General features: G+C 40.1%; 2 protein-coding genes and 1 pseudogene across 6 annotated transcripts; 1 reads left to right on the plus strand and 2 right to left on the minus strand.

The window, feature by feature from the left end:
- The first annotated feature begins 3,278 nt into the window (after positions 1-3,278).
- On the plus strand, positions 3,279-117,842 carry CDON (cell adhesion associated, oncogene regulated). 5 transcript variants are annotated; one of them, XR_012919023.1, is made up of 22 exons: positions 3,279-3,443; positions 42,638-42,774; positions 44,871-45,143; positions 46,305-46,451; positions 47,329-47,472; positions 48,134-48,421; positions 49,720-49,989; positions 54,179-54,532; positions 60,901-61,190; positions 62,837-63,011; positions 66,169-66,300; positions 69,985-70,188; positions 71,784-71,965; positions 72,442-72,547; positions 77,560-77,682; positions 85,439-85,660; positions 87,629-87,909; positions 90,589-90,668; positions 91,551-99,457; positions 99,553-99,579; positions 99,672-105,040; positions 113,777-113,864. XR_012919023.1 is itself a non-coding variant. In XM_012772349.3 (22 exons), the coding sequence occupies exons 2-22, from the start codon at positions 42,699-42,701 to the stop codon at positions 116,066-116,068; spliced, it is 4,062 nt and encodes a 1,353-aa protein (XP_012627803.2). In that variant the 5' UTR covers positions 3,279-3,443; positions 42,638-42,698; the 3' UTR covers positions 116,069-117,842. The 5 variants fall into 5 exon arrangements, 3 of the variants coding, with proteins under 3 accessions (XP_012627803.2, XP_012627805.2, XP_012627802.2); XM_012772349.3 differs by lacking the exons at positions 91,551-99,457; positions 99,553-99,579; positions 99,672-105,040 and adding exons at positions 114,669-114,710; positions 115,049-115,218; positions 115,841-117,842 and having other exon boundaries at positions 113,777-114,051; XM_012772348.3 differs by lacking the exons at positions 3,279-3,443; positions 91,551-99,457; positions 99,553-99,579; positions 99,672-105,040 and adding exons at positions 3,660-6,631; positions 114,669-114,710; positions 115,046-115,218; positions 115,841-117,842 and having other exon boundaries at positions 113,777-114,051.
- On the minus strand, positions 57,893-59,616 carry LOC109730668 (protein farnesyltransferase/geranylgeranyltransferase type-1 subunit alpha pseudogene; annotated as a pseudogene).
- A 1,607-nt stretch (positions 117,843-119,449) lies between the features above and the next one.
- VSIG10L2 (V-set and immunoglobulin domain containing 10 like 2) lies at positions 119,450-139,538 on the minus strand. The gene is given in 25 exon segments (XM_076001425.1): positions 119,450-119,563; positions 119,668-119,696; positions 120,004-120,060; positions 120,063-120,068; positions 120,654-120,713; positions 120,716-120,851; positions 120,953-120,963; positions 121,933-121,962; positions 122,360-122,552; positions 122,555-122,601; positions 122,604-122,645; positions 123,880-123,992; positions 123,994-124,123; positions 124,769-124,938; positions 124,940-125,009; positions 125,607-125,715; positions 125,717-125,874; positions 126,779-126,786; positions 126,892-127,168; positions 127,422-127,893; positions 130,654-130,799; positions 132,594-133,157; positions 137,405-137,486; positions 138,104-138,324; positions 139,430-139,538. Coding segments are annotated over 25 exon segments (3,354 nt in total).
- Positions 139,539-144,179: the final 4,641 nt, after the last annotated feature.

The following is a 144,179-nucleotide window of genomic DNA, read 5'->3' on the forward strand; positions in this document are numbered from 1 at the left end:
AGATCCATACTTGGCTACAACATACTAGTGTTTCATATTCTTCCTGAGAGATCACTTTCACTTTCCTGGTATAAATACTACTCTATGCTGATGACTTTTCAGTTTATAGCTCCAGCTTGGAGTTATTTACCTCGTGGTTACCTGTGCTTGGTGGTTCCACAATGTCTTAGTCTGTTTCTGCTGCTATAACAAAATACCTTAGACTGGGTAATTTATAAACAACAGAAATTTATTCCTCACAGTTCTAGAGGTTGGGAAGTCCAAGATCAAGGTGCCAGCAGATTCAGTGTCTGGTGAGGGCCAGTTGCTCACAGATCGTGCCTCTCTGTGTCCTTATGTAGTAGAAGGGATAGAAGGGGCTAGCTAGTTCCCTGAAACCCTTATATAAGGTCATTAATCCTATTCATAAGGGCTCCATCCTCAAGATTGAGTCACTTCCTAAATGCCCCACCTCTTTGGGGAAATACATTCAGACCATAGCACACAGGCACCTCGAATTCAAAAGGTTCAAAACTGAACACATTGTTTTTCTAAAACCTGTATCTTTTGCAGGGCATTACTCTCTTCTGAGGTATCATAGGGGTAGGGAGAGTGGCCACCTCCACCCCAGCTAGGAGGCTGGTATTAGCTTTGTGCCCTCTCTTTCCCATACCTTCCACATGCAATTGGTTTTCAAGTCCTGCCAAAATTTCCTCTTGTTTCTGCAATATATCCCCCTTTCTCTGTCCTTATTACTATTTTCCTAATTCAGTCTCTTGACTGAATTAAACTACTGGGACTGCTTCAGAAGCTTCTAATTTTTTTTTTTTTTCTTGAAATAGGATTTCACTTTGTTGCCTGGACTGGAGTGCAGTGGTATCATCATAGCTCACTGCAGATTCCAATTCCGGGGCTCAAGTGATCCTCCAGCCTCAGCCTCTGGAATAGCTGGCACTATAAGCATGCACCACCATGTCCAGCTAATTTTTCTCATTTTTTTGTAGACTGGGTCTTTCTAAGTTGTCCAGGCTGGTTTTGAACTCCTGGCTGCAAGTGATCCTCCCACATTGGCCTCCCAAAGTGCTGGGATTATAGACATGGGCCACTGTGTCTAGCTCCCAATTTTTTGACTTTAGGCTTCGCTCTCTCAAATATATCCTTATCACTCCTGCTAGGTGATCCTTTGAAACACAGATCTGACTATATTACATTCCCACTTAAAACCCTGCACTGGCTCCCCATTGCCTATAGGATGAAGTCCCAGCTTCTTGGCATGGTATACATGGCCATCTGTGTGTGACCTGGCTTTGGCTTCTTTCTGCAGTGCCTTCACTTACCAATCCCTGGCTGTCCCTTATACTTTATTGTTTTTTTGTTTTTTGTTTTTTTTGAGACAGAGTCTCACTTTGTTGCCCAGGCTAGAGTGAGTGCCGTGGCCTCAGCCTAGCTCACAGCAACCTCAAACTCCTGGGCTCAAGAGATCCTACTGCCTCAGCCTCCCGAGTAGCTGGGACTACAGGCATGCGCCACCATGCCCGGCTAATTTTTTGTATAAATATTTTTAGTTGGTCAATTAGTTTCTTTCTATTTTTAGTAAAGGTGGGGTCTTGCTCAGGCTGACCTTGAGGGATCAACCCACCTCAGCCTCCCAGAGTGCTAGGATTACAGGCGTGAGCCACCGTGCCCGCCTGTCCCTTATACTTTAGATACACAGAAAAGCTTACAGTCCCTTTGAGCTGCCTTGTTGCTTCTCACCTTATGGATTTATTAATAATAAATGGGCCCCTCTGCCCAGGCCACTTTCCACTCCTTCACCTTCACCTGGCCAACTCCTACTATCCTTTAAGACTTAGTTCATGGCTCATATCTTTTGGTAAGACTTTCCTAGCAAGCCCCACTCTCAAACTCCGCCCTTGCTTGGGCTCCCCCAGGTCCCTGTTCATTGCACTGAAGAAGTCTCAGTGTACTTCTCCATTTATATGTCTGTACTGCAATTAAATTGTGAGCTCTTTGACGCTTGGGACTGTGCATTGTTTCTCCATGTACCCTTGTGCCTAGCAATGGCATAGAGCTCAATAAATACTTTAAAAGTAAACATTGAACAGATGAATAATTCATTAGTGAAAAATTATTTTGCACCTGAAGTGATTTCTCCACTTTATGAACAAGGCAGAAGAAGAGAATCAGTATCAACAAACATTGTGACTATTTCTCAGTCTGATTATGAGTAACAGTAGGCATAGTGACAATCAAATGGCTCTGTGAGATGCAGGGTATCTCACACGAGAAAAACCTGGAATTGTCGGTAGCCACAATAAACCTGCAAGACTTTTAATTTCATTCATATAAAACTCTCATTTAAATCTATGTTTATAGGAGGTCTTATTTACTAAATGAAAAATTATTTACTACACATTAAGTTAATGACATATAGATTCTTGTTCTGAATAAGTAAAAAATGGAACAATGGAAGACAAACTAGAGTTCTTTTTCCCGCTCTACACTGACTTCCCAGGGCTTTCAGAAAGCAGAGGCTAGCCTGCTCCAACAACACCGCACCGTCTAAGCATTTCTTTTTCTAATTCAAGTAATAAGTTGAAGGGGAATAGCATATTTCTCCTGAAATTCAGCACTATTTATGAACTTCAAGTATCATTAGGGCTCCTTTTGTAGTTAAACTAATATTAATAAGTAATGATTATGGTTAAAAAAATGAAATGCTAATAATTATTATTATTTATATAGAAGTTACGGTCCTCGAATGCTCACTGAATGACAGGTGCTTTTCACAAAGTATCATATTTATGCTTCACAACACCCTTTTAAATAGAAGCTATTTCCCCTTTTTCTGTTTGAAATGAAGTTCAGCGAGATCAGATAACTCGGGCAGGTCCAAGCGACAGGCGGGAAGACTCTGAGCCAAAGGCCACGCGGTCTCCGCGGGCAGCACCGCGCCCTGCGGGCTGGGCTGTCCCGGCCCGTGCACGCGGGGCGGGCGCGGGTGGCCGCCGAGGCCGCAGAGGCGCGGGCGCCGCCCGCAGGGAGCCGCGGCCCGCGGGGCGTGGAGGCGGCGGGCACGTGGCGGCCTCGGCGGCCAGCAGCGCCGGCCCTGCGGGGACGCGACGGCGCGGGGGCGCGCAGCCTCACGGCGCCCGCCCGCCCGCCCCGCCGCCGGGCCACGCCGAGAGGCGCCCCCCGCGCCGCGGCTTGGTACGGCCCGACCCGGCCGCCGGCGGACGAGCGCGCCCGCGGGCACGCGCCCGGTGGCTCCGCCCGCAGCTCCCTCCGCGCCCGGCGCCCGGCCCGCCCCGGCGTGCGAGGCGCCGCGCTCCTCCGCCCGGGCCCGCCAGGGAGGGCCCGTCCGGGTGGCAGCGGCCGCCGCGCGGGACGCCCAGGGCGGCCCTCGGAGCCGGCTGCGGCGCAGGAGGTCTGGAGCCTGGAGGCCTGGCCCGCGCTGCGGAGAGGTGCGAGGGGCGGGAGCCGCGGGCCTGGCGGCGCGGGCGGGGCGGGCGCGGGCCCTGGGCGCGTGGGGCGCGGGCCGCATGCCGACCGTGCCGGCCGCAGCTCCGACGTTCGCGTCCTCGGGACTCGGAGCCGGCTGGCGGGCGGCGGGAGGTGTCGCTGCGCGCGGCGGCCGGGCAGGTGGGGCGGGCGTGCGGGGCGCCCGCGCCTGCTCCCGCGAGCCGTGGCCCCCGCCTCGCAGCCCCGGGCCCCGCAGAGCGCCCGCGAGAGAGAGTGATTTACATGTAGGGAGTAGCGAGCGAAATTTCCTGCACAATGTATCTTTTTCTGCCCTCTCAGCGTCCGTGACTTCCCAGCCCCAGGGAGTGTGTTTTTCCTTCTCTGAGAAGCTGTCTGCGGATTGCATTATCATTTGCTAACTACATTGGAGCTCGCTCTTTTCTTCAGTCTTAGCTTCCAGACCTTTCTTGCTCCTCCACATCTAGGAATTTCGGTAATAAATCACCGAGGGGAATAGACAGACTGTCTTGCCCTTCCCTTTATTGTCCTCCCTGGCCCCACCGAATCAGGTGGAAGGCTCTGCAGAGCGGCTCCTCTCCGGAATGCCTGCCCTTCCTGGTCAGGAGGGCGGCAGGTGATTTTAAGGGCAGGCTGCTTTCCAGTTGAGATCTAGAATTTAGGGAATCTCATTAACAGAAAGTCAGCCTGTGTGTCTCCAATCAGACACCTTGAAAAACAGGAGTTTGTACTAAAAGGTAACATGAGATTTATTCAGAGGCCTATGCTAGTAAAGATGAAAGAGGGCAAATCAGTTAATTCTGATTCCAGGCCTCTCTGATACCTTAAGCCTCAGTTCCCAACTGACACTTGCCATGCTTAAAGGAGACTGTCTCCAAGGAGAAGGTGGGGAGGGGATTGGAGAAGGAAATAAGCTTGTTCTCAGTATAATTCTAAACATTCTATTACATTTGATAGTTTTTTTTTCTTCTTCTGGTAGTCTATTTTTAGCTGGAAATGTGGGGATAGTTCAACATTTAGGATAAGAGGAAAGAAAAACTTCAGAAAATTTCTGGAAATTTTAAATTAGCGTTTAACTAGAAAGCATTCTTAGGAACCCAGGGAGGAACCAAATCCTGTAGTCTCTGTTATGCACATGTTGGAATAAACTGTCCCATACTTGAAGTTATACGAGAAGGATGGAGAAAACCTGTTTCATTTTGTAAAGACGTGCCCTGGGTGTGTGTTTGGCAGTGTATAGAACAGAAACATTTATATTTCTATTAAAAAACACACAAATGTATATTGTTTAACTTTCATGCAAAAACTCGGATATGGTGTTTGGGAAATCTGTCTTTGTTTGAATAGTTTAGTCAATCAGGAAAATCAGTTACTAGAGGTACTGTGCTATTGTTTGTGTAGCAACCCACTGGGGATGCTTTGATTGATTGCTGTGGTTCTCATCAGCCTCCTCTTCTGTGCAAAGCACTTAAACAGCTCTGATTCTCAACCCTTCAAGTACAAAGAGCCCTTAGGACTTGGAGTGCACTGATCTAGCTTGTGTGCCTTGGTTTCTAAATTGATATTCTTGCCTTCTTTGCAGGTAGTTTAGGTAGTTTGACTTTGCATGAAAGGAATTAAGTTCACTTTAAGATAGCACCCCCAGCCATCAGGGTATGTGTATGTGTAGATGAAGGCTGTATGTAGGAATAGGAACTTCTGTCATAGGGCTTTGCTCTAAAGAGGTTAGGTAAAATGTATCAATTGGTTCTTGTGCTTTCCTCTTAATTTTCCACTTTGCATGTATGCTTTCATGACTTTGTAGATGATTTTCATCTATGATTTTATCAAAATATAAGTTGAAGTAAAATTTTTGTTCTCTAGAAATGTTTCTTTTGCAAACATTTAGACTAAAAATTAGCGATTGTTTCTAAGCATAATGCTAAAGAAATGATTTCAGGAATTAAACATTGTCTTAGTGAAATCAGAGAGGAGATAGGAAATAAAAAGTAATGAATTGAAAAATTTGTTGTTTTAACATATAATCACATTAGCTAAAACCTTGTACTGTTACTCTGTAGAAGCATAGATGACACATTAGAAATGTAGCTGAGTTGCCCACCTGGTAGTCTTTCTTTACATAGATGAATTTACCACTTAATACAAACTAATTAGATTAGGAACAATGTGGAGTCTGGTTGCTAAATATATTGCTTTGAAGGACTTGTTTTTATTTTGTTTTTTGATTGATAATATTTTCAATAAATTTTGTTAACTTGAATTAGACTATGTTTTGTTTTTATTTAAATTTTTATATTGTATGTAAATATTCCATGTGATAATTTTTGTTGTGTATTTGGCACTAATTCACTTTCAGAAGCATGGGAGGAGGGCTTTATTTGAGACTTTACTGTTAAAATTAAGGGATGGTGGCATATGGAATATAATTAATGTCATTTAAAAAATATTGGATTACAATTAAATGAAAAACTGGTTTGTTGTTGTTTTTTAATCCTTCAAGTTTTCCCTCATTGTTTGTGTTCTTTCCCCCATTGTCAGGCTTAAAACATACAGTATCATTGTCATCTGTCCCCTGAATAATGGTCCTGAGGTGATATTATTAATGTGGCTTTTTAAAATCAAACTAATTATACTTATTTAAAAGAGCCACATGTATGTGATTCTAGCTGCCTGGTGCCTTTTGAGAGCCCTGGAGACAAGCTAGTGAATAGAGCTGAAAATTCATTCTGTATTTGATTAAATGGAACAGACTCGCCGCTCCTTACCCCAGCAGGGGCTGTGAGATCTCTTGATCCCCGAAGCGGCTCCAAGACCCTGGGAATTCCATTAGCGAGCACCTGAGGAATTTCTGCCCTGCAGTGCCTTTTGTGTGTGTGTGTGCGCGTGCGCGGGCACAGAGGGAGTGGGGCGGAGAGGAGTTGGGGGTTATGGGGTGGAGAGAAGGCTACATTAGAAGACTCCATATGTTAGCAGATCTGAAATCAAGGCCTGACTTAACAGCTTATCTTGGAAGAGAAAAGCCCAACCCAAAGGCACATTGCTAGTGCAGACTTTATTACAAGCAGGACTGTGCTGATGTGTTTTTAACACTGAAGTGAACTCCAGTGTAAGTACAGAAAATCGCTTCTTTGCTTTCCCTCCGAAGCACAAGCATATACACGTTGCAGACTTGGTGAGTTTTCTTTGAATGATCTTTTGATAAATATGTAAAATTGTCTTACAGTTTGGTCTTGCCTGTAAGAGCTGATGTGTAATTTTAATAACTTTTAAAACAGAGTAAAATTAGACTTTTATGTGAAGCAAATTGTTTACGGAGATGAAATGCTTGTTTGAGTAGGCATATTCTACTTTTGATATGATTTTATTGGGTTTTTGTTACACTATTATTATTATTATTATAGAATTTAAATTCATTTAGGGTAGGTCTATCTGTTGTCTTTTTAAGAATTCTGATTTCTAGTATTTTTGAGATATTACTTTGCAGACTTGCTATTAGCCCCCAATAAATGAAAATATATCTACCAAAAACATTCTGTAAAATCTTTGGAGAAAAATTTTTGAGAAACATTTCTGTGTCTTCTTTCCCTGTCTCTGCCCCAAATGATTTTGGGGCACAACCTTTTTCAGAATATTAGTCTAGTTTTTTTTTTTTTTTTTTTTTTTGCATACTTTTCAAGGAAGACCAGTTCTGAATTGTGGATGGTGTAATCAGTTTTCATCTTCTGAGAATGTGAATTTCATAGTTTTCCACTAATGCCTAATGCAGTAGCATGTTTGATGGGTTATTTGATGTATTTTGTCCCTGATTAAAATTATGTTGTGTATAGAGCACAGCTTTTCCCATCCTACTCCCATGTAGTCCTTTACCAAATTCTCCTCACAATACAGTGTGTTTAGAAAATAAAGAAGCCTTTTTGAGAGTATGTTTAATTTTTTCCCACCTTTATCCTGGGCATGCTTCCTACTAGTATTTCCAAATTGAAAAGACTCCTGAATGAATTGGAGCAAACACTGAAGTTAGCATTGTGCTCATCTTGGTTTACAGCTATTTAGTAGCTTTACTGTGTGATATATTTTGATGGCCAGAGATAATGAAAAAACTACCCCAAAGAATATTTTCTTCTGTTATGTATCAGTTGGAATGTGAGTAGGGACTTCAGTTCTTGATAGCCAGTGACGTGCCTTTTAATCTTAATTGAGAGAAAAATATGTATTAGTTATGTTATTGAACTTAGGTTACATCTTCTGCTTATGTTTTGCTGCTTAGCACTGTGTGCTTAATTTTATTTTTATATCACCTTGATACAGAGCACTGAGAAGTTGACACAGAGCTTGCTTTTCAGCTATTCTTGTTATAGACCAACTCACCTCTTATTATTTATGTGGGCTTGGGTGATGATCTGAACCTAAGCCTTGGATTTTTTATCTGTAAAATGGGGATTAAAAACAGTAGTATCTCTTACTACTTTTGTGGGGATTAAATGAGATAATGAAAATAAAGTGCTTGGCATATAGTAAAATCTCTATAAATGTCCGCTGCCGTTATTTTTATTAACTCCTTTTGTACTTGTTAGTGTATTACTTTGATCTCAAAGTGATTTCTTTGAAGTACTCAATAATGAGGAATTCTTGGAAGTTAGTAATAGTGTGGGCACATGTAACTGCTGTAGTTTTTAGTATGCTAGTTTTCTTAAATTTACAACTGAAACTAAGGAGGCACTTGGAGACAATGTGTTACATTGTTTTCCAGTTGAGGTATAATATAATGTACACAAGTGTACAGCTGATGTACACTAATAGAACAGCTGGCTGAGTTATTACATGTGCACATACCTGTGGTAACCACTACCCAGATCAAAATACAGAAGATTTCCTTTACCTTGGAAGGCCCCTCGTGCCCTTTCCAGGCAGCTGTCCCTCTTTCTTGCAGGCAGTGACTTTTCTGACCAGTCTCACCATGGATCAGTTTTGCCTGTCCTTGAACTTTATAAAGGTGGACTCACACAGTATATACTCATGTATCTAGTGTCTTGCACTGCTCATTGGGTCTGTGAGACTTATTTATGTTGTATACAGTACTAATTCATACTTTTTAAATTGTAGAGTCTTTTGTGCATTTTAAAATTCACAGTAGTTCATTTTATTGGCACATTGGGGACATGGGCATTGGAGAGAAAAAGAAAATAACAACACTTCTTCCTAAATTATTAGAAAATCAGATCCCAGTGGCTATGTTAGAAAAATAATCATGACCTCATTTTTATACATAAAACTAGGTTGAAGGTAATATGATTACCTTCAATCACAATTCCATAAACCAAACCCTTTGATAACTGTATTCTTGGGATATGTTTTTAGGAGAGAAAGAAGGGCCTCAAAATAGGGGGAAATAACCATCTAAGGCAGTTCATACCCTTCATGCTTATGCTTAAATGCCATAATCAATATTTAGAATTGTGTAGAAGTAACAACCACCAGCCCAGAATTTGTGTAATATTCTTTGAGTTCAAAGTGAAACAATTACAATGTTTTTTTAAAAAAATCCACCCAAAAAAAGTAATAAAATGTAGCTAGGCTGTTATACTGCAGGAAGGTTTTGAAGAAAGTGACCAAACACATGAGGAAGAATTTTGGCTACTGACTGACCTTAATTACCAATTGTGGTTAGGCTGTGCTTATATGTTTAGCATCTCTGTTTGTATTGTTGGAATCCCCTGCTATGCTACATAAAATTTATTTCACAAACAATGATACAAGATGATTCAGTGAATGAATCAGAATTTTTTTTGCTTTGCTTTGTTTTAAACTTTGGAGGGGACACTGACTAACGTTAACAGCTCGTATTTCTGTTGTTGGAAATGTTAAGGATTTTCTAGGTGTGTTCCTTGATCACACTAGCCACTTTTCTCTCAGGAGACAGTGTGTTTTTCAGCATTTGTAATTTTATTAAATTTTACTATTCATAGCCCTTTGGCACAAGGTCATTCTTCACATACAGCCGTATGCAGGGTTGGTTTCCCCGGACTCCAAATTGTACCCTTTTCTTCTTAAATCAGACCACTGGAGGCCGGGATTTCCTTGGGGGTGGGGAGAGTTGAAATAGTGATACACGATTCATCTTTTGTTCTATAGGGGCTCGCAGAGATGCAGATTATGTTTCAAAAGAAAGAACTATCTGACAAATAGAGCTGCCTCATGAGAGAAAATGCTGCTTTGAAGGGACACAAGCTCCTTGTTACTGGATGAGTTCTGTTATTGTTTGCAAAGGATAGCATGGAAAGAATCTCTTCCTTGGGTGAGAGATTGGACCAAATGACATCTACGGGCCTTTGCAGTTCCAAGGCTCTGTGAAATAGGCTTTGTGGTGTGGGGAGGCTACACAGTCACCATGTAAACGATTTTGGAGGAAAAAACATGTTAAAGCTCCAAATAGCCACTGGGTAAATACATTTTCCCAGATCAACCCCACTTTAAAGTTGAGAATTGCCTTTCCTTGTTGTCTCATTTTAAATGTAACCCTAAATTTATCACTAACAAGTAAATGTCAAATATTCTTTCTTTCTTACGTGAAATAGGGACTTTTCCAGTCTCTTAAGTGTATCAGTATCAGAAATGATATTACTTTACATGTATAGTATATGATACCACTTTATGTATTAATAAGTATACATCTTAGAATTTACCTGAATCCATCTGTTGGCCCAGTTATTTCTTCACTCGTACAACAAATTAGATACAAAGTGAAAATTATCAAATGTTCTTCTTATCTCACTCTCACCCAAACTTTTCTACATTTGAATTTTAAGAACAAAATAACTCATATAGGCAGAGAAAGAGTGCTATCAGTGACTTATTCAAGCAGCAAAACCACGTTTAGGGTATTTTCTAGGATCCATAGCTATTTAACTGTGTACATATCATGTGTAGTACTTTATGTTAATAATTGATATTTATAATTTATTTTTATTTAAAAATTTTTTAAATTTATTTTTATTTTTTTATTCAAGCATGATTGAAGGGATGGTAATATCTTGAATTTCCAAAATAGTGTTTTCTCCATTTTATAAAGTAAAAAATTACATTGAGTTTTTACAGTTTTATATTTATATATGTGCATCAGTACCATTTCTATCCTCCCTGTAACTTACAAACAGGCTTCTTTTATCTCTTCTCTGTTACCATTCCTTACTCCTCCATCCTCCTTTTCAAACTTTGGAAGACAGACAAGAGGAGATTCAGAATGTGAGAAGAAAAAATGCCTTTGCAACTTCTGCTTTATTAAACTGTCACTAACTCATCCTCCTGTCTCCAGTCTTGGTTTCCCCCCTTTTATATCATCCGTTTTTCCACATTTCGCCAGAGTAATGATCTTCCTAAAACATAAATCTGGTCATGTGATTGCTCTCCTTAAAATCCTTCCAAGTCCTTGAATTGTTCCCTTCTTAAAGCTCAAGTCTTTAATAGGGTTATTTATTTACCTGGTACAGGGTTATTTATCTACCTGGTGCTTCTGCCATCCCCAGCTACTTTGCATTCCATGAAGTTACCATACCTTCTTGCAGGCTGGGATTGTGTCTGTCAGGGCAAAACTGGTATGGTGTCATAATGCATACATGTCTGTCTTAGTCCTTAAGGACAGACAATGTGATTTTCCCCTATATGTGGTCAGCCCACCCACCCCTTTCTTTATACTCTGCCACATAAGTGCTAAACACTCAGATGTCCTGAATGGCATTCGTGTGCATTTGAATTTCTTGTATGTGGGTGGTGGTGGTGGTGGTGGGTATGTTAAAATTCACATTCTGATTCAGTAGGTCTCTGGTGGAACCCAAGATTCTTCCCTTCTAACAAGTTTCCAAATGATGTGATGAGGTGAGTGGAGCACCCTGAGTAGAAAGATGCTAAAGTATCTTCTTTAGGTCCACGAATGATTTCAACACACAGTTTTGCTCTTGAAAATCCAATGAAATCAGTGACTCTCCATGTCCAATTTAGGGAGCAATATCACAGCTTCAAACAAGATTAAAGAAAGCTTTATATGAAGGAAGAAATAGTAAAATGTTGGATATACTAAGACATCTATTATCATATTATTATATTACTAGAATACTTGCCAAATATTTTGACTATTTTAACACTTTTACTATTTGAAGTGTATATATTCTGTGCAATATCATTCAGTGCCTAGAGAGCTAATGTTGTGTTTTGTCTGTTTGTGTTTTAAATATTCAGTATTATAGGGCTTCTCCCGGGTATATAGGGACTATAAAGTATGTTCTGGCTTCTGTTGCCAGGGAAATTTCTGACAGTTACTCGCTTTTTATGGTATCAGAATAAAAATAGTATTCTTTATTTTACTGTAATTTGATATCTGTTCAGTGATTAATTATACACACTGCCTGCTTGAAGGTAAAGTTGGGAAGAGGGATGAATGTTTAATGGATAAAATACTACTTTTATCAGGCCATGAAACTACTGTAATGACATCAGAATTTGTCAGTCTCTTTTATTCCAATAAAAAGAAAAATTGCATCACAAGCTGGAGCTGAGACATTTTTCTTGCCTGTTTAACTTGGCCTTTTCATGGTTTTGGCCTCAGGGTGGGTGCGTAACAAAATAACACATTGAATAACATAATAAGAATTAGGGAGTGAACATAGTTTCAGCAGGAGTGGACATACATGTATATTTCAGTAATTCAAATTGTTCCTCTCATTCTGGTGACTATGAGAGTGAGTATGAGGAATCCTTGTTTATGAAATGGGGTTAAACCTCATAATTTGGCTTGGTATTACGTAGCTTGCAATATATTGAAAACATTTGATGATTGGCTTATAAGATGATCTTGTAAGGGTGAATGTCAATGTAATTTGGTAGGAAAGGTGTTATTTATCCTCTATATAAAAGCATCAGCAAAATAACATCAGATCAGCAATCAATCAAAGCAGTTTGATTGGACATAGTATTTCCTCTTTCCCACTTCATTTTGTATACCCTTGTTGTGAAATTACATTTTTAGATGTTACCATGATTTAATGGCAACTCACATCAGGATTTCAACTTGGTGTCCTAGAATCTCAGCTGTGGTGCCAGTAGACCTTGAGACTGCTAAATCCTGAGGAGATATTTTTATAGTTCTTGATAGATTATTAAACTCTTGAATAGAACCACACTGGAATCTTCCCGCCATGTTGTACCCATGATTTACCTTGTGGGTGCATTTTACTGGATGATCACCTTTTTAAATGAGGTTATTTTATTGTTTCTTCCATTAAATCTTGGATATTAATCCAAAATGACATGGCAAGTTTTCTCCTACAGTAATAAGAATTATAGCAAGGTTCTGCTGAGTTGGTTCTGGTGGTCAAAGTGTATTTTAAACCTAATTCTAAATACAGTTGTCCTTTGGTATCCATGGGGCATTGGTTCCAGGACACCCTTCCTGCCCCCCATGTGGATGCCCAAACCCCTGGATGCTCATGTCCTATATAAAATTTTGTAGTATTTGCATGTAAACTGTGCATATCCTCCTGTACCCTTTAAAACATCTCTAGATTACTTGTAATACCTAATACAGTGTAAGTGCTATGCCAATCATCATTATACTGTATTTTAAAATTTTAATTTTTTATTGCTGTTTTGTAATTTTTTTATTGCTTTTTCCCCTGAATATTTTTGATTTGCATTTGGTTCAATTTGCAGATGGACATGGAGTGCTGGCTGTATATACCATGACTTAACATAGTTTCAAGTCCTGTTATAGTCTGATTAGAATTGTTCTGATCTCTAAATTAGTAGTTTGATTTCTATTTATTGAAAATTAAGCATACTTTCTTTTTTATAGCATGAATTCTTTTTGAGGTTATAGCAAAAATAAACAGATCAAACTTTTAAACTGCGTTCCTAATTCCAAGCTCTAGTCATCATGTTTTGAATGGTATTGTATTTTAATTGGATTTCTCTATTAATTGCAATAGTCATGTTTTGACTGTAGACTTATATAGGTCTTTTATATAATTTTGCTCATACATTTTAGAGCTAAAGTGTTTTTTTTAATCCCATGGCTAATGAAAGTTAATTTTGAGTCATTGTAAGTTAAGACTGGTTGCTAACTCTGGTCTTCTATTAGGCTAGCAAACACAATTGTCATTATTTGTTATTTCTTTTGTGTTTGAGGATGCATTTTAAAAGAGCTATTGTCATAGTGCTTAGGTCTTACAATAATTTTACATTTGTTACTATGACAGCAGCCACAGTGGGGTTTTTAATTATATAATGCAGCTTGTGCAGAGATTTGATATTAATATTTTATGGCATCAGATAAATTTTAGCTCAGGGATTTGACTTTATGCATCTTACCAATGTTAATAGGAGCCTTGTAAGCTAACTGCCTAAGTAGGTTTCTAAATATGAACCTTGGTAAATCCAGGCTAATACATCCCCTACCAAAATAATATGAAAAATCGTTTTAAAGAAAGAAACACTGTCAGTGTTTTACTTGTTATTTCGGGGTTTCTCTCCCAGATAGGTAGATTATTAGGGGAGAGATAATTTCCCCAGATAACCTGCCCTGTACAGCAGAAACTATAATACTTGGTCAAATTCATGTTTTCTTAGCTAGCTGTATGTATATATATATATACAGGGCACTGAATTATTTATGATTAAAGATGTCACTTGGCCATGTAATCAAATCAACAGGCACATCTCAGATGCTTCAGGCCTTCTACAACCAAGAATCAAAAGCTGAGTTTTGAGCTTTTCATTCTTGCAATTAACAATTCTTTTTTCTTTGTGTTGACATGTGAGTTTTCTGGAAAAACTTCTTTGACATTTAGTAGGCAAACAAAATCCCCATTTGCTTGTTAGTGTTGTTCTCTCTCATTCACTGAGAAATACTAGCCTCTTTTGTTTCTGATTCACCTAGAGTGAATGTATGCTGTATGTGTACTTGGGCAATTTAACAATAAATCATATGGTGACAAAGGAGTGAAGTATTGCTTTGCCTACCCAGGCCCTTGTCTGTTTGGGTGCCCTGCAGACTTATAAGAATGGTGCCTCCAGGGGATTGGGAAAGAAAAGTCCTGACCTAGTCTGGGCATAGCATACACAGGCAGGCATGGAAGGAGCCACAACACACCCTGCCCATAGTGCTCCTGCTGAGGGGTTCTGTTTCAACAATTACAATTCTTATTTTGTGGTTCTTTTTATTCCGTATACAGAATTTCTCCTTCCCTCTGGTTCTAATAGTGATCATTTCTCAAATAACTTTTATAGAACCCTTTGTACTTTGCAGAGTATTTTACAGGGGTTTTTTTTTTTTTTGCTACTTATAAGAAATGTATGAGATTGTAAAATTTTCATCATAGTGGAAACCATGAAGACAATAAATGATTGAACATTGGTATCAGATATAAAAGTTTCAGTCATATTCAAAGTTGGGTGTCCTTTAAAATCTCTCTGTCAAATGTTGGAAAAGGGTGTTGTTTGAAACTTTAGTCTTTCTTTTTAGGTTTATTTTAGGTTATAATTACACAGTTGTATGTGCTTAAATAGTTAAATAGATTACATAGATTAAATAGTTAAATAGATTAAAATAGTTAAATTCTAAGGGTTTTGTTTTGTTTTTGTCTCTGACATTTCTAAACCACAAAATCTGCATTCTAGATTCTATTGACCTAATGGAAAATATTGAAGTGTATTTTGCCTAAGATAAAATTGACTGCCTGGTATCTTATATTTTTAAACTCTTTCCTCTAAGGAAGTCATTTCACTTTTCCCTAGTCACTGGGATTCTTGCTTTTTAATACCTTTCTTTGATAGCAGTTAGAATATTGTATACTTAGAACTTCCTTAACAGTATATCCCAGCTAATTATGAAGCTTTAAAGTTCTTTCCAATTATATGTAAAGAAATTAGCAAAGAGAACATTTTAGAAATAAAGCTCATTTTACATTTGTGCCTTTGGTTGTGAAATGAATATAAAATCTAAATTGATAGGCTCTTCCTCTTATTTTAACAGTTGTTCCAAGATGCTGCTATATCTAAAACATGGCAGATGGTGTTGAAACAAAATTAGGTTTTTCATTTCTTGAATATGTTAGAATATGAATTAAAGCTTTGCAGTTTTAAGGGATTCTTTTAGCATTGTTTTTGTGAATTGTTAGCTATTTCTGCTTTGTTTTATATCACTGTATAATGCTAGCTAAAACTAATATTAATGCTGAAGCATTTACTGATAACTAGTTTGTGTTATTTTGGTGTAGATTAAAACAGTTATTAACTGTTTAATGGAATAGTTTAAAAATGATTTTAATGACCATATTGAGAAGGAAAGAAAAATAGATACTCTTAAAGCTGACGTGTGCCCTCCTATTTTGGAGTGAAGACTGAGCTGTAATGGCAGCAGAGTGCAGCTCCCAGTGAGAGGTGTGAGGCTGTTTATTTTCACTCTGGAGATGTATATACTATAGAAGGAAAACTCTGGCCTTGCTTAACTAAGCAAGTCATTACTTATCTACGATCTGGCAGGCAATTTGATTAAGGTTGACAGAACTCATATAATATCAGAACCAGACCCTCTTAATGATTGATTAGGCTTGTCTGTAAGTTTTTTTAAAAATTTTTTTAGTTTCTTTTTGAGACAGAGTCTCACTCTGTTGCCCAGGCTAGAGTGAGTGCCATGGCGTCAGCATAGCTCACAGCAACCTCAAACTCCTGGGCTCAAGTGATCCTCCTGCCTCAGCCTCCCAAGTAGCTGGGACTACAGGCATGCGCCTCCATGCCTGGCTAAATTTTTCGATATATTTTTAGTTTTCCAGCTAATTTCTTTTTATTTTTAGTAGAGACAGAGTCTCGCTCTTGCTCAGGGTGGTCTTGAACTCCTGAGCTCTAATGATCCACCAGCCTGGGCCTCCCAGAGTGCTAGGATTACAGGCATGAGCCACCGTGCCCAGCCTTTTTTTTTTTTTTTTTTAATTTGAAAGAGAAAGACTGAACAAGAGTTAATACTTGTTCAGGTCTCTAATTGCCAAGTAGACTATACTACCAAGTCTGTAGTATAATTTTATCTTTAGTAAGTAATACGCATTAATTAGTATGTTATATTTAGATTGTTGAAAATTTGGAGATCCTGCTTCCCATCTTAACATGGATTTCTTTGCTACTATACATTCTTTATAGTCTCATAGAATTTTTAACCTGTAAGAAAATTTTCTTTTTATTCTCTAATGTAATTGAATTATTTGGGGTATCTTTGGCTTTAATTTAAGGTATTTTCAACCACTTACTTTCTAACTAACAGAAAATGATTGGACAATTGTAATAGCATATCTGGGCCATTGAGTGTTGCTAGATTATTTGTTCCTTATCTCATTCTCATTACCAACAGATTGACACAGTGTGTGATAGGAATGTGCCAGTGTTCTTGGCAATACTGTAAATCATTAGTCTACATAGTGCTGAGTCAAACTAAAGAATGTTTCTTATGTTTTATGCTTACAGGAAATGACTATAGTACTGGAAGGCATCCACACCCTTATTTTAAGTAAATTTAGTATGTAGTATTTCTAGATTAATTAAGTGATCGAATGTTGAATGAATTAGTGTTATATAAATGAAAGCTTTACCCTGGGAATTTTCGGGCAGTCTATCATAGTGGTTTAGACTCGGATGGGCTCTGAAGCCAAAGCCAGTCTCCCCTGTATTCTAGCAATGGATGCACCTCACTGAGCTTTCCTTTCCTCACCTTTGTAATTGAACAGTGGCTCCTAGGCTGTCCCAGCATTGTGTTTAGTACCCACAGGCAAAGAGGACTAAATCCTTGGGCTGGTGATGGCACTTGCTGGGTACTTACTGACTATGGGCAGTTGCTGTTGCCATTCCTATCATTGTTATTGTGTTTGAGATGGGGTGCTTATTGACAAAATGTGGTGTTGATATTATTGTCCTATGGCTTAATTAGAGGCTATCAGAACAAAATGAGTAGGATTATAATTTGGGTAGCTATTAATGTGGGAAAAACTAGAATAAATGATATGTTTTTGTTCTTGGGTTGGTTAGGACATGGCTCCTACCAAAGAGAGCGGTTAGGTGAGTGCTGTAATATCTAGTGGTGCAGTTTTGGATAAATCCTCATATCCTCAAACAGTTGAACATCATCTTGACTTTCTTGCCCCAAATTTTCAGTTTTGCTACCCTTCTTAACCCTTCTCCATCTCTACAAACTAAATATAAACATACTTCAATTTAATACCAGGAAAGTAAAATTTATTTTATAAGAGATGAATACCTAACCTTATTGACATGTGCTTAAAAGCAAGTGATAGCTATTGTTGGAATCATTTGCTAACCTTTCTGTTAATGACTTCCCCCCAAAAGTACAAGTGTTGTCCTCTATGGGAAATCCCACGGCTTTCTAGAGTTTGTGTATGTATACTTAAATAATGAGCATGATTGTATGTCTGTTCTTTCAAATTTCCTACTTTTCTTTTGAACTTACATATGGTCAGAGCAAAAAAAAAACACCTAAACAGGATTGGTAGCATTAAAGACCACCAATAATGGGCTGTCCCCAGGGTGTTTCAAAAAGACAAATAGAGTAATGCAAGGTGTCAGAGGCAGGTATTTGATTGAGAAAGACCAGTATGCATGCTGTCAGCCCCATGCAGCCAGCCACTCCCTATCTGGTTTCTAGCTGGCTAGGAGAAGTACAGTATGAGTCATCCTCAGTTGATTACTGGAGATGGGGATTTAGTAATACAGGGCATCCAAACACTGGAGCCAAAAGGAGATGTGGAATCAGAACTTGCCCAGTGGGGGCTATCATCCCTTTCTTCAGCTGGGCATTGTCTTTTTGTTCAGCAGTGACAGTAATAATGCCTCAAGAAGGAGATGCTTGTCTTAAAATATTTTTAAAAAATATTTTTTAGGTAAGTGTTGATAATTTCATGCTTTTCTTCTACCCCACAGATTGGCCTAATTATGAAATTTTTATCACTGGCTTCCAGGTTTGCAGAGTAATTTTGGCAGCTGTATGGAACATGCATGCAAGTAAAAACATTATGCAAGAAAAAACACTGTATCACAATTCTGCAAATGCATAGACTTTTAAGATATTCCATCTGGGGCTTATTAAATACAGGATAAAGCTTGGTTGTATTGCATTTATAGAGTTTTCTTGGGGTAGTGGCCTTGGTTGTTATGGATTAGGGTAGCATTTATAAGATTCTTTTAACTTTTTTGATTTTAGAGAATGTGGGAATCTTATATTTGAAACTATACTTCTTGTCCTACAATCCCAACCCCATTCTTAGCCCAGGTTTGTGAAGATGTGTATGACTAAGGAAATAGTTATAATGCCATATTAGTGAACTTAATGTCTTAACTGAGATGATAATGCCCTGTATTTTGCTTAAAATTGGAACTTGAATAATATGTGACTTTTTCAAAAAGAAAAACTCTTATAAAATCCTAATGTTGATTAAATAATTCTTAGTGATTTTATTTAATTATGTACAAAATAAAGTAGATGCAAACTTATAAAAAAACTAAAACAAATTTATAAAGTACTGGTAAAACTCTAAAACCAAAACAATTAAAAAATTTAAAATAATATTTTAAAAAAAGTTTAGATTGCCAATGTTGATTTTAATGGTTGAAAGTTATTTTCACTTACTTTATATTTCATTTGTTTATTCGATTTGATTGATTATTTATTTATTTATTTATTTTGAGACAGAGTCTCACTCTGTTGCCCGGGCTAGAGTGAGTGCCGTGGCATCAGCCTAGCTCACAGCAACCTCAAACTCCTGGGCTCAAGCAATCCTTCTGCCTCAGCCTCCTGAGTAGCTGGGACTACAGGCATGTGCCACCGTGCCTGGCTAATTTTTTCTATATATTTTTAGTTGGCCAATTATCTTTTGCTTTTAGGAGAGGTGAAGTCTTGCTCTTGCTCAGGCTGGTTTTGAACTCCTGACCTTGAGGGATCCACCTGCCGCAGACTCCGAGAGTGCTAGGATTATAGGCGTGAGCCACAGCGCCCGGCTGATTTGATTTTTTAAAAAATTTGAAGCATGATTACCATTAATTTCCTTTTTAACAATGAATTTGTCTTTACCAATCCATTTTGTTGTGGGCCAATCACTTTATAAGTGTATCCCAATATATAATACCAAAAAATAAATCCAATGACAATGTTTTGTTATGTATTAATATTTACTTATTGTCTATGAACCATATGCATATGAGACCTGTGCAATACGTGTGTTCCTGATGTTGTGTAAGGCCATCTGCTATGTCATGTGCTTTTCAAGTTTGGCATGCCAGTGCTGCCTCAAACTAGGAGATAATTCACATCTCCCATTTTTACTTTAACTGTTTCAGGGTTTCTTTGTACAGTATTATGTGATGTCATTTGACCTTCATATATCATCGATATGATCCAAAAATATAAATGCAAATTGGACACTGAAATCTTGTGGCATGTCTTTGATGCGCCAGACCAGGGGTCCTCAAACTTTTTAAACAAGGGCCAGTTCACTGTCCCTCAGACCGTTGGAGAGTGCGCACTGTGGGCCCTGGATGAGTCGGCTGCTAAGCCAGACCGGCAGCAGCGGCAAAAACACCCGGAGGGCCAGATAAATGTGTTAGGGGTGGGCTGTAGTTTGAGGATGCTTGCCTCAGCCTTTGCCAGATCAAATTCTCACAGAATTTATCAGCAGTGAAGAAACAATATTTTTTCAGTGCATTTCATATCTCCAGAAATCCGTGTGCAAATTAGAATAGAGAAAAAGAACTAAAACCTGGTAGGTTTGAGAATCCTTCCAGAGTGAGCAGTGGCTATGGATTCACACTGAAGTAAGTAGATATAAGAGCAGAAGTGTTCTCAAGGCCTTTTATTTAGGAAGCTGCCTGTAGAACAGGGAAAGCTTAGCCCTGGAGGGCTGCCCTGGGTTCAAATCTCACCGCTGCCATTTATTAGATGTGTGTGGACTCTTGGGAAGGACATTTGAGTTTTCTGCATTTCAGTTTCTTCATTTGTAAAATGAGAATAATACCCATCCTTTAGGTTGTTTGAGGATTGGTAATAATATATGTAAAATCTTTGACCAATAAACTTAATAAGTTGTAGCTATTTTTGGAATAGCTAATCTTATAAGACAGATGTTTAGTAAGATGCATGTGTGTGTGTGCATATATATATATATATATATATGCACACACATATATATATGTATGTGTGTGTGTGCACATACATATATATATATTCTTTTCCTCACAAACCAATTATTCTCTACCTCATGGAAGAAAGAGGCAAGGGTGGAGTAGATAATTAGAATTTCTGGCAAGATTTTTCATACTGCATATCTAGCCCCGTCGTCTTAAGTCATTTATAAGTGACCACTGGGAATGTATCGTAACTCCTGTGCTGAGGCAGAAAAATGAGAACTTTTGACTAAAACTATTGAGTCTTTCTCTGTTAGCTCTGATTTGAATACTTGTACAATGTTTTAAAAGTTTAATTATATGATTATTTATTTAGATGAATTTATTACAGATAAATCTGCAGATTGATATTGCCTGATATTGATAGGGAATGACTAATCCACGTCATGTGTATGTATAAATTAAATTAGCATTGTGGCAGATTATTTAAAAACCGTGCTTGATTTTCCTTAGATATTTACCAGATTCAAGACTTTTAAAAAAAGTATTGGCAAGAGGTGGAAACTATTGACTTGACGGTTTTAAGAAAATTCATAAGATTATTTGTGGTTTGACCCAGTTAATGTGTGCAATGCTGTTAAAGTATACTTAAAACTCTTCCTAGGGGGTTATCTTCCTATTTAGTACTAAGCATTATGTGGTAGAATTTTGTTTTAACATAGTTTGCTATTATATGAGTTTGTACAGAAGTTCATATCATATTGCAGGAAACATAAGTATGTACTATAAAAACTTAGTATTTTAGCCTGCACTGCTGATCTCTGTCATAAATGTCTGAAGAGAGTCTATTATATTTGTTTTGGCTGCAAATGCTAGAGCAATCCTAAGTGTACGGGTTTTCATTTGTGCACTGTTGGTCAAGAATACATTTTAGAGCTTTAAGATCGTGACTGTATTGCAGACTATTCAGTCATTTCTATTTGTGAACAAACAGTGCCTGTGGTGATATCTATGGTGTCTTTTTTCTCTCAGGTTTAAAGGGACCTTTGATAACATCCATTATTTAAACTTTCACTTTTGCCTTTGGTTTTTCTGTAATGCTGCCTCATGCTCTTTGTTAGTTGTTTTGATGTTAATACCTATCTTAAATTATATATCATGTAATCATTGATTTTTAAAAATTGGCATAATAAAAATTAAGTAAATGTAGGTGTTGACTTCCAAAGACATAAGGAAACTCAGTGAACAGGTCATAAAGTATTAATGCTGATTCTCTTAAATAGCTATTTAATAATATTAGACCATTTTTCTCATTTCTCCGTTGGCTTACTAGAATATTTTTAAGTGTGTGAAAACTAGTAGTTTATTAAATAACTTAATAATTCCCAGAAAACATTGCTGGGTTTCTCACTGTATAATTTTATTCATTTACCAAAATTTCTAAAGTACTCATTTTGGCAAGATATTTCCCAGGTATTGGATGTACAGTGATGAGGAAAATAGACATTGTCCCTTCCGTCATGGAGCTGACAAACTTGTGGTTAATCTATTTGCTCTAGATTTTTTTTAAAGAAACTTTATGTTTTAGAGTTTTAGGTTCCCATATAACCCCCGCTCCCAAAGACATTGTTTACATTTATGTGACTGATAAATAATCTAGCCTCGTTCTTTTTTTTTGTAGTAGAGTGAGTCAGGTAAAATCAAATTCTGCTCTGTCCCTTCATGAGTCTTCCTCAGGTATGATTTTTATTTAGGGGAAATCAGATTAAAATGGAAATGAAGGCCATCACTGAAGAAGGAAAGCAGTATTAAAATACGAAGTTGTAGAGCGGTGCAGAGAAAGAGAGGGGCAGTGGGAACTCTTGAGTTGAATGCAGGGCTCAGTGTGGCAAGTTTCCTGTCTCGGAGACACCAGCTTCCCAGCAAGCTCTCAAAGTTTGGCCTATTTTGGAGGGAAATTAATAAGGAAGATTAGGGATGGGACTTTTGGACAAGTTGGGTCTTTTTAAGTGACAGAGACCTGTCACTATTGAGAAGAGTGACAATGTTGCTTTAGGGAGATTACAGTGGCTGACAGAGGATGAACTACAGAATTTCCTGCATTTAAGGCTCCATTTGAAGACACATTCATAAAATTTAGCCTATTTTATAACCAAATGTGTGGTATTGGACTGTTATAATCCTACTGATTTAAGACAGTGAAAACCTCTAGATTAGTTGTTTAATATTGATCTTTGAACTAGCATGATTTTTAATGAACATTTTATACTTGTCTGGAGTAATATGAGAAACAGCCAGCCAAAAGACATGTAGCAATTGCTTCCTAAAGCTAAATTAATTCTGAAATTATTTCTCGTTTACCATTTTGTTTTGTTCTAATGAAACAATGACAGTAGATGGAGGTTCTTAATTTTTTTTTTTAATGTTCTTACTTGGCAAAATTTTGGCAATCTTACATAGGGCATAGAGGTGTCTTGTTTTAAATTTTCTGTTTATTAGAATCCCAAAGTCTGGGAACCATTGCTGTAGATTAAATGTAGTAAATTCTCAACATATAATTATGTGTATTGGTATATGGCTTTGCTGTTTCTCATATTGGATTGTCCATTGGTAAGATTTATGCTCAAGTACTTATGATGCCTCAGTATCAAGTAGGGTTCTCTGTATAGCCAGAAACTTAAGATGACTTCTTATTCTTCTCCAACAGAAATGGGAATACCTCATTTAGTTTTAAGGGCACATGCATTGTTCCATATACTGTGGTTAGGAGTCAAGTACCTAAAAAAGCCTCTATCTATATAAAAGCTACTTTTTAGATGTTTTATTAGTACTGCCGTTGGTTATTTTAATTAGTAGTTTGTTTTATTTGCACCCAAGGCTGTTCAATCAAAGAATGTAATTCAAATAAACAAAATAATATCTGTTATTTTGGAATACCTGCACTTGCCATCTGGTCCTTTATTCTTAAGGTACTTAGGTTGACATGGAAGCTAGGAAGAGAAAAAGATGATGATTTTATAGAGTTCAGAAACATTTTAAATGTAAATTCATGGAGAGGTCTGTAAGTCTATGAGGTGTATAGTAAGTAGTTTTCAAATTGGTAATGTTCTGTTGTTCATATACAGTGATTCTTTTTTTATGATAAAGCTGAGCCTTCATGTGAAGACCTATCCTTTTCATTGTGTACATGTTTCTGACAGTGTTTCCAGAATTCTGTGAATACCTCCCTGATAGTTTAACTGTGAATTGGTGGATGTTGCTTTCACAAAACAAGAAAGTTTGCATGGGTGATTTCTGCATTTCTTCACCTGAATACAAAGTGTAGGGACCACCTCTACCGGTCCTTACAACAAAACTATGAACTTTATGTCTTCTACTTTTTTTTCTTTTCAACTTAGCTTTTTAAATTTTTTTTTATTTTTATTTTTTTGAGCGAACACTCTTTTTTTGCTTGCAAACTGATGTTCTGAACTTAATTTTTAGAGCTGAAGTTTTGTTGATTTGATTTTGGAAGGCCCACTGTTGTACCACGAATGCCACCCATGATTTTGGATACCTTTGCTGTCCCCTCACCCCTCTCCTCTTAGTGCAGTCATTTTTGAAGTCTGCCAAAGGTGAGGCAAAACTATAGAGTAAGACATGCTTTTAAGTGTTTCTTTCATTTAACACAGCAGTTGTAAAATGCTTGTCGTAGAATTCTAAAGCTGGAAAAAAATTGTGGGTTTTTTTTCTCCTTGCAGATAAAACCTAAGCCACACTAAGTAGTAAGTTAATATTCTGATGTCTTCTAGGAAAAGGAAAATACATCAGACTGCCAACTAATAATTTTGTTTAAAATACATTGTTTTAAAAAATTAGGATTCCTGTCACTTTCCAAAACTTTTATTTGTTGCTTATATGTAAGTTAAAGATGTCAGAGACAGAGTGTTTTAGGAAATGAGATCCAAGTCTTTCTATTGTCTTATTCTACTTTAAACCCTTCCCTCACCCATCTTTTTTTCCCTACTCCCTTGAATATACAATACATTTTTGTTGCATAAATGAGTGAAACTTTGTGGTCTTAGACTGCAGAGTCCAACCTCCCTCATAATCTGTCCTTAGAAAATGAATTGAATAAAGAGAGTTTAGAAATTAAGGAAAAGATTCAGCCCCCCAGAGTTCCTGTAATTCTCAGACCCAGATTAGTCTCATGATGTTATATAAAGAATAAAGTTGTCTTTTTCTAAAAAAATCCCACTTAAAACAAAACAAAGCAAAAAAGTCTTATGGTTTATACAGAAGTCAACAATGACAAGTCCTTTAAAGAGTCAGGCCTAGAAGGTTATTATATACATGTGAAAGTATCTTATACAAATGTAGGGTATGGCTATCATTGTAAAATTATGAAATGAGTATAGTGTAATATAAAAAGTTTAGGAAATATACGAGAACTTATATATATGAGAATTATAGCTTTAAAGAAGTCATTTATCTTGGGAAACTGTATATTTTAATATCATATTGCTGTTATTGTGCCAAGAAATTTGGAGTTCTTTTGGAATTATCTTACGGGATATGGAACATTTAAAAAAATTGATGTTCTTGATTTTTGGGGAAATAGCTATTAATGAATAAATTGTCAGTAATGTTGGGGTTAAGAATATATGGGGTTAAAATCAGATATAATTATAATAAGAATGATTTTCATGTTTGGTTTACACATTGACACTGAAAATAATCAACAAGAATTTTCAGAACAGTTTTGCATAGGGAAGCATCATTGGAATAAGTTTATCTGTCTTCCAGGTTGAGTCTGTCTGCTGCTGTGGTCTTTTCAGTAGTATATGTATGGGTGTATGTGTTTGTATATGTACACATATTTATTAGTGTCTCTGCATGATATCTTTTGACCATCCTGGTTACTGTTGCCCAGTTTACTGTGTAGCCCAGCAGCTACTGCTGCTTACACGCTCAGCCTTAGCAGAATTGTTCCAGCAAACTTTGCTTCATTTTTGATAGACAGGCTGGACCTAATGCCAAGTATGACTTCTTGGGCTCTTCTGATTGAAACTTCATGGTGTGTATTATGCTGTGTTTATGAAGATATCTTGATCTTAACTGATTTATTTTTGTATTATCTCACTCATCATGGCATTGTATTCTGATCATTGCTTTGGTGTTAACTTCCTATCACTGATTTAAAGTTTTCTAGGTTGCACATTTTCTTAGTATAGGCCAATGTGTGTTTTACTTATATTAAGACTTATCAGTCAATTTGTGCCAATTATGTGCTGACTACATGGTAATCTGATTGACTTGTACGTCAGCTTATGAATGTGCTTGAAGAGTCCCATTATCAATGCACAAACACTCTGCCATGGTGGAGTGACAGCTTTGATGAAGTTGTGTCTGACCTTATTCCCATCATCAGTTTGAACAAATCAGGGGCTCATAAGCAATCTAGACTTCTTCAATTTATTTTTTATTTTTTTGAGACAGAGTCTCACTTTGTTGCCCAGGCTAGAGTGTGGCATCAGCCTAGCTCACAGCAACCTCAAACTCCTGGGCTCAAGCAATCCTCCTGCCTCAGCCTCCTGAGTAGCTGGGACTACAGGCATGTGCCACCATGCCCAGCTAATTTTTTCTATATATTTTTAGTTGTCCAATTAATTTCTTTCTATTTTTAGTAGAGATGAGGGTCTTACTCTTGCTCGGGCTGGTTTCAAACTCCTGACTTTGAGCCATCCGCCTGCCTCGGCCTCCCAGAGTGCTAGGATTGCAGGCATGAGCCACCGCCGCGCCCAGCCATAGACTTCTTCAATTTATTTTATGTAGCCAAGTTTAAAGATGGAATAAGATACTTAGAAACTAGTATCAGTATGTCCAGTGTCTCTAGGAAGCTCATAACTCCACAGGTAATATTATGTAAAAGTAAAAGACAGAGGTCCAGTATTCAACCAGTTCAGGTTTATTTGCAGCAAAGATACTTTTCCAAGATTTCTGTTTTTTCTTATTTGCTTTTTCCTCAATGCTTGACTGTACATATCAGAATATATTTCATGAAAATGAGTTTTTCCTTGAGGTTTCTTTCTCATTATTAAAATGAAATCTAAACCAACTCCCATGAAGGCGAGTCTTCTGTAACTCAGAGCAAGTCCGGTACTTACATTAGTCAGGTGCATTATGTATGAAGTCTAAGCAAAGCACTGGGCTTATTAACAACTATATTAATTGTATTACCTAACACTTGTAACAGAGTGCTTTTTCAAATGTTTACATATTCCTCCTTCTCATCCCTTATCAAAGGAGGTTAGTCAAATGTCTTTCTGCATCTTTTACAATATTAGTATGTTCAAGTTCAGCTAGCTCTTAGTAAACTTAAAAATTTTGCTTTTAGCATTTGTTTTGCAGTTATAATAACTCTGTTATTTTTTCCATGAAGCCAATTTCAATGACAAACTTGAAAATCTACCAAGTGTTGGATTTGTGTCATGGTACTTGTAATCCCCTTGAAATTTTTGCTGTATTTTGTCTTTTTAATAATCTTTCCCAAGTTGCTTTTTAAAATTTCACCATTTGTATGCAGCTACACTTTTAAATATTTATATTGCTCCTTTACAACTCACAGTGGATGTCGGAATTATCTTATCTCCACAATTCTTGGTTTCCTGTGCTCTAGAGGCAGGAAGAAATAGTCTTTTAGAAAGAGAGTGGAACAGGAACGCTTGACTGTTTTTGAAACACACAAATATTGTGAGTAGAAGCTAACTCAGCTCTCAGGCCCCTTCCTTTGGATGGGTGATTAGGACCACATGGCTCCCTATTGTAGCTGGCTGCCCCTCACTGTTGCCTGTTTCTACTTGTGACCCTTGACCTCGGTGACCTTTCCTGGGGTTCGTCCTAGGCTCTTTTCATTGTGGTGGAGCTGAAGAGGCTTATGTAGAGTTGATTATTTCTTTGTCCATTTGGCCTTTTTGGTGTCACAACTCCAAGTCACTTCCATTTTCTTCCTCTACTTTTGGCGATCCACAGGGAAAGGAAATGCTTTTGCAAGCAGCAGGAGGGTTTGTATGGTTGGCTGACTCGGTTGAGACTCAGGAGAAGTGGGGGAAGAGTTGTGAAGTCTGTAGGTGTCAACATTTTTTAAAAAGTTGATCTGAATGATTGCACAATCGTTAGTAAGCGCTCAGGGAGTGGGTACTGTGCAGAGCTGTAGTTCAGACTGAGGGGGCTTCATTCTGGTGAGAAGAGAGCACTGCAAGTTTTGGACGGAGTGTTTGATATCCTGCAGCTCTGCTTTTATAAGATTTACATGTTCCTCCAACAGACTCAGAGTGTGGCCGGGCAGGGGATGTGTCATCAGTTGCACATGACTGCTGCAGGGGATTCTGTAGTTTCTAAAAGAACCTACATGACCCCCAAGAGTAACATGCTAACTATTAGGTAGCACACTTGTTGCAACTAGACTTATGATATAGCACTTTATTTGCTGTCACTGAAGATGTATGCCAGCTGTTACTCTTATTTTGGGAGACCCCCTGTGGATGGCATGATGAAAGCTGTCACTGATGAAAGCCTTTAGTAATCAGGAAGAAGTCAACAGTTAAGGAATGTGTCTGATTATTCTGGACTGTAGTATCTTTCAAAGGTACAACAGTGTGAAATTTAATGATATCTCTAAACTCATTTTTAGAAAGTCTGAGTGTTTGATCACATCCATGTAATATCATTTCTGTCTTTTCCCTTTTTGTTTTATTTTTAAAAATTTTCATTACTGTAGTATGAGTTATTTTGAATAAGGAGTTGTATCTCTTCAAATGTGGTGTTTTTTTTAGGATTCAGCCTTAGGCCCCTTCTTCCATTAAGGTTGCAGTTCTGTCTGTCTGCTGTTGCCCCACATCTCCATCTATGACCCATATCTCTCTTAAGAACTTTAGGCTTCCTCCTGCTTGCCTGCTAGATCTCTTTCTCACAATCTTACTTATGTCCAACTCAACTCATTATCTCCACACCTTCAGATATACTCCATTCCCTCCGCCGCCCTCCAAACAGCAACACCAATCCACAGACGACCCTGCTGCTTCTCATGTGTTTCCTGTCTTGGTAAACTCACCTCATCCACTCACTCACTTGCTCAAGTCAGAAATCTGGACAGCAGCCTTTATAGTCAAAGCAGTGAGGTGACAGATGGGATGGATTCCAAAGATATCTAAGTGGTCTATTCTCTTCTAGTCTAAATCACTGAAGTCCTGTCAATTCTGCCTCTCATAGCTATTAAATATGTCTATGTCTTAAATTTAAAAAAAAATCTTTTAATTTCGTCCTCTGCTTTTTCTCCAGTATGAGTCCCATCCTCTTTCACAGCAGCCTTCTCATTTCTCTTATCTTCAGCCATTCTCCATGTTGCAGTTAAATGGTTTTTCAGAGGTATAGGCCTGGTCATGTCCTTGCCTGCTTAAAAGCTTTTAATACCCTCCTCTCAGGATAAAAGCCAAACACCTTAACATGATTTATAAGTTCTCTCTGCTCTTATGTGGACTCACCTGTGTAGCCTACCTTTCACCACCTGTTGCCCCTGTCTCAGTGCACTCTCCAGGCCATGCTTCCTACCTTTCTCCACCTCTCATTCTGCAGACACAGGGTCCCTTCTGCTTGGAACACCTCCCTTCCCTTTCTCTTCCTCCCTCCCTTCACCCCCACCCCCAAACTTATCCTTGAGGCTGATTACACCTGGTCTTCATTTCCTCTGAAATGTCTTCACCACTAAGTCCAAGTCTAAGGTTAAGTGAGCTTTCTCTTTTCCCCATAGCGCCTGTGCTTGCTTTATTCTGTTGCTCACCTATTCCTCCCTCACATATCTGCTTTAATCCCTGAAAACCTTTATTTCCTAAAACCTCTACCTCTTAGTGAAAACCATGTCCACCAATTTTGATGGAAAATATTATGTTTCATCCCAATCTGAGATAGCCAGTTTTCACAGATAGAAAAATATGTCAATGGAGCAGTGAAAGCAGATTTGTAGAGGTGTTAAACAATATTTTGAAATTAAATACAGTTCTTAAATAAACAGCTTGGAGATCATTATGTTTGTCAAAGGAGGAAGAGATGCCTTGAGGCCAGTGGAGGAGGGATCCTGAGGAAGTCCTTGGAAGGTGGGAGAGAATCAGGAAACTGGCTTTTGACAGGAAGTCTTTTTAAGGTTTGTAGTTATTTTGCATCCAGACTACACTTAAAAACAAAGTTACAGCACAGAAAAACATCTTACAGCAAAATAAAAGCTAAACATGAGAGTGCTTCACAACTTGTGGAAACGGTGCACGTACCTAGAGACAGATTAGAAGAAAAGGCTCACTTGGCACCTGTATACAATGCACAGTGCTTTGTGTCAGCCAAACATAGCATGCAGTTCAGTGTTTTCTATATGATATTTTCTGACTAAAAACTGTGGTGTCATAATTGCCATAATCACCATAACTCATAATTGGTGAGTATATCTTTGCTTGAAGCTGTGATATCAAAGTGTACTCCTCTTCAGAATGTTTTTCTTTAGTTTCTGATTGAACAGAGTTGTCATAGTGAATAACAGGAAGCTGTCCAAAGAGTGGAATAACTTTTCAAGAGCCATTATGGCGAAAAGTTGCTATGTGAACAGTTGCTATGTTGGGTAAGTCTGTATTTTAACTGCTTCCTTAGTCATTCACCTTCCTTCTCCTCATGTGGGTAGATGCTGTGGTTCTTTCATTCATGATTGGGGTCCCAAGATAGCACAGTGCCTGACACATAGTAGGCACAAACCAAATATTTGTTGAGTAATAGATGAATTACTTTGCTTTGAACTCTTTCAGTACTTTTTACTCTCTCACTGAGGAATTTTCTTTATTCTGGAGTTAATTATGTCTGTGCTCTCTTTTCTCAGGTGAGCTGCAGTTTTGTTTAGTTCAGGAATTATTATGTCTTCCTCATCTTTATACTCCTCACAAGATCTTGCTCAAAATAGATGTCCTATGTATTGAATGGATTGACTGAATGAATACTTTTAACAGTACAGTTCTTTGAAAAGTTTCTATAGGAAATAATGTTAGCTTCTTAGTTAAATTATTTAAATATTTAGAACGAGGAAAACATTGACAGGAGATTTAAGGTTGCTTGTGGTTAGGTTGAGGTAGTTTGATGGGTTAAAAAAAAAAGTATATATATTACATTTGACTTCCCTAATGGAGAGTGTACTGAATCAATCTTGATAGTACTTAATCAAGAATTTTTAAGTTGATATGTTTTAGTTTTTCTTTTTAGTTACTGCAGAGAATGATTTTTTATAAATAAGTGATAAATAGCATGTTTTGAAATAGATTATTTGAAAATAGGAATCAGTTTTTATTAGGAGGAAACTACCATGTTTCATGTAGAATAAAATTCTTTTAAAAAGGAATCTAACTTAAAGAATTTCCTGTTTTGAAGAACTATACTGATCCCAAAGCCAAGTTTTTGTTCACAAATTAATCACAGTTATTCCCTAAGCTTCAAAGAAAACCATGGAAAATACAAAATAGGAGTTGAGGGAGGGGGATGACTCAGAAAGACAGCCTTGATTGTCCTTATGAAAGCAAAGGTGTTGCTTTAAAAACAAAGTAATAAAATCTAGAAATTCAGGAAAGAGTTTTCCCAAAGGATTGTTCTGGCAGTATGTTGAAAGGGTTTATAAAATCAGTAAGTTCATAACCTGAACAATAAGTTAAATAAACGTTAGGGAAGTATTTCCCTTTTTATTCTAAGATGGGGCATACCTTTAACTTTGTCAGAAGAAATGGTCTCCTAAGTCTGGAATGGCATATAAAGTACAGTTTGTTACACTTGACAAATTGCCTTCTGTGTGAATTTGAGCCCTACAGTTTAGGAAAGACCAGCTATTCTGTAGTGACGTCAGGACTCTAGGAGTAGCACTGGTGGGACATGATTGGAAAGCTCTTCAAAGATTTCTGTAGCATGGAGAGAGAGTTGTACACTTAACTGCTTTTTTTTTTTTTTTTTTTTTTTTTGTACCCTATTGTCTTTTTCCTGGAGAGACTATCCTACCAGGTGCTTTCCTGGGAGAAAAATGACTACTAAGCATCTTCTCAGATTAAATCAGCCACTCAGCTGCAGTGAAAAGAATGGAATTATATTGGTCATTAACTTTATCTGAAAGTATGAAGGAGGTAGAACAACTTTCTCATGTTCATGTTAATTCCTTCTGAGACCAGCGAGTTAGATAAGCCTAACATTTCTGTTTTTCACATAGGGAATTAAACCCAATTTAAAATACAAACTCTCGAATTATTTTACCACCTGTAGTAGTTTAGGGGAATAGAGATGTATATATTTACATGGACAAGAAAAGAAAAGGAAAAAAAAAAGCAATAGGGATTATCTAAATGAAAATCCAAAGGTAAGAAGCAACAGCTGCTCCAGAGGAGAAAGAATCAGTGAAAGACCTCTGGAAGTATGAAGAATCAAACTGAAAGGACACCCCCAAAAGGGAACAGCAGCTCTCTCACAATGATACAAACCAAAATCAGAACACTGAAATGACAGGTGATGACTTTTCAACATGGATTGTAAGAAAACTCAATGAAATGCAAGATAAAGTGGATACTCAGCACAAGGAAACCACACACACACAAAAAGCCCAGGAAATAAATGAAAAACTAACCAAAGAAATTGAAATATTAAACAAAAATCAAACAGAACTTATGGAAATGAAGAATTTATTTAAGGAATTACAAAACACAGTGGAAAGCCTCAAGAATAGGCTAGATCAAGGAGAAGAAAGAATCTCAGGGATTGAAGATAACACCTTTCAATTAAACAAGTCAGTCACAGAGATGGAGCAGAGAAATAAGAGAAAAGAACAAGGCCTACAAGAAATGTTGGATTATATGAAGAGGCCTAACATAAGAATCATAGGCATCTCTGAGGGGGAAGAAGAAAATACGCAAGGGTTGGATAAATTATTGGAGGATATAATGGAGAAATATTTCCCTGGCCTTGCTCTTGCTAGAAATGTGTATATCCAGGTACAAGAAGCTTAAAGGACTCCTGAGAGATTCATTGCAAATAGAAAGACACCATGATACATAGTCAGCAGACTGGCCAAAACAAGCTTGAAAGAGGTCTTCCTATGAGCCATAAGGTGAAAGTGGCATGTAACCTACAAAGAAAAACCCATTAAACTAACTGCAGACTTTTCAACTGAGACCTTACAAGCCAGAAGGGACTGGGGCCCCCTTCTCAGTCTTCTAAAACAGAATAATGACCAGCCTAGAATTTTGTATCCTGCAAAACTAATTTTCTTATATGAAGGAGAAATAAAGACCTTCTCAGACAAGCAAAGACTGAGGGAATTTATCAAGACAAGACCTGCCCTCCAGGAAGTACTCAGAACAGCATTACACACGGATCAGCACAACAGACATTCACCAGTGTAAAATCATCAAAAAGCTAAATGTCAAAGGCCACATACCACAATGGCTCAAGAGAGAAAACAAAGCAGCAAAGTTCAACTCAACAGGATAAACAGAAATCCGCCCCACTTATCAAATCTTTCAATAAACGTGAATGGCTTAAACTGCCCACTAAACAGACATAGGCTGGCCTAATGGGTAAATATACACTAGCCATGTATCTCGTGTCTTCAGGACACACGTCTACCCACAAGGATACATTCAGACTCAAGGTGAAGGGATAGGAAACAATATTCCATTGAAATGGAAACCAAAAGAAAGTTGGTGTGGTGGTTCTGATTTCAGATAACTTAGTCTTCAGATCAACAAAAGTAATGAAAGACAAAGATGGTCACTATATAAAGGTAAAGGGTACAATTGAAGAAGAAGACAACAATTCTAAATATTTATGCACCTCAGGTGCACCCATATTTATAGTGCAAATCTTACTTGATTTAAACAAAATGATAAACAGCAGCACCATAATAACCGGGGACTTTAACAGCCCTCTGACAGAACAGGAAAGATCTTCCAAACAGAAAATAAACAAAGAGACAATGGAATTAAACGGAACTCTAGAACAAATGGGGCTGACAGACATTCACAAAGCATTCTACCTCAAAACTACTAAAAATACATTTTTCTCATTAGCTCATGGGACAGTTCTCTAAGATTGACCATATCCTAAGACACAAAATATGTCTAAAGAAATTAAGAACAAAATAGAAATTATATCATGCATTTTCTCAGACCATAGTGGAATCAAATTAGAAATCAACTCAAACAGAAACACTCATCTCTACACAAAGTCATGGAAACCAAACGACCTTATGATGAACAATTATTCGGCTAAGCAGGATATTAAGATGGAAATCAAAAGATTTTTGAACTAAATGACAAAGGAGACACACGTTATCAAAAGTGTGGGACACAACTAAAGTAGTTCTGAGAGGAAAATTTATATCCATAAATGCCTACGTCCAAAAGACAGAAAGATCACACATCAAGAATCTAATGGATTGTCTCAAAGAACTGGAAAAGGGTGAGCAAACCAATCCCAAACCCAGCAGCAGAAGAGAAATAACCAAGATCAGAACAGAACTAAATAAAATTAATAACAAATAAACTATACCAAAGATTAATGAAACAAAAAGTTTGTTCTTTGAAAAAATAAACAGAATTGGCACACCTCTTGCTAGATTAACCAGAATCAGAAAAGAAAGGACTCTAATAAACTCAGTCAGGAATAAAAAAAGGAGAAATTACAACTGATACCACAGAAATACAAAATATCACCTATGAATACTATAAAAATCTCTATGCACATACACTTGAAAATGTAGAGGAAATGGACAAATTCTTGGAAACACATAGTCTTCCTAGGCTCAATTGAGAAGAAATAGAATTCCTGAACAGACCAATATCAAGTACTGAAAGTGAAGCAGCAATAAAAAAACCTTCCTAAAAAAAAAAGTCCCAGACCACATGGTTTCACACCTGAATTTTACCAGACCTACAAAGAAGAATTGGTGCCTATCCTGCAGAAATTATTCCACAACATCAAGAAGGAAGGAATCTTCCCCTACACATTTTATGAAACCAACATCAGCCTGATACCCAAACCAGGAAAGCACTCAATAAAAAAAGAAAACTACAGATCAATATCCCTTATGAATGTAGATGCAAAAATTCAACAAAATCCTAGCAAACCAAATTCAGATGCTTATCAAAAAAATAATCCATCATGACCAAGTAGGCTTCATCCCAGAGTTGCAGGGATGGTTCAACATACACAAATCTAAAATGTAATTCACCACATAAATAGAAGTAAAAGCAAAGACCATGTGATCCTCTCAATAGGTGCAGAAAAAACATTTAACAAAATTCAGCACCCTTTTATGATAAGAACACTTAAGAAAATAGGCATAGACGGAACTTACCTGAAAATGATAAAAGCCATATGGGACAAACCCACAGCCAACATCAGGGTGACTGGGGAAAAATTGAAAGCATTCCTGCTTAGAACTGGAACCAGACAAGGTTGCTCTCTCTCATTGCTTCTATTTAAAATAGTGCTGGAAGTCCTAGCTAGAGTAATCAGACAAAAGGAAATCAAGGGCATCCAAATGGGGGCAGAAAGAGGTCAAACTATCACTGTTTGCTGATGATATTATCTCATGTCTAGAAAACCCCAAAGATTCTACCATGAGACTACTGCAATTGATAAACAAATTCAGCAAAGTCTTAGGTTACAAAATCAGTGTACACAAATCAGTGGCATTCTTATACATCAGCAATAATCAAACTGAGAACCAAATCAAAGACTCAATACTCTTCACAATAGCAACAAAGAAAAGAAAATACCTAGGAAAATATTTAACTAAGGAGCTGAAAAGCCTCTACAGAGAGAACTATGAAACACTGAGGAAGGAAATAGCAGAGGACTTAAACAGGTGGCAAAACATACCACGCTCATGCATCGGCAGAATCAACATTGTTAAAATGTCTATACCCAAAGTGATCTACAGAGTCATATGTAATCTGTATTAAAATACCAACATCATTTTTCACAGGCCTAGAAAAAATAATTCTATGCTTCATATGGAACCAGAGAAGACCCTGTATAGCAAAAGCATTCTTAAGCAAAGAGAACAAATTGGGAGACATCAATTTATCAGACTTCAAGCTATACTACAAGCCTATAGTAACCAGAACAGCATGGTACTGGCACAAGAACAGAGACATAAACCAATGGAACAGAACTGAGAACCCAGATATAAAACCATCCTCATATAGCCATCTAAACTTGGACAAAGAAGACAAAAACATACACTGGGGAAAAGAAACCTCATTCAATAAATGGTGCTGGGAAAACTGGATAGCCACACATAGAAGACTGAAACAGGATCCGCACCTCTCACCTCTCACAAAAATCAACTCATGGTAGATAACAGACTTAAATCTAAGGCATGAAACTATTAGAATTCTAGAAGAAAATGTTAGAAAAACTCTTATAGACACTGGCCTAGGGAAAGAATTTATGAAGAAGACCCCAAAGGCAATCACAATAATAACAAAAATAAATAAATAGGACCTGATCAAATTAGAGAGCTTCTGCATAGCCAAGGAAACTATCACAAGAGCAAACAGACAACCTACAGAATGGGAGAAATTTTTTTGCATGCTACACATCCGTTAAAGGGCTGATAACTAGAATCTCTATAAAACTCAGGAAAATCAGCAAGAAAATATCAAACAACTCTTATCAAAAAGTGGGCAAAGGACATGAACAGAAACTTTTCAAAAGAAGATAGACTAATGGCTAACAAACATATGAAAAAATGTTCAACATCTCTAATCATCAGGGAAATGCAAATCAAAGCCACAATGAGATATCACTTAACTCCAGTGAGAAAGGCCTTTATCAAAAAGTCCCAAGACAATAAATGTTGGCGTGGTTGCAGAGAGATAGGAACACTCATACACTGCTGGTTTTACTGCAAACTAGTACAACCTTGATGGAAGGTAATATGGAGATACCTCTAAGAGCTAAAAGTAGAACTACCATATGATCCAGCAGTCCCATTACTGGGCATCTACCCAAAAGAAAAAAGACATCTGCACTTGAATGTTTATAGTAGCAGAATTCATAATTGTAAAGATGTGGAATCAACCCAAGTACCCATGAATACATGAGTACATTAATAAAATGTGGTATATGTATACCATGGAGATCTACTCAGCTACAAAAAACAATGGTGATACAGCACCTCTTGTGTTGTCCTGGATAGAGCTGGAGCCCATTCTACTAAGTGAAGTATCACAAGAATGGAAAAACAAGCACCACATGTACTAACCATCAAATCGGTATTAACTGAACAACACTTATGTGCACATTTAGTAGTAACATTCATCGGGTATCAGGCAAATGGAGGGGGAGGACAGGATGGGTATATTCACACCTAATGGGTGTGATACACACTTTCTGGAGCATAGACATGCTTGTAGCTCTGACTTTGGTGGAGCAAAGGCAAAATATATAACCTAAATATTACTTACTTGATTTAAACAAAATGATAAACAGCAGCACCATAATAACCAGGGACTTCAACAGCCCTCTGACAGAACAGGACAGGACATATCTTCCAAACAGAAAATAAACAAAGAAACAATGGACTTGTATACCCGTAATATTCTGAAATTATGAAAAAAAAGAAAAGCAGTAGGGAAGAGAGAGCACAGTTTTTAAAGAATGATAATTTGCTGTTTCTATTGCCAGCAAATAGTCACATAAAGTGTCAGCAGTTTTTGCATACACATTTTTAGAGAAATACATATTATAAATTAAAACCACACTGTGTAACAACTGTGACTCCTTATCCTTTCTCATAATAGATTTTGGGTAAAAAGAGATTTTCAGTCCATGTTGTTTTATGTGATTGGCAGCTCATAAATTGACAAGGTTTCATAAATGTGGCCTGCAATATCCATGTCTTTTATTCTGTTTTTGCAGTTACTATTATGTAAAATTAGAATATTATTAGAAAACTCCCTAGTAGATTAGTAAGTAAAAAGTTGCTTTATGCCCTATTAAGCATTTTAATTAATTGCTCAAAGGCATGTTTTATATCTACACTATGCTTGCCACAGTGTTAGGATCTAAATAAATCATATACTAGTGACGGGGAGTTACCTGCATGTGTGCTTGTGGTTGTTGGGGATATGGTCGTACAGTGGTGGCATCTTTTTGGAAAACAACTTGACGATATATATTAAGAATCTTAAAAATATTTGTATTCTTTGATCTTTTATAATTCCACTTCTAAAAGTCTATCCTAAGGACATAATTAAAAGAGTGGTTAAAAATTTATGGACAAAGATATTCATAGTCGCATTATCTCTAATAGCAAAAAATAAAATTACACATATACACATGCATATAAAAAGGACCCTAACTAACCAAAAGAGAATGGTTAAATAGATTAAAATACTGTATTTTCATTCAGTAGGGTATCTGTAGGTATTATAAATTATGTTTATGAAGAATTTTAATAAGGAAAAATGACAATTAGATAATAAATGAATAAAGATGTTAAACTATCATGTTTGTGATGTCAATTATATAAATACAATATGCATATAAATGAAAAGGATTAGAAAGAAGTGCATCACAATGTTGACATATTGTCTGTAGGTGCTGGGGTTGTTGTATTCCCTTCTCTTGGGTTAATAGCTCTGTAGAGGAAACTAGGGCTGTCATCTCCCTTGCCAAAGTAAATTTTTGTGGGTGAGAAAAATGATATACATGTTAAGGCCACTGACCTCTGTGTAAGAGATGGGGGGAGCCTTGTTTAGTTTTGGTAAACTTTGCCAAACAAAATTGTGATCATTTGTCAGAGCAATTCAGGGAAAATTTTTATATACATGTATACATATTATATATTTTTGACTATATTATAATTATATATAGATTATGTATATATTGGGTTTTCTAATAACTTAGTGGTCAAATAGCAATAACACTAGTATCATTGAGGGTTTCTTTTTTTAAGAAAGTACTTTTGCGGCCGGGCGCTGTGGCTCACGCCTGTAATCCTAGCTCTTGGGAGGCCGAGGCGGGCGGATTGCTCAAGGTCAGGAGTTCAAAACCAGCCTGAGCAAGAGCGAGACCCCGTCTCTACTATAAATAGAAAGAAATTAATTGGCCAACTGATATATATATAAAAAATTAGCCGGGCATGGTGGCGCATGCCTGTAGTCCCAGCTACTCGGGAGGCTGAGGCAGGAGGATCGCTTGAGCCCAGGAGTTTGAGGTTGCTGTGAGCTAGGCTGACGCCACGGCACTCACTCTAGCCTGGACAAAAAAGTGAGACTCTGTCTCAAAAAAAAAAAAAAAAAAAAAAAAAGAAAGTACTTTTGAAAATGATATAGCAGTGAATGATTTTCCAGTAGGGCTAATGAGAATACTCTGATTTCTACACATCTAGCTCTGTGTGTGTTCAGTGGTGTTTACTTGTGAGGTTGGACCTGGGTGTTGTTGGCAGTGATTACTATAATGTCATGCTGACTGACCAATATATCAATGGAATACAACTCCTTGTTCTCATTATCACAGTTCTCTGGCAAACTAAGCAAGGTTGCCATGGATAAATATAAATCATGCCAACAAATATTTGGTAAATACCTTTTATGGTCATAGGTTCTTTCGAGAATCAACTAGGAGTATGTCAGGAGTAACCTAATGGAAAGGTAGACTTAATATAGGAGCTTGCTGTATGATAGTATCTAGAGAGCAGTCATGAGCTACGGAACTTTAAAGGTCAGCTGTGAAGTAATTCAGTTGGTCGTGTATTAGGGTTAAAGTAGACTCTAAAAGTTGTTTCATTGCTTTTTAATAAATAAATAAAGAAAGATTTGGCAAGAGGAAGAAACAATCCATCTTCTCCTTGCTCTCTCAGGGAAATGTCTCCTGTTATCAGGTTTGGGGGATGTTTACTTGGCCTTGACTGCTCACCAGTGCTGTGTCAGCTCCTAGCCCTGAACCAAGTGAGAGTTCAAATAAACCAAAAAGTTTTCACATAGTTGGATTCTTCTGCAGTGAGTGGTGCCAGTATGGCCTCTTTCAATTTTTAAAAGAGATCGGCAAGAAAAAATCTGAAAGGCAGTCTATGATCTGCTAACCATGACTTGGATAAAGTTGAGTTTGCAACTTTGAGACTTTGGGTAACCTGGCATAAGATGAGCGGGTTCTGGGAGATACTGTTTGATTTATTAAAAGCCATACTTAGGGTGCCTTGCTTTGTATTACTATCTAATTTTATTAATGGTTAGGAAAAACCTTTCTTTGCATAAATAAAAATGCTCATAAAATGCAAACCTTTCTTTGCATAAATAAAATGCTCATTTCTAAGATATCATTAATATAGCACTGTCATTAAATTTTGTTGTATTTCAGAGTCATGGGTCTATCATCCAGCTCTGACTAAGCAGGAATGTTGGGCAGAATTTGCAGACACAGTAATCTAGTCTAGCATAATGCCTGGTTTATAGTAGGCACTTACTGTATTTTTGTTGATTTTTAACATTATACATATGAATGAATAAATGAGTGAAGGAACAAATAATATAGCTAGAATATGCGGAATTCAGATAAGATGGCAGTTCTTATTGAATACTACTTTTAAAGGTACTTCTGGGAACTGCATTATATTAAGGTATTTTACTCATTTTAAGAAACATTTATGAAATGCCCACTTTCTGCTAGGCATTAGAATTTTACGAGGTTAAAATGATGTTCTTGCCTTCAAAGAAGTCACAGCTATGTAACCAGATAAGTTACACAACAGAGTAATGAGTGCAACAATAGATACATGTCCAAGGTATAGAGGTAGCATAGAATAGAAATAATTAACCATATCTGAAGGATGGCATGGATGTTGTTAATTTTACTAATTTTGTTTATCTTGTTTATTAACCATCTGTCCTACTTGAATACAGGTATAAATTTTTGTCTGAGTTACTTATTTTTTTTTTTTGTTTTTTGTTTTTTTTTTTTTTTTGAGACAGAGTCTCGCTTTGTTGCCCAGGCTAGAGTGAGTGCCATGGCATCAGCCTAGCTCACAGCAACCTCAAACTCCTGGCTCAAGCAATCCTCCTGCCTCAGCCTCCCAAGTAGCTGGGACTACAGGCATTCGCCACCATGCCCGGCTAATTTTTTGTATATATATTAGTTGGCCGATTAATTTCTTTCTATCCATAGCAGAGACGGGGTCTCGCTCTTGCTCAGGATGGTTTCGAACTCCTGACCTCGAGCAATCCGCCCGCCTCGGCCTCCCAGAGAGCTAGGATTACAGGCGTGAGCCACCACGCCCGGCCTGAGTTACTTATTTTTATTTATATATTTTTAATTGCTGAATCTCCAGCTTCTAAAATAGTACCTATGATAAGCATTCAATAAATATTTGTTGCATGAATGAATGATTTTTGATAGTTATTGCCAAATTACCTTCAAAAAGAACTTACTGATTGTATTTCCATCAACAGTATAATAGTGATTTTGACCCACGTCTTTGCCAGTGCTAAGTTTTGTCTGAAATTTAAAAAATTTTGCTAAATGTGTCATACTATCTCCATATTAAAAATATCATGCCCCTCCCACTACCATTGGTGTTCAGCAATTCTGTTTTCTGCTGCCCTTGTATAGAAAACCCTTGAAGGAGTGGTCTTCACCTGCCTCCTATGTCTCCTCCTCCCTTCTCATTCTACCCTGATCCCACCACCACATTCTTGTTTTCTCTCTGCTGAAACCACTGTTGTCACTACCCACCTGTGATCTCCACTGGGCCTTCCTGATGATGCCTCATCAGTGTTTGAGACCGTCGATCACTCTTCTAGAAATATTTTTCATTTTCTCCCACACAGCATTCTCCTGGATTCCATCCCATTTCATTGACTGCATTTTCTGCATCTCCATTGCTGCTTTCTTCTCCTCTATTCAGTCTCTAAGGCTGGACTATCCCAAGGCTCTTCCCTGGTCTCTCTTCTCTCCTCCTTTCCTCAATCCTCTAAACATACTTTCCTTAGAGAGGGCTCAGCTAGTGGCGAGGCTTTTGTACGTCTAAAATCGACATTTCCAGCGCAACTCTCCCCTCGGCTGCAGACTCACACGTGCCACTGTGAACTGGGCAGCAATACTTGGATAGCTAATAGATATCCCAGTCTCAGCTTCGCCAGAACAGAACTGCTGGCCACTCCCTCCTGCATCTATCTCTCCTGTCCAGTTAGCCACATTTCAGTGAACAGAGATATTACTTATTTTGTTTCATCAAAAACCAAGAGTTATCCTTGACTCCTCTTTATCCCACACTCCATATCCAAGCCTTCAGCACATCCAGTTGGTTCTACCTTTAGACCATATTGTGAATCCAACTATTTTCACCACTTCCACGGTTGACGTGCTGCTCTGACCCACTGTGTCCTCGTCTGTCCCCTGGATCGTTACAGTACCTCCTGCCTGGTCTCCTTCTTCCATTCCTGCCCCATGCCAGTCTCCACCAGCCAATCATCTCTTTAAAGCATAAATGAGATTATATCACACCCCTTCTCCAAGTCTTCCAAGGGCTTGCTATTGCATTTGGAATAAATCCCTGCAGTCTTTAGCTTGGCCTTGAAAGCTGGGTATAGCCTGGCCTAGCCTTCCTCTCTGACCTGACTTCATCCTTTCCTGCTCTCTTTCTGGCTCATTCCACTCTCATCAAAGTGTCTGGCTCAACCCTATCACAGGCTTGCCCTTGGTATTCTTTCTGTTTGAACAGTCCGTGAGCCTGAGTGCCTTATCTGAAAAAAGAGAAGAAAACCAGTAGTGCCTATCTCATCATGTTGTTGTGAATTGGGAAGATGTGGATCAGTAAGTGCTTTGTATTTGTCATAATCTATGAAGAACTTTCGAAATAGATGGCAGTGCCATATTTACAATTCCAACTGTTCAAGTGAAAGATGCAGTGATTTTTGTGGTTTAGATTTTTTTTTCTTTTTTCTTTTTAAATGTTTCTCAGTGAGCCAAGGCCTGAGTTTCGCTCTAGAAATTTGTCCTGCCTGCTTCTGTAGTTTGACGCTATGCCTCCAGATCTTGGACCCTTATGGATACCGCTGTATGTTACTCTTACAATACTGTGCTCTTCTGTGAGTTCAGGTAAGAATAGAAGAATGGGGGGGGAGTTGGTTGAAGCCTTTCATCATCTTAATGATGAAATGTAATATAAGGAATGAGTTTTACCTTTAGTGCATTACTGATAATAGTGGTTTCTTTCTTTCTTTCTTTTTCTTTTTTTTTTTTTTTTTTTTTGTTGAGACAGGGTCTCCCTCTTTTGTCTGGGATAGAGCCATCACAGTTTACATTAACCTCAAACTCCTGGGCTCAAGTGATCTTCCCATCCTAGCCTCCTGACTAGCTGGGACTACAGAGGCAGGCCACCACAGTCAGCTAAATTTTCTATCTTTTTTTATAGAGACAGGGTCTCGCCGTGTTGCTCAGGCTGCTCTTGAACTCCTGACCTCAAGCCATCCTCCTGTCTTGGCCTCCCAAAGTGCTAGGATTATAGGCATTAGCCACCATGCCCAGCTGATAATAGTGGTTTCTAAAGATGTTTCTAAGGTTTGTTTGATCAGCTATATGATTTTAAAGATTGATTAATTAAGCAATTTAAGGATCTCTTTGGGTTGGGCACAGTTGCTCTCACCTGTAATCCTAGCACTCTGGGAAGCTGAGGCAGGAGATCACGTGAGGGCAGGAGTTCAAGACCAGCCTGAGCAAGAGCGAGACCCCATCTTTACTAAAAATAGAAAAAATTAGCTGTGCGTAGTGGCATGCGCCTGTAGTCCCAGCTACTCAGGAGGCTGAGGCAGGAGGATTGCTTGAGCCTAGGAATTGGAGGTTGTAGTGAGCTAAGATGATGCCGCTACAGTCTAGCCAGGGTGAAAAAGTATGACTGTCTCTACAAAAAAAAGGATCTCTTAGTAGTCCTTGAGCATTAGGAGGCCATCTCATTCTTCTTGTAATTTATTCATTTTGTTCCCTTAAAAATAAATATTTTCTGATCACACTTTTTTCAATAAGGGGATATGTTGTAAATTTTTGAGTTGGAAATGATAACAGGAATAAAATGCTAAATATATACCACTAAAGAGAAGTTTTAGAATCAGCATGGTACAATATTCAATTTGGAGTGAGAGAACTTGTTTCAAATCCCAAGTGTGCCACTTTCTTTCATGGCCTTGCCTAATTTATTGTGTGGCTCTTTGGGTTACTGAAAAGCTTAAATGTGTTTATTGTTAAATGTATATATAAACTTCAAGCCTAATACATAGGCCACATGTACTTCTTTTTATTTTAGAGTTACATAAAAATGGATATGTAAGTGTATACAAATACAGTGATGTATATTCATTGAGTAATATTTATATATATATAAAATCCATTAAAATATTATATAACTACATTAGATTTGGTAAGGCAAAAATTGATTTAGTAGGTTTATTTGTTTGAGTTTTGCTAAACAGCTCCCCCGATTCAGCCAAGAGAGGCATGTCCCTTAATCTTCATTTCTGATTAAATATCCTATAAAAGTAGATTCAGTAATTTATTGATTTTTTTCCTTATAAGTATTTTTTTCTACAAGATGAATAATATTCTTGCTCCCCTCTTTCCTTTGGATGAGAGGAGAATCTGTATTGATACATTAGTGCAAGAACACCCCCGGTCCAAGTTCCTGGAAGAACAGAGATAACAAATGAATTTCAAACACCAAATAAAAACAATAAGCCTTATATTGAAGGTGGAATAGAGTTTGTATTTCAGTTGTAGCTTCCTAACTTTTTGTTTCTGTTTTCTTAAAAGTTGAACATGATTTTTTACGGTAGGGATTTTCAGGTTCTTAATTTCCATTTTTGCTAGTCACTTTGTTAAAAAAGTGATTTGTTATTTCTCATTAATAGAATTTATATTATATCTGATTTATGCCATAAGCATTTTATCTCTTCTACCCTAATTGTTAAGTCCTAAGTTAACATGTTGCCCTTCTTCCTTCCCCAAAATAGGCTTATAAGAATTTTGCTAGAACTTTTACAAGTATCAAAAGCCATAACATATACAGATGAAATAAGAGCTTACCTTTAGTTATAAAGATGCAGATGAAATGTGTTTAATGTACTCTTCTTTCTCTCTCCCTTTCTCTTTCCCACTGTCACCCTCTCCCCATTTCTTTGCACATGGGGAATGTTCCCTTGTAGACTTGGCACCTTATTTTATTTCTGGGCCACTCTCTGCTATCCAGAAACTTGGTGGACCTGTAGTACTACATTGTACTGCTAAACCTGTGACTGCTCATATCTCATGGTTGCATAATGGAAAAAGATTCGATGGAAACATGGAACATATTCAGATTCATGAGGGGACTTTGACGATTTCTTCTCTTAGCCCCTCCCTTTCGGGTTCCTACCAGTGCATCGTTAACAACAGCGTTGGTGCAATTGTGAGTGGCCCTGCAACAGTATCCACTGCAAGTGAGTTTGATTTTGTCTTTGTTATACACGAAATTACTGTTAGAACTCACATTTTTGCATAGTGGGAAGAGTACAGGCTTTGGTGTGAGACATGTAGTGCTCTTGTCCCAGCCTTGACTCTGTATAATTTGGGGGAAATGTACTTGAATCTCTGTTAGTCAGACCTACTGTCTTCTTCTGTAACAATGGTATCAAAAGGGTTTTTCTCTCTCTTTTTTTTCCCCCAAGTTACACAGGACAGTTTTCTAATGTGAATTCTGGACAATTTCCTTTTAAGTATTTAAAAGTCCTCACCATCAATAACAGCAAAAGAGCTGCTGTCTACTTTGACACTCAGTTATTTTGTGCAGTCCTTTGTCTTTCTTTCACATCTAATTGTTGTACTTGCCTTGATTATTGAGCGATTTTAATTTATTTAATTGAAACAAGGCTAAAGAAGCAGGAACATAATAACTGACTGTAAAGAAAGGAATGTTGATATTGAACTTATGGAAAATCTGGAATGCGTGGTTTTTCTTAGTAAATTTGAGCTAATCTGCCTTTCAAACGGTGATGGCTTCCAGTATAGTCTTTGTAAGGTAAACCCTATTTACAGAACAGAACTGTATTCCCCGGGAGTAGTGAGTTTGTCATAACTGAGAAGAGTGAATGTTTTTGTAGAGCTGTGACCCATGGGCAGCTCCGACACACCCTCGAGAGCTGAGTCCGTAGTGGCAGGCCGCCGAGTGCTGTGGGCACTGGCCACGGTAAGGACCCTTCCTGAAGGGAGATGTGGAGACCGAGTTAGGGTGTCCAGATAACCTAAATGATTTATTGCTTTGTTTTTTGATGTCCTGGATTCATTCCCAGCAACCATTTTACTGCGATGTGAGCAGCTACAATTATGCTTTGTAGTTCTCCTAGACATTTTAGGAGCAGTTAGTATTTTTATGGTCTCCTGGAAGCACTGACTTACGAAAAAGGGTGCCATGACTTAGATTCTCAACCCTCAGCCGTGAATCTCTGCCCCAGCTGCTTTCTGAGATGAAAAGATCATGTTGTCTTATGGACTGGGATTAGAGGCCACAAAAGGCCATTCTGCAGATGTTGTTTCTAATTTTTAAATTTCTTTTGGGAAATATAATTCGAATTTGCATCTGTCTATCTACTTATTTATTGTAGTTCTTGGTGATTTTGGTTCATCCACAAAGCATGTTATTACAGCAGAAGAAAAAAATACTGGTTTCATCGGCTGCAGGGTACCAGAGAGTAACCCCAAAGCTGAGGTGCGCTATAAAATCCGGGGAAAATGGCTGAAACATTCCACAGGTAAGACCTTTTATGAAAGCCAATGGTGCACACAGAACTAATGCTCATTAAATATTAAGCTCTGTGTGCTAGAGACTGTGGATACAAGAACGTATAAGATATTAATATATTGTCTCTGCTCTCAGCCATCAAGTGGAGAAGGCTAAAAGGAAGGGTTACAATATATAAGTGATTACAACCCCTCCCCTGAGGGCTTGCTCCCTCAATTCATTCAGGTCCTACTAAGATATCTCTTCCTTAGAGAAGACTGCCTTCATGGCCCTATCTAAAATAAATGCCCTGCCACTCTGTCGTCTTTATTCAGCTTCATTTTTCTTCATAGAATTGATCACACCTGCCACTGTATTTCACATATTTTAGTTTGCTTGTTTATTATGTACCACTCTCTTTGCCACTCCCTGGCCCCCACTAGAATGCTGGCTGCATGAATACAGGGGCTTTTGTCTGCTTTTTTCCGTGCTGTATCACTTGTGCCTGGGCCATTGTTAGCAGAAAATAGCACTTGATATATATTAGCTGAAAAAAGAAAATGAGCGAGTATACAATGAATGAGTGCAATGCGACTAGTGCTCTAGGTAGAGGTCGCCCAGGCACTAGCTGTGGTCATTGTGTCTTTGAGCATTTCTTGTACTTTCGGGTTCTTCCTCTGTTAATGCAATGTTTCTGCTAGGCTTAATTTTGTTCTGCTAGTACTGTTGACTTTTTTTTTCTTTTCTGCTTCTACTTTCCCTTTCTTTCATTTAATGAAATTTCCTTGACTGCTTCTCTGTTGCTAGTCTCATGGCTAAATTTAAAGCATGACTGTTAAGCTTTGTTAGTTTAGTTGTGGTGTTCATCATAGAGGGAGAGGCCTAACTGAACTTGCTTCCTTCCTCAGAGAATTACTTAATCCTTCCGTCAGGGAATCTTCAGATTTTGAATGTATCCTTAGAGGACAAGGGATCATACAAATGTGCAGTTTATAATCCTGTCACACATGAATTAAAAGTCGAACCCATTGGCCGAAAGCTCCTTGTCAGTCGTAAGTATTTGGGAGAATAATGGTAACTAGAAAAAGGAAGAGTCCTCAAAAGTATTCCCCATAAAAAGTTGGGAAATGAGAGTTGGTTGTTTTTCCATATCCTGTTTATTTATCAAAAGAAAGCCTTACCAAAAAAAAAAAAAAGTAAATATGTCAATGCATTATAGACTAACACTGTACATGTTTTAAAATGATAACAATTTATAGTAGGGAATTTTGATCAAGGTGACAGAGTGAATACATATGGGGAATTTTGCCCTTCATTCAAACAAGAAGAAATTATAGAGGAAATGCAACTTTACCATAGTGGTAATTAAATTGGTGGTTAACTATACATTATGGGGAAAAAAAATCTGTCCTCTTTCTTTCAGATATAGTAAAAATCATTGCTGATTTTTAGATTACAGTGTTTGAGTTGAAGAAGCACCAGCAATCAGGGTACAATAGAGGAGTGGCTCCTGAATTTGAGAACTCTACATTTCCAAACTGCTAAGGGCTATAGAATCTTTTAATTTTAATCCTCAACTAAGAAGGATTTAGCTCCCAAATAGGGCCTTATACTATAAAGAGGATTAAATGGGAATGTAGGGACACGCAGCTTTGCTAAGGAAGGATTGGACACAGACACTTCCTAATCATCTGGTGTCTTTTCCTTTCCTAGGCCCTTCTTCAAACGATGTTCACATTCTTCACCCCGCCCGTTCGCAGGCATTAGCTGTGCCTTCCCGTAGCCCTGTAACCCTGGAGTGTGTGGTGAGTGGGGTCCCTGCTTCTCAAGTGCACTGGTTGAAGGATGGGCAGGATGTCATGCTAGGAAGCACCTGGAGAAGGCTGTATTCTCATCTTGCCACAGATCGCATTGGCCCAGTGGACTCCGGAAACTATTCCTGCGTGGCGAGGAGTAGGTCTGGAGACGTGAGGCACGTGACGTACACGGTTACTGTGCTTGGTAAGACGTTGCTTAGCAAATGTTTTCTTGAAATGAAACTTTTTTCTGATCTAAAGGATGTTTGAAGGAAAGATCTATTTATGAACAAAAATGAAATTGGAATTATCTAGAAATGTCTACATACGTAGCCAGAACACCTTCATTTTTCTAAAGGAGTGCTGAATTAGGCTGCATTTCCGGGTCTCACAGAACATCTCACATGGAATGTTCTTGGGAACCTAAACCCCAACCTAGTTATATAATACAGAGCTTATTCTCCCTTCTTCATGACCTAGAAAAAAGAAAATGGAAATCAGTAGAATGTAAGATTCTGGGCTATCGCTGTGTATAGTGTCCAGTAGTTGTCACTAAGACGGAGTGCAGACTAGAAAATGTCATCTCAAAGAGAAATCGATGTTTCATTTTATTTTCCCTTTTGGGATGGTTTCACCTATGTTTGGCTCATAAAATTTGCATTATTTCCACTCACATTTCTATAAATACTCTTTATTTCAAAGCTATCCTTTTCAACCAGCTACCTATCTCACAGTCGTGTAGCAGTAGAGAATGTTTTCCTTTATCAAAACATATTTTTATGAAAACCAGAAAAAATGGGTAGGAAGTGGTTTCATAGTAAACATAATTTTTGTAAGCCCTATGCATGTGTTTGTTTACAACCATGGCCTGATGTATGTTAGAAACACTAGAATTAATGTAAGTATATGGTAGATGGGCTTTAAAATTCAATGATAATCAGGCCTGGATTAATATGCATAATCATTTAATTTAGGCATATGCTACAGATGTCAATAAGTGACTTACTTTTTTGGGTAAAAATAGATTTCATAGATCCTAAAAGAAGGTGTGTTTTCCTCCTTTTTATTTACACTGTACATTAAAGCAAAGTTAACAATAAAAATAATTTAACCTCTAAAGAAACTTTTCTGTTTTGGCTCTTATTTAGTGTGAAATCCAGGCAAACTGTTTATTTCATAACTAATCACCTGAAATAAGTGCTAGGAGAAACCCCCAGGATTAGAAACTATTTGTGTATGTGTGTGTGTCTGTGGGTTTTTGGGGAGTTAAGTGGGTGGAGCCAGCTATGAAAGGCTTATTAGTAACATATGGTTCATCCTATTAGTGGAAAGTTAAAATGCATTCCTAATTTTTTCTTGGTGATCACAGCAGACAGAAGAATGTGAACAAACAACTTGATTTCAACTAAGTTATTGGTAGAGAGAAGATTTTATATGACTTGTGTGATAATTTTAAAAGTACATCTTGAGGGCTAGAGTTTAATTTATATGTTTTATTTTCAGAACATGCTTCAATTTCTAAAGGACTGCAGGATCATATAGTGTCTCTGGGTGCCACGGTGTACTTTACCTGTGATGTTCATGGGAACCCATCCCCCAACCGCACCTGGTTTCATAATGCTCAGCCCATTCGTCCTTCCCCACGACATCTAACTGCGGGAAACGGACTGAAAATCAGTGGAGTTACTATGGAAGATACTGGCCTGTATCAGTGTGTGGCAGATAATGGGATTGGATTTATGCAGTCTACTGGAAGACTTGAAATTGAAAAAGGTATGCTTTTAGTTCATGTAATCATAGGAAATTTTACTTTACTGATGAGGGGCTTTTGTTGTGGTTAAAAATGAAATTGTTGCTGAAAGAAAGTTACTCTATCATCATGTAAGTCAAAAGGCTACACTTAAGGACCTATAAGGCCACATGTGGCCTTAAGATCGCAGGTTTCACACCCCTGGACTAGTATCTTATTGATGGCTGTTTCTTGTCTTTTGCCATTACGAATAGCTCTATAGTGAATGCCCTTCTACAAAGAGTATTTTGCACATGTGTGAGTACTTATAAAAGAAATTTGTAGGAAGGAATATGTAGAATAAAACCATATATGTGTTGCTAATTTTGGTAGATATTACTGAATTAATCTTTGTAATTATTACCACTTTATACTCCCACCAACAAGGTATAACACTGCCTGTATCCTCATACCCTCACAACATAAGGTATTGTCAATGTTTTTTATCTTTGCCAGTCTGATAAGTAAAAAAAAAAAGTACCTCTTAATCTATATTTCTTTTATTATAAGTGATATTGGGCATCTTTTCATGTGTTTTTGAGCCATTTGAATTTGCATTCCTGTGTATTGACTGTTTATTATCTTTTGCCCTTTTAAAAATTAGGTTATTGGTCTTTTTTCTTATTGATTTATGAGAATTTCTTATATAATAGGGAAATTGATTATTGGTCTATGTATGAGTTATAAATATTTCAAATTTCAGAGAATCTGCATGATACAGATCACTGTACTTTTCTGAACTTAGTGTGATTTATTTAAAGGTTAATAATAAAAACATAATTTTTTAAAAAAAACTGACATGTACTTGGAAATTTAAAATTATTCTCAATAGTTGGGCCAGAAAAGAAAATTATAATGCAAATTTAAGATTCTTTGAACTGACTGATGATGAAAATACTGCAGATCAAGTTTTGTGAGAGAGACAGCCAAAACAGGATTTAGAGGGAAATTTATAGCCTTAACTAGTAACACTGAAAATTAGTGAGTGAAGTAAAAGAATATCAGAATAGATTCACAGAAAGCAGAAGAAAGAAGATAATAAAAATAAGGGCAGAAAGCAATTGAATAGAAAATAAAGATGAAACATAGAGGATCAATAAAGATAGAAATTTATTCTTTTGTGAAGTCTAATAAAATGGACAAATCTTTGGCAAAATTGATCATGAGAAAAGAAAGCAGGTACAAATAAACAATATTAGCAATAAATGGGGTGATAAGTACAAGTCTTACAGAAATTAAAAATAACAAGATTATGATAAACTTTATGATCATAATTTACAAATATAGACAGAAATAGACAAATTCTGAGGAAAAATTTAACTTAGCAATACTGACTTAAAAGAAATAAAAAGCCTGAATAGTCCTACACCTATCAGAGAAATTGAATTAGGAATTAAAAATCTTCCCACAAAGAAAACATCAGGCCAGATGGTTTTATGGAGGTTCTACTAACCTTGCAAGTAACAGACCATTCCAAATATCATACAGACTCTTCCAGAGAAGAGGAAAACATGGAAACTCTCCAGTCTTGATTCTTTTTAGAATTTGATTTTTATCAAAAAAGGGTGGTATAAGAAAGGAAAATCAAAGGCCAATCTGGTTTATGAACATGGATGTAAAAATCCTAAATAAAATATTAGTAAGCTAGGAATGAATAAAAATAAATAATATATCTTTTTGTTGTTGTTGTTTTTTGTGAGACAGAGTCTCACTCTGTTGCCTGGGCTAGAGTGCAGTGGCATCAGCCTAGCTCACAGTAACTTCAAATTACTGGGCTCAAGCAATCCTCCTGCCTCAGCCTCCTGGGTAGCTGGGACTACAGGCATGCGCCACCATGCCCAAGCTAATTTTTTCTATATATTTTTAGTTTTCCAGCTAATTTCTTTCTATTTTTAGTAGAGACGGGGTCTCACTCTTGCTCAGGCTGGTTTCGAACTCCTGACCTTGAGTGATCCTCCTGCCTTGGCCTCCCAGAGCACTAGGATTATAGGTGTGAGCCACCGCACCCGGCCAAGATAATATATGTTGACCAAGAAGTTATCCTGGGAGTCCAACAGAAAATTTAAAGTGTTATTCACCCTACTTAATGAATAAAGGAGAAAAGAAATATGATTATCTCACTAGAGGCAGAAATACATTGGTCATTCAGTATCCATGTTAGACAATCTTAGAAAAGTAGAAATAGAAGGGAACTTTCTTAACTTGATAGAGTATCTAACAAGAACTTATAGGAAACATCATTTTTAATGGTAAATGTGAGAAGTACTCCCTTTAACATCTCTTGCAGTCATCATTGCATGGGAGGTCCTAACCAGCACAAGATGATGTAGAAAGAAATAAGAAAGAAAGAACCCAAATTGTTATTAATTTACAACTGATATGATTTTTAACATAGAATATCCCAAATAGTTTGCTGGCTATTATTATTATATATCTTATTATTAGAAGTAATAAGAACATTTAACAAGGTAGCTGGGTAAAGACCAATGAATAAAAATCAGTTGCCTTTCTATATACCAGCAACAAACAGAAAATATAATTTAAAAATCACCTTTTTACTTTAGCAACCATAAAGCAGACCCAGTTACATAGGAAGATATACCATTTCATGGATACCAAAATTCAGTATTATGCAGTTATCTGGCCTTTCAAAAAATTTTCTGTAGATTCATGAAATTCCAATTAAAATCCCATCATACTATTTTGAGGATCTCAACAAATTTATATGGACGATTTATGGAGGCCCAAGAATAGCTAGGCACTCTAGAAGAAGAAGAAAAGAACATTGGAGACTTGATTTAAATATATGAAAAATCTGTAGTAATTAAGAAAGTCTTGTATTGGTGCAAGAACAAGTAGACTCTTGGAACATGATAGGGACTGCCAAAAAGACGTTTGCATGTGGGGACCTGACTGAGCTGGTGTTGTGCATCATTGGTGGGGATATCCGCTTTAAGTTTTGATGTGGGATAGTAGATTATCAGAACAGAGAAAGCAGTGAAGTTAAATTTCGAACTCACATTGCATCTAAAGATAAATTCCCAGTGGACTAAAGACCTAAATGTGAAAGAAAGAAAAACTGCAAAAATTGTAATAGAATATTGAAGAATATATGATCTGTGGGTAAAATTTTTAATAAGACATTTTAAAAGGTGCTAATTAAGAAAGATGTGACTACATTGAAATGAAAACATCTTCATTATTAAAAGATACCATTAAAAACTGAAAAAAAAGCAATGAACTAGGAGGAGATACTAGTAGCATACATAACTAAACAAAAGAACAGTATACAAAGAACTCTTAATGATTACAAAAAAGATAAATGACCCAGTAGAAAAACTGACAAAAGGCATTTCACAGAGGAGGAAAAATATAAATAGCACATCATCGCATGAAAAAGATGTGCAACCTCATTAGTGCTCAGGAAAATGCAGGTTCTGACCAGTTAAATAGCATTTTACATGCAGTAGCTTGGCAGAAACCCAGAAATCTGATATCAGTGGTTGGTTTTGTCAGACATGGGATGCAGGACTGGAGGAAAAGAAAGACATCCAGAGGAAATGTCATGTGTGTTGATCAATATGCCATTGTAGGCGCACTTAAAAATACCTCAGATAATGCCAGTACCAAAAGGAAAGACTTGCTGCCACTTTAATTTAGCAACAAAAATATTGTTTCTAAACAATAAGAAATTGGTAAGAAATATATGCATCAACTTGTATTTAGAGTAGGTTTTTTCTCCCAGGCTTTTTATAATCAGATTCCTGGCCCCCACTCCTATCCGAACTGACCATTTTCTTGAAGGAAATAGTTTTATATTTTATACTTTTTTCATGTTAGAGTCTGAGGTTTTAGCTTTATATGTTCTGTATTTACAGTGGTCAAATATCATAGTATACTTATTGGAAAGCTCTCAAAAGATTTCTTTATGTACATTCCTCTCTTTCTGAAGGACAGGAAATCTATGTGGGAAATACCTAGGAATCCACAGCCATGAAAAATTCTACTTTTTGTTGACAGTTTTGCTCGGTGAAAGTTGAGAGGGGAACTAACAAGGAGGGAGATATCTTTGTTTTTGTCATTACTATCATGTCTATGCAATCGGATGAAATTATTTGCCTTATAGATACTATAACGTTCTTAATTTTTTGTATGTGAATTACTTTTTGATAGACGGTGGATTCAAGCCAGCTATAATCACAGCACCAGCTAGTGCAAAGGTGGTCGATGGAGCCTTTGTCACTTTGTCCTGCAATGCCACGGGGGTGCCAGTGCCAGCCATTCGCTGGTATGACAGCCATGGGTTGATAGCCAGCCATCCGTCTCAAGTCCTTAGATCTAAATCCCAGAAACCACACTTACTTAGACCGGGGGGCCCAGACCCGGAGCCCGTCCTCTTTGTCACGTCCTGGGCTGGCTCAAGCGTGCTTCATCTTCAGGCTGCTGCTCAAGAACGTGCTGGGAGGTACGTCTGTGAGGCTGTGAATGAGCACGGCTCCGCGCAGGCAGAAGCGTTTCTCACAGTTGGTGAGTGGCCATTACTATGTTTTCTCAGTTGAATAATTTCTTTTTATAATAGAGGAAAAAGTGATTAGAAATGTTATTTTAATGAATATAACAATCTCTAAATGTATTTTTTTCCTGATGACAGTGAAATATAGAAATGTATTTGTTGGTGTTTGGCCTCATGTAAATCAGACGAAACTTGGTCTGCATTTCTGGTATGTTTGTTAAACTCGTCATATAGAAAGCTCTCCTTTCAGAGCAAGCTCAAAATATAATCTGTCTTTTGGGAGTAATGCTTTTGGTTTTCTAAGCTACTGAAAATGGCATTACAGACATTTTTAAGGTGAGCACTTGGTAACTACAATATTCAAAGTCTAAAAGTTGACTTTCATTGAGAAGGTAGAGTCGTAGCACTGTCCCGTATAACCTGTATGTATATATTCCCCCATTTTATCCAAAGTTGTTTTTCTAACGGGATGTATAATATTAATTCTTTATATTTTACTGATTTTTGTTGCTGATGACTTAAACATTTTATATGGTTTTTGAAGTACTGTTATGTAGAATATCAATATTAATGAAAATGACCTCAAATTTGACTTAATGCAAATTTAGACCTTACATCAGTAGGTTTTGAGAGCAGTGTTCCCCAACAGCTAGTCAGCTTGCAAGGCAGATATCAAAGGCAGTACTGCGTTTAGTCTTGGTGCTCTGGTCCTCTGCCTTAAAGGGCCTCCTGTAGCCCTCTTCTGCCTGGGTCCTCAGAGCCCCTTACCCAGAGCCTGGAGCCCACCTTTCTCCTTCTAGATGGCAGGTCTAGTGCTCCAGAATTTCCTGCTTTAATTAGTTTGTAGTCTGGTTCCACACAGGTCTTTTTTCCTGGCCCATCCTCCACAGTGTGGGCCACACCACTGGTGTGTGGGCACCTGTAGCCAGAGCAGTGGCACAGGAGGGATGGTTGAGATAGAAAGGGTTTGGATGTGTACACTGCTGTTTCCCTTTGCCTGCAAACAAAGACTTTCTCACTCTGGATGAAGCTGGAGGCTGGGAGGCCAGTGGGAAAGGCCAAAGACTTCCATTCATGCCCTTGTGCTACTCCCAGAGTATTAGAGGTAGGATGATGTGGAGGTTAAGCATGCAGGCTGCAGCAGAGTCCTGGCTATGCCATGAGGGGATCTGCAGCCAGGACAAATTACTGAACTTCTCTATGCTTATTTCCTCATTTGTGTAACAGGTATTATGAAGATGCCCTACTCATAGGGTTGATGTGAGAATCAAGTTAATACCTTTAAAGTATCTAGCACTTGAAAGCTTTCCATTAAATATGAAATATTAGGCTATGATTATTGCTATCTAGTTATTATTAAATTGTAATGATCCCTTGTGGTGGTGTTTAGGGAAAGAAGAAGTAGTTACTGATTTCTAGTAACCTTAAAAATCCTCAAATTAAGAAAGGAGTTGAATGTTGCATAAATTTATACATATATATGAATATGCATGTATGTATGTGTGTTTATGTATCTATTCTTCTAGGCAAAAATAAGAATGGCTTTGCTCAAAATTGGTAGCTGCACAGCAGGTGTAATGCAGGAGCTCCTTGGGTAGAATTTAGGTGAACTGATTGTTTTATGTAAATTTGCGGTATAGGGAGACATAGATGTCATAGTCATAGATGATGGAACTAGATATTTGTCTAACTTTCTTACTTTAAATATGAGAAATCTGAAGCTCTTAGAAGTTACATAAACTAACTTGTTTAGATCTTTAGGATTGCCCTCCACTCTAGGATTTTATGTCTTGATAAATACCACTTTTATGTGTAGTAACATCATCAGCTGTATTCCACCTGAGTGGTCCTGCATTGCCTCTTTTATATACTCTATAATAATTATGAAAAACCAACTGAATTCATTAAAACTCAAAAGAGCACCTAACAGCCCACTTCTTTGCCTGGGAATTTAAGCCTTATTAAATTCTAACATACTGACAGCCATTTGCCTTGTTCATTGCGAAGGGGAGAGTAAGCATGGTCAGAGAGAGAGGACTTCCTCCTACCCTTGTGTTCTTTCTAGAGACCTGGGGTTTTTGAGGTCCTGAATGTACAAATATTTGCAGAGTGAGTTGTAACTCTTCAAAACTGTAATGGGAGTTGGTCTGGGTTTCCTAAATAGTTTGGGGTGTGGATGGCTGGCAGGAGAGGTCATAGCGGGAGCATCTTTGACAGATCTGGTTGTACTCCCTGTTTAATTAGTTTCCACTCAGAGTTGCAAAATTCATTTTCATTGCCGTAGTTTTATCAGTCTCTTCTCCAATTGAAAAACATTCTATCTTAAAAAATGCTAGATGTCTATTCTACCCATTTCAGAGTTGTTTTGAAGATACATTGAGATAATATACCTGATAACACTTTTGAAAGTATCGTTATAGTCTTTTTTGTTTGTTTGTTTTTAGATACATCTATAATTTTATTATAAAACCAAACTTTTGGCATTAGTTGGTTACAGTGATAGCAAGATGTCAGTGTGGCATAGCAGTTCTGGCGTAACAATTGTATTCCCTGCTTACGGAACCAAACCTCCAGTTACCTCATATCCATGACACATAAGTGAACTGCAATCATTACTGCTACAAATCCTGATGCAGATATCATTTAGGGAGGGTTGATGCTATGGGATTAGAGTAAATATTGATAAGACGACAAAAGTTCCTTTATAGGAATTTTCTGCCCCTCCCTTCCAATTACTTTGCTTTAAAAGAATCAAGTTACTCAGAGCCAGTCTTAATAGCAGCAGCACCCACGGAGCACCCCACTTAGTTCTTGTTAAAAAGCAATACCTGCACAATGTGTGTTTTACACACCACAGGCAAAGGGAATAGACCACTCTAGTTTTAAGCTCCTGCATTGAAGTCTCTTAAAAAAATAAAAGCATTCCATCAAGTTCTTCTGGACGGTGTTATTGCTGTATGTTTGTTGGTGGGTCACTTTCTGTGCTGTGTTTGCTTTGAAGGGATCTTCCGACATATCTCCAATACTCCTTTCTTTTTTTTTTTTTTTTTTTGGAGACAGAGTCTCGCTTTCTTGCCTAGGCTAGAGTGAGTGCCGTGGCGTCAGCCTAGCTCACAGCAACCTCAGACTCCTGGGCTCAAGCGATCCTCCTGCCTCAGCCTCCCGAGTAGCTGGGACTACAGGCACGAGCCACCATGCCCGGCTGATTTTTTTTTTTTATATTATACATATTAGTTGGCCAATTAATTTCTTTCTATTTTTATGGTATAGACGGGGTCTCGCTCAGGCTGGTTTTGAACTCCTGACCTTGAGCAATCCGCCCGCCTCGGCCTCCCAGAGTGCTAGGATTACAGGCGTGAGCCACCGCGCCCGGCTCAATACTCCTTTCTTATACTGTCCTTTTCTTTAGCTAAGATTTCACATAACTCTAGTGCTTTATTAAGAATGTCTTCCTTGTTGTCACATTGGTTTTCTAGCATGTCTTCATAGATATCCACAAGAAAGACAATTAGGTAGGGGGAACTGTGACTTGGTTGTAAATCAAGTAATTGACTTAATAGATTAGGATATTTGGAAAGACCCGGGTCCTGCAAAATCCCTTAAAGACCCCTATCCTGCAAAATCAAATAGTTCCATGCACTTTCATTATGTGGTACTAGTTTGATCATTTCCAGGGTATACTGGACTTCTCTCTCCAATATAGCACGATCTTTGAAGCCAGTGGTGTTTGAAATGACGAAGTATCTTTGGTTCCAGACAGAGTTATTTCTCACATCCTCTTTGAGAAGCTGGTCTACATACTGCAGCTCATTATCCCAAAGTTTAAATTCCTGAATAACCCACTGTCGGTGATGCCAGGCGTGGTAATTCCTTGCATCCTGATTAAGAATATCAGCAATAAACTCAAGCTCCTGAGATGGATCTTTTAGCCATTCCACTAACACTCGCCTATGATGCCAAACTTGATAGTTTTTGGGCTGTTCCTCAATTATTGCAGTGATATAGTTCATTTCCTCATGTAGATCCTTGTGTAGTGACTTTAAGAGAACTCTCCGAAAATGCCACACTGTATAATTGGCTGCATTTAACTCAATAGCATCTTGGGTTAGTTTAAAAGCTCGTTCACTTCTTTCATCACGCTACAGAACAGCTCGGAAGTAATCATACACATCTCTAAATTTTTCACTATAGATGATCTGGACCACTGGATTGGGACCATCATTCTGTGGCACCGGATCTGTATCAGCCCACTGTGCTCTGTCCCGTGACTCCCAAGCAGCCTGAGAGTGCCGCCCGGCGCTCCGCGTCTCCACCCGGCCCGCGGCCTCGGGAGCGCACGGGGGCGGCGGGCCGCGGAACTTCGGCCGCGACCGCGGAACTTCGGCCGCGAGCGCGGCCCGGGGCGCAGCGCCAAGCCTAGCCAAGGGCTGTCCCTAGTCTTTTAAATTGTATCTAGTATCTTGAAAGTGCCCAGATTATATTACTGGGAACAGAAGAGGAAAGTTAATTGAATCCCTTTTTTAATAACAGTTGTGGAAAGATCTCATTGCATCTTAAATATTATAGAAATGGAATTTTGATACTCATTCAGTGGACAGGCTTCAACATAAACTTTCTCTCAAGCCTCTGTATAAACTGAGGCATGTGGTGTTTAAACTCTTCTACAGCCAAATACCACTTGCCAGGGGTAAACTGTGCAGAAGATGCATGAAACTCCTCATGATAAAAGGTCCTTTACCACCACCCCAAGCTGCAGCTAATTGCTTTCACTTGCTGAATCCATTTCTCTGCATTAGCAGATACCAGCTCACACCCTGAGTGTCAGGGTGTGACACAGTCTGACTCAGACAAACATAGCTGTTCCAGGAGCAATATTGTGAAGTTGTCTCAGTGACCTTAATTAGTTTTTTTCTACATTATTTCCTCATTAGCTTCTTGTTTTCTTTGATGGAAGATGCTTCTGAGACACCCTTTCTGTCTTTTAAACTAACAGAAAACTTACCTTACACTGTTAGTCCCATTTTTTTGTTGGTTCTCTACTAAAGTGCAGTACTTCTCCCCAAAACATGGCCACCTTTTACCAGGACTCTGACTTCATAGTGGAAAAGAAACTATAACGTTGTTTCCTCTGCTCACTTCCTCCACTAAAGGAGTGAAAAATAGGGAGATTTTTTTTTGGTTGCAAATATTAATAACACTTTAGAGAAACCAAGTTGTCAATCCTTAGGTTTTATGGTACTGGCAGTATGTTTGTTTTCATAAATTGCTCTCTCATTTTTTTTCACAACAGCACCACTAATGTTCTTTTGACAGCTGTTGACACTTAGTCTCTCAGAACTCTGATTTCCTCATCTGTAAAGTGGGAGTATTACCATCTACCCAAGAGTGTTGTTTTGAGAATTAAATAGGATCATGTTTATTAAATATACAGTATAATGCTTGGTACCTAATATGTGCTCAGTGATTTTCTTTGGATCTATGCAATCTATTTTTTCAGTATAATTAAACTATTTTTACCTTCTTCTGTATATTTGTATGCTGTTAGTAAGTATTAAGCTGTCTGCTTATTTTATCTGTCTTTAGATTTGCGATTTCTTAAGCCAACCTTCAGTTCTATCCAGAAATAGGACTTGGAAATAAGTTAATTCTTCCTCTATCTATGCTGGTCTTGTTGGTTTCATTTCTTCCCTCCGCCTTGAAGCAGACCATTTGCTGTGTTAGGGGTGTGTGTGTTGGGTGGGGCATCTGTTGCTGCATAGCTGATTACCCAAGAGATCACTCCCAGAGCTGCTGGTTTTGAGGCCCCCTGGATTCAGTGTGGGTGGAGACTGCACGTGCATGAAGACTGGGTGGTATTTTTGGAGACTAGCCTCCCAGTGAGTGAGAGCCTAACGCTTGGCCATTTCCTTGCTCTATGTATCACCTTGTTCTCAACAGAATGGGTTATTCCTTGTGTTTCATTTATTAACTGGAGTTGAAGCCAAATGTTCCTCAACTTAAAATCTTCTGAGATTAAACTAGCAAATTGTTCTTGCAGAAGAGGGAATAGTAGAGAACAAGGAAATAGTAGAGAACAAGGAAAAAATAAAGAAGAAGAAATAGGGAAATAGTAGAGAACAAGGAAAAAATAAAAACTTTTAAACCATTGAACTATTGCATCATATAATTGGTTTTTCAAACAACTCATTTGTTCCCCCATGAGCAAACTGCTGCTAGAGGTTAAATGTTTCCATGAATTGTAAAGTGAAATGTTATCTGTTTTGACTTTAAGGGCTCAGATTGTGCCAACAATCAGTGTGGGCAAGAATATCACTAACTAGATAGAAGACACTGAAATGATGAGTTTCTTCAAGCTATCTCTTCTCTCTCTCTTTCCTTCTAGTACCATTTGAAACAAATACAAAAGCAGAAACAGTCACACTTTCCGATGCTACTCACAATGACGAAAGACGTAAAAGAGATGGCTTAGCAACTGGATTGTGGAGCTCATTTCCAGGGAAGACACGTTCGGAATCATCCTCAGAGAAGAGCTCTGGTGGTGGCTCTGTCCCCGATGCTCCCATCATACTGAGCCCCCCGCAGACCCACACACCAGACACCTACCACCTGGTGTGGAGGGCGGGGAAGGATGGCGAACTGCCCATCAGCGCCTACTTTGTGAAGTATCGAAAGGTAATGTCTTCTCATTTATCATCGTTCTCTTCTCACACCTTGACACTGTCTGTATAGCATATACTTATTATCTTTTATGTTTGTGGAATGGTAGAAAACAGAACAAAAGTGTTTCAGAATGGTACATTTGTCAGAGATACCCCACCGATCATGCTGGATTTACCAGCCCTGTGAAAGGAATAAGAATGAAGTATAAATAATTTCCACCCAAATTGGGATTCTAAGAACCCAGTAATGTCTTGACGTTTTTTATAAACCACTTTTAAAACAGTAATGTCTTACCTCCCTAAGATAGTAGAATACAGTTTATTTAGGAAATAAAGCAATTTCTTATTAGAAACGACTGTTTGAACAAAGTCCTCTGGCATAACCTGTGACAATTGTTTGCATTTCAAGTTGTCTTCTTAATTGTATTAGACTCTTACATTGTTCAGTCATTTATTTTGGTAAACCTTGGGCGTCTGTCAGTTGGTTCTTTAGATAATATTTTCCCCCCATGGCTTGTATTAAGGCAGAAGGGAAAACCTCCTCTCTGTTTAATGAGACCAGTAGATAAATGAAATGGGGGATTACTCATATTTAAAATCATTTTCTTTGCCCAAGACCAATTTAGGTATCCATTGTTGAATGGTGATGTTTTTAATTACTGGAAAAACTAACATGGTGATATTTTAAAGTTTACCTGCTCTTTCTAACCTGATGATTCTAGATGAAGAAAGTAAGTTTTGCTGGTAATCTTATCTACCCTAAAGCCTCCATGCAAAATTGTCTCTTTGTTCCATTAACTGAGAAACAACTGATTAGATCTCTTTTTATTTCTTCTAACACATACTGAACAGTGTCAAGACATGAAGCAAGAATTCTGGAAATATATAATACATAATCATATAATGCAAATACATACAACCATATAATGTCTATCTTAATGTACATTCATCATGTATATTATATATTCCCAATAATACACATTATTATATACTTATTTTATTCTTCCATTAGCCCAGGAAGAAAGGAGGTATTGTCTCCATGACATGTAAAGGGAACAGACTCTGGAAGGGCAACAGCTTGTTTGAGGCCACACTCTAGTGGTCAGTGACAGAGCCAGGAATCTTTTTTTTTTTTTTTTTTTCCGAGACAAGAGTCTTGCTTTGTTGCCCAGGCTAGAGTGAGTGCCGTGGCGTCAGCCTAGCTCACAGCAACCTCAAACTCCTGGGCTCAAGCAATCCTACTACCTCAGCCTTCTGAGTAGCTGGGACTACAGGCATGCGCCACCATGCCCGGCTAATTTTTTCTATATATATTAGTTGGCCAATTAATTTCTTTCTATTTATAATAAAGACGGGGTCTTGCTCCGGCTGGTTTCGAACTCCTGACCTCAAGCAATCTGCCCTCCTCGGCCTCCCAGAGTGCTAGGATTATAGGCGAGAGCCACCACCTCACCTGTATTCCGGCCAGAGCCAGGAATTTTTACAGTGAGGACTCCCAAGTGCTTGTTATAGGGTTCTGTAGATTTCTTAATGGGAAGAAGTACTGTCTTTTCTTACTTACATGGTATGTCACTCTCCAAGACTCCTCTAGAATTAAGTGAATTCTAATTGTTATCAAAGTTGGTCTACTGTTTTTATGGCATACTTTCCCTTGGGCAGCTGGATGATGGGGTTGGCGTGGTGGGAAGCTGGCACACGGTTCGAGTCCCAGGAAGCGAAAATGAGCTCCGTCTGACTGAACTAGAGCCATCTAGTCTTTACGAAGTCCTGATGGTGGCAAGAAATGCAGTGGGGGAAGGACAGCCTGCCATGCTCACCTTCCGAACCAGCAAAGGTGAGCACTGTCTCTTTAGAGGTATGAGCTGGCTGCCTGGTGTTAATTTACGAGTGAGAATTCTTTTGGATAGTAAAGATTCTTATATATAAATCACTAAATAATCGTATTGTAGCCCCCTGCCTTTTTGGCCACTTTGGGTAGTTGTATTATTCCATTCTATCTAGTATGCCACAAATATTTTTGAGAGCTTATGATGTACAGAGCATTAGGATAAGTGGTACAGGGAAAACAAGATGGTCAAGATACAGTCCATCCCAGTGGAGCTTGTACTTTGACAAGAAAGGTAAGTCATACACTAAAATACCAACAAGACAAAATTTAATTCAGTTCAGCTAATATTTTATTGAATGCCTTTTATGTGTCAGGCAATAAATAAAATAGACAAAACTCCATGGCCTCATAGAGCTTACATTCTAGTTGAGAGAGACTCATCCCTAAGAAGGTGATGGTGTCAACAAGAGAAACAAATTAGGGAATGATATGGAAAGTATATGGGCTAGGAGTTGTTCACAGCTTAAGCAGGTAGCCCTGGAGGTCCTCAGTGAGCAGCTAGTGTCAAAGCAGAGACCTGAAGCAGGCAAAGTAGAAAGCCATGTGGCTATCTAGGGAAAGGACATTCCTAGCAGGGGGAATTGCTAAGGCCACAAGGAGGGGTGTGTATGGTATGTCTGAGGAGCATCAAGAAAGTCACTGTGATGGGGGCTAAGGAGGCTGTAGGGAGGTGCTAAGGTACAACAGGGCATCTAGACCACATAGTGCCCTGTCAACCTTGTCAGGACTTTGGCTTTGCCTCTGAGTGAGCTGGGAAGAGCTGGACTGGTTGCATAGAGAAGTGATAAGATGTGCAGTCTGTTCTAGGAGAATGATTCCAAGGACTTTGTGCTGGAGGAGCACAAAGAAAGGGTATTCCTTCTGTGGGGCAGCTTGTGAGGGAAGGCTTGACTGAAAAGATGCCATCATTCATCACATTACCATACTTCAAACTATACTACAAGGCTATAGTAACCAAAACAGCATTGTATTGCTACAAAAATAGAGACATAGACCATTGAACAGAACAGAGAAACCGGATATAAAACCATCTACCTACAACCATCTGATCTTTGACAAAGCAGACAACATACACTGGGGAAAAGAAGCCCCATTCAATAAATGGTGCTGAGAAATCGGTTAGCTACATGCAGAAGAATGAAGCAGGATGCCTACCTCTACCACTCACAAAAATTTATTCAAGATAGATAAAAGACTTAAATCTAAGGCATGAAACCATAAGAATTCTAAAGGAAAATGTAGAAAAAACTCTTCTAGATATCAGCCTAGGCAAAGAATTTATGACTACAACTTCAGTGGCAATCATAGCAGCAACAAAAATAAATAAATGGGACTTGATTAAATTAAAAAGCTTCTGCACAGCTAAGGAAATAATTAACAGAGCAAATAGAGGACCTACAGAATGGGAGAAAATATTTTCAATCTATACATCTGATAAAGGGCTAATAACTAGAATCTACAAAGAGCTCAAACAAATCAACAAGAAAAAAAATAACCCCATTAAAAAGGGGGCAAAAGACATGAACAGAAGCTTCTCAAAAGAAGAAAGACAAATGGCCAATAAACATGAAAAAATGCTCAACGTCACTAATCATTAGGGCAATGCAAATCAAAACCATAATGAGATATCATCTTATGCCAGATAGAATGGCTTTTATTAAAAAGTCCCAAAACAGCAGATGCTGGTGTGGTTGCAGAGAGAAAGGAATGCTTATACACTGTTGGTGGTACTACAAATTAGTACAACTTATATGGAAAACAGTAAGGAGATTTCTCAGAGAACTAAAAGTATACCTACCATTCGATCTAGCAATCCCACTATTTGGTATCTACCCAAAGGAAAAGAAGACTTTTCGTCAAAAAGATATCTGCACTCGAATGTTTATAGCAGCACAGTTCACAATTGCAAAGACATGGAATCAACCCAAGTGCCCATCAATTCATGAGTGGATTAATAAACTGTGGTATATGTGTACCATGGAATACTACTCAGCCATGAAGAAGGAGGAATTAATGCCTTCTGCAGCAACTTGGGTGGAACTGGAGACCATGCTCCTAAGTAAAGTATCTTGAGAATGGAAAAACAAACACCACGTGTACTCACCACTAAATTGGAACTAACTGATGGGCACACATATGCACAGAAGGAAGTAAAACTCGGTAGACATCAACTAGGGGGGAGAATGGGGGAGGGGAGGGGCAAAAACCTACCTAACAGGTACTGTGAACAGTATTTGGGTGATGAGCACACCTATAGCTGGAACTCAAGCATTACAGAAGCAATGGATCTAAAACATTTGTACCTCCATAATATTTTCAAATAAAAAAATAAAAAGAAAGAAAAGAAAAGATGCCATCATGGCTTAGCCATAAATGAACAGAGACTTCAGTGCGTGGAGATGGGAACTGGGCAGAATAGTGTTTTGGTATGGTGCAATAATAAAAATGAGGTATGAAGATCGAAAAGAAACTATCTAGTGGCTTTTGAAAAAGACCTTTTCATCTAATTATTGAATCTGGGCTGGAAAATAATGAATATTTCCTATTTTAAATGCATTTTCACAATTGGTCCTTAGATGTTCACAGAGTCTGACTTATAAATACTAAATAATAAGCATACATTTCTGTTTTTAAAAAATCACTCAGTTTCACTTTCTACCTCTTGGAATATTAAAGCAATGTGATAATTTTCCTATGAAAAAAACTTAGCAGAAGCTCTTTAATGATGAATTTTACATTTTAGAATTGAGAAATATGTACAGTAAAAAGTGGACCAATAATTTGGAAAGCTTCACTCTAATCATTTGACTTTGTTACTTGTGTTGTTTTTTTTCATGTGTAAATTAAAGTTAGAATGTTGAAGAAAGACACACTTCAGCTTTCCCTTAAAGATACTAGAAAAAGACAAAGTGATTTTTTGTCAGTTCCTCAGACCAGCCAAGCATTTATGATGTAGTATTAATATAGATGCTGTGGCAGATAAGTTCATGTATTTATACCTATATATTTATACCAGTAAAGTTTCACAGGTACTTTTTTTGTTGTTTTTTACTTTACATATATATAAGCTTATGTTACAGTATGTGTTTTTTGACCTCTCTAGAGAAAACAGCATCGTCAAAAAACACACTGGTATCTTCTCCACCCTTGGGAATGCCTAAGCATCCTGCTGTTTCCGAGGCTGCAAACAACAATTTTGGAGTGGTACTTACAGATTCTTCTAGGCATAGTGGAGGTAAAGAAAAGAATCTTCATTTTATTCATTTTGTTTGTTTACAAATATAACTAACCAGTTTCAGATTTGGGGAGGTGGGGTGGAATGGAGTGTTTATATATCCTACCAGATAGCTCCTTTAGGTCCTATTTCAACCATTTCTAATGTCCTGTATTTAAACTTTGGCAACTCAGTGTCACCATTGGCATTTAACTTAATAAATTCAGATTCAAAATGTTCTGGTACTAAGTTTTTATAACTCAAGAAAATGGTTTTTCTGTTTCCTTTCTGGTAAGAAAACTAAATTTATATTTTGAACTCCGAAAGTCTTGACTTTTTTGTGTGTGACTTATCAAAATGTATGGTGGTGCCCATGGTAAGTTATTTTACCAAAAGATTACATGCCATATTCACTTTTATTGCTCTCTAGTTAATCTTATGCTTTTTAAATGTCTTAGCAGTAAAATTTTCAAAAGACTTTTTAATATTTAAATCTCATACTTCTAAGTTCTGCAATTACAGCCTACTGTGCTTTTTGTGATTGTGCCAGTATGTCAGGACATCTAGGAAAGACTTAAAATTTCATTGTGGAGCCCTAAGAATTTCTAGGCTTTCTGTTCCATATTTTTGTGGTTTTCCATGAATTGGCCTTAGACAAAAGCAGGTCCTAATGCTTTGAACTGCCCCTGGAGCACCTGTGCTGCTGCCCTGTCAGGAGCCTGTCTTATGGGAGTACTTACTCCTCCAAGACACATTTTATCTATCTTAAGCAAATTTCTTATATGAGTAGCAACTTCATGTGAATAAAACCAACACCTGAAAAGCAAAATCCTTACTATTTATTTCACACACCCTCTGGTAGACACTGTACTAAATGCTGGAACTGCCAAGATAAAATAATTGTTGTCTTCAAGGAGTTTACAGTATAGTGGATGGTATTACACCTAAACCCATAACGACATAGTGGGTGATACAGACAGATACACTGTTTGAGTCATTATGCTTGAGGTTGTGCCCTTGGTGTTGGGATCATAAGAGCAATATATAGCCACACATTTGAGGGAGAGGGCTGAGAGTGGTAAGAGAGGCTCCCCAGCATCTTGAGCCAAGTCTCAAAGGGCAAGAATGATACAGCTAGATGAGAAACAAGAAAAGACATCTTTTGGTGCAAGAAACAGATTGACTGATGTGTTCTATTTTGTTTAGAGATTTTATTTAGTGTGACTGGGTGCTGTGGGGGATGATGCAAGGGTGGGTGGCAGGTAGGTGCCTTGTATGCTGCACTTAAAAGTTCAGTCTTTCCCTGAAAGCTGCAATAACCCTGAAGGGTTTTATAGAGAGATGGGAAGAAAGGCAAAAGATTAGGCTAGAGAAATACTAAGGAGACCGATGGCATGAATGGAGGAGGGAGGACCTATGTGAATGATGGGGATGGGATCCACATCGAATGAAAGGGAGAAAGATGGTGATTTGGGCTTCAGCAACTAGGGGCCATTTACAAAGATAACTAATAAGAGTTTTTAGATGAATATTATGGATTCAGTTCTGGAAATCATGAATTTGGAGTTATCCAAGCAGAGATAACCATGAGAAGTGATTTATTTAATGTTCATAACAGACTTAGGAGGAAAGTAGCATATCTGTTTCACAAATTAGGAAACTGAGGCTCAAGGAGGTTATGTAGCATGCCTGAGACCATGCAGAGAGCAGTGGGACAGTGTTCTTTTTCACCTTGTAAATAGTCACGTGCTGTTTCTTTTAGAGGTTGAAGATATCTTTCTCTGTAGAGATGTTTTCCTTAATAACTTTCTTTTCCTATATGATCAATGATGTTTGATGAGTTTTAACCTTAGACCAGGGGTCCTCAAACGTTTTAAACAGGGGGCCAGTTCACTGTCCCTCAGACCTTTGGAGGGCCGGACTATAGTTTAAAAAAAACTATGAACAAATTCCTATGCACACTGCACATGTCTTATTTTGAAGTAAAAAGCAAACGGGCAAAAACACCCTCATGTGGCCTGCCGGCTGTAGTTTGAGGACGCATGCTAGATAAATCAACATAAGAAGTTGTTTGGTTTTCTCATATTAAAAGAGAGATTCACTAACAGTTCTATTCATTCTGTTTCCATTGCTTTCTATCTTGAAAGGAATACAGTAAGTATCACTCAGAGTTGCCTGCTTTGTCTGTATTTCTCTTCATCCCTTAAGCAATTTGTTTTTAAAATGCCACAGTTTTCTCCATACAAGTGGAGCATGATATAGGCTAGGTAGGGATGGGGCTAAGGAGAAGGTACTGTCACCATGGCCAGGTGTTGGCCCTCCACCTTCCAGCTATAGCAACTTCATTATCAGCATGCCAAAAGGCCCTTGGTCTCTTGAGAACCAGCTCACTTCTACAAAATTCACAGGTTGGTTGATTAATGTAAACCAGAATGGCAGTTTACTAGTGTGCTGTGTTACTGTCCTACCGACTGGATTGTTTCTGTCAGCATTCTTTCCTTGTAGGCACCTAGTGGGATGCCAGTTACAACCACAAGATTGTTCGGCCACCAAGAGAGCTTAGGTGTATGCTGCACATGGCTGAGGAGCTTCGTCCTGATGCTTCCACCTGCTGCAGGGTCTAGACTCCAGGCTGTCTACTTTGTGGGTTAGGGCATCACCTCTCCTTGGCAGTGCTAACTGAAAATTGCTAGATATTAGCTCCCTGACTACCTTTTTCTACATGTTCGTGTGGATCATCTTTTCTGGATAGCACCTTTCTTTATTTAAGTACGTAGCCAGTCTTCCTGCTTTCATCCTAAGCAGCACTTCCTTTCCCCACTATTATCGGTATTGATTTTATCAGTCAGATTTTATCTGCATTTGCTGTTTGCAGTCTGTATTTTAGAATAGCATTCCTGTTGCCTTAAGGTATATGAAGGCAGGATATAATGTTAATGGTTAATATAATAATCAGTGGATTGCTGGATGCATTTTAGTAACTTGGATGGATAAAGAAAAACATTTAAATAAGAAAACATATGATTGTAAAAATTTATTATAAATTATAACCATAATCAGACTTGAAACATCAAATAATAATTACTTATTGTTTTAGTTATTAATTTAAAGTAGCATGGTCAAAATTATCATACTCATTAACTTTCAGTTTTTTAGAGCTAATTACCATGTTTATAGATTATTCTATTCTCTTTTATTTCCTGTGTTTGGCCATCCCAATCCTCCCACCCTTTTTTTTTTGAGATAGGCCTTTTTTTTTTTCCCCAGGCTGGAGTACAATGGCCTGATTGTATCTCACTGCAGCAGCCTCAAACTCCTGGGCTCAAGTGATCCTCCTGCCTCAGCTCAGCCTCCTGAGTAGCTGGGACTACAGGTGCATGCCATTAGGCCTGGCTAATTTTTCTATTTTTTGTAGAGACAGGATCTCGCTATGTTGCTCAGGCTGGTCTTACACTTCTTGGCTCAAGTGATCCTCCTGCCCTGGACTCCCAAAGTGCTGGGATTACTTACAGGTGTGAGCTGCTGTGCCTGGGCCCCATTTGCTTTTAACAGAGGACAGGAAGATAGCCATAATTTTATTAATTCTGGAAAAAAGTTTGGTTAAGAACCTTTAGGAACATGAGGTTTGGGATTTATCCCTTTAGTTCATTTAAATTATTCTATCTCTGACACCATGAGTTATTGAAATGAATGTTCCATTTTTAGTTCCAGAGGCACCAGATCGGCCTACTATTTCCACTGCCTCAGAGACGTCTGTCTATGTCACTTGGATTCCGAGGGCAAATGGGGGTTCTCCAATCACTGCCTTCAAGGTTGAATATAAACGAATGAGGACTAGTGATTGGCTGGTGGCAGCTGAAGATATCCCTCCTTCTAAACTTTCTGTGGAAGTTCGTAGTTTAGAACCAGGTAGTAAAATTCAAACATTTCCTTTTTTTTTTTTTTTACCATCAGCACTAATATTAGATGAATATTTCTAATGATCTTATATTTTTTCCAATTGTTAAAGTAATGCATGCTTATTGTATAAAAATTTGAAAATAAAGAAAATATAAAGAAGGGAATAAGTCACCTGAAATCCACCTATCCAGAGATAGTCACTGTTTATGTTTTGGTGTATTTATTTTCTAGCGTTTTTTTTTTTTCTTCTTAATACCAACCAAGATCATGCCATTTAAGTATTGTTTTGTCACCCCATTTCCCTCTTATTATATCATATGCATTTTCCATTATCATTAAGATTCTTCACAAGCTCAACTTTTGATAGTTGTTTGTCTTCTGTATAGGTAAATACACCATAGTTGACTTTTTGATTCTTTATTTCTGGATTTTAGTTTGTTTCTACTTTTTAAAGTTAGCAATAATGCAGTGAACATCTGTGTGTGTGTGTGTGTGTGTGTGTTTGTGTGTGTGTTGCAATGGCAGAGTATGTTAAGAGGAAGGTTGCTTGTTTTTCGGTTAAAATTGTTTGATCTGATGCTGAATCTCAGCACAATGATACTCAGTGCTTAGTCTTAGGAAAATAAGACAACGATTAACACTTGTTCTATCAGTTTTGTTTCCACAGAGGAACCACCTCCCCCCATCAAAATCTTGAGGCTATATGAAAGAATTTAAATTGTAAAAGAGAAAAAAGATAAACTTTGCTTACTTTTATTTGTTTAGGTTTCATGACTATTTTTGTTTCTGGACTTTTAAACGTACGTTAGTAGCAAATGCCTATTTGTCCAAACAAGTAATATGAGGAGCATAGAAATATATAGGTATACTTGGGAGAAGATGGCAGTTTTCAATGTAGGCAAAGCAAAGTAATATTTTATATACTGAAAACAATGTCTTCAGAAGCTCAGTGATTATTTTTGAGTTATTCGGAAACTTGCTTTAGGATTCTAATTTATTCTTTAGATTCAAATTTTCAGACATTCACAATCCTTAGCATTTTTAAAAGTTCTTAATATCTAATCCAAATAAATTCCTTCTGTTGTATTTTAAATCTTCTCCCTTTTACCCATTAGCCATGAAACCAAAGTGGCATCTGCTGTTACCCTCACAGTGCCTCTTGATAAATGTATTCACCATATTAAGCTTCACTTCAGTTGTTTCTTTTTAAGTTAAAAGAACCTAGTTTTGGGGACAGACACTTCAACTAATACTGTGTTTGATGGGTATGACTTAGAATGATGTGTAAAGAAGTCAGTGTCCTCCTTCTCCCTCTCCACCTGCTCCCTCCATGAGACGACATTGATCTCTCAGTGTTCTTCCCTGGGTCCTGAGAAGGTCTTGGGGTCTCGAACACAGTGCATTGAACAGCCACTCCCAGTTGATTGAAATAGGCCCATGCGGTGAAATCTGTTTACCAGACAGGCTTCAGAGTACATTATTTTTATTGTAGATGGGTACTTATGCACAATTGTCATATTTTAACTATGCTACCTTCAGTTGTCTCCTTATTGCTTTTTTTTTTAGTTATGGGTTTTTTGTTTTGTTTTTGTTTTTGCCTAAAGGTTCAACATACAAATTTAGGGTCATTGCTATCAACCATTATGGTGAGAGTTTTCGAAGTTCAGCGTCTCGTCCTTATCAGGTGGCTGGGTTCCCCAACCGGTTTTCCAACCGTCCAATAGCTGGACCTCACATTGCTTACACAGAGGCTGTCAGTGATACTCAGATCATGCTAAAGTGGACGGTAAGTAATGTCTTTTTGAATGGGAAGATTTTCTGATTTGGTCATGTTAACAATCAATTTAATATTCTCCTAATGCGATACTGTGGACAACAAATTTTTAAACTTTTAATTGAGGGGAAGTGAAAGGGTACCAATATTTGTCTAAAAGCACACATTATAAGGGGGGTAGGGTTAAAAATAAAATTATTGTTTCTTTGGCTCTCATCCAAGTGTTATTAACTGTCATCTTGTGATTAATTCATTTTGAACCAATATACTTTTTATGCTTTGGGGCCTATTATGCTGCTTTATTTTTGTTCAACCCTGCAATAAGCTACATGCTGTTAAAACCTTTGAATACCCTTGAATTAAGTTGAAAATGGCCATTAAGTATATTTGCAAAATGAAGCTATTTACCACAAAGACAAATATATGTTAGTGGATGTGTAAGTTAAATTTATTTTTGTCTTTGACAAGTCTTTGCTCTTATTTTTTAGTACATTCCATCAAGTAACAATAACACTCCTATTCAAGGATTTTATATCTATTACCGGCCAACAGATAGTGACAATGACAGTGATTATAAGAAGGATGTTGTAGAAGGTAAGCTTTGGAAGGAGAGGGTTTTTAAATGTTATGAAATGCATCATCCCAGGTTAAGATAGAGTAAAAAATGGAATGGCATATGCTCTATTACTGTTGAATTTGTCCCAAAGAAAGCCAGTTTTTCCAATTTTATATATATATTACCTTACCTTTTGGTTGCAGAAACCGTTATAAAAGTATGGAGAAGATTTGATTTGTCAGTAGTTCATCCGGAAAAAAATGTATTTCTGTTTTGTTTAAGTGAACAGTGACCTGAATATAAAAATCAAATGTGACCTTTAGCCACATTTAAAAAACAAATGTCTCACTCAAACAGTTTCATTAAAGTCTGTACTAGAAAGATTTCATCTTAAGTATATTACCCACTTTCAGAGAAATTGGAATGCATATAGAGAAAAAGAAAACAGCCGAAGCGGTGAAATGTATTGAGACTGCTTTTCTGCTGCATTTGAGACAGAGCTCAGAGTTTTGGGTGTGGCTGGAGGCCCCAGGACCAGGCTGGTTCCTGCCTCAGCCAGGTCTCCTGCACCTGTCCCTTTCTGGCCGCCTTTTGGTTTCCTTGTACGCAGCGAGAGGTATTTTTGCTTTGGGACCTTGGCACAGGTAGTTACCACTGCCTACTGTGCTCTGCCCCTAGCACTTTATCTAGGTGCTCCCACTGTTCTCTGCTCTGTGCTTAAATGCCACTTCATCAGGTAAACCCTCCCTGCTAACTTCCTCTCATTTGCATGAGATACCCTTGCAATAATTTCTAACCGTACCCTTTATCTTCATTTCATAGAAGTTATCAAAGTTTAAATACATGGTGTGTGTGTCTGTGTGTGTGTTTGGAATTATTTGCCTAAAGTTTGTCTCCTCTACTAAATGTTAACTTCTTTGTGGGCATGGGACTTTTTCCCTACAGCTGTATTGCCAGCCCCTACAATGATGAGGTGTTTAGTATTGAATTAATGTATCAATGAAGTCCAGAAAGAACAATGGAACGTCTAGTGGTGTTCAGGCTGGAAAAAAAGACTAACAGAAGCAACATGATAACTGTCTTCAGATATTTAAGGAGTATTATGTGGAAGAGGAGCTGAGTCAGTTGGGGGAGGGGAAGTTACAAGAAAGTAGTATAAGAAAGAACTTTCTAACATAGTATTTGAACATAGATTCCCTCACAAAGTAATAGACACTGTAATTTTGGAAATGATCAATAGGACATAGGTGACTATTTCTCAGTAATGTCTTGGAAGGGATTCTTGCTTTGGGAGGAAGGCTTCTTCCAAAACCTATTTTCACTCCAAGATTCTGATTCTTTGAAATACTCAACATCGTAATGAATCATATCAGAAAATTGCCCTCAGCCAAGATTATTTTTCATAATCAAATACTGCATATAGCTTTTGTTATAATAAATTACTTTAAGTATGCTATATTACATTTCTTTAAATATTGTAGCCGTTCTTTTAATGTTTAACCAATGGAATGACTTTTGTAATGTAATGAAAACTTTATGATCTGAGGTTTTTTTTGAGACAGAGTCTCACTATGTTGCCCAAGCTAGAGTGAATGCCATGGCGTCCGCCTAGCTCACAGCACCTCAAACTCCTGGGCTCAAGCAATCCTACTGCCTGAGCCTCCCAAGCTGAGACTACAGGCATGCCTGGCTAATTTTTTTTTCTATATATATTAGTTGGCCAATTAATTTATTTCTGTTTATAGTAGAGATGGGGTCTCACTCTTGCTTAGGTTGGTTTCGAACTCCTGACCTCGAGCAATCCACCCGCCTCGGCCTCCTAGAGTGCTAGGATTAAAGGTGTGAGCCACCGCGCCCGGCCTATGGTCTGAGTTTTAATACTCAGCACATAGTAGGTGCTCAATAAATATTTATTTTTGAATGAGGAACGATTGTTTTTCTTCTGCCATACCTATTTGTGGCAAAAGTATTCTGGTCTTAGCAGTCACCATAGTAGCTGTCTTGAGGGGTGAGGCCAGCAGTGTTCTCTTTCTAGACCCATGTGCTGGTGCCGTAGCTGTGTGCCGTTTGTGAGCCTTCACTATTCTGTACAGTTATGTGGACTTTTCTGTGTACAGATCAGATTTTACATCAATAAAAAGGCTATTTTAAAAAAAGAATTAGAAAAATAATTGTTATCACTATTCTGTATTTTGGTCCTGTGTAGTTCTTCATTTTAGTTCAGCTGGTTTAGAGTAGTGAGGATGCCACTTTCATTTTTAAAACCTTTTGACAGAGGTTAAATGTTTAAGTTCTGAACCAAACAAATGTAAATAAAATGTGTTTTATTTACATCTGTATTTCTCTGCCTTCCTCGCTCTCCTGCCTTCACCCTTTCTAGTTCTGCCCTCTAGAAATATCCACTAGTAAACAGTTTTTAAAGTATATTCTGTGGTCAAATCTTCAAACTTTTATAAATTTCTGTGATGTGAATAAAGAAGCTTTTCAATCTAGTACTAGTGCCTACAAGTGGGAGTTCTGCCTTAGGGCTCACAGAGAACTTGTTTATAAATGTAGCATACTGAGCCGTTAGATGTTTAAATGGACTTCACTGTGCTATGTAATTTGCTTATTCCTTATTTTCAAGTTTGTGCATATGAAATTCTTTTTGTGGCAATTGGAAACTATTGATCTATTCTCCCAAACCCAGGAATAAACGTGTTCATCCTTTGTATTTAAATTTTCTTTAAAAGTTTTACATTACTTATATGCATTGACCCCAAATTTAAGCTTTTGAAAAAAATCTGAAACTCAAATTGTAAAAGAATATATTAAGAACACTTTGGGAGGCTGAGGTAGGATTGCTTACGTCAGGAATTCGAGACCAGCCTAAGCAAGAGTGAGACCCCATCTCCACAAAAAATACAAAAATTAGCCAGGCATGGTGGCATGCACCTATAGTCCCAGCTACCCAGGAGGCTGAGGCAGGAGGATCGCTTGAGCCCAGGAGTTAGAGGTTGCTGTGAGCTAGGTAGGCTGACCACTGCATTCTACCCAGGGCAACAGAGTGAGACTCTTGTTGGAGGGAAGGGAAGGGGAAGGGATGTAGGGAGGGGAAGGGGAAGGGAAGCGGGGAGGGGAAGGGAAGGGAAGCGGGGAAGGGGAAGGGAAACGGGGAGGGGAAGGGGAAGGGAAGCGGGGAGGGGAAGGGAAGCGGGGAGGGGAAGGGAAGGGAGGATATAGTAAGAGAAGGACAATTAAGTTCTCTTATTTTCTGAATTAAGTTCTACATTTTGATGAACTATAAATGATTCCAGCATAGAATTGCTTTTGTGTTGAATATTTTTATCTTGTAAAGTTAAATCAAGTTCCAAATAAATCAAAGTATCAGTCATTCTGATCTTTAAGTCTGTGCTTCGGTTTCTGTCTACTATAAAGTATTCTTCTCTAAAGTATTCTTTGGGAAAATAACTGCCTGTTAAGCAAAATAACTGCCCGTTAATGTGTGGTGGTTGGTTGATTTTAAATCTAATAATGCAGTTAGTTGTCTTATTCATCAATGATCAGTAAAAATTTTTTCTCTTTGCTGATTTTTCTGTAATTTTTGCCATTGGAAGAATTATCATAGCAATGGAATATTAATCTCATAAGGTATGTATCATTTTAAGTGTTTTCTTTTATTAGCAACACATTAGAAGCCAAGTTTAATTCTATTTTTACTAGTGCTATGAAAGGAAAACTTCAAATCTAGTGTAGTAATTATTCAAGACAATGTTTATAGTTAGGTGAGTAGAGGGCCAGGTCAGGAAAGACCTAAGGCTAGAGAAAAAATAGAACTCTTTGGAAAGTTTTTGGATTTTAGAAGTAGGTCTGTCTATTCCAGTTTCAACCAGTTATAAAATTAAGATATTTTGGGGTTCTCTTTACATTTAAAATGGGGTACAGAATTCCTCCCTTCTTGAGGTTTCAGAGATGCCTGATCCTAAAACAAGCAGGTTTTCTTCCGTATAAAATGTGGGTCTGTGTGAGTGTGGGGTTTTGTATTGGCAACCTGGAAAGGGGTTTGTACTTCCAGAATGAAATATTTTTGTCTTTGTTGAATTAGACAGGAACCTGGTGGTGTTGGTCCTGTAACTCATGTGTGGGGTTTTGTTTTGGCTTTTTTCCTCCTTTAATTTGTTCTTAAATCAGTTGGTAGTATACTTGAGTTTCTAAGAAACAGTGGAAACAGTCTGAAGAGATATTTCCTAAGAGGGTTAAGAAAATTGAAGAGTTAATTAAATCTGGCAAAAGTGACCATGTTTATGAAAGTTTGTCATAGGTCCATGGAAGTATAAATGAGAGTGATTTGTATTGGAGTGTTCAGTTGAGGAGTGTTTCTAAATGAAATGTTGGCTGAGTGCCAGAGATAGCAGAATCATTTGATTAGAGATGCTTGTGTGCTTTGGAGACCCTGACTTAAAAGAAAAGTAGTAGTGGGAGTGGCAGCTAGAGTTTCCTGTAGTAGGTTTTGCTTTTTGATGATTCTCAGAAGCCTGTTCAGGCATTTGTTTACATGGCAGTTCATGCTGTGGCCATTACAATTGAATTGAGAGGTTCAATAAGGCCTTTCTTGTCACTGGTCACTTGCTTTGGGAAATGTACCATTTGCTGATCTCATATATAGTATTGCTTTTGGGTGGGTGGCATAGTGATTTGACTTGGTGAGTTGAAATAAGGATCAAAGGACTTGAGGTTTTTCTTTTACCTATGTATAAGAGTAACATATATTTTATGAAAAGCTCATCACTAATTATTTTTAATGAAACAAGTATTACAACCAACACACAGATGTAGCTTTAATTCAGTTTATTTTTTCTCTCCACCTTTTTTCACGCCACGTAATAGAAATGCTGTTTATCTGTGGCACATTATTAAATTATATTACATTAAGTGCATTTTTATTGCACAAACTACACTAGATGGTGATGGATGCTGTTCTGGCCTCATTCCAAATATATTAAGTAATTATGTTGACGTCAGCATGTAGGTTGTACTAAATGTAAAGCTGTCTTTCATTTTTCCTTTCTAGGTTCAAAGCAGTGGCACATGATTGGCCACCTGCAGCCAGAGACCTCCTATGACATTAAAATGCAGTGCTTCAATGAAGGAGGAGAAAGCGAATTTAGCAACGTGATGATCTGCGAGACTAAAGGTAGGAGAAGGAGAAAATTTGTGCTTTATTGATGTATTTACCTGAGGGAATTTCTGCTTCAGACCATTTTCTAGGTGCATACATTATACTTTCCCAACAAAAGTATACTATGTTGGCTAGAGCATTTGTCTAAAATATAGTTTACATAAGCATTCTGTTCATTAAAACAGAAGACACCACTGGTGAATAATAGAAACAGCTAATGTGGGTATTTGCAAGCAAAAGCACTCCTGTCCACTGTCTCACTTAATCTTCACGACAACCTTGAGGATACTGTCAACTGCAAAGAACACAGAAATCCCCACTAAGTAGGCTTCAGCAGTGAGGAAATGTATTGTCCCCAGAATAAGAAGTCTAGAAGTAGGTAAGTCACTCCATAATTGTTTAATCCAGAGGTTCATGGCTTTCTGTTTCTCCTCTGCCATCTTCTGGTTGTCAGCTTTGCCCTAAGCCTGGCACTGTTGTCCATAGCTCACCACAGTTCTGGCTTCACATCTAGGTGCTGTGAAATCTGACAGTGTCTATTTTTATTTTTATTTTTAATTTTTTTTATTTCAGCATATTATGGGGTTACAAATGTTAAGGTTACATATATTGCCTATCCCCCCTACTCCTTTGAGTCAGAGCTTCAAGCGTGACCATCCCCCAGATGTTGCATATCCCACTTATTAATTCACTCATGTATTAATGAGCACCTGGGTTATTTCCACACCTTTGCGATTGTGAACTGTGCTGCTATAAACATTCGAGTGCAGGTTTCTCATTTGTAGAGTGTCATTTGATCTTTTGGGTAGATGCTCAGTAGTGGAATTGCTGGATCAAATGGTAGATCTACTTGTATCGCTTTAAAGTATCTCCATATTGCTTTCCACAGAGGCTGAACCAGTTTGCAGTCCCACCAGCAGTGTAGGAGTGTTCCTCTCTCTCTGCATCCACGCCAACATCTATTGTTTGGGGACTTTTTGATAAAGGCCATTCTTACTGGAGATAAGTGATATCTCATTGCGGTTTTGATTTGCATTTCCCTGATGATTAGAGATGTTGAGCATTTTATCATATGTTTGTTGGCCATTATTCTGTCTTCTTTTGTGAAATTTCTATTCATGTACTTTGCCCACTTTTTGATAGGGTTGTTTGATTTTTCCTTGCTGATTTTCCTGAGTTCTAAATAAATTCTAGTTATCAGCTCTTTATTGGATGTGTAGCTTGCAAAAATTTTCTCCCATTCTGTGGGTTGTCTGTTTGCTCTCTTGATAGTTTCTTTGGCTGTGCAGAAGCTTTTTAATTTGATAAGGTCCCATTTATTTATTTTTCTTGCTGCTGTGATTGCTTTTGGGGACTTCTTCATAAATTCTTTGCCTAGGCCAATGTCTAGAAGAGTATTTCCAACGTTTTTCTCCAGAATTCTAATAGTTTCACACCTAGTGTTCAAGTCTGTTACCCAGCGTGAGTTGATTTTTGTGATAGGTGAAAGGTACGGGTCCTGTTTCAGTTCTCTTCATGTGGCTATCAAGTTTTCCCAGCACCATTTATTGAATAAGGATTCTTTTCCCCAGTATATGTTTTTGTCTGCTTTGTCAAAGATTAGTTGGCTATATGAGGATGGTTTTATATCTGGGTTCTCTGTTCTGTTCCACTGGTCAATTTCCCGTTTCTTGTGCCAGTCCCAAGCTGTTTTAATTACTATAGCCTTGTAGTATAGTTTGAAATTTGATATTTTGATACCTCCTATTTAGTTTTTATTGCCTAGGATTGATTTTGCTATACGGGGTCTTCTCTGGTTCCATATGAAGTGTAAAACTATTTTTTCTATATCTGTGAAAAATGATGATGGTATTTTAATAGGGTTTGCATTGACTCTGTAGGCCACTTTAGGTGGTATAGACATTTTAACAATGTTAATTCTGTCGACCGATGAGCATGGTATATTCTTCCACCTGTTTACGTCCTCTGCTGTTTCTTTCTTCAGGGTTTCATAGTTCTCCCTGTAGAGGTCTTTTACCTCCTTAGTTAAATATATTTCTAGGTGCTTTATTTTCTTTGTTGCTATTTTGAAGGGAAGTGAGTCTTTGATTTGGTTCTCACTTGTACTGTTGTTGGTGTATATGAATGTCTCTGATTTCTGTGTATTGATTTTGTATCCTGAGACTTTACCAAATTCATTTATCAATTCAAGGAGTCTCTTGGTTGAATCCTTGGGGTTTTCTAGGTATAATATCATGTCTTCAGTAAAGAGTAAGAGTTTGATCTCTTCTGCTTCTATTTGGATGCCCTTAATTCTGCTTTCTTGTCTGATTGCTGTAGCAAGGACTTCCAGCACTATGTTGAATAGAAGTGGAGATATCAGGCAACCCTGTCTTGTTCCAGTTCTAAGTGGGAATGCTTTCAGTTTTTCCCCATTCAGGAGGATATTGGCTGTGGGTTTGTCATATATGGCTTGTATCATTTTAAGGTAAGCCCCATCTATGCCTATTTTGTTGAGCATTCTTATCATAAAAGGCTGTTGAATTTTGTTGAATGCTTTTTCTGAGTGTAATGAGAGGATCATATGGTCTTTGTTTTTGCTTCTGTTTATATAGTGAATTACATTTATAGGTTTGTGTATGTTGAACCATCCCTGCATCCCTGGCATGAAGCCCACTTGGTTGTGATGGATTATTTTCTTGATAAGCACCTGGATTCTATTAGCTAGGATTTTGTTGAGAATTTTTGCATCTATATTCATAAGGGATATTGGTCTGTAGTTTTCTTTTTTTGTTGTATCCTTTCATGGTTTTGGTATCAGGGTTATGTTCACTTCATAAAATGTGTTGGGGAGGATTCCATCCTTCTCGATGTTGTGGAATAATTTCTGCAGGATAGGCACTAGTTCTTCTTTGTAGGTGTGGTAAAATTCGGGTGTGAAATCATCTGGTCGAGGACTTTTCTTTTTAGGAAGGTTTTTTATTGCTGTTTCAATTTCAGTACTTGATATTGGTCTGTTCAGGAACTCTTTTTCTTCCTGGTTGAGCCTAGGGAGGCTGTGTGTTTCTAAGAAATTGTCCATTTCCTCCCCATTTTCCAGTTGGTGTGCATAAAGGTTTTTGTAGTATTTGTAAATTATATCTTGTATCTCCGTGGCATCAGTTGTAATTTCTCCTTTATTGTTCCTAATGGAGCTTATTAGAGATTTTTCTTTTCTTCTTTTCATTAGTCTAGCCAATGGTGTGTCAATTTTGTTTATTTTTTCAAAGAACCAACTTTTTGTTTTATTAATCTTCCGTATAGTTTCCCTGTTGTCAATTCGTTTAGATATTTATGATTTCACTTCTTCTGCTGGGTTGGGGGTCAGTCTGGTCTTTCTTTTTCAAGCTCTTTGAGACGATTCATTAGGTTGTCTATTTGTGATCTTTTTGACTTTTGGATATAGGCATTTATGGAAATATACTTTCCATATAGGACTTAGGACTGCTTAGCTGTGTCCCATAGGATTTGGTAACTTGTGTCTCCTTTGTCATTTAGTTCAAAGAATCTTTTCATTTCCATCTTGATTTCCTCATTTATGAAGTGATCATTCAGCAGAAGGTTGTTTAGTTTCCATGACTTTGTGTAGAAATGAGAACTCCTGTTAGGATTGATTTCTACATTTATTCCATTGTGGTCTGAAAAGATACATGGCATAATTTCTATTTTTTAAAATTGTTTGAGACGTGCTTTGTGTCCTAGGATATGGTCAATCTTAGAGAATGACCCATGAGCTGATGAGAAGAATGTATATTCAGTGGTTTTGGGGTAGAATGTCCTGTAAATGTCAGTCAGGACCATTTGTTCTAGGGTTCTGTTTAAGTCCATTATTTCTTTGTTGATTTTCTGTTTGGAGGATCTGTCCTGTGCTGTCAGTGGGGTGTAAAGTCTCCAACTATTATGGTGGTGGTGTTTATCCATTTGTTTAGATCAAGTAGAGTTTGTTTTATGAATCTGGGCGCACCAAGGTTGGGTGCATATATGTTTAGAATTGTTATGTCTTCTTGTTCACCATTATATAGTGACCTTCTTTGTCTTTTATTACTTTTGTTGATTTAAAAACTAAGTTATCTGTAATCAGCACTGCCATGCCAGCTTTCTTTTGGCTTCCATTTGCTTGAAATATTGTTCTCCACCCCTTTACCTTTAGTCTAACTGCATCCTTGCAGGTTAGATGTGTTTCCTGAAGGCAGCAGATACTTGGCTTGTATTTTTTTATCCATTCGGCCAGCCTGTGTCTCTTGAGTGGGCAGTTCAAGCCATTTACATTTATTGAGAGAACTGATAGGTGGGGCAGATTTCTGTTCATTATGTTGAGTTGAACTTTGTTGCTTTGTTTTCTCTCTTGAGCCATTGTGGTATCTGGGCTTTGATCTTTAGCTTTGAGTAGATTTACATTCGTGAGTGTTTATTGTGCTGATTCATGAGTAACACTGTTTTGAGTACTTCTTGTAGGGCTGGTCTTGTCTTAGTGAATTCCCTCAGTCTTTGCTTATGTGAGAATGTCTTGATTTCTCTGTCATATACAAAACTTAGTTTTGCAAGGAATAAGATTCTAGGCTGGGCATTATTCTGTTTCAGTAAAGTGAGAATAGGGCCCCAGTCTCTCCTTGCTTGTAAAGTCTCAGCAGAGAAGTCTGGTGTTATTCGAATTGGCTTTCCCTTGTATGTTACTTGCTTTTTTCGTCTTACAGCTCTTAGAAGGGCCTCTTTAGTTGATATTTTGGTCAGTCTGATGACTGCTTGTCGTGAAGTCTTTCTGTTTGTATTGAATCTCCCAGGGGTCCTCTGAGCTTCTTGAACTTGTATATCGAGATTTTGAGCATGGCCTGGGAAATTTTCCTCTATTATATCTTCAAATAGCTTGTCCAACCCTTGAGTGTTTTCTTCTTCCCCTTCTGGTAATTGTATGACCCTCACATTAGGTTTCTTCACATAATCCTACATCTCTTGTAGGCTTTGCTCTGTTCTCTTGTTTCTCTGCTCTATCTCTGTGACTGATTTATTTAATTGGAAGGTGTTATCTTTAATCTCTGAGATTCTTTTTTCTGTTTGATCTACCCTGTTCTTGGGGCTTTCCACTGTGTTTTGTAGTTCCCTGAATTGATTCCTCATTTCCAGGAGTTTGGTGAAGCTTTTCTTCATTGTTTCAATTTTTAGTGAATTTTGTTTCAGGTCCTGGAATCTTTTTGTGTTTTCTTTTTGTTAGTTATGCAGTTGTTCTTTCAAGTTGTTGAATTTTCTTACGATCCTCTTTCAAAATTCTTCTTCTGTCATTTTAGTCGCCTGATTTTGGTTGGTGTCCATTTCTAAGGGGCTGGTGCTCCTCTTTGTGGGTGTGCTTTCTGTTTGGTTCTTCATATTTCCAGAGTTCCTTCCCTGATTTCTTCCCATCTGGATCAGTTGTTGCTTCTTGCCTTAGGTTTTTGTTTGGGTATTGACATGCCCTGTTTAGTCTCTTAGCCAGTAGGTGGTGTTTGTGGGTGAGATTTGACCACACCCTGTATGATGAGTCAGTAGGTGCCGTGAAAAGGGTGTGCAGAATGTCCTCCCTGTCAGTAGGTAGTACTTGCTCAGAGGAGCAGGCTACACTGTTTTTTTGGGTCTTGTATCCAGTTCTTGTTACCCTGGAGGGGCACTCTAGTGCCTCAGGTGGTGGGTGGCGCCCTGGAACTTCCAGGTGTATCCTTTTCTCCCCCTCCATGAGGGCTGGTCTGGGAGTGAGTCTGGACAGTGCTGGGTTGGGTAAGCCTGCCCTCAGGCACCACCAATGCTGTTAGCAGGTGTCAAAGTTCTGTTCTCTGCTTCCAGGAAAAGCTTTCAGGGAGGGGCTGGAATGGCCCCACTGTCAGAAAGTTTGTGTGTGGGGGTGGGGCCGTCTGCGATCTGCAGTCTGGAGCGGGCCTTGCTTCTTTCCACCCTCCCCAATTCTGCAACTACTTCTGGGCCTCTGCCAGCAGGCCAGACCTCACGCCACTGGGCCTTCACTGGCTATGATGCTGGTCTGGACGTTCCCTGTGCAGGGTCTCCGCCTGGGATGGGCACACAGCCCCCCTTTGGGAGGAGGGTTTCCCTCAAGGACGCTGATATGCCCCTGAAGGCACACTCACCTCAGTAGGCTGTTCACCTATATCCCTTCTGTGTCCTGGGCAATGCGAGACCTGGTTGCATGGGATCTGGTCTGCAGGTCTGACCTCTGGGCCCTGGAGTTCAATCCCTAACCCCACCAGGGAGAGGAGACTGCTGTGATTTTTCCTTGAGTTCTTTGGCTTCTCTTTATGGTTTTCATCTTACCTTTCTCATTTCAGGCTTTTACCTGTCTCTCCTTATTGACATTGATAGGTTTGTCCTCAGTTTTTAACTTTAGCAAGAGGTTGGAAACCAGATCATGAAGCTTGGTAGAATTGCAAATAAATTAAGAATAAAAAAAGAGTGATTAAGCCTGAAGGACTTCCCCATGAGTCATCATGATCTTTAATGTATGATATGGAACATCCATGGTGCTCAAAAACTTTTGTCTTTCTTTTAGAGTTGGCAGGGACCATAGAATTGTCAAATCCAACTTACCACCTGAAGAAGAAATTCCCTTTGAAGTCTCTGCCAAATATCCATCCAATGCTCAATACTGGAGAGCTCCTCCTTCCTTTAAAAGATGGCCTCCTTTTTCCTTATTCTCAGCCCTGTTCGGTGTAGTTGTTATTGCTAGAAAATTGAGTCCCAATTTAATGTCATTTGTAAAGTAAATTTTTAAGAGGCTACTTTGCTCTCATGGCTTGTTAGGCTCCATGGAATATATTATATATAGGAAATATATAGTATAGTATTAATAGTATAATAGCTAATAATAACAGCAAAATTGATTAAACACCACTGTGTGCTAGGCTCTAAGTGCTTGTGTGGCTGAACTCATTTACTCTTTTTCATGACTGTATGACAAAGCTCTTGTTATCTTCCCTGTTTTCCAAGTGCAGGAGTGGGGTTTGTGGAGGTAAAAGTCATGTAGCTGATGTGAAATGGTGACACTGTGATGTGTGCCCAGACAGTCTGGTTCCAGAGACCAGGCTGTGCACCACTTTACTGCGTTTCTGTGACATTTAGAGCATTAAGAACATATGTCTTAGGGGTGAGAGAATGGGGTTTGAGTCCCACCTGTTATTAGCTTTTGTTATCACTGTTACCCAGAATAGCAATGAATTAGGTAAAAGTAAAACATTTATGTGGACTCCAAAAGTCTTTGTTTTTGGAATGCTTAATATTATATGTGAAGTTTGGGGAATTATATGTAGTTGTTCCAACAGTCCAAAGCCATCCCTTCTCCTATTGGTAGTGATATTTTTATACATGGTAGAAGCATAAAATATGTAATTTTGAGTTTAATTCAGCTCAGAATAGATCAGATATAAAGGAGTTTTTGTTCCATCGAGAAGTTGAAATACTTCATTTTAACTCTTTGGGAATTTTCTGTAAGAACAATTAGTAGATAATGATATAGCAGTTTGGGTTATATGAAGTGTATATGTTTCTCTGCTCTTAGAGTTTCTCTAAAATTTGTGGACTAAAACTTTGGCACATCCAGTACTTAAACTTTGGAGCCCTCTTTGTGACTCACTGGTGGTCAGACCATCTCAGTGACAAGTATAAGCAAACTGGCTTGCATTCCTGACCATTCCTTTTTGCATTCCTTTGGACAGCAAACCATTCCTTAGAGTCTGTGTTCACTCTGACATCATGTTTTCCTTTATATTTCAACTAGTGAAACGTGTTCCTGGAGCTTCTGAGTATCCTGTCAAAGACTTGAGTACCCCTCCAGATTCTTCAGGAGGTGGAGGAAATGTTGGGCCTGCAGCTAGCCCTGCCAGAAGCAGTGATATGTTGTATCTGGTTGTGGGCTGTGTGCTGGGTGTCATGGTCCTCATTCTTATGGCTTTCATTGCCATGTGCTTGTGGAAGAATCGCCAACAGAATACCATACAGAGTGAGTCATTCATAAGTTTTTCCTTTTCTTTTGCTAAAAATGGGTAGAAAAATATTGTCAGAATAAATATTAATTCCTAACACTTTTATGTATTAGTGTCATGGTGTAAAACACATTAGATGCTCTTCATTCAGAGGAGATGACTTTAAAACTATCCTAGCTGTCAGCCAAAGTAAGTGAAGCATCAAATTAAATTGCCCAGTAGACATAAACACCAAAGCTAAAACTGAGAAGGTCTCTGAATAAATAGCTGACTTAGTGCTGGGAAACTCTAGCTTTGTTGGACCACCAAAGAGGAGGCGTACTTGAAGCTGAGCTCTGAAATTGCAGTAGTGACACCTTCATGCTGATGCAAATCTTGTCAACAGGGAATAGAAAAGCTATGATGAAAAGACAGGTAGTAAAGATTTTTCTAAGTTATTGTCTGAACCTGATGGACCAAGACTGCTCCAGAGTGGCATCCTCTCCCCTAGGTGTGTCTGGTAATAGGTGTGCTTGAACAGTCGAAGGCACTGTTTGGAAACAAATGATCTAGAACCACTTTTCCCATTTCTCTTGCTTCAATCCTCCTCACCTCACCTTCTTGCCTTTCCCATTCTCCATGCTATTATAAAATAGGATAATCAAATCCAATAGGGATTTTAGTCTTTGGTGGGAGGAAGTGTTTTGGTTTCCCCTTTAGCCCTAGTATAGAAGCAAAGGAGGACACTGGCAGTGGCTGTCAGTCAGTCCCTACCTGTGGTCCCTTTTTAGTTAGTAGTTTGGGGGGAAATGATCTATTTTTATAGAATGGTGCCTTCTAAGAGATAGACATGGTGTGAGGTGGTTGGTGGTGTTAGGCTGAAAGGGTTGGGTCTTTTTCCCAATGGTTATAATGCCATTGCCTTAAATTGAGTGACTGTGTGCTGAATCATTAAAAGAAAAGTATTAATCTGATTGAGCAAGATTGATCTGATTAAAGTCATCTTCTTTTATGACCTGATAATATGTTTAAGAATGGAAAATTATCATGGTAGTGTTCAGTCATTCATTCAGAAGATATTCATTGCCTGTATTCTGTGTGCCAGGCACTATACTGGACAGTGGAGATATAATGACAAGGAAAATAAGCGTGATCTCTGCCCTCTTAAAGGTTATAGTTCTGTGAAGACAAGCAGGTGTACTGACCACACATACCTATACAAGAAAGTACAGGAATAGGAGCAGCTGTGGAGCAGAGGGACACCTACTCTAGTCTTGGAAAGCTCTAATACTTTTGAAGAATTTATCAAAACTCTGATAACAAATCTTGTACAGTTTAGATACAGACTTTCTGAGGGATATTTTACTTTTTCTAAATATATGTGGTAGGTGTGCCTCTGGAAATCAGAATTTTGAGGCAGTTGTTTAAATGCTTTTAATATATGGAAGTAGAATAGTCTTTTGCCTTTGGTACCCCACAATCTCCAAACTGGCTATTCTAAGAAGCTATATGAACAGTCAGTGAATGTATACACAACTCCATCCTTTTACTTAAAAGTGCTGTTTATTGCTATTTAAAATGCCACCTAAAGCTAGTCTTTTGTTGTTGTTTTATACAATTTTTTTCAGCACTTTTAAGTATATGGGAGTTTAAACAGTTTTTCTTAGTGTTGCCAGTACTTTGATAATTTCAGCTTGTTCGATTTGTTCATTCTCTTTTGAGTAATTTCTCCCTGGTTAATTTCTCTTCCCAGTAACAAAGTCATAATTAACTCAAAGTTCATAGCTACCTCCACATTGTAAAGAAAAAACAGCAGGAGCTCTATTAAAGCATATCTCACAAGTAGGCTTTGAGTGAACATTTTCTAAATGTTTTATTTTAGTCTATTTATAGTTTCTTAGAGTTTCCATTAATAAAACTTCCTAAGCAAGAAGATTGGCCTTTTCAGTATTTTACTTTTTGTGTGTGTGTCTTTGTTTGTTTGTTTGTTTGTTCTCTTTTATCAGAATATGACCCACCGGGATATCTCTGTCAAGGGTCAGATATTAATGGTCAGATGGTGGAATACACCACTCTCTCGGGAGCAAACCGGATAAATGGAAATGGTCATGGAGGCTTCCTGAGCAACAGTGGTCTCAGCAGTGGCTGCTCACACCTGCACCGGAATGTCACGAGTGGAATCAATGGAGTCGTGAACACAAGCTTAACTGTAGGACTTTACTCAGGGCACAGCAGCTCTCTAACCAGGACACATGTGGATTTTGAACATCCTCATCACTTAGTAAATGTAAGAGACCTAATTGTAAGTGAATGCCTCTCTGTGCCTCAGGGTGCCGGTATAGAAGAACAGGCCAGCATACTGGGGTTTTTCATGATAGAAACTTCACTGAGCACCTGAATGCAATAGTACATATCACTCACTTGATGCAGAATAATCTTTGTAAGTTTTCTATTGTCAGGTAATAGTTATATTCACCAATTTAGTTTTTGCTATAAAATTACTAACACTGAAAGTGCAATACCAGTAAAGAACAGACTGGAAGTTGTTCTTGAGATGAAACAGAAACACCATTAGGCATAGACGAGACCAAATACTTTAAATGTGATTTATTTGGAACAGAGTCTGAAAACTCAGCTGCCCAAGAAGAGTCAGTCAGGCAGATCAGGAAATAGAGCGCATCAAGTTGGGAAAGAGATGCAGTAGCAGCCTGGAGAAACACCACTGTCTTCATAAGCAACTGCAATTCAGCACCTACTGTTTTTATCTTGGCAGGGCCAAAGGCCCAGTGTTGCCAGATTTTCTGATTCTTCAAAACATCTGTAAATCTAGATGATGTCTCCATATTTTTACTACCGACACCTAGTTCAAATTTTGAAAGCATTGTATAGGCCATGCAAAACATTTCTGCAGGCGGCCATATTGAGACTTCTGACCTGCCATGGATTGCTTTTGTTCATTTTGCTCAATGTATTTTGTTTGTGTGGCCTGTAAGCTTTTTGTATTTTACAATATTAGTATTCTTTAGCCACTATAAGTGACTTAAGACCCTTAAAATGACCTTATTTCAGAGTTAACTAGCTGATATAGTTTAATTTTTGAAATGGGAATAGAGTGATTAAGCATATTTTGGACATGCTGGTTAAAGGGGAGTTTGATTTATTACATTATTTGGGTGTACATTCACAGTATTTTTGATCAAAGGGATAATTTGGTTGGTTGATCAAATTAAACATTCATTTAGTTTTTATCATTGTTCTGATTATAGATAAATTTGCTATAACCCACAATGTGCTACAATTTGAAGAAGTTTAAGAGTTTTTCTTCATCTTCAATTTTAATAGGGATTTATTAAAATAATTACAACTAGAGAATAAAACTTTAATATATATTTGCATCTTAAAGCTAGAAATCTAATGGTTTTATGTGACTTAGCTTTCGTATGTTGTAGAAAAAACATTTAATTTGCTTTAGTGCATCTCATTACCAAAAGAGAATCATGATTTCATTATTTTGTGTGGAAAGACATGGCTTATATTCAGCCTTTTTTTTTTTTTTTTATATTCAGCCTTTTTAAACTTGTTTTTATTACCATTCCTACTCCAAACTACTAACGTTGTTAAGTAAACCGAAGGAGTGGGCACTGAATAGCACATGCTGTTTCCATAGGAACTAAAAATAAAGCTAATGTTTACTTTAATATTTGAACATGGAACTTTGGTTTGTTGTTGTTTTTTTTTTAACAATTAATTACCATTTAAATTATAGTTGCTCCATTAGGTGTACTGTTTAGAAATTGTCAGTTGTGATTCCAACCCATTTGGTTTTTTTACTCTTCTTTTCTGGGTGGAGGAAATGGAGAAATTTAAAAAAATGTTAGTGATCATAAAAATCATTGATTTAAGTTTAATATGTTTAGTAATTTAAATAAGCATGTTCCCCTACAGGTTGTCAACTTCATTTTCTGAATGTTTAGAGTTTGCCCTCATGGACTGCATGTATTTTTTCTCTCAATGTTTTCTTAGTAATTCCTGTTTCTAGTTGGATCAGGAATGCTGAGGGGAATTTTTGGTACTTTTGGTTTGCTTAGAGTCTGGCTGTTGTCATGAGATGAATAGAAATGGAAAGTATTCTAGGAAAAACAACTGCCTGAACTTTTCCTAACCTTGAAGGCCTGCTTTGGGTTTGGGTACACTGTGACAACCACTCCCACCCTTATCAAATTTGGTTCTGCTGTTTTTCATCTAGAAGCAGAATTCTGGCTCTATTAGGCTAGTTTAATTTTTCACTTCATTTGTTCAGAACTCTTGCCGTTGTATATGTCAAGTGAGCATTTTACAATGAGGTATGTGTTAATCTGGGCATTTTTCGTAATTGCTGGGTAGTTTCCGCCAAAAGCAACATCAAAATATTAGTACACCCCTCCAAGTCATTGCTGGCTGAGGATCTACCCCATCTGGAAAAATATAACATGTTTTAAAACTTAGTGTAGTCCAGTGAACAGACCTGATCGAAATAATTATAGGACAATGAAGATGAGTTTATCATATGGCATCATTCAGACAGATTTTACTCCGTTTCTCCAGCTGGCATCACGTAACATTCTCCGGTGACTGCTAGAAAAGCACAGATGAACAGGAGGTTGCAATGTGTGGTGTATTTGGGGTCCACTAGATTTGAAACTAATTTTGGGCCCACTAGATTAGAAGGGAAGTGACTAAACTTTTCCCTTCATTTATTTGCCTCTGTTCAGTACATAATAGAGAAAAACATGGAAAAACATGGCAGTTAAGTTTTTGGAATACCGTTTAATATTGTGCACAGCTCTGAGGAGACCCGCGTGTGAATATGGGCAAACCGTGTTCGGCATGGCCTTGCTGCGCCGTTTGCGGTGGTTTGGCCGCTGGTCTGTGGCACCCTCAGCACTCTTCCTTGTTTTCTTTTTTCCTGCCCCTCCTTCCCGTGAAGGGTGGCGGAGCGTGCGCCCCAGCACCTCGGATCGACCCCCTGGAGTGTGCTAACTGTCGAAACTGCCGAAACAACAACAGGTAGGTGGATACGTGTTTGCACAAGTTGTTGCAAATGAAGCATGTGCGTCCTTTTACTTTTTTCCTTCAGCAAAGGAAGTTCTTGTAATTTTACCCATGATATAAAGCTCAGAATTTGCAGTCTTAAGTTTAAGGTGTTACTGGTTTTTTTGCCCCTGCTTTATAATATGTATCTTTTTGTGCCTCACTTTCTTTAGCTATATAGTGACGATAGTAAAGATTTTGTTTCTCACTGACTTCAGTGAGAAAGTTGTTAAAAGGTTTGATGTTTTCAAAAATTTTAAATTAGAATCATTCTCTACAGATAGACTTTTATCTCTTTTCACCTGTTATTTTCTACCCTACGTTATGAGAATGAATGAGACCATGTATGAGGGTTAGAGGAAAAAAAAACCCTATGTATCTAGTAATATTTTTTCATAGTATTAATTATTACTGATATTTTTCTACCAAATTATGCATTGATTTTTTTAACTCTTAAAATCTAAGATAATTAAGTAGCCAAATCTTGCTTTCAATTTTGTTTTTTAATTTGAAAAGGATATGTGCTCACAATATTTCAAACGTGATAGAAATATGTAGAATAATATGTACATTTAAATTTTGACAGATAAAATATTCAAAAAGTTTTCATGCTACCAAAGGATTATCAAGCTTTTCATTATGTTAACTTTGTACCAGACATTGTCTTTCTTTTACATAATGATTGCATTGGATTACATGGTCCTTCTCAGTTCTAAAACTCTACAACGAGACTGGGTGTCATGGCTCACACTTGTAATCCCTAGCACTTTGGGAGGCCAAGGCGGGAGGATTGCTTGAGGCCAGGAATTAGAGACCAACCTGAGCAATATAGTGAGACTCTGTTTCTACAAAAAATAGAAAAATCAGCTGGGGTGATGGCACATACTTGTAGTCCCAGCTACTTGGGAGGCTGAGGCAGGAGTATCACTTGAGCCCAGTTTGCAGAGAACTATGATGACACCACTGTACTTCAGCCCATGCAGCAAGGTGAGATCTTGTCCCCCAAAAAAACCTCTACAACTAAAATATTTGTATTACAGTTAGTATTATAAAATAACTAGAGTGTGGATTGGAGTTTGGATTTCATTATTGAAATGGGATTTGATCTATATTTTTTAAAATGACTTAAAAGGTTAAGGGTTGTCTCTGGGATATTGAAATCAGAATGTGGAGGAAGATCTGGTCAATTATAGAATTAAATAAGGTACATTGTTTCGACCTGTGTTTTGAGAGTTGCAGAACAAAAGATAGGGCTTTTTGGTTATCATTTACTTACCCATTTTAGGGTTTCTTCTTTACTAGCAAGAGCCATCTGCCTATTTTATGTACTGAGATTTACTGGTTACATATTTAAATTCTCTATGACTCTAGTTTTGAAAATGTTCATAATTGTTCATAACATTGAAGCCATGTTTTTGTTCTGAGCTTGTTATAGACTTTACCACAATTTGTTAGGAAACATGCTGAAGAACTGGTAAAGATATATTCCTGGTAAAGAGTCAAATGGATTTTTTTTTTTTTTGAGACAGAGTCTCACTCTGTTGCCCTGGCTAGAGTGAGTGCCATGGCGTCAGCCTAGCTCACAGCAACCTCAAACTCCTGGGCTCAAGCAATCCTCCTGCCTCAGCCTCCCGAGTAGCTGGGACTACAGGCATGCGCCACCATGCCCGGCTAATTTTTTCTGTATGTATTACTTGGCCAATTAATTTCTTCCTATTTATAGTAGAGACGGGGTCTCGCTCTTGCTTAGGCTGGTTTCGAACTCCTGACCTCGAGCAATCTGCCCGCCTCGGCCTCCCAGAGTGCTAGGATTACAGGCGTGAGCCACTGCGCCCGGCCTTCAAATGGATTTAATTATGAATAGTTTTGCCTAAATATAAATGTGTTTTCCTTTATGGCCCTTGTGGCCATCAGCAAATTTTGACTCTCCCTAGATATTAGAATGGTATAACATAATAAGAAAGCTTCTGGTCTAAGAATAAGTAGACCTGGACTTTGCCACTGCTTAAACCTGTGATCTTGTGAAAGTTATATAATGTTTCCTTAACTGAAAAATGGAAGATTGTCCTAAGTAATATAAGATTGTTGCCAACATAATCTGATTGTAGACTTTGGTAATTTTCTACCAATCATGTCTTTATGATGAGTACAAAAAATAAATTTCATTTCTTTAAAAAGATTTAAATGACCTCTGCCATTCAAATAACCTTGCATTCTTGGCCATTTGTATGTCTGAGTAAGTTTGTATCAGTGTGTCATATTTAAAGATTTTTATTACACATAGCTTTTTCCTTTAAGGCAATGGACAATTGTATTTCTATGAATTTTCAAGTTCATGACTTCCTGCGTTTCATGTTTGCAAGTTTTACTGTTATCTGAGAATTTAGGTGAACTTTGTTCAGCTTGGGAAAACCAGCTTCTTTTTCTCCTTAGTTTAAATTTTCTTCCTGAGAATCTACCTGTTTAGAGCAGGTCTTTACTTGCCTTCCAAGGTTGTTCAGATGTCTCACCTGGCACCCAGGAGCAGTTGTATGATTTTGACACTTAGTAGTTGGATAGATAAATATGAATAAGTACCTACCTTCAACTGTGGAAATTAGAATCATTAAATTTCAAGTATCTCTTTTAACTTTGACACTGAGAGCCGATATCTCCTCTCAAGGCCCTACAAGGTGGCAAAATGTGTAATAACCTTTGAATGCTGAGAGATAGATGATGTATGATTTACTCTGAGAATATGCAAAAACTGTAGTCAATTTATACTTTTAGAATTTTAACATTATTACTAGGAATAAGTTTGCATTTCCCAATGCATGATTTCGGTGAAGTTACACGAGGGCAGTCAAGTAGGCATTGTAAAGTTTTTGACTATTCAGTCGAAAAACCATATACTGAACACTAGCTAGGCACTGGAATAGGTTCTGAAGTGTTTCCAGGTAGAAGGAATTACAAGAACAGTATGGAAGTAGGAAGGATAATGTTTAAGAATAAATAATCGAATTCAGTGGTTCTCAAACTTTAGCATGCATTAGAATTTGTAAAAACACAAATTGCTAGGCTGTGCTCCCAGAGTTTCTGATTCAGCAGGTCTGGGTTGGGGCCTGAGAACTTGCATTTCTAATGAGTTCCCACATGAAGCTGATGCTGGTCCTGGGACCATGCTGTGAGAACCACTAGAATAATTTGACTAGCTGGTGAAGTGCAGGCGGAGAATAGTAGGATATAAAACTGGAAAACAGGTCTAAGTTTATATTATGGGTAACCCTAAATGTCAGGATTTAGTACTTTATCTAATAAACATTTATTATTGAGCACCTAACACATGCTAGGTACTGGCCCAAGCCCTGTCTTCAGAGATCTTACAGTCTAATAATAGTGATTCCTAGACAGTAAAGTTTGAAGATGCACATTGAATCTTATAATTTTACGTTTATTTAAAGAATAAAAAAAATCTCTTCTGTAATATAAAATACAGAAGGATATGAGTTTTTACATCAATCAAAAGGGTATATGGACTAAATGTTGAGAAATACTGAGCTAGTAGCATCATAATTTTTGTGATGCTTTTTTTTTTTTTGAGACAGAGTCTTGCTCCATTGCCCTGAGTCGAGTGCTGTGGTGTCAGCCTAGCTCACAGCAACCTCTAATTCCTTGGCTCAAGCGATCCTCCTGCCTCAGCCTCCCAAGTAGGTAGGACTAGTAGCACACCATGACACCTGGCTAATTTTTCTATTTTTAGTAGAGACAGGGGTCTCGCTCTTGCTCAGGCCGGTATCAAACTCCTGAGCTCAAGCAAATCCTCCTGTCTCTGCCTCCCAGAGTGCTAGGATTATAGGCATGAGCCACTACACTCAGCCTCTTGTGAAGCTTTTTGAGAAGGGGAGTGATCTGTTCAGTGATATGATTTGGTGTGATGAGTGGCGGTGGTGCACAGGGAGCACTGGAGTGAGATCACTTAGACATTGCTGTGACACACAGGGAATGGGGATGGAGAGGAAGAGATGCTTGGCCATCAACTGAGAGGGATCTAGATAGAAAGGAGATTCCAAACGCATAGAAAGTTTCAAATATGGATGACCAGGGTGGAAATATAAGAAACTTAATAAAATGATACATCGAGAAAAGATAATGACTTTGATTTGGGGCATTTAAAGTTCAAGTACCAGTTGCTATGTGAGTCAAGGAGACAGATGAAAATGCTGGTCTTGGGTTCAGGGGTAGACTGGGACCAGATTTAGGACCATATATCTCTAAGTGATGGCTCTTGAAAGTAGGTGCGATCACCATGGAAGATAATAGTCTTAGCTGATTATCTTTATTAATATATGTTTAATTGTTTGAGGTATTTATTTGCTTTTATTTCTTATATATTTAAAGTGATTAGACATTCTTTTTATAAGATGTCATCTCTGTTATTTTTTGCTTCCTTCCTTGCTGTATCTTCCAAGAATCATATAGATGGGAAGGAGAGTAAAAAAGGAAAGTAAGGATTCATTCACTTTTTCATTCACTGGACACTTGAAGATCCCTAGTGGGCAAGTGCAAGCAAGGTGCTGAGGACGTCGTCAGTAGGGAGCACAGCAGGCATTGCCCTGCCCGCTTGAAGCTTAGAGTCTACTAAGGGAGACATACTATTTTTAAAAATGACATAAATCATAAAAATGAATATGTAATTAAAATTGGATGCTTTAAAGGAAAAGTAAAGGATGTGTTAGGAAAGACCTCCCCAAGTAAGTGACATTTTGCTGAGTTCTGAAGAATTTATAAAGTTAAGTAAAAGGGAAGTGGATAGGCATAAAGCTTTGCAGGTTTATAAGGCAGAGTACTGGAACCCTCCATCTACTTAAAGAAGGCTAATGCAGTGGAGCCCAGGGAGTGAAAGGCGTCGGAGTGAAGTCAGATCCTACACAGCCATGGGGAGTCCAGGAACATGTTGTGATGGAATTCAGGCTTGTAGGAACACTCTGGATGCAGTTTGGAGGACAAACGAGGCGGAGCCTGAGAGGCTACTGGGTGCTGGTTACATGGCAGTTGCAGTAGTCCAGATGAGAACGGTGGACGAGGGCAGTTGTTGGGAGAGAAGTGCATGATTTTGAGAGATTAAAAAAAAAAAGACACAAGCAATTGGCTGAGGAGGCCAGTGGAGGGAGGGGTCAAGGATGGCAGCTAGGTAACTGGGTGCAGTCATTGAATGGGGAAACACTGCATGGGATGAAGAGGAACTGTTTACTCCTTGATGCATGTCTGGGGGTTGTCTTCTGAGATCCAGGGGTGCCTCATCTAACTCAACTTCCTCATGCCACAGGTGCCTGGGAATTGGAGAAGTCTTGTTCAGGGCCTTTTCTGTACACAGTTGTACCTGCACTGTGTCCTGCCACTCCCAGTTATTTTTCTCTGCCTTCTCAGCTTTAAATTTAAATGTATTTCTTAGAGTGGGCTTTTAAGAAACAAGTCATTGCCAACCCTCAACTCCTTTTTTCATCCCTCTTTTTAGTAATAACTATCTTAAGGGAAAACTTTGCCTTTATTATCTAAACTGGAGTAGTGATGTGAAAAATTGAGACCAGTTGAGAGGAAAGTGTGTACTATAGCAATCTGCAGAGAAGTTTTGTTTGACTCTGGGGCTTTTGTGGCATGTTATAAATGATTGCCTGCCTCACTGTGTTCCATTAACTTGAATCCTTTTCAGATTTTAAGAGGAATATACAAAGCTCTCTATGAATAGCTAGAAAGCAGAATGTTTAATGCAGCCTTGCAGGGAGCCAGTCCTCTATACTAAAGCCTTAACTGAGGGATCTTTGTGCAATTTGGGCATCTCAATAGTTAAACAGATTTTAATAAAATGAGTCAAAAGTTTTCCTTTTCTCTTTTTCTTAATTCAGAAGATAGTAGTGCAGTTCTGGACATGTAATCAGATATGTGTCAGTTGCTTGGCTATTATAATTTAATGGGAAGGAATTGACATTAAATCTGGTCTATTAACCATCAGCTTGATCATTTGTGAGAGAGTAGAGAGAACACTGATGAAATTCACAGATGAACAAACTGAGAAGTCCCATCAGAAAGGAATGAGATATTAATTTTAAGGGTCCTAGAGAGACTAGAGATAGACAGGAAAAGCCCAGCAAAAATCAGCTCAGAAAAATGTGTACAGTTCATCTGGGGAGAAAAGCACAAGTTTCATGGCTGACAGTGGAGAGGGTGAGTAGAATAACTGGGAATAGTGCTTCAGAGAGCACAAGTGTTACAGATGACCTCCCAGTTTGGGCAGAATGATAACCTCAAAGGTCTGTGTGCTGTTAGATTTAGAGTGTTTTTTCACCAACTTGAAACCCTCTACTGATGTCAGATATACTCAGATGAAAATAATATATAGAGATGAGTATGAGAACATTTAATTATAGACCTTTTAGACCTAAGATTTGATCTACCCAGTTGGTTTGTTAAGTATGAAAACAACCACTTTTCTAGTACACCTAAACTCTTTCTTGCAGATGGTAAGTTTGTTAGGACTCAGTTCCTCTCCTGGTCTGGCCACTTAACTACTTCAGAGCTAGCCATAAAGCCAAAGGAAGAAAACAGCCAAAACCTGAGATTCAACTTCTGTTCTGTCTATGGAAATCTGCCTATTTCCGTAACAAAAAATGTCTGATTTTTAAAATTGATCAGTACCTTTCTTTTGGTGAAGTTATATATCTCTTCAAATCTATCCCCTACTTCTAATTGGAAGCCAAGGGCCTATTGTCAGGGAGTTGGGGAGTAGTGGTTTTGGTCTTTTATTTATAAGCTTGTGTGTGTGTGTCACCTGTGTGCAATAATACTCTCAGTCATTTATCGTCACTTTTAACATTTTAACATTAACCTTTTATGTGACAGTCACTGATAAATTAATTCCCCAAAGGAAACTCCTACCCTAATGCAGGGGTCATTGCAGTATGCAACAGAGTGGGCAGGAGGATGGAGGACAGCCATGGCCCTGAATGTCATCAAGGTCTGTTTTACAGTAACTGATAAGCTCCCAAAATAAGGCTAGGTCAGCAACACGGCAGACACACAGTGGAGAGAAACAGTCGCAGAGGTGCTGAGTATTGAAACAAGCCACCACCGGGATGTAACTATTTCAGATGTCTCAAGGGCATATGCCTGAGAATAAGCATCACATATCTAAGAGATTCATGGTGCTTAGTGCTTGCCCTCCAGGGATAATCAGAAGAAGAAATTTAATGCAAAATTTATATAATCATCTAATCAGAGTATAATCTGTACATAATCATGCTTAACAAATATTCAACTGTATAATCAGAAATGGAATACTTCTCTAGAAAATATTTCAGAGGTGCTATATAGTTTTACAGGAATATTCAAAACATGTTTAGTCAACTACTAAGACAACTTATTCTTCCAAGCACAGTCCTACACTACTATTCTAGTCTCTTATTTTCTAGTCTGTGCAATTCTGATTGTTGCTTAAAAAGTATATGTTTTTATGATGCTATGATAGCATCATTTCCTATCTTACAGGTTGGCCAGACAGGTCTTTCTGGTTTACTATTAATAAAAGTTATCTTAGTAAACTAATGGGTCCCAGACCACCTGAGTTCTTACAAAACAGCATAGATTTTTGTATGTAGCAAGATGAACAGAGCTCCATTTACTGAATGATTTTAAACTTAAAATTAAGAAAATCTAATTTCATTGAGCTAGAGACAACTCAGTGAAAACTTTCACTTCACCTTAAGCCAATAATAACTATATTGGAAAGATCAGTTGAGAAGCCTAAGATAGTGAAATTACAAACTATTTGTATTGTATAAACTGTAAAACATGTATTGTTAAGAGCATGTCATTGAATGTCATGTGTGCAGACAATTGTCCTGTTTTCTCATTTACTAATGTAGATTTGGGTCTCTTAGGTTTATACATACATACATATATTCAGATATAGATATAGATATTATTTTCATGATCATCTTATTGCTTTAGAAATTTTAATTAAAGCATTATCAGAAAAAGAATTATTTTCATAAGCTACGTCTAATTATATTCAGAACAGAGGTTACATTTTTTAGTAGATTATATCCTCTATGCTTATATCTCAACATGTAACCCCCAGTTAAAGCCATTTTTATGTGGACACATGTAGACATCTGGGATTGAAATAAAAGTAATATAAATTATTTACATTTGGTTAGCTAAGTGTTTATTTACTGATAATTATGAGTTAAGATACAATATACTGGAAAATTTTAAATCAGTGTGGTTTATCATGCTGAAATTCAGATTACAGTCACTTTACAAATCTAACTCAAATGATTATATTGCTATCAACACCACTCTGGTAATTGAGTCACACAGTTCAGAGTAAAAGTAAATACTGCTATGGTTTTCTAGTTCACTTATCTGAAAAACAGATGCTAAACAATAGTTGATAGGAAATTATACTTTTCTCTTGCTAAACATCTGTCCTTTCTTTAAGAACATACTCGTGTTTCATGTGCTTGTTTACTCCTGGCATATAAAACATGGGCTGACACGATGGTCATGCACGCTGCAGTGGGCCCTTGCTCCCCGTCTCGCCCACTCCTTCAGTCCTGCCCCTTCGGTATAACTTCAGCATCATTCTGACAAAAGTCCGTTACAATCACACTGTTAGGCTGCCCTTAGACTTCATTAAAAAATCTTACCCTGCAACTTTAAGTTAAGGAAAAGAGCAGAAAAAAAGAAACTAGAAGGAAAGAAGAGAAGGATTTAAGGCATCTCGTCTGGTGAGTCTTCATTACTCTGTTATATCAATTTTACAAAATTCATTCATGTTAGATTTATATAAACAAATTATTAATTTATAATATTTTGTTTGTAGGGAACTGCCCTGGTTTTCCAAATTCTGGTAAGTAATTTTTTTTCCTATAGCTTAATTTTACATTTTTTAAATGAAAACTTTTCTTTCTCATCTAATACTTCTTTGTCTTTTAAATATAGGTTTCTAGTACCTTTGTATTACCTCTGTATTCTTCCAAAGAAGTGGAACATCAAGCCAGAAGCCCGCTCACCTGGGTTTACCATCACTATTGGGGAATTTCACCAAGTACCCAGTTGTGCTGTTTGTCTCAGTGTCCTAAGAGCTTTACCTGACACTGAGAACAGTCATTGCCTGTCCTCCTGGAAACTGAAGTTTAAGTCAGACAGTTTTAAAGCTGACAAATATTATAAAAACCATACAGACAATAGAATCAATATTGAACTAGGACAGATAACTAATATTGTGATACTATTAATACAAAAAGCTAAAGGGCGTAAGTGTATGAGTTCATTCCCACTTTAATATGCATGTTGTCTCATCTTACTATTAGATGTGGACTGTTATAAAGTACTTTAATGGATTAGTTTAATTGTTGCTCCCTGATAATTAATTTACTTGCTTGAGAAAAAGAGTATAAAAAATTTAAAAAGTAAAAGAAAAGTCTGTAGACGTTTTCTCTTTTATAAAAAAAAAAGAACTAAGAAAAAAATAAAAAGAAAAGTAAAAAGTAAAAGTCTGATTTTCTAATTTTTTAAAAACATTTTCAAGGACCTACCATGTGCCATTTTCTATGTTCTGGGTGTTGGACATTGTGACTTCACAGTTTAATGTAGAGCAGTACTTCTGCCACTTCCCAGGAAACAAATGCTTTAGAACATTTTAACTCCATTTCCTCCTCTAGTGTTTGGTGTTTTTTTTTGTTGTTGTTGTTTTTTCATGTTTTCACTCTAAAATTACTTAAAATCCTCTAAAACATTACAATTATTATTTTTTGCAGTCAATTTTTATTCAGAATCCCCTAATTATCTTTTTTTGTTTCTATTCATTCCCTTCTGTATTACTTTTTTTCCTATTTGTTGCTACTTTTTTTTTAACTTGAAGAATTTCCTTTAATATTTCTTATAGTACAGCTCTGAGGATGACATTTCCCTAGCTTTTTAGTCTAAAAATATCTTCAATATTGTTGTCCTTTTTGAAGGATATTTTTTACTGTTTATTAAATTTTAATAATAGATTGACAATTATTTTCATTTTGCACTTTAAATACACCATTCTACTATTTTATTGTATCCATCATTTCTGTTGAAAAATCATCTGTACAGATATTATTGTTCCTTTTCAAGGTAAAATTTCTTTTTCTTCTGGCTGCATTTATGATTCTTCTCTTTGTATTGTGCTTCCAGCCATTTAATTATTGGCATTCATAGGTGTAATCTTTGTGTTTATTCTGCTTGGGGTTCATAGAGTTTCTTGAATCTGTGGCTTGAGCTTCTATCAGTTTTAGAAAACTCTTAAGATTTTATCTCTTCAAATGCAGTTTCTGTCTCGTTCATTCTTTTGTCTTTTTCAGAGAGACTCGGTGATAAGTATTATTTTTCACTGTACTGTGCCTTGTACATCCTTGAAGCTTCTTTTTGTATTTTCCGTCCTTTTGTCTCTGTGTGTCAGTCTGAATCCTGTGCAGTGACATGCTTTGTAGTCAGCAATCTGTCCGTCTGAGCCCAACTTGCTCTCATGCCCATGTATTGGATTCTTAATTTCAGTTATTCTGCTTCTAGTTTCAAAATTTCTAAATGACTATTATTATTAGATTCTAGTTCTTTATCAAAATTCTTATCTTCTATTTTATTGAATATACTTACCTAGTTTTTTAAGTCTTTGCTAACTCAATATCTGCATCACTTATTTTTATCCTGTTCCTGTGTTTTGATATGCCTAATATTTTTTATTTAATTTTGGAAATTATATATAAAAACTTACAGAGGCTCTGGAAGGTGTTTTCTTCCTCCAGATAGGATTTATGTTTGCCTTTGGCAAACAATTAGGCAAGGAGCAGATCACTTTAAACCAATCTGGGAATGAGCTAATTTGATGCTGAATTTAGTCCTTGTAAAAGCCCTGTCTATTCCTGCCTCGCTCTTTTAGGATGTAGCCCTTCAAGGCTCCCAATTTAAAGCCTAGGGTGTTTACTGGGCCTTTTCTCCTTGGCCAGCTCTGAAGTCTAATTTTTGTCTTTCCAGCCCCATGAAACAGTCAAAAACCCTGCTTAGCTTCTCAGCACCACTTTCTTCTTGGTGTCTCAGTGTTTTAGCCTATGCCAAATTGGGCAAATGCCCCCAGAGGAAAGGTGTTGCTGAAGCTCAGGTTCAAGATTTTCTTCTCTCTAGAATCTCAGCCCACTTGGTGCTTTGGTAGCTCTCCAGTGCCTTCAGCAGATTGAAAATAAAATTTCTCCATCATTTTAGTTGTTCTTAGCAGGAAAGTTGTTCTGATACAAACTAATCAGTCATAATTAGAAGCCAGAAATTTCATTTTTAAGAATTATTTCCAACAAATCACAGTAGCCATACAGATTGCCCTGTCCAGAGATATTTCTGATTTTTCAAAATCAGAATCCTTCTTACTCTCTAATTCCATAATTGCTACTAATGTAATTTCCCTGATTATGAGGCAGTTGGGTCTGATACAATATGGAGAATACACAGTGGTCTCTAGCTAGAAACATGGAGGGGGTGCCCTGTTCTCATCAGCTACACATCTCTATTCATCTCAAAGGTAAGTGCACCAGTGTCTTTTATATATTCTTATATATGTCTTCTATATATTCTTATATACTAATTAATAACACTATATTATGTTGTAACCACTTATTTGCTTATCCATCTCCTCTGCTAGACTAGGAGCTGGAACTCTGCTGTATTTTCCTTTATATTTTCAGTACCTACCATAGGTTCTGACATTTGTAGGGTATTCAGCAAATGCTTTTTGAATGTAGGGTTCTCTTAGATAAGGTTATTTATATAGATGACTAATACACATTAAGTTCACATTAGTGATAGTTTGAATTCAGAAAGGGGTTTTTGTCTTGTTTTTTCTGACTTTTCCCTATATTCTACCCTATTTAAGGTCTGTGGATTCCATACATTGAATATAGTCAAGGGAATTTTTGTGTTCCCCAATTACTGAGAGAGTGGAAAAGACTAACAACAAAATACAGGGAAGAAAGACACTGATGACATGGACATTTTAAAATGGCTTTCAGATTAGTGCTCACCCTTGCCAGCATCCCAGGAAAATTTCTGAAGTTCAGGGTTTAATAAAATATATAAGAAAACAAATAAGGAATGCCATACTCTTTTGGAGTCATGACCTATCTAGCCCCATGCTTCAATTGTGGGTCTAATGAACATCCTTCTACACCAATGCTTCCTTCATTGTTTATTGGCTTAAGACATGCATGGGAACACTTAGGTCATATTTTAATCAGGCATATATTCTTTACTATATTATTAAAAGTTAAAATTGGAGTCATAGTACATATTCCGTACAAATGAATACCTGGCAAACTTTGCTTTCATTCCAGATATCTGGTCTCTGAATTCCATTAACTGTATAGTGAGTATATTTCTCTATTTGAAATTAAAGTTGGACTTATATATATATTAAGGTTTTGGTTTACTGACAGATATCTTATTCTTTCAGGTACATATCTATCTTCATGCTTAGCATTTGATATTTCCAATAATATGAATTAACAGAGTTGCCAGTTACAGTTACATGGACTTCCTTTTACTAGTATTTCAATGCCCTGGAAACATACCCATCCCATGTTTAAAGGATGGAAATCTGAAGAATTCTTATCTTTATTCCCTAACATTATCTAGCTCCAGTGTACTGCTAGTCAGTCCAGAGAGTGTTTCCTACCTAACATGCCCAAACCACAGCCCAGTGCAATGTCATCTCCAAACTTTGCTTACTCCCAATTTTAGAAATAAAAAATGTTTTCCTGAGGCTCTGACTTCCAGTAATGGTGGAATGGTTTGGATAATAATGATAAAATCTGGACAATTTGAAAGTACTGGAGAGTAACCAGAAGCAGGTAGACACTGAATGAGAGTCTACCCTTGAAAGGCAATATGAGAGATTTGTGAGTTTATGGGTCTTTGCCTGAAAGCATTCTCCAATCTTTGGGCAAGGACCCAAGCAGAAGGTGTCAGAGGACTGAGTTTAATGCCAACAGAACAACTAGAAAATTATAGGGAAAATCCAGCAAAAAAAAAGTTACTAGATGTGAAGAAACAGGAAAATATGATACTTAAGAGAAAAAACAGACCCTGAGATGACACAAATGTCACAATTATCAGGCAATGACTTTAAGCAGCTCTTATAAATATGTTCAGGGACTTTAAAGGAAGATATACACACAATAAATATATGTAAATAAATAAATAAATAAATATAAACATATGGGGAATTTCAGCTGAGAAATAGAGACTGTAGAAAAAAGATCAGATGGAAGTTCCAGAGCTGGAAAGTACAATAACTGGAATAGAAAATTTGCTGGATGAGCTTAGCAGCATATTGGAGAAAGCAGAAGAAAGAGTCGATGAACTGGAAGATAGATCAATAGAAATTGTCTAGTCTGAAGAACAGAAAGCAAAATTAAAGAAAACACACATTTAGGTAAAGGCAGGAAATAAAAGTAGAGCAGAATCCTGCCATTTGCAACAACAGGGTTGGAACTGGAGAACTTTTCATTGAGTGAAACAAGCCAAGCACAGAAAGACATATCTTGCATGTTTTCACTCATATGTGGGAGATAAATATTAAAATGCTTGATCTTGTGGAGACAGAGAATAGAATGACAGTTACCAGAGGCTGAGAAGGGTAGAGCAGGGGGGTGGGGGATCAAGTGGGGACAGTTAATGTGTGCAAAATTATAGTTAAAGTGACTGTAGTCAATAGTAAGTAAGGGTATACTTTAGAGTAACTAAATGAGTGGAATTGGAATGTTTCTAACACAAAGAAATGGTAAGTGCTAGAGGTGATGGATACCCCAATTACCCTGTTTGATTACTATGCATTATATTCCTGTATCAAAATGTCACATGTACCCTATAAACATATACAATTATTATGTACCCATAATAATTAAAAATGAAACAATTTTAGAAGTAGAACAGAATAGAAAGTTAAATGTTCCATTCTAGCAATTCTACAATTTAAAAAATTGAAAAAAAAAAAAAAAAAAACTTCTGGATTTTGAATGTCTAATCCTTGTGTTTTCTCCAAAAATGAGAGAGAACATATCATGTGATTTCAAAACAGTATATTTTTGTTAACTTTCAAAAGGTCATTTCTGTCATGTGGCCCTAAGGTTCTTAGCTTTCTGTCCTCTTCGTCCTCTGTTGCCCTCTCATTCCTTCTAGTGGCTAATGCCTTTTTCCTCCTGGGAAGTGTCTTTGGGAGCCAGTTAATGGTGAAATGGGAGACAACTTCTGACAGTGGAACAAGACAAAGGAAACACCTGGGATGGCTGTCCTATAAGGTCCCATTCTTTTTTTTTTTTTTAATAGATTTTATTTTAAGTCTATCAATGAGAGATGTATAGATACAGAGATGTATTTATTGGAAAAAAATTTTTTTATTTCATATAATGGAGGTACAAATATTGTTAGGGTTACAAATATTGCCCCTGCCCCCCTCCCTCCCCCCATATGTCTAATCCCCCGGTGGTGTGCGTCACACACGTTATGGAAGCATACACCCCTTTCCTCCTCCCCCCTCCCCCCTGCCCACCACCCGATAAAAAGTTTAGTTTTGATGTTTTTTTTGACGTTTTGGTTACATTGTATATCTTTTCCTCTCCCTAAGAAGGGATAGAGTTATGCCCTTCCCTTCCAAAATACTTGCCACCTCCCTAAGATTGGGTCCCCCCCCCCCCCGAAACCCTGGTGAGCACTGCCACCATTTGAAAACCATAGCTTTAATCAGTCAGTACCAATTTGATGGCGAGTAAATGTAGGGCCCATTTTCCATGTCTTGTGTCGCCTCACTTTGGATAACGGGCTTAAGCTTAATCCAGGATAGCATAAACAGTGCTAGCTCACCGTCATTTCTTAGGATTGAGTAATATTCCATTGTGAGGATATACCACATTTTAGTTATCCACTCATGAATTGACGAGCACTTGGGTAGTTTCCATGACCGTGCAATAGTGAATTGTGCTGCCATAAACATTCGGGTGCAGATGTCTTTATAATACAATGTCTTGGGCTCTTTTGGGTAGATGCCCAACAATGCTATTGCAGGGTCGAATGGAATTTCTATTTCTAGCTGTTTGAGGTATCTCCAGATTCTTTTCCACAAAGGTTGCACTAATTTGCAGTCCCACCAGCAGTGTAGGAGTGTTCCTGTCTCTCCGCAACCTCCCAGCATTTGTTGTTTTGGGATTTCTTGATATAGGCCATTCTCACTGGGGTTAGGTGGTATCTCATTGTGGTTTTTTTTTTTTTTAATTTTTTTTTATTTCAGCATATTATGGGGGTACAGATTTTAAGGTTTCAATAAATGCCCATTCCCCCCTCTCCCCACAAGTTTGAGTCTCCAGCATGACCATCCCCCAGATGGTGCACATAATGAGTGAGAACTCATTATATATGTATATACCCGCCCCCCTCCCCCCTACCACCTGCCCAATACCCTATTACTGTAGTACCTATGTGTCCATGTAGGTGCTGCTCGGTTAATACCAATTACTGGTGAGTATATGTGGTGCTTGTTTTTCCATTCTTGGGATACTTCACTTAGTAGTATGGGTTCCAGCTCTAACCAGGAAAATATAAGATGTGCTATATCACCGTTGTTTCTTAGAGCCATAGTACTCCATGGTATACATATACCACATTTTATTAATCCATTCTTGGATTGATGGGCACTTGGGCTGTTTCCACAGCCCTGCAATTATGAATTGTGCTGCTATAAACATTCAAGTGCAGGTGTCTTTTTTGTAGAGTGTCATTGGATCCTTTGGGTAGATGCCCAGCAATGGGATTGCTGGATCAAATGGTACATTCACTTGTATCACTTTAAGGTATCTCCATATTGCTTTCCTCAGAGGTTGAACTAGTTTGCAGTCCCACCAGCAGTGTAGGAGTGTTCCTTTCTCTCCGCATCCACGCCAGCATTTGTTGTTTGGGGTCTTTTTGATAAAGGCCATTCTCACTAGAGTTAAGTGATATCTCATTGTGGTTTTGATTTGCATTTCCCTGATGATTAGAGATGTTGAGCATTGTTTCATATGTTTGTTGGCCATTCTTCTGTCTTCTTTAGAAAAGTTTCTGTTCAAGTCCTTTGCCTACTTTTTAATAAGGTTATTTGATTTTTTCTTGCTGATTTTCATGAGTTCTAAGTATATTCTAATTATCAGCCCCTTATCGGATGCGTAGGATGCAAAAATTTTCTCCCATTCTGTAGGTTGTCTGTTTACTTTGATGACTGTTTCTTTGGCTGTGCAGAAGCTTTGTAGTTTGATCATGTCCCATTTATTTATTTTTGTGGCTGCTGTGATTGCCTTTGGGGACTTCTTCATAAACTCTTTACCTAGGCCGAGTCTAGGAGAGTGTTTCCAACATTTTCCTCTAGAATTCTAATAGTTTCATACCTTAGGTTTAAGTCTGTTATCCAGCGTGAGTTGGTTTTTGTGAGAGGTGAAAGGTGTGGGTCCCGTTTTAGCCTTCTACAGGTGGCTATCCAGTTTTCCCAGCACCATTTATTGAAAAGAGATTCTTTTCCCCAGCGTATGTTTTTGTCTGCTTTGTCAAAGATTAGATGACTATATGAGGATGGTTTTATATCAGCATCCTCAGATCTGTTCCACTGGTCAATATTCCTATTTTTGTGCCAATATCATATTGATTTAATTACTACAGATTTGTAGTATAGTGTGATATCTGGCATATTAATACCTCTCATTTTGGTTTTGTTGCCTAGAATTGCTTTTGATATTTGGGGTCTTCTTTGGTTCCATACGAAGCGTAAAATTATTTTGTCTATATCTGTGAAGAATGCTGTTGGGATTTTAATAGGTATTGCAGTGAATCTGTAGATCAGTTTAGGTAATATAGACATTTTAATGATGTTGAGTCTGCAAATCCACGAGCATGGTATGGATTTCCATCTGTTTACATCCTCTGCTATTTCCTTCCTCAGTGTTTCATAGTTCTCCCTGCAGAGGTCTCTTACCTCCTTGGTTAAGTATATTCCTAGGTACTTTAATTTCTTTGTTGCTATTGTGAAGGGAATTGAGTCTTTGATTTGGTTCTCAATTAGATTGTTGTTGGCGTATATGAATGCCTATGATTTCTGTGTATTGATTTTGTATCCTGAGACTTTACTCAATTCATTTATCAGTTCCAGGAGTTTCTTGGTTGAATCTTTGGTGATTTCTAGATATAATATCATATCATCAGCAAACAGTGAAAGTTTGATCTCTTCTGCCCCTATTTGGATACCTTTAGTTCCACTTTCCTGTCTGATTGCTGTAGCCAGGACTGCCAGCACTATGTTGAATAGAAGTGGAGATAATGAGCAGCCTTGTCTGGTTCCAGTTCTAGGTGGGAATGCTTTCAATTTTTCCCCATTCAGTATGATGTTGGCTATGGGTCTGTCATATATGGCATTTTTAGGTATGTCCCTTCTATGCCTATTTTCTTAAGTGTTCGTATCATGAAAGGGTGTTGAATTTTGTCAAAAGCTTTTTCTGCATCTATTGAAAGAATCATGTGGTCTTTGTTTTTGCTTCTGTTTATGTGGTGAATTGCATTTATAGATTTAAGTATATTGAACCATCCCTGCATCCCTGGGATGAAGCCCACTTGGTTGTGATGGATTATTTTTTTTCATAAGTGTCTGGATTTGGTTAGCTATGATTTTGTTGAAAATTTTTGCATCTATATTCATTAGAGATATTGGTCTGTAGTTTTCTTTTTTTGTTGCATCCTTTCCTGGTTTTGGTATCAGAGTAATATTCACTTCATAAAAGGTGTCGGGAGGTTTCCCTTCTTCTCGATGTTGTGGAATAGTTTCTGCAAGATAGGTACTAGTTCTTCTTTGTAAGTGTGGTAAAATTCAGGTGTGAAGCCATCTGGACTGGGACTTCTCTTTTTATGGAGATTTTTAATTGCTATTTCTATTTTAGCTCTTGAGATTGGTCTATTTAGGAAATCTAATTCTTCCTGGTTGAGCCTAGGGAGGCTGTGTGTTTCTAGAAATTTGTCCATTTCCTCCACATTTTCCAGTTTGTGTGCATAAAGATTTTTGTAGTATTCATAGATTATATCTTGTATCTCTTTGGGATCAGTTGTGATATCTCCTTTATTGTTCCTGATGGAGCTTATTAGAGATTTCTCTTTTCTGCTTTTCATTAGCTTAGCCAATGGCGTGTGAATTTTGTTTATATTTTTCAAAGAACCAACTTTTTGTTTTATTAATCTCCTGAATAGCTTCCCTGTTTTCAATTTCGTTTAGTTCTGATTTGATCCTGTTAATTTCACTTCTTCTGTTGGGTTTCGGGTTGGTCCGCTCTTATTTTTCCAGCTCTTTGAGTCGTTTCATTAGATTGTCTATTTGTGATCTTTTTGTCTTTTGGTTATAGGCATTTATGGAGGTAAACTTTCCTCTCAGAACCGTTTTATCTGTGTCCCAGAGGATTTGATAGCTTGTCTCTCCATTGTCATTTTGTTCATAGAATTTTTTTATTTCCATCTTGATTTCTTCATTTATGAAGTAATCATTTAGTAGGAGGTTGTTTAATTTCCACGTTTTTGTGTAGAAATGTGAGTTTCCGTTAGGGTTCATTTCTACTTTTATTCCACTGTGATCACAGAAGGTACATGGTATGATTTCTATTTTTTTAAATTTCTTGAGATTTACTTTGTGTCCTAGAATATGGTCAATCTTAGAGAATGTCCCGTGATCTGATGAGAAGAACGTATATTCCGTGGATTTTGGGTAGAATGTTCTGTAAATGTCAGTCAGACCCAATTGTTCCAGAGTTTTGTTTAACTCCATTATTTATTTATTAATCTTTGTTTGGAGGATCTGTCTTATGCCGTCAGTGGGGTGTTGAAATCTCCGGTGAGTATGGAGTTGCTATTAATCCATTTGCTTAGATCCAGTAATGTTTGCCTTATGAAACTGGGTGCACTAAGTTGGGTGCATATATATTTAAAATTGTTATCTCTTCTTGTTGAAGTGTGCCCTTCACCATTATCTAATGACCCTCTTTGTCTTTCACTACTTTTGTTGGTTTAAAAATTAAATCGCCTGAAATTAGAACTGCCAGGCCAGCTCTCTTTTGGCTTCCATTTGCCTGGAATACTGTTCTCCACCCTTTTACTTTTAATCTGTATGCATCCTGGCAGGTTAGATGTGTTTCCTGAAGACAGCATATACTTGGCCTGTATTTTCTTATCCATTCAGCCAACCTATGTCTCTTGAGTGGAGAGTTTAAGCCATTCACATTTATTGAGAGAACTGATAGGTAACGTAGGTTATTGTTCATTCTGTTGGGTTGGATGTTATTGGTTTGATTTCTCTTTTGAGCCATTATATTATCTGGCCTTTAATCTTTGGGGTTTGGTTGTTTTTATATTCGTGAGTTTTTTTTTATGGTGTTCCGTGCGTAACACTGTTTTGAGTACTTGTAGGGCTGGTCTTGTCTTGGTGAATTCTCTGAGACTTTGCTTGTCTGAGAATGTCTTTATTTCTCTTTCATATATGAAGCTTAGTTTTGCAGAGAATAAGATTCTAGGCTGGGCATTGTTTTGTTCAGAAGAGTGAGAATGGGGCCTCAGTCTCTCCTTGCTTGTAAAATCTCAGTAGAGAAGTCTGGTGTTATTCGAATTGGCTTTCCCTTGTATGTTACTTGCTTCTTTAGTCTTACAGCTCTTAGAAGGGCCTCTTTAGTTGACATTTTGATCAGTCTGATGACTGCATGTCGTGAAGTCTTCCTGTTTGCATTGAATCTCCCAAGGGTCCTCTGAGCTTGTTGAACTTGTATATCGAGATTTTGAGCAAGGCCTGGGAAATTTTCCTCTATTATATCTTCAAATAGCTTGTCCAACCCTTCAGTGTTGTCTTCTTCCCCTTCTGGTAACCCTATGACCCTCACATTAGGTTTCTTCAGATAATCCCACATCTCTTGTAGGCTTTGCTCTTTTCTCTTGTTTCTCTGCTCTATCTCTTTGACTGTTTTATTCATTTGGAGGGTGTTATCCTCAATCTCTGAGATTCTTTCATCTGTGTGATCTACCCTGTTCTTGAGACTTTCCACTGTATTTTGTAGTTTCCTCAACTGATTCTTCATTTCCAGGAGTTCTGTTAAACTTTTCTTCATTGTGTCTATTTCTTTATTGAACTTTTTCCCCAGGTCCTGGAGGCTTTTTGTGGTTTCTTTGTGTTGGTTAATGAGTTGTTCTTGCAGGTCGTTGAATTTTCTGATGATCCACATTCGAAATTCCTCTTCTGTCATTTTTGTTGCCTGATTTGGGTTGCTGTCTGTTTCTAGGGCGCTGGTGCTCCTCTTTCGGGGTGTGTTTTCCGTTTGGTTCTTCATATTTTCTGAGTTCCTTCGCTGATTTCTTCCCATGTCGATCACTTGTTGTTTATTTTTTTAAGGTTTTCGTTTGGGTAGTCACACGCCTTGTTTAGTTTCTGAGTCAGTAGGTGATGTCTGTGGGTGAGATTCGACCACTGCCTGTATAATGAGTCAGTGGGTGCCGTGAAAAGGCTGTGCAGGATGTCCTCCCTGTCAGTAGATGGCTCTTGCTTAGAGGAACAGGCTACGCTGTTGTTTTTGTGTCCTGTTATCAGCTCTTGTTCCTGTAGAGCGGCACTCTAGTGCCTCAGGTGGTCGCAGGGGCCCTGGGACTTCCAGGTGTGTCCTTTTCTCCCCCTCAGTGAGGGCTGGTCTAGGAGAGAGCCTGGGAGGAGCTGGGTTTGGTAAGCCTTCATTGAGGTTTTGATTTGCATTTCTCTAATAATTAGAGAAGTTAAGCATTTCTTTATATGTTTGCATGCCATTATTCTGTCTTCTTTGGAGAAGTTTCTTTTCATTTCTGTCGCCCATTTCTTGATGGGATTGTTTGTCTTTTTCTTGTTAATTCTTTTAAGTTCTAGATAGATTCTTGTTATTAGACCTTTATCAGAGGTGTAGAGAGAAAATATTTTCTCCCACTCTGTGGGTTGTCTATTTGCTCTACTGATGGTGTCCTTGGCTGTGCAGGAACTTTTTAATTTGATCAGATCCCATTTGTTTATTTTTGATGCTACAGTCATTGCCTTGGGGGTCTTCCTCAAAAATTCTTTGCCTAGGCCAATGTCTGATAGGGTTTTCCCAACATCTTCTTCTAGGATTCTTCAGGTTTCATGCTTTAAGTTTAAGTCTGTTATCCATCTTGATTGAATTTTTGTGAGAGGTGAGAGGTAGGGATCCTGATTTGCTCTTCTGCATGTAGCTAGCCAATTTTCCAAGCACCATTTATTTAAGAGAGATTCTTCTCCCCAATGTATATTTTTGTCAGCTTTATCAAAGATTAGATTACCGTATACTGATGGTTTCATCCCTGGTATCTCAGATCTATTCCAGATATCTATGCTTCTGTTCTTGTGCCAGTACCAAGCTGATTTAACTATTATTGCTTTATAGTACAGCTTGAGGTCAGGAAGACTGATGCCTCCTAGTTTGTTCTTTTTATTTAAGATTGCTTTGGCTATACGAGGTTTTTTCTGGTTCCATACGAAGTGAAGAATTATTTTTTCTAGATTTATAAATAATGCTGATGGTATTTTGATGGGGATTGCATTGATTCTGTAGATCACTTTAGGTAATATTGACATTTTAACTATAGTGATTCTACCAATCCATGAACAAGGTAGATTTTTCCATCTGTTTAAATCTTCTGCTATTTCTTTTTTTAGTGTTTCATAGTTCTCCTTGTATAAATCTTTTGTATCTTTCATTAGGTATACTCCTAGATATTTAATTTTCTTTGGGGCTATAGTAAAGGGTATTGCGTTTTTTATTTGAGTTTCTGCTTGATGGTTCTTGGCATATATGAATAGAATTCCTAAACAGACCAATCTCAAGCTCAGAAATTGAAGCAGTAATTAAAAACCTGCCCCCCCCAAAAAAAAACCTGCCCAAAGGGAAAAGTCCTGGGCCAGATGGTTACACTTCAGAGTTCTACCAAACATACAAAGATGAACTCATACCTATACTACAGAAACTATTCCACACCATTGAGAAGGATGGTATCCTTCCTAACTCATTCTACGAAGCCAATATCACCTTGATACCAAAGCCAGGAAAGGACACAACAAAAAAAGAAAAGTACAGACCAATATCCCTCATGAATACAGATGCAAAAATCCTAAATAAAATTTTAGCAAATAGAATTCAGCAGCACATCAAAAAAATAATTCACCATGACCAGGTGGGCTTTATTCCAGAGATGTAAGGATGGTTCAACATACGCAAGTCTATAAATGCAATTCACTTCATAAATAAAATCAAGAACAAAGACCATATGATTCTGTCAATAGGTGCAGAAAAAGCATTTGACAAAGTCCAACACACCTTTATGATAAAAACTCTTAACAAAAAAGGCATAGATGGCTCATACCTTAAACTTATTAAATCCATCTATGACAAACCCACTGCTAATATCATTATAAATGGAGAAAAATTGAAATCTTTCCCCCTTCGATCCGGAACTAGACAAGGGTGCCCGGTATCTCCTCTCCTATTCATCATAGTACTTGAAGTCCTAGCGATAGCAATCAGACAGGAGAGGGGTATTAAGGGCATCCAAGTTGGGGCAGATGAAATCAAACTCTTGCTCTTGGCCGATGATATGATATTATACCTAGACAACCCCATGGGCTCTTCCAAGAGACTCCTAGACTTGATAACCGAATTTGGTAAAGTTTCAGGTTATAAAATCAATATACACAAGTTATAAGGTCCTATTCTTAAGTGGTTTGCCTTTAGGTGCATTCTCCTGTTGTCTTCCACTTTTACTAGAATTTTTAAGTCCTTTGTATTTCACATCATAGTGAATCATTTAGTTATTTTTAAGAATAACTTAAAAAAAATAACTTAAGAATTCTTTCTTAAGAGTCTCTGAATACAAAATACCAAATTAAATTTCCCAAACAAAGCCTATTTTAATTTTTGATTCCTCTAGACACAATTCTGTTTCTTTTGGTTTAAATTCTGCAGGTGTTTCACCAAAACCAACGGCACTTCCAGTGGCAGCCTTCTTCCTGTAGTCCCTGTGGTAGCACCTTATCTTCGGGATGGCTTGGAAATGAAGCCCCTCAGCCACATGCAGATGTCTGTGTGTCTGGCTCCCACTGTCCCTGCTTGTGGCACTTTGCCTGAGGAGAGCATCAGGGACAATGTGCCGTCAATACCTGTTCAGCACACTTGCTGTCAGGACAACATAAATGACATCAACTCTGATTACACAGAAGATACAGCAGAGTTCAGCAGAGGTACGGGGGTGGCATAACAAACCTCAAGTTTCTAGATAGTCTTCAGTTAGCTAAGAAATACATAAGGGAGGGTGATGCTCTCAGAGGGTCCCCTCTGTGATTAGTTTACATATTTCTTAAGAGACTGGAGTGGGGGTGGGGGCAATGTTGGATACTCTAAGAAAAGATGGGACTAGAAAACGGATTCTTTGAAATTCTGTTATTACTCACATCCTTCATCTCAGGCTGTTAATCCCATTACATTTTGAAAAATATATCCAAACAGGCCTTGCTTCAGGCTATACCTGAACAGAAGGCATGCTGGAAGAACACATTTTGTGAGCATGGGCCTCATTTTCTTTTACTTTTGTTCTGGAGTTGTAGCCTTTCTTAGAGGTGGTTATTTTGGGGCTTTTAAGGGGTTTGTCTTAATCCTCAGATGAATTATATAACTATTCGTGAGAGCTCAACTTTATTTTAATCCTTTTACACACCCTCTTCCTTAAATTCAAACCAAACATAACTAGGTTCTACTTTTACTTATTATTCTTTCTTTATTGCTCTAAGTAATATTAAACTGCTTTGTAAAAATCAGCCTTTATCATTTTATAATGTTCTCAAACCTTTCTGTTTTTCAGGAGACAGCTGTATCAGTTTAGAAACGGAGAACAAAGCTCTAGGTTGGAATGCTCTTATTTTGCCCCCTGTCTTAGAGGACTGTACTGAGAAGACAGCACGGCGCCCCCCTGGCATTCCTTTAGACAGCTCGTCAGGGACCCTGCAGTGACGCCAGGAAACCTGACGTGCAAATGACTAGTCATGTTTCCGTGTCCAGCCAGTAACTGCACGAAACAGCTCTGGGAATGAACTATGTGAAGGATCTAATTCAAATCAGAGAAAATCATTATTTATTTTTTTTGTAGTAGTAATGTCATCTGAATGTATCTTAAAATGTGTGTCCTTTTATATTATTTATGCCTTAAAATGTTTCTTCCCTATTTCTCCCCCCCCCCAGTAGGAAACAACCTTGTTTTGTATAGTTTCCAATCATCTGGAGCACAGTGGAATGATTTCATGCTTTCTACAACCCTCGGTGACAGCAGGCGCTCCTCATGCACAGGGTCTCGGCGGCTGGAAGACAAGCCAGGAGGGAGTTGCAGGGGCCATTTGAAGTTTGCCAGCACACAGGTTTTCAGATAGAAAACTGTCTTCCAGTACTGTATTATCAGACTTTCTGAGAACATTTTGAAAGCAACCACAGTTGTGACCTAATGTTCATCGTAGCAGATCTGGCTGGTATTTTATGAGTGCCTTTCACAAAATTGATAGTGATTTTCTATCAGTACATGGGTACAGGAAATGTTCAGTCTTCTAGGCACTAGTTATAAGCAGCATCCTGGACACAGTTGTGTGAAAGATTTAGTGAACTATTGCAGTATGCAGAAAGGGAACCAAGGCCAGAGAGGAAAAATAATGTTTTAATGTCCCATCACTTTCAAATTACATTAACTTATAAAATAGCCACCGTGGGGCTCCTTTAGACCGTTACTAAGGGTAAAAACAAAGTGAGACTTTAAGTGGTGGCTTGAAGAGAAAGATACACATTTTAAGAAAAAGGGGACGGCTCCAGGGAGCCGTCTTGCCAGAAGCTCGCCCACCTGTCCCGCCGAGCACAGCCGCGCTGTGGCACCGCCCTGCTGCGCAGCCACTTCTCACTGCCAGTGTGCCACGGTCAGAAAGATGTGCGTGTCAGAAAAGACTTAATTGGGAAGAAAAGGTGCTTTTTTTAACTTCTTGACTTTTTTTCCAGAATGTCATCATTGTAAACAGACACTGCAACTGTGGTCAGCAGGGCGCAGACGTCATTGCTGCCTCTGTGTACAAGGACCTTTGCAGCTGCCTTCGGAAGGCCGTTCTCCTCCATGTTAAAGACACAAGCGCACACAATAAATGGATTTCACAGCTTGAGTCAAGCTTTGATGGATCACTGCTTCTTTTTGTTTTGTACATCCCTTTGGGGAAAGAAACAAAAACTTAATCTGCTTATGTAGGGTCAGGCAATCCCGGCAGAAATTGCAGTGGCATAGAATACAATACGATGTTAACCAGTTTTCTATATAATTGCATCAGTATTCCCTTACATATGTCTGTGTGTTTTATAATAGAACTGCTAGTGGAAATGTGCTTTTTTAAGCTGGGTCACCATGTAAGAGTTACTTCCAGTAGAATGTAGCAAATACAATTCCACAGTTAGATATTAGGGGTACTATAGAAGCAAGTTCTACATTTCAGATGTCCACACCTGTTGTATACTAGATTTGTTCTTCATGTTGCTTAGATACAATCAGCTTTGGAGCTGATAGTTGCATCCGTCCTTTCTGTGACTAGCGAGGGACAATGTCCTAGTACACAGAATATGAAAACATACTCTGTGTTTTCTAATCAAGTTACAGGAATGCTGTCACAGAGGGAGTTGGGGAAAGAAAACTGGGGAAGTAATGTCCATAGATAGTCATTTTTGATTCAGGAAGCAGGTGTATTAGCATGAGCCTTAGGTCATAAACTGCTTTTAAAGATTGAATTTGAATATGGGGTTTGTCCATGAGGAAGAAAAAATGGCTTTACCTTTAGGACAATCTCATTGTGGACTTCTTTATTTATAAGTAATGCTGTTTTAAGTGTTATCATTTTTATTGTATTTTATTTATAAAAATGCCTTTATATATTGAGATATATAAATATATAAATATATATATATATATATAAAATTTCCTTATGTTTAGGAGTTATGGGTTCTCCCTAAGTGTAAGTTGCTCTGAAATTTTATGCCCTGCACAATCACCAAATCAGTTCTACCTAATGTCTTTTCACCAGGAGATAAGAAGACATAGTATAGAGCATGGGAGATAGCATTAACGTTTGTTGAGTAACTGCTGTGTACCAGGCACTGTGCTGGGTGCTTGTCACTGTTATCTCTTTTAGCCCTCACAACAAATTGTTAAAATCCCCAAGACATGCATTGAGCCATAGAGCTTGATTGGAACTCAGTTTATCTGGAGTCATAATCTGTGCTCCCCACATTTTTCCACACTGCTTTCCAAAAGCACTGTGGTTCACTCTCTTGATGGAACCAGTCCTGTTCCACAAGCCATCGTCTGCCCTGCGATGCGAGTCCTCCCTGCGCAGGCAGAGGTCTGCTCATACTTGTCTCCCAGGAATCCACACTCCTCTCCTTGGTGCCCCCCCACCATACCCAGGAATTTGATCTTCACTTGGCTCAGTGATCATGAAACGAGTCATGGCTCTTCACATCCTTTGTCATTCCTAGGATTCTGTGTGATTCTTTGTTTCAGCATTAAACTTCCCCCACTCCCATTAAACCACCCCACTCTTCCCCTTGTACTTGAGCACTCGCAGTCTGGTGGTGATGGGTGCGGTCCGCGGTGCAGGTTAAATCGCAGTGTTCTAAACCTTTTGAAGTGGTCTTTACAAAAGCATTTCTTTCTGGGTTTTGTTTTTGTTGAATGAGTCTGTGAAGACTAAGGCATCCATCCTGGGCTGATCATGCCACAAATCTCATTCTAGCTACAGAACTGCCAAGAAGTTAACGTTTATAGTTGAATTTCACCTGTGTTGCTCTCTTTTAAAACACTGACTTTGAGATACATGCTGTGTAGCATATTGAAAAGTATATTTTATCTTCCTTAAAGTTGTAATATTATGTTTGAAATTGTACATATTCTAAACGATGTAGCTTTGATAAGTTGTATTTTGTTGATATGATTTTATATTAAAAGAGAATGCTGCTTTCATACAGAGTAGCCTCTGAAGATGGGGTATGCAGATTTCCCCCCGCGTTTGTACAAAGCTGCTTATAGTTTGTGGTTGGGGGGGGTGAATGTCTTACTCTGAAATTCTTTGGAAGCTCTATCTTGTCCTTCCTTGAAAACCCCTGTGTACACCCAGGAGCTCAGCGTGTTAATCCCTTCTGCTCTGGGTGTGGAGATGAAGGCACTGAAGGGGCAGGATCTTGGGCAGGTGTTTATGAGGAGGCTGAGAGGACACTTGGACCAAGGGGCTGTGGGACCAGGCAGACCCCTCAGGGCAACTTGCCACTTCCTCGGACAGAAGGGAGGAGGACAGGACGGGAGAGAAGCTGGGGCGAATGAGGAGAGGTCCTTCTCGGTCTCTCTTTACCGTTAACATCTGTAGGTACTCCAGGGTAGAAATTTAGCCTCTTCAAGAATAAACTTTGTTTTACAGCGCTAAAAAAATTGAAATTGCTAGGCTTCTCTGTTTGGCCTTTTCTGTTTTATTTCCTATATATAAATAAACCTTAGACCCAGTCCTGAGAGCTCTGAGGGAAGCTGAAACCTCTTTTCCAATAGTGTAACTGTGAGAACCGAAGAAGCTACTTCAGTTTCTCTCAGTTTTCTGTCTCCTTTTAGGCGCCACTTTCTGTATTGCAGGCAGGTCGCCCCTGGGCTTGCTTCCTGTCTCTCCTCACCTGAGTCCTGACTCTTCCAGTCAGCTGGACAAGCATGCATTGTGCTTCACTCAGATTTCAGACACACATACACATGAGCCAGTGAGTCATGCTGGCAGCTGACAGTGTGACTTTGGAACAGCCAGTTCTCTGTCAGGCAGCTCCCCGCCTGGTAGCAGGAAGCTGCATCTGCTGTGTCTGGTTGGCTCGGACTCCTGGAGTCTGCCCGCTGCAGCCTCGCATTCCTGTGCTGCAGCCACATGCAGGGAACACACCTCCACGCCTTGCTGGGCCCACTAGCAAAACCTGGACTCAGCCATCAGCCTCTCTGGGAGCTACAGTTGAAATAGTCCTCTATTAGTGCGAACATAGGCGTGGTTTATTTAGGAATTGCTCACTCTACAGACTTTCTTCTGGAAGCAGCTAGCTTGCTCACACTTTTATAGCACCAGAGATGGTTCCCAGTACCACAGCTTTCACTTGCCTTGAGACACCCAGCGACTCTTCTGTCCAGTGTGTGTCTTCCTCATCCTGTCACTTCTGTCTTCCACAGGCTGGGCCAGAGCTTCTTTTCTCACCAAGTCATTAAGGTTTACTGCAGCTGGGACTTGCGCTGATTATAAAGACTGGGTATTAAGTGGGGAAGTGTAGCTGGTGCCTTAGCTACCGTGGTTTTAAGACCAAAATGTGACAAAGGGGCTCTTCTCAAACCTACGTGCCCTCTCTGGGCCTATTTGCATCTTCCTCTTTGGGCCTCACGGTGTTGCCATCACTGCGATGGTGACTTACTGGAACATCAGGGACTCTTGTGCAGGATTAGAACCTGAGTGGTGGCTGGTGTTCAAGGCCTGCAAAGAGCGTGTATGGGGGCAAAGAAGATAACTGCCCTGGGAGTGTCCCAGATGGTTCCCAGAGAATAAGAGAAACCGAATTTCATGCCCGGCACTCAACACAGGTCTCTGTGTTCATGAGCAATCTTTGGGATGACCGATGCTCACCTGCCTGTGCCTCAGTACCTTCCCTCGAGCCCCTCTGTTGGTGTCTTTGCTCTCTGAAGGTGAGGTAGGAGAGTAAAGTCAGTGGCAACTCATTTGTCTAGCCTCCTTTCCAATTGGAGGAAAGCCCTGGGCCCCAGAATGACAGTTCTGTACTTGCATGGGAACAAGCAACTGACCAAGGCCTGTGGAATGGAAAAGAAAATGAATATTATTTGGCCAACCCAGCAACGATACCAGAAAAATGGCCCTTCGTACTGGTAGGCTTCATACTAGTGTCTCAGAAACCCAGAAGGGAATGGCCCCAAATGCCTGAGTTGGGAGTCAGAGCCTAGAAAGACAGCATCTAGCATGGGGAGAGCCTCGGTTCTTCACCCAGGCAGTACCACCTCACTTATTTGGATGGGTCTAGACCCAGCCACTCCATGGGGTCAAGCAGCCCCTCCCTTCAGATGCCCACTCATGGGGGCAAGTCTGCAGGTGCTGGCGGGCAGCATACCACCATTCCTGTGCCCGCCGCACCCAACACTGCTGGATGGGCACTGAAGCAGGGTCTGCTAGCAGGGCAGAGCAGGGGTTGTGTGGTTTAGAGCCACTGCAGAATTTGGGCAACAGTGGCTGCTAGGGTACCTGCTTATCCAGTCCCCTCCAGCTGACATGGGAACCAAGAGCAAGGCTTGCCCCAAAGAAGCTGGAGAAAGGTCTCTCCCAGGGAGCAAGTGCCAAACCCCTGCTGGTTACCCTGGAAGATTGCACTGGAGGGAAGTATGTCACAGGGAGGAGGTTCCCAGGATGGAGCGGGAAGCTGGGAGCCCACCTGCACCCCAGAAGGTGAGACAGGCACAAGTGGGCTCCTGTTCTTATTTAATCACCAGCACCTTCTTAATCCACTTTGGCTATTTCTTCAGATTCACATTGAATTAGGGCTCCTCGAGGCCTGGAGCCTTCTAAGCCCCCAAGGGAGGGATGGGGAAGAGTCATAAAGATGACCCGAGGACCCTGAGGAGAGGGCAGAGAACAGAGGCTGGGGACTCAGTAGGAAGGAAGCAAAGGGACAGAGAGGGATCCCCTGTGGAAAGGAAGAGGAACCAGGTCCAGTTCCTTGGAGAAGGGTGAGACCCCCACAGCGCTGGCCCTAGCACCTGGCGTCGACACTGCAGAGGGATATCCCACTATGTGGTGATTCAGAGCCAGGATGTGGAGGCATAAGTAACCCCTGGGTCCAAGCCTCCCTGCCACCGAACCCTGCTCTCTGGTTCGATGTCACTAGCAGCTGTCTCCCAAGCCCCAGCTCCTGGGCCTGAGGCACTGGCTGTCTGCTGCACCAGTGTTGAAAGGAGCTCACAGTGTCGTTAAGAAAACAGACAGACATTGCAGATTGTCTCAGCAAGGCAAAATCTTCTGATCAGAAGGGCATGTAGTGGTAGCAAAAGCAGCCAACCAGCTGTTGTGCTATGGGGAAGTTCTTCACCTTTTAATCCTTAATGCAGACCTAGGGCTATGTATCATCCCATTGGTGTCGTGGCCCGATTACAGGACGAGGGATGACACACAGAACACATAAGACGCAGACAGACAGAATTGGCTGTAGTCCCGGAAGAAAAAAGGACACAGAGACGAGATGGTTTCAGACTGCAGCACTGAAAATGTGCTCGTCATTTATTTATATACAGTTTAATTGGGCAAGCATCCCGCAGCTATTTTCTCATGCCAGCTACTTTCCCAGCTACTTTTTGGTATGTGACTTCCCATGGCCAACAACACCTGCTTTTCCAGTCAAAGCAAAAAGCATGGCCTTCTACAAGAGGTCTCTTTTGATGTTTGACACTGTTTTCAGATAACAAACAATCTCGGCTCGAGTGCGAGACCACGAGTCCTTGACCATCTTGCAGCACCTAGCACCGCGTGCTGGTTACCAGGCAACCTTGGCTCGCATGCGAGGCCACAGGTTCTTGGCCGTTTGCCTGGAGAAAGAGTTTCTTCAGCCAGTCAACAAGCCACGTCCTGCTAATTGTGGGAACAAGCAATGGGCTCCCGTTCTGCTGACTTGGGGTCTCAGCCAATCTGACCCTGGGACGGCTCGCTGCAGCTCCCTTCACATTGGAGGGACTTTGACCTCACAATCTTGTCCTTACCCTATTGACCAAGGTGTGTTGTTGAGGTATAAGGGAGAACACGAAGTTAAAGTTAGTAAATGTGGGGATTTTTTTGTATTGCAATAAAGGAGATTAAACCAAGGTTATTGTTATTGTACAGTTTGTGCTATGTCTTATGTATAATTATGTACAGTTGGATATCGGATAGAATATTCCTTCGGCAGAAAAGATTAGGCCCAGGTCATCTCCTCCTACACCAGGAAGCCCTGGTCGCCCACTTCCACTGCACTGCACCTTTCTCCGGTGCGTCCTTAGGTGAAGCTGCTGATGGCAACGTTGGGAGGAGCCGAGTATCCTGGGAAGAGGGCGGGACACATCCAGCACATGTGTACCCACAGCCACGTGTGCTTGTGCACCCAGATTTGCTCCTGCTGAGAGATAGCCTGGCAGTGTGGAAAAGGCACAAGATTTCACCTTGTAGACCTGTCTAGTCTCAGTTTCCTTAACCATGAAATGAAGAAAAGGAGATTATTTTGACTGCATCGAGCTCTAGTTGCCTGTATTCAAGAGTGTGCCAGGTTCACACTCACATAGTTCACCAAGGTCCCTGCTCTTGAGGGGCCTGCCTGTGCCGGAGGGAGCTCGAGGGTCCACATGTAGAGCAGGGAATTCCTGTGCCTTTGCACGTAAGGTGCTCTGCGGCTGCTGGTCTCCCACCCCTCGTCACACAGGCACAAACCACCCTCACTCACGCAGGACCTCCAGCAGCACGCTGCGACCGCTGTTGCCCACAGTGCTGTGGGCCACGCATTGGTCGGTGCCCCTGTGGTGGGCTGGGTCAGCATCTCTGATGCCAAGGTGCAGCTGGGCACCCTCAGGGTGCAGCACAAATCCTGGCTCCATGTGCTGTTGCTGGGGTCCCGGCCAGAGAAGCTGGGCAGGTGATATGTGCCCCCCTCCCGGAGGGCACACTCCAGTCAGGCCTCTCCCCCTCCAACACCGACACCTGAGGCTCTCCCACAGCCAGCTGTGGGGCTTCTGAGGGGACAGAGAGGGAGAGGCTGGGACAGGTCCCCCACCCAGCTAGTGGGAAGGGTTGGGGTAAGGCGCTGCATGCAGTAGAAGGGATAGAGAAGAAAGGGGAGAGAAGATGGGGAGGTTGTGGCATTGACAGTGAAGCCTGTCTGGGGCCACCTGCCTCCTCACTTGGGATCCTGTTCTGTGCTGAGTTCCTATTAACGTCAGCTCCAGGCTTGGCCCACAACAACAGTGTTCTCCAGGCTTTTCCCCGCCCTGTCCTCGCCTTGGCTTCTGCAGGTAGGGCTCTGCCTGAACCGCCCCGCATCTGGCATGGGCCTCCCCACTTGAGGGCCTCTAGGCTTAGTGCCAGGCCCACAGCAAGTGCTCAGTTTTTATGGACTGACTCTGATTAGAGACCCAGACTCTTAGGTGTCAGTCTCCTACGATGGAATTTCCCATCCTCAGAATGAGTAATAGGGAAGGAAATCTCTGGGGTTGAGAACCTCCTTAGAGCCCTCAAGAATACGCTAGTCACCAAGCCTTTGGAGACTGAGTGATAAGCCATTGCATGAGAACTGTTTCGTGTGACACCTCCTATGCTTTGCTCACATTTTTTAACTTAGATATTTAATTCTTTTTTCTTGAGTCGGCAATAAATGGACTGACAGGGCCAGATGAAGACAGAGAGGAACAAGATCAAAAACAAACGGAGTGGAAGAAGCAGAGAGACCTTGGTCTCCTGAGACATTAATGCGAGTGAAGAATATTAGCAGGCACTGCCGTATGCAAATCCACACCAATGAAAGTACCATGGCCACAGCTATGACTACTAAGCCCTTGAACATGGCCATCCATGTCAAGATACACGGTAATTGTAAAAACACACATCAGATTTTGAAGACAAGATAAAAAAGGAATGTAAAAGATCTCATGATAATAAACTGAATATATTGGATTAAATAAAATGTTTCACTTTTTTTGTTTTTACTTTTTTTAATATGGCTACTTGAAAATTTAAAATCACATATATGGCTCTCATTCTGTTTCTATTGCACAACTCTGGCTTGGAACGACCCCCTCCTTTTATGGATCAAAAAAAAAAAAAAAAACCACTTGAGTCCCTGGAAGCTGAGGTGACTCTCCTGACTCACTTTCCATCACAGCACAGCCACCCCCCAGAGCCCCTCACCTGGGTTCTAAAGGGCTGCTCCTTCCATCCCAGCCCAGAATGGAGTCACTAGCCCCAACTTACCCAGCTGCAGCTGGCAGTGGTGGTCAAGGGTCCTGAGTGGGCTAGTGCCCTGGCAGATGAACTCTCTACCAACCAGATCTGCCTGGATCTGCAACAGGTGCACACCCAAGGAGGGGCTGCTGCTGCCCATCAAGCCAGCTCAGTGTGGCCAGGGGTCACCCCCCAGTCCACTCACAACTCAGCATGATCAACTGGTGTACCATCATGGCTGTGGTCTCACAGGTGGGGCTCCTGGGAGCTTCCCCTGGAAGGAATGATGGCTTACACAGCCCCGTGGGAGGAGGAAGGGCTTGGCAGTTTTTCCCAAGCCCTTCCTTCGTTTGTTCTTTCGCTCACTTATTGCTCCATTACTCTGTAACTCACGTATTCATTCATCATTTAATGCGGGCTGATCATATGCCGGGGAGATGGTGAGAACAGATACTAAGCAAGCAATTATAATTTGATAAATGCTGGAATATAGGTAGAAAGACAAACTCTCTGGGGCTTTAGGAAGTAGCACTTTGCAGATAGGATGACATCTGGACTCTGTCTTGGCAGATGAATGGGACTTTCCCAGGCAGAGAGGAGGCAGAAGAGCACACTTAGCCTCAAGAAGGCTAGAGGCATGTTTCAAGATCAAGATGCCATGGAGTAGTAGAAGTGGGATGTAAGGTTGATGAGAGCCCGGAGGCGGGAGACAGTGGGGAGGTGTCCTAGGGCCCCAAGCCCAAATGAGGAGGACAGAGCACAGTGTGAATAGGGGAGTGGGGAGGTAAGAGCTGAGAGCTGAGGGTGGCCCACTTCCTTGTCATGTGGCCTCTCTTGGAGCCCCCTCTGTATCTGCTCTGACCCCTACCCACATTTTGCCTAGAATGTCAGAGTCGTGGTGTTTCCTGTGTCTGCTCACAGAGTGTGACCCTACAGAGGGCAGGCAGTGCCACGGCTGAGTGCTGGCCAGTGCAGGTAAAGACGCTGGCGCTGGGGAGCTGGGTGGCTGCATGACTCCAGGTGATGTTGCTGGGGGCAGTAGGGCTGATTCCCAGAGGCCCTTCCCACTGCAGCTGGGCAGCTGGAAACCCAGGTACAGAGCAGAGTCCCAGCCTCAGGCCTGGGGAACACAGCTCAGGAGGGATACCCCCCTGGGGAATCTGGCAGGATGTGGGTGAGTAAATGTGGAGTGCAGCAGGTACCAGCAACAGTGCTCTATAGCCCCCAGGCCCAGTCTGGGGTCTGGAGGCCTGGGGGACCAAAGGTAGGGAAGTAGGGAGAAGTGGGTATGAGGGGAAAGATTGAGGTTCTCTGAGGGCTGGTGGGAGAAAGGTTGAGCTCTCAGGTCAAGGGGCAGGGGGTCCTAGGGTGGGCAGGAGTTCAGAGTTCTTGAGGAATCCAAGGAGCCCCGTGGAAGGGCCCATTCCTGTCCTCCTCCTTGGCCCTGGACACCTAGGAACCAGGACACCTTGCCTCACTGTCACTCTGCTTCTCTGTGCCTCAGTCCCATCCTCAGGGCCATGGGGATAATCGCTGCAGGAGGTGCTATGTTAAGTCAAGGAAGTCCCCACCCCTACCCCTTGCCACAGTTTTCTCAGCCTCTTTCCCTGCCCTGAAACTCCACTGAGTTCTCTAGACACCCCTCCCAACTTCTACACCCCTTCCACAGGGCACTGGGACTGCCAGGCACAGGCCTGCGGGGCTCCAGTTGTGGGTTGCCCCAAGGTCAGGTCTGGGCACCCCCCACCCCTACTCACAGTAGATGGTGAGCTGGACGGGAGTCTGGGTGCAGGTGTCCAGGCAGCTATTTCAGGCCGGGAAGGTGTACAGGCCTGTGTGGACATGGCCAGCACTGCTGATGGGCCCAAGTGTGGACTTGTATGTGATCGTGGAGCCACACATAGTGACTAGGAGGGTTGGGTGCAGCCCAGCAGCGTGGCCTTACCTCTTCCCTCTCACTGGCCCCAAAACTCTCCTCAGTGAATCCCAGTGACTCCACGGTGACCGCAGGCTTGTGCGGACCATCTGGAAGGCAAGGAAGGCCTGTTACACCTCCTTGATCTTTATTCCCTCACTCACCTGCACAGTCATCTCTGAATCTCTCCACCCATCCCACAAACATGTAATATACAGCGGCTCTGCGTCCCCCCACCCCGTGCTAGGTCCTCCAGGATTCTGGAGTCCAGGGTCCCGTGGGCAGCACAATGCAAGGTGGTCAGGGCCCAAGGAGGTAAGCACCCTGGGCGGGGCAGCTCAGGAAGTGAGCTGTGGCTCTGGAGGATTCCCTGAGGGACTGCAGGTCTGGGCTGAGTTAGGGAATGCACAAGAGCTTGTTAGGCAAGAGAGAAGTAGCATTTCCAACCCTCCCAGTGTGCCTGGAATTGAGGGATTCCTTGAGCCTGGAAGGTTGGCTGCTTGGGACTACAGGGAGAAGAAAACACGGCAGGGATGATGCCCTGAGTGTGTTCCCAGTAGCCAGCCCTTCCACTTCCTCAGGCCGCCTTTCCCCTCGCTTCTGCACCCTAAGCTCAGTGTCACTGGGAAGCTGTGCCTGCCTCCCACGGAGGGCTGATTCTCTGCCTGCTTCCCAGCAATGCCTGCTCACCTGCCTCCCAGACCCCACACACCACACCTGGGACACAGACACAGGACGCCATCGTGCCTGCTCCTCACATCTCTAGACCATCCTGTTGTCTTCTTTCACACCGGGCTCCGCTTGGGCTTGCTACCCTCTCTTCCCACGGTGCCCCATCCCTGTTCCCTCAGGATTCGGTTGGTCCCATAAAGCCATTCAGGCTCAACCTAAAGGCAGACCTTCGGGTTGTCCCTGGAATCACGGGGAAAATCGTGAGCGTGAGTACAGGCACATTTTCCTGTGACCGCGGAAGGTTAAAAGCCCTGGAGTAGAGCATGCTTGGTAGCAGTGGACACAGCACCCTGCAGGGAAGGGGTTTGGGAGTTCTGAGGTGTTGCAGGAGGCCGAGTGTGGATGGGTAGGTGGGTGTCAGCCCTGATGCCTCCCCAGTGCCACTCGCAGATGACATCCAGGAGGCTCCGTCACTGCTCAGCATGTAGACATTGTTTTGGGTGCTGCACACGAAGCAGCCCAGGTGCGTCTGGTTGTTGGGTTCCAGACAGAGCAGCGGCTCAGTAACCCCCATCAGGGTCTCCCTGGGGCCTTCTGGTGCCTAATGCTGCCAGGCAAAGGCCACAGGCTCTGTGCCCTCCTGCACTGTACATGTGGCCACCACAGAGGCTCCCTCTACTGGGGACGGGTCACTCAGACACACCTGAGACTTAGACATGGGCATGGCCAGAGGAGAGAGAGGCCCAGGGTTTGTTACTGCAGACCCAGGCTGTGCCCAGCTGTGTCCAGCTGTGTCCAGCTGTGTCCAGCAGCCCCACCCTTTGTGGCTGGGGCTCGCCTGCCTACCCAGCCCTGGACATCCCTCCCTCAAGACATAGGTGTCCTGGCTCTCTGGAGGGTGGGCCCAGGACATGCAGGAGCATGGGAGGTACATGCGAGGGTGCCCAGCAGTGTGCAGACCAATTGCTGTCTGGTTGCGTCCTGGCCAGCGTGAGGAGGGAGCAGGCGCCATGGAGCTGGCCACTGGCTGTGTGTAGGGCCTGGCACGGGAAGTGGCCACGGGCACCATCCTCAAGATCCTGCAGCTCCAAGCTGCTATTCCTCGGACTCACAGCCCCCAGAGCTGAGACCTTCACCCTGGACATGGTTCTGTCAGTGACAGCCACTGGCTGGGGAACCAGGGAGCCCAGGGTGGCGAGGCTCCAGAGGACCACCAGCAGCAGACCAGCCCACGGAGCTGCCCTGCACTCCCTGGGTGGACTTGGCCTGCTCTGTGGGCCTCGGGGGTCAGGTGGGGCTGGCCCGGGGAGAGAAGGGGCAGCACAGGATGTCTGGCTGCTCTGGCTCGTCCCACGCCCCCTGCCTGGAGCCTGTGTTATCACTGTGCAGCCCCGGGCGGCCGGCGGCTCCCTGGAGTTGGTGGGCAGGAGAAGGCTTCTGAGGGGCCCGCAGGGCTTCTGTTGGGACGCATGGGAGGGGAGTTGACTGAGGTCAGAGAATGGACTGGAGCAGAGCCCCCACCCCTCACGGGTCACAAGACCATTTGGAAAGCTTGATAAAAAATAGATTCATGGGCTGCACCCCAGATTACTGAGGCAGAAACCCCTTGGCTGGGTCAGGGCCCAGGAACCTGCATTTTTAACAAATGCCTCAAGGCCAGTCTGATGATCAGCCTAGTGACAATGATGACCTCAGAGACGTAGGAGATCTACACGGCCACTGGCAATTCAGATTCTGGAGGTCTCTGAAGGATTCCAGAAGGGTTCCAGAGCTGGGTCTCATTTGTTCCAGCCCTGTTGCAGCAAGGGGAAGAGAGGACTGTGGCCTGTCTGCACAGCCAGCACCCATTCACTCGCGACTGCTTGGGGAGCACCTGGCACCAAGGGCACAGAGACACGGAGCTCCCAGCCCTGCTCTCGTGCAGCGCTCAGTCCGTCAGGGGCCTGGCATTAGATAGTCCCCAGGCTGTAAGTCACACGGCAGGTGTTCTTCTTTGCTCGGGGCCACCCCTCAACCCAGCCTCAGTCTGAGCACCACGAGCCCCTGTTCCTTGGACATGGCCAACATGGGCCTGAGTGCTATATAGTGCTGAGAGCCTCAATAAATTTGCATGAAATAAGTGCCTGGACGGACGACCGAGCCGGCCAGGAGCAATCCACCTCAGTCCATCGACTGAATGCCTCCTTTGTGCTAGGTCACTTGCCTGGCCTGTTGACCCGAATGCTAAACAACCTTGTGAGACGGTTAATAGTCCCATGAGCCTCTGAGAAACAAGTCATTTTGCTTAAAACCACACAGTAGGTGGTGAGACTGGGATGGGAGCCTCAGTCTTTGATTCTCCCCACCACTATCAGCTTCTCCAGAGAGAGGAGAGGATTTTCTCAGATAGGTATGGAGTTGGGGGGAAGGGATCAAGGGCAAAATTCTGATGTTCCAGAAGAAGAAGAAGAAGAAAAATATTTAACCCAGAAACTGAGTCATTCCAACCCCAGGGACATTGCTTTGGCCCAAGCTGCCAGCACCTCTCCCCTAGACTATTATAAAGATGTCCAACTGCCTTCAGCCCTCTCAAAACCAAGGAACTTTCTGAAACCCAGATCTGGCCAAGACACTCCAAAGCTTACAGTGGCCCTCAGGACAACTCCGGCTTCTAGGGGCAAGCAGAGCGCTGTTACCACATGGCAGCTGCTCAGCGCAGGCTAGGTGAACGTCTACTGTGAACGGAGCCTAGTCGAACGGCTACTCAAGTGCCAAAGGAGGTTCCCCAAGGAAGAAAAGGGAAGAAATAATGGGGATGGTGGTGGGGAAGGGACTACCTGGTGGGTGGGCAGATATGAGGATCACTCACCTGAGGCCCATGGATGCAGAAGGCAGAGATGCATGTACAGTAGGAGGCTGAGCAGCTGGTGCTGGTCCTCTGGCCTACCATGACCCCGTCTCCATGGTGGCACCCACCTGAGACTCTACCTGGCTTGGGCCCCTCTACCCAGAGTACAACCCAGCCCCGGGAGGATGGGAGTCTGGCTCAGGTTGCCAACCTCAGCCCTTCCAGAGCCTCCAGCCTTGCTTTCCTGTTACTCTCACTGTCTTGGTGACGCATGAATTATCCACTAGGAGGCTCACTCCATCCGTCATGCCGAGCCGGGCAGGGCCAGCCCTGCCTGTGGCAGATCCCCGGTGGAGGACCACAAGCCCTCTGCATCTTCATTTCAAGGTTATTGTAAAATTAGAGTCACTGAACACACAGTTGACAAAGGTCCCCAACTTCATCAAGTTCAACCACCTGGCCAACACAAGACTCCTGACCACAGGGTCCTTGAGGGGCCCACACACCTCTCCTTGCCCTCCATCCACTCTGGCGCTGTCCTCACGTTGTGGGGGCCGAAGCTGGAGGAGCTGTGGTGTGGAACATGGCTGGGGGTGGCTTTAGGAAGTTTCTGGGCCTCTGAGTGCTAGTTTCCTTTCAGATAAGTGAGATAATAATACCTTCTTTGTTGTAAAGAGTATTGTGATAATTAAGTGAAAAAACTTACATTAGCATATGGGGGGGCTTTTGGGTGCTGTTAATATTCTATTTCTTGACTTGGGTAGGGGTTATAGTTCAAGCTGTACATTTATTTTTTAACACATTATAAATTATATAATTGACATAATTCTCACATACGTTTGATATAAATTACACACGTGCACATGTACATAGTCGCACACAGGTGAACAGTGCCCGCATGCAGCAAGTGTGCCATTCATGCTTCTGGTTAGATTTGAAATATAAAGTCTAGAGACCCTGGGGCTGGGATAGAGCCCAGCTTTCTGCTGTCCAGAGCTCTCTGAATCTTCTCCCTCTCTCCCATGTCTCAGCATGTCCTGCTGCCCTGGCTGTCTATGAAGGACAGCTTGAGATAGGGTCAGGTTTTCCCACCCTCTGGTGGCAGGGTTGGGGGAGGTGAGATTCCTGGGCCCCAGTGAGAAGGGGATCTGATGTCCCCTTTCAGGTTCCCCAGGGCTCAGTCAGGATGGGAGCTGTCAGGGCTCAGTGCCAGGAAGGCTCCTCTGGTACTCTCTGGACAGACTCTGCCCCACTCTCACCCCAACCATGGCTGAGGCCCCGCCATGCCCTCCTCAGGATCTTGAGACCCCCTGCCCCTAACCTCTGCTGTGGAGCAGGATGGCAGTGGTCCCTGAGAGCTGGGCTACCACAAGTGACAGGTTTGACTGACCCTAGTGACCAGACCATATGGTCCCCTCGCTTTGATCCTCCCACTCGCCGAACTGGGAATGTCTGCAGCACTCCACTGGATGTTCCTGTGGGGACAGATGGGGGTCTGCACTGCCATCACCACAGGGTGCGCAGCAGCACCTGTGTCTGGAGAGGACATGAGAATTCAGGCAGTGTGAATCAGAAAGCTTTAAAGGACCTTCCTGCCCGCAGCCAGAGTTTGTGCTGCACGAAAGTTAGTCTGTGCTGCTTGTGGAATTAGCCCCTCTAGCCCCTCCCCATCCAGGAGCACCAGGGCCACAGAGAGGCAGATGGGGACTCCTCATCCCATAAGGGAGGCCCTAGAGGGGAGAGTCAGGGAGGGAGGACATATTCATCGGGGTCTCCAGGGAAACAGAGCCGATGGGATGATGGGACATGTGTATGTATAGAAAGAGATTTACTGTAAGGATTTACTGTCATTATGGAGGCTGACAAGTCCCCAGCTCTGCAGTATGCAGGCTGAAGACTCAGGAAGAACTGATTTTTCAGTTTGAGTCCAAAGGCAGGAAAAGACTGAAGTTCCAGCCCAGACAGGCAGGGAGGAGTCCCTTTTGGTTCTATTCAGGCCCTTGACTGATCGGATGAGGCCCACCCACACCGGGGAGGGCATCCTGCTTCACTGATTCTACCAATTTAAATGTTAATCTTACCCCAAATCTCCCTCATGGAACATCCAGAGTGGCGCTGGATGAAATATATGGATATCCCATGACCCAATCAGGTCGTGTAAAATTAACCATCACAGAGGTAACACATACTCTTCCTCCTCTGCCCTGGCTCTGCCAGGCCATGGACCCCAGGGAAGAGCCACAGCCCATCTCTGCAAGAGAAGAGATGTGACTGGAGTGAGAAAGCAGGAGCAGGGTTTCTGTCTCTGCCTCAGGAGCTCAGGAACTAGGAGAGACAAGGTGGCTGTTCCCTTGCTCTGAGAGACAAGAAAGCACAGTGTTGAGAACAAGCTTTGCCTGTTTCTTTACTGTGTGATCTTAGCATGCTATTTAACCTCTCTGAGCTTCAGTTTCTTCATTTATACGATAGTTTTCTTGAGAGCAATACATGAGATTATGTATGTATGCCCTAGTAAAATTACTTGTACTCCTTGACCCGAAGAATGTAAATAATGAGTTCGACAAATGTGTCTTGGGCGTCCACTGAGTGCAAGACCCTGTGCTGGGTGTGGTAGGGTTCCTCCCTTTCTTCCTTCCCCTTTTTCCTAAGGAGCTTCGGCCAAGCCGAGGTAATCTGCACTGCTAGGCTCTGCACGGTTTGGGGTCAGCTGCCTCCCTAAGTCTTGGGGTCTCATCTTTAGAGTAAGAATAGTCAAACTACCACATCAAGTTATCAGACAAATAAGATGCAAGCACACATACTGAATCCCTAACAAGCACCTGGTGCAGCATTGCGAGTATGTTCAATAAATGTTAGCTCCTGCCCTCTTTCTATTCAGGCTGGACCGAAATCTGCTTCCCTGACACTTCTATCCTTGGGGAATTCTTCCACTGAAGCTTTGCAAAATTATTCCAACCGTTCTTCTAAATGGAAGTCATTCAATATTTGAAACAGCAAGTGTAGCCCTTCACTTCTCTACCTAAATTACAATAATAGGTACCATTTGTTGAACATTTAAATATACCAGGCAGGTGTTAGGTATTATCAGCAACCCCATGAGAAAGTACTGCTGCTCACATTTCACAAACCGGCTCAAGTTCTCTCTACTGTTCTCCCGATGACTTGATTTCCCATGCCCTGTGTTGCTCCCCAACAACTTTAGGACACTCTCCAGTTTGTCCCCTTCCACTCTGGCCAAGGGCCCATGGAACTGCTATGTTCCTTCTGCTCTGACAAGAATAACGAGACTCTTGCTCAGGGACATACTGTGCTGGAGCTTTGTCTACGCACCTGTGAACGTGTGCGGTGCGTCAGGCTGCATGTGCCATGCGGCCCTGGGGGCTGGGCAGACCTGTATGTTCTGAGAGGAAAAGTGGCTGCACAAGTCTCCCAGTGGCTGGAACAGGCACAGGTTGCCTGCTGCTGCCTCCTTTCCAAGACCCTGTCCCTCACTATGGGCAGCGGCCACCTCAGAGCGTGGGGACATGTCAAACTCAGGGCCAGGTGACTCTTGTCCCTCAGCCTCTTCTTGTCTTGTGCTCCTATCTTGGCTCCCTTGGTGCAGCCTGCAGGCCCCTCCTCTCGTGCTGTGAGTTTCCACTCGGCTCTCCAGCCTGCTGTGGCCATTTGAAACCCGATTCTGGAATCCCAGGATTTGGGAGAAGCAGAGTGTGGAAGCACAGGCCAGCTGGGCTGGGCAGAGGAAGCAGATGCAAGCAAATGGCTTTTCCACGTGTGCCTTGTCGAAGGCCAACCGCAGCCCTCGGGGACGCAGCAGGAGATGAGCTGAGGACTGGAGAGGAAACGTGTTGGAGGCCGCAGGCAACACGTCCCAGGCCAGGGCTGTGCGCCCAGCTGAGAGAAGGGAGGAGGGCAAGAGGGACAGAAGACAGACAAGGGTTACTGCCTTGCCACTTTGTAAACTGCTCCTGGGAGGCCAGATAGGAAATGAAGGAGGCCCTGGAGGGAGGGGCTGGAACAGAAGATGAGCAGATCAGGAGAGGAAGGAAGGGGTAGGGTGTGCAGTGAGCTGGAGCACCTGCTGGGCTGCAGGGAAGGAGGCCTGGGCACTAGCTATCTTTCCATCTGCTTCCCATTCCTGGAGCCTTTTCACAACCAGCCCACCTGGGCATTGTGGGCAAAACACTCTTTCTCTAGGACTGCAATACCCACCCTGACACCACTCAGAGTTGTTATAAGAACTGCCCATCTGGAAAGAAAGTAGGCCCTGGAGTCACACCAAGGCTCAGAGCCTGGTTCTGCTGCCCACAGCTGAGTGACACTGACAAGTGGCTTACCCACTCCAAGTCTTGGTCTGTCCTCTGTAACTGCAGTCCCCAAGTCCCCAGCTGAGGTTGGGTATCTGTCTGTGGCCTGTTAGGGACTGGGCCCTGCCACGCTCCCGCTACCTGCCCATGGAAAAATTGTCTTCCATGAAATTTAGGAGACGGGGTGGTGTGGGGGGTGGCACCCAGAAGGAGGTAAGTGGCGGTGAGCAAGTGAAGCTTCATCTGTATTTATAGCCGCTCCCCATCACTCACGCCACCACAGCAGCACCAGCTCACATGTGGAAAAACTGTCTTCCATGAAATTGGTCCCTGGTGCCAAAAAGGTTGGGGACTGCTGCTCTGTAAAATGGGGCTAGTTGCTTATTGGGCAATATTAGAAAATTATTGTTAATTTTGTTATGTGTGATAATAGTTTTGTGATTCTGTAAGACAGTGATTGTATTGTCTTTAAAATGAATACTCAAATATTCAGGAATGAAATGTCATGATGTCCTTAGTTTACCTTAAACTACTCTGCAAAGATAGAATAAACACCGCTTTAGCCAGGTATCTCGTTCTACACTGTTGCAGGCATTTTTGCAGGGCAGAAGCAGCACCTGCTTGACACTAACATGAACATCTTACTAGTTCCAGGAAGGCTGGAATTCGTTGGGAAGCTGTATGAGGGGTGCTGGGTGGAGGGGTGAGAAGGAGAAAGGAGAGTGCCTTTGGGGCAGTGAGAGTGGAAAGGAAGAGATTTCCCTGAGTTTGGGAATAGGTCAGAGGTCACTAGGGCCCTGGGAGAAGACGAGCCTGGAGAGAACAGATCATGGCCTGAAGGGCAGAAGAGAGGAGAGTGACCAACACCCGCATAGGCCCGTAAGGCGTGGGTGATGCGGAGGCCAGAACCAGTGTTGGACCAGAGGCCAGAGACCACCTCTGCTTTTGGTTCCTTGTGAGTTTTAGTCTGTTTGTGCTGCTATGACGGAATGCCTGAGACTGGGTAATTTATAAATGAACACAAATTTATTTCTCACAGTTGTGGAGGCTGAAAGTCCAAGATCAAGGCATCGGCGGGTTTGAGTATCTAGTGAGGGCTGCTCTCTGCTTCTGAGATGGTGCCTTGTTGCTGCACCCTCACACAGTGGTAGGTAAAAGGGAAACAGGGGTAAACGCCCTCCATCTCGTTCTTTTATAAGGGCACCTACTCCCACTCACAAGGGAGGAGCCCTCATGGCCTAAACATCTCTTAAAACCCACACTTCCTGATACTGTCACAGTGGCAACACCTGAATTTTGAAGGAGACACATTCAAACTATAGCAATAAGCTTGCTGATTCTGGTGGGACCCTGGAAAAAGGCAGAAGCCTCAGAAATGGAGTCGACTATTTGATTTTAATGAAATTAAGGGATATTTTTGCACACCTAAGTGTGTGGAGTAGGCTCCCACCCACTGCATTGTTATTATTAGTGCTGTTGTTATTACCATGGACTTGACTGGAGCAGGTGTGGCACAGGCCTCAGTGCCTGCTGAGTGCTGCTGGGTATAAGTGAGATGCTCAGGGCAGCTGAGGTTCCTTCCCCAGTGAAGGCCTTTCAGCTCCCAGGCTCTTCCCTGGTTTTGCCCCAGCTGGCAATGCAGCTTCTACCAGGCCTGGGGTGACAACATAGGAACAGTTTTCTGTCATTGAGTGTCCGGTAGGAGGGCCTGGAGGGCGTCTGGCTGGATCCAATGGATGTCTTTCTGCAAAGAGCACAGGGCAGCCTGCCAGGCCAGCCCTTGGCCTTCGAAGGTGGGCCAGGCACTTGAGGTCTGTCGGGGAGGCTGGGGCCCATGGAAACCTCCACTCTCTCTCGCCATCTCCAGGCCCATTGCCTCCCCTCCCTGCCAGTGCCCTCCACCCAACCTGGTTAGATTCTCCAAGTTCCCTGGCTGGGGAGCAGGAAGGAGTGGGGAGTGTCCAGAAAGTCTCTGTAGAGCTCCAGAGGAGGCTCCGCAACTAGAAGTTGTCAGCCGTTTCCTTGGTGACCAGCAACCAAATAATTCTGGGAATGGAGGAGGGAGGAGATCTCTCTGCAGGGCAGCCAAGAGCAGCAGTCCTCAGCACCCCGAAAACTTCAATTCCCCATTACCTCTGTCCACTGGGTTCTGGTCAGGAGACAGAAATGATACCAGTTAGTTGAAAAAGAGAATTTAACATGAAGAATTGATAACTAGGTATACAGTTGTTAATTAGATAAGCAGAGGGAAATAACAGAATTTGAAGGTACCATGGAGATTGCAACTGCAGGAGGAGTGACCACTCTTAGGGCTGCGGAAACCAAAAGAAGAGTTTCAAAGGAGGGGCCAGAGCCTGGGACCCAGACCTCTGAGGAGGGGCCTTACTCAGCTGGTGCCAGGGTCTCTGGGAAAGAAGGAAGGACTCCTGACTCCAGACCTCTGCAGAAGGGGAGCCTGCCAGCTGGTGCTGGGGTCTCTGGGCAGGAGTGAAGGGCGGAAGGGGTGCAGGATGAAGTGTTGGAAGAACTGCAAACTGGATTCAGCCGCTGCTTGCTTCAGGATGGACCTGCTGACTGAGGTGGAGACGTGCTGTTGGGGTGCTGCTTACAGGGAATACACAGACGAAACAGGAAGGAGTATGGCCAGCCTTCTTCTCCAGCCTGTAGCCTCCCTCTCATGGCCCCTGTGGGCTGAGTCCAGCAGGGAGAAGCTGGCAAAGTAGAAATGGGATCCACAGAGCCCAAGCCCAGCATTGCAAAGCCAAACATTGAGGATATATTTCTGGAACTGAGAGACAAGAACCTTGAAGTATTTAATCACAACAGTGCTGGATGTCTGGCCTTCCAACTATGTTATTAATGGCGAGAGCAATGCTGAGCACATAGTAGGTGCTCACCTAATATCATTGCTTGGCCTCTGCCCTGGCTGATTTCTGAAAAGGCACACGGGCAGGAATGGGACAGCACCTCCCCGCCCCTTCTTGGCCTTACTTTCGATTTTTCAAAGTTACTGACATTTACAGGCTCTGATAGCTGGAAGAAATTTTATAATAGCAACGATAAAGACACTAGCAGCAAAGAAATACTGAGGTTAGAGTGGCCTTAGGAAAACTATAAAATCATTGTGATCAAATCATACATTAAAAGTAAAGGACAAGACAAGTAGCCCCATGGGACAGAAATAGAACCAAGTCCAGAAATGTATCCAGTACATATGGATTATAGGGCACAATAGAGGTGGTGTTCAGACCATGGTTTATTTAATAAATTGTGTAGGCACAAGTGGCTATATGTCTGAATGAAAAAAAAAAGTTAAGATCTCTATCATGTAAGTTATTAAAACTAAATTCCAAATAGATGCAATAGATGAAAGATTTAAATTTAACATTTGAAATAAGTTCATTAAGATAAATATTAGGAGAATATTTATACAATCTAGAGTTTGAGATTTTTTAAAAACAAAATAGAAAATCCAGAAGCTATAGAGGAAAAGATAGATATAAGATGTTTAAATTTTAGAAGAAGATACCATATGAAAAGTCAAAAGGCAAATTATAGACTGGAGAAATTATTTCAAATATACCACCAATAGGGGTTAACATGTATAATACACAAAGAGGTCTTACGTGTAAATAAGAAAGAGAAATAACCTAGAAAGAAAGAAAAATGAGCAAAAGATAGGAATAGGTGATCATAGAAGAGAAAATCCAAATGGCCAATAAATTTATAGAAAGATGTTCAAACTAATAGCCAAGGAAATACAAATTTAAAAAAATGGGATACTATTTTTCATTTATCAGAAGAGTGTAACTTGAAAAGAATGATCATACCTACGGCTGGAGAAGATGAGGGGGAAATAGTCCTCTTCATCACAGCTGGTGGGTATGTGCATTGCACAGACTTTTGAGAAAGGGACCTGGAAAATATACAAAAACTAAAAATAAGCATCTCCTCGACTGAGCTATGTAATTTCTCGGAATTATACTACAGGAAAAAAGCAAACCCCAATAGGCGAGAATATGCATACAAAAACATTTTATACCATTTTTTTATAGTGGCAAAAATACTAGTAATTATTGAATGATATACATATATCCATGTAATGCAATTTTATAAAACTATTAAAAATGATAAATTACAGCAAGACAAAAATGCTCTATGATTCCACTTAGAAGAAGTTCCTAGAGGAGTCAAAATCGAGACAGAAAGTATAACTGGTTCTCAGCTGGGGAGGAGGGAAAATGGGGAGTTGTTTAATGAGTATAGAGTTTCAGTTTTGCAAGAGAGAAAGTTCTGGAGATGGCTGCACAACAATATGAATATACTTAATGCTACTGACGTGTACATTTAAAATGGTGAAGACCGTGAATTTTACTTTATGTACATTTTACCATGATTTTAAAAAAAGACAAAATTAGAGGGGCTTTCACAATGTCTTGTTAGGTGAGAAAAGCAACTTGCAGAGAAATCTATGTGGTATTTTCAAAATAAATGGCAATAAATGTAAATAAATGCCTGCTAGGCAATCCAGACTTGCTGGCTGTGGCCGGAGTCCTCTGGCTCCAGAGCGGCTTCCATGCTCGCCAAGGCCCAGGCTCCAGGCAGGGCTGGTGTGGATCTAAGCTGACTGGCCATGTCGGCCGTAGGCGGCCAAGCACCCTGTAGATACACTGCTGCCCTGGTGTTCTCCAGCTCAGCTCTCCCCAGCATGTCAGGCCGCCACAGGCTCTGGCATAGCCAACCCAGGCCCACAGCTGTTTACAATAATAAACTTTATTGCAATAAGAAGCCCGGTTTATCATCCCTCCAGCCCGGCTCCCCCTGATTAGGCACAGATGACCTGACAGTTAGTGGGGCCTGAGCCAGCAATCAAAGAGGAGAATCCCATATTTTACCCTAGTTTTAAACTAACAAGTTAGCCTGCCAGTTTCACGAATGCTGGCAAAAGATTCCTGGGTCAGAAACAAAGGACTTTATATCATTTATAGTAATATCAGTAGCCAGAGTAACAGCATTTTCTTGCTCCAGTTTCCCTAAGCTCTAGTTCCCTCAGGGCTACGTGAACAAGACTGAATGATACCTGCCCACACAGTGGCTTGCGTGACCAGAAAGGCACCATGAGGTTAGGGAGCCTGGATCTTTTGTAAGGGCAATAAGCACGCTGCCCTTTGCTCTGCAGGGAGACCCTGTCTTTCAAGGCTGCCGGCTATATACAAATGTCCTTGAAAAGTGTTCCAAACACAGTCAGGCAGTGCCTCTGCTTGCAAAAATGTATAGGAATGCAAGTGAACCATGGAAAACTGTCTCCCAACCACAGTGCAGTATGGAACATTTACATCATTGCAGAAAGTCCCACTGGACAGCGCTGCTCTAGAGAATGGGGAGCTTACTTACTTACTAGGTCCTCCCTGCCACTTCTGAATCCTGACCCACGAGTCACAGAAAAATAAGCACTGGCCCTTTGCACCCTTATGTGTGAATTTCAAGATGTTTTTCTTGATGCATATTATATTTCTTGCCTTTCTTAAACCACTTCGGTACGGTGCTCACCGGCTGTGAAACCTTGCCACAGCCGGCACTCATAGTCCGCATGATAGTTTGTGCTGTGCATTGAGGACGAATCCGTTTTGCTTGTGTGATGAGGAAAGCTTTAAAGCACTGAAAGCTTGTTTTACTTTACAGGCAGCTTTACTCGTCATGTAAGTCAGAATAGGTAACACGTACATATATGTTTTCATTACGTTATTTTTAAATGTTCACAATTTTATTTTGATAAATGAAAAATTAGAATAGTCATATCACGCTGTCGGCTAAAGTCGACACTCGGCTGTGCGCCTTCACATCACAGCTGTTGGTTACAGTCGCTGTGCGCGTTCATCTGTGGCTGTCGACTGTAGTGGACGCTGGTCCTGTTGTGGTTAACTAGGCTGTGAAAGTCTGAGCCTGATTTCATGTGCTCTGTCTTCATAGTGACACCATGAGAAGGGGAGATACGAGTAAGCCAGGAGGGGTGGACGGTTCTGGTAAAGGCCCAGAGCTGGGGTAGCAGGACAAGTGGGTGACACAGCCAGGACACTCTTCAGTGGCCAAACACACCAGCAAAGTGCTTCCCAAACTTTAGCAGGCATCAGAATCACAGTGAGGGTTTGAGGACAAGGATGGCTGAGCCCCAGAGTTCCTGGGTCAGGAGGTCTGTGGTGGGGCCTGAGAATGTGCATTTCTAAGATGTTCGAAGGTGATTCTGATACTGCTGACTTGGACACCACAGCCTGAGAACTGCTGCTCTAGCGTGATGTGCACACTTTGGGCAGCATGCCAGGCGACACACGCAGGGACAATTTTTCATCTTAGAGATGTGTGTTTGAATGCATGTTGGAAAAGTATAACTAGCACATCAGACTGGTTATATTTTTAAGCAATAGTAAGTTGATTTAAGGACATATTTACTGCATAGTTGTACATATGCAGTATGAAGATCGGCAAAAATGGCGAAGGTGGGAGAGCAACGACTGGGTCTGGGCAGTGCTGACCCAGAAGAGGAGCCAGGACAGGGCAGAGTGAGATTCAGACAGGCCCGCAGCCAAATCCCCGCTCTACTGTGATGGCAAGCCTCAGCCTCTCGGCTTGCTTGTTTATAAAACAGCATTAAGTTTCCATGAGTGTTTCCCAGGATTTGTGAGGATCACCTAAATTACTCACCCATTCCCTCGCTCCGTTCTTTCCTCAGGAAGCAGGCACGGTCTCTGCCCTTGGACTGCTCACAGCCTAGGGGACATGCTCTGTCACCTTTAAATGCTAAGAAATTAAGAGGGACTATTACAGTCCCAGAGCTCCAACCCTTAAGACAGAAGCCATCCCTCCCTCTGGCTCAAGCCCAAGGACTCCGGAAGGGGAGCCAGGCCTGGGGTGGGGTGGGGGCCAGAAGGTCATGCAGCTATCTCCCGGAATGGGCAGGCACAGACCCCGAGCTTGCCCTCCTCTCTGCCTGCTGTGCAGTGCAGTCCTGGGGGCAGCTTTCTTTTCTAATCATGCTGCCAAAGGTTAATAACAAAACCACTTACTGAACCCTGAGTGGGCACCAAAGTGAGAGAGATGGACTTGGCCTGGCCCAGAGAGTCCATCCAGGACAGAATCCATGTTCCTTTTTCTGGAGCAGTCCTTTTTCTGGCCTGGTCACAGGCCCAGTCTTAATGGTAGTGGGGCAGCAGGAAAGAAAATATGCCTCAACAAGAAAGGAAAATTCAAATACCCTTGGGATTATCAGCGGAGAAACCTCTCTAGAGGAGCCCTTCAAGAAGCTCAGACACAAAGCACCAGGGTCTTGCTGGCTGGGAGAGACGACAGGAGCCTTTTCAGTGAGCCCCTAACTTCATGCTTTTGGCTGAGCTCTCTGGACTCCAAGTGGAGTTTCCATCACACATTCATCCACAGGTCTCTCTGCTCCCTGCCTTCCTTGTTCAAATGATCTCAGATGGACATAAAAACTCTGAGCTCGGCACAAGTGACTGAGACATGAGCATTGCCTCAGGGTCCCGGTGGACCCCTCTGGGTACTATGCCGCCCTAGGTTCCACTTTGACAGGATAAAGTGAACTCATTTATTCAGTTGTTTTAAGTAAGCTAACACTAGGCAGTGCCAGAGGACAAAGATATAAATCTTTCCCAGAACTCAAGAGTCACTGCCAAACACCTTGGATAAAAACCTTTTGCCTGTTCAAGACAGTTTTTCCTCCCCTCTAAAAACGAGGAGGGCAGAAGTACTAAAAATCTAAGGGGGTTGAGAGTGGGGTGGATGTTAGCAGATGCTGGGAATGACAAACTTGTCAACACTTTTTGGCCTCATAAAAATTCTTCCAGTAAGAAAGGCAAACTTTCAAATCAGAGATTTTTCTTAACACTCTCAGTGGGTGCTGAGGGTGTCGCTGGTTGCTTGGTGTGATTGTGGGTTAACCCTGGCTGGGGAATGAGGAATTTTCTTCTCTCTCTGAAGGCTGCATTTGCACGAGAGGTGGGATAGCTTGCCCATGTCACCCTCTGGGTGTTGTCGTAGCCTCAAATGGTTCTAAACTTTAACAAACTCAAGCGGACGGTGTGAAAACATTTTGAAAACCTCCCAGCCAGAGAGAAGCCTTGCTCTAGGAGTCCAGAGCAGCTCAGGGGAGAGATGAGTGGTATGCACTCAGTGTGGCAGAGGATGAAGAATTGCTTTTTTTTTTTTTTTTGCCTTCATTAAGAGATTTCTTCTAAGTTTTTATTCTTTGCAAATACTTTATAACAACAAACATATGAAAGAAAGTCACTCACAACCATGCTGCTCCTATAGTGTGTCAAGTTTCTTGTCTAGACCTATACTTCTAACGCACAACTGTGACCAAGACTCTAATCCCCCTTGCACAGGCTCCCACCTTTTTTTCCAGCCAAGAATTCTCACCTAGATCTGTGTTCTAAAACTTTGCTACTCAAACTGTGGTCTGGAAACCAGCAGCACCACCCAGACCTACTAAACGAGAAGTCTGCAGGTTAATGAGATCCCCAGGAGAATTCATGTCTACAGAGGTAGAGTGCTCTAGAACACACTGGCTGAGTCAAAACTCTTCTACAAAGTGGGGTCACACAAGTTCCTGCTACCCTCCCTCTTCCCACAGTTGTGGAACATCTGTGGGGTGCTAGGCCTGGGTTGGGTGCTGGACTCCACGGACAGCCAGATCCGTCAGCCACGGTCTCTGCCGCCCGGCCATCAAAGCCCTGAGGCTGAAGCATAGTAGCACCACAGTGTGGAGCTTCAGGGTCACAGAGCTAGAAGGGTCTGGGGGGAGTGAATCAAAGTGGCCAAGAGGGAGGACAAATCCTTAAATTAAAACACATTATATAACAGTAATACTTAAAACTCTTACTGGCACAAGAATAAACTGGAATTAAGTAGATATCCAGAATTCTATATGTGTTGAAGGGTGTAGAATTCAGTATGATAAAGGCAATATCAGAAGAAAATAGAAAATAGAAGTTTCTCCATAAGTAGTATTAGAATTATTAGTTAACATTTTTTTAAAAAGGGAAAATGTGATCAATTTGATATGCCTCATATCAGAACAAATTTCACCTGGATTAAAGTAAAATATCATTTTACAGACAAAAACCACAATAAGGGAGAATAAAATTAAATGTTTTCTAGAGTATTGCTAACATTGTAGAACCAGCAAACAAAAAAGTCACAAAATTATTGATATATTACAAAAAATTAAGCAATTTTCAGTGAAATGACTATAATGAATTTAAAAAGGCAGATTGAGAACATACTTGTCAGTAAAAAAAGGTTAATATCTTTATTTGAAAAAAATCAACTCACACATATATTTCAGAGAACTCGATAAGGAAAATATTAAGATCTCATAAGATAAACAGGCAAAGAACACTACAGATATTTTTCAAACAATGAATCACATATTAAAAACAAATACTCAATCTTGTTTGCACTAAAAGAAATATAAACCAAAAAATGTTATTACGCAATTGTAAAATGAAAACATCCCTTGCCAGTAAGGCAAGGGAAAACAGGGAGGGCTATACATGCTGTGCCAGCTATAGCCTTTTGGAAGCTGTTTGGCAGTCAAAAGCCATAAAAATTCTCCTATGTTTTGAATTGGTACCCAAACTTAATGTCTCTAATCTTAAGAAATAATTCAAAATATTGGGCAAAAGGATATTTGCTATAGCATTATTTGTAACGTTGGAAAACTAGACATCACATAAATGTTCAAAAAAGGTAATTCACTAGATAGCATAATCTGGTCAATTATTATTTTGAAATAATAATCCCAAAGACGATGTGGCAATATGAAGAAAACACCTGAATGTTTCACGTAAAAGGATATAACATATACGCACTACGATTAACTACAAATATTTATATTAAAAGGAACAAGATATCAAGACAATAATTTTTATGATAAAGTAAGAATTTTGATAATTTTTCCACTATTTTTGTTTGCTATTTTATTGCTCTTATAAATATAAGGTTTAAAATAATCCACGTTCTGCACAAGCTGACAAAGAGATGACCACGTGGGGAAGAAGCCAATGAGTCTGAGAGTTAAGACAGGTGCAGCAAGAAGTTAATCACTCCATTTTCACTTGTGGAAAACAATATTCTTTTGTGCAAAGCTTCTATAACTCATGTTCTCCCACGTGTGTAGCTATTTGTGTGGGGCCATGGAAACATGGTGTCTTAGAATAGGTGGTCTCAGAGATGAGCTTATTCCAAACTCCTAGTAATTCAAGAACCAGAATTGCAGCAAGCATTACAAGTAACTCTCCTCCTTCTGACTGACTGAATACTCCTGTAAATGGGGAGCTCACCACCTCACAAAGTGGCCTATTCAGCCTGTGCCTCTGAACCTCATAGAGAGCAGGGCTTCCTAGTAATCACTTCCTTCCATCTGGGATTTCAGGCCATTAATCACAAACTAAGGGACTGGAGTGAGACTGTACCATTCTTTCTAGCAATAGAAAAATATTAAGCTCAAAATAGGAGACTTCATGAAAAATATATTCTAGAAATGAGAATATAGGAACCTATGGTTATTCTGATTAGAAAAAAAATTATGAGTAAA

Source organism: Microcebus murinus, chromosome 4 (genome assembly GCF_040939455.1).
Source record: "Microcebus murinus isolate Inina chromosome 4, M.murinus_Inina_mat1.0, whole genome shotgun sequence".
NCBI lineage: Eukaryota > Metazoa > Chordata > Mammalia > Primates > Cheirogaleidae > Microcebus > Microcebus murinus.

What these genes read in the sequence shown, in the direction of transcription:
- CDON (XM_012772348.3), top strand. Translation starts at nt 42,699, where the DNA reads ATGCCTCCAGATCTTGGACCCTTATGGATACCGCTGTATGTTACTCTT. An exon ending in ATCCTCATCACTTAGTAAAT is followed by an intron (nt 87,910 to 90,588) that starts GTAAGAGACCTA and finishes CTTCCCGTGAAG; the next exon opens with GGTGGCGGAGCGTGCGCCCC. An exon ending in TGAAGTTTGCCAGCACACAG is followed by an intron (nt 115,219 to 115,840) that starts GTTTTCAGATAG and finishes CTTTTTTTCCAG; the next exon opens with AATGTCATCATTGTAAACAG.